General features: G+C 48.3%; 6 protein-coding genes across 7 annotated transcripts; 2 read left to right on the top strand and 4 right to left on the bottom strand.

The window, feature by feature from the left end:
* Positions 1-933: 933 nt before the first annotated feature.
* ENTPD2 (ectonucleoside triphosphate diphosphohydrolase 2) lies at positions 934-12,291 on the bottom strand. Its single transcript, XM_041474963.1, has 9 exons — positions 11,848-12,291; positions 6,027-6,144; positions 5,389-5,539; positions 4,611-4,770; positions 4,291-4,518; positions 3,719-3,985; positions 3,408-3,527; positions 2,996-3,130; positions 934-1,988 (listed from the first exon to the last, which is right to left on the bottom strand). The coding sequence occupies exons 1-9, from the start codon at positions 11,956-11,958 to the stop codon at positions 1,788-1,790; spliced, it is 1,491 nt and encodes a 496-aa protein (XP_041330897.1). The 5' UTR covers positions 11,959-12,291; the 3' UTR covers positions 934-1,787.
* A 19,101-nt stretch (positions 12,292-31,392) lies between these two features.
* SAPCD2 (suppressor APC domain containing 2) lies at positions 31,393-43,582 on the bottom strand. The gene is given in 7 exon segments (XM_041475187.1): positions 31,393-33,196; positions 34,091-34,204; positions 34,712-34,810; positions 34,928-35,074; positions 38,371-38,504; positions 43,067-43,499; positions 43,502-43,582. Coding segments are annotated over 7 exon segments (1,137 nt in total). The 3' UTR covers positions 31,393-33,067.
* Positions 43,583-50,891: 7,309 nt separating this feature from the next.
* UAP1L1 (UDP-N-acetylglucosamine pyrophosphorylase 1 like 1) lies at positions 50,892-68,900 on the top strand. Its single transcript, XM_041475044.1, has 9 exons — positions 50,892-51,235; positions 58,058-58,262; positions 59,873-60,048; positions 61,122-61,294; positions 62,121-62,314; positions 63,143-63,283; positions 64,825-65,010; positions 65,776-65,842; positions 66,706-68,900. Exons 1-9 carry the CDS (start codon positions 50,959-50,961, stop codon positions 66,790-66,792), a joined length of 1,506 nt encoding a protein of 501 aa, XP_041330978.1. The 5' UTR covers positions 50,892-50,958; the 3' UTR covers positions 66,793-68,900.
* Positions 68,901-71,086: 2,186 nt separating this feature from the next.
* On the top strand, positions 71,087-93,939 carry MAN1B1 (mannosidase alpha class 1B member 1). Its single transcript, XM_041474784.1, has 13 exons — positions 71,087-71,281; positions 73,486-73,594; positions 74,684-74,820; positions 75,791-75,951; positions 78,261-78,379; positions 79,644-79,829; positions 81,858-82,006; positions 82,623-82,811; positions 83,650-83,840; positions 85,446-85,566; positions 87,288-87,485; positions 87,795-87,926; positions 88,737-93,939. Exons 1-13 carry the CDS (start codon positions 71,141-71,143, stop codon positions 88,938-88,940), a joined length of 2,037 nt encoding a protein of 678 aa, XP_041330718.1. The 5' UTR covers positions 71,087-71,140; the 3' UTR covers positions 88,941-93,939.
* Positions 93,940-94,058: 119 nt separating this feature from the next.
* DPP7 (dipeptidyl peptidase 7) lies at positions 94,059-117,612 on the bottom strand. 2 transcript variants are annotated; one of them, XM_041474785.1, is made up of 13 exons: positions 117,470-117,612; positions 117,054-117,167; positions 112,907-113,046; positions 111,993-112,156; positions 106,030-106,165; positions 102,457-102,538; positions 100,504-100,670; positions 99,339-99,399; positions 97,418-97,536; positions 97,178-97,334; positions 96,798-96,862; positions 95,914-95,984; positions 94,059-94,870 (listed from the first exon to the last, which is right to left on the bottom strand). In XM_041474785.1, the coding sequence occupies exons 1-13, from the start codon at positions 117,537-117,539 to the stop codon at positions 94,735-94,737; spliced, it is 1,482 nt and encodes a 493-aa protein (XP_041330719.1). In that variant the 5' UTR covers positions 117,540-117,612; the 3' UTR covers positions 94,059-94,734. The 2 variants fall into 2 exon arrangements, with proteins under 2 accessions (XP_041330719.1, XP_041330720.1); XM_041474786.1 differs by lacking the exons at positions 94,059-94,870; positions 95,914-95,984 and having other exon boundaries at positions 96,798-96,900.
* A 3,100-nt stretch (positions 117,613-120,712) lies between these two features.
* Positions 120,713-136,121, bottom strand: LOC121357597 (ficolin-1-like). The gene is made up of 9 exons (XM_041475052.1): positions 131,198-136,121; positions 130,285-130,398; positions 129,497-129,550; positions 127,613-127,648; positions 126,269-126,304; positions 124,363-124,490; positions 123,843-123,972; positions 123,175-123,309; positions 120,713-122,319 (listed from the first exon to the last, which is right to left on the bottom strand). The coding sequence occupies exons 1-9, from the start codon at positions 131,349-131,351 to the stop codon at positions 122,072-122,074; spliced, it is 1,035 nt and encodes a 344-aa protein (XP_041330986.1). The 5' UTR covers positions 131,352-136,121; the 3' UTR covers positions 120,713-122,071.
* Between the last annotated feature and the right edge of the window lie 1,850 nt (positions 136,122-137,971).

The raw sequence follows: 137,971 nt of genomic DNA, 5'->3' as shown, positions 1-137,971 counted from the left end.
TTAGAGCAATGTTTTAGCTTCAGGAACCAGAAGTGCCTTCTCTGTGTGAGATACAATAGACAGGCCCTGAACATCACCATGTGAGGGAATCCCTGTGCTGAGGAGATGAGCTTGGGGAGGAAGCTGGGCTTGGAGGTTCACAGCATCCTCTGAACTGAAATCAGGTTTTCCCTGTGCAGAGAGATGGGGAGCAGCCAGTGGAAGAGCTGGAAGCAAAGTGCTGCAGGGAACAGGTGTGTTGAGTCAAGCATGGCATTCCAGGAGTTCAGCTGGAGCAGGGAAGGGTGTTGGGAAGTGAGCAAACCCACGGAGCAGAGTTGGTGCTGCCAGCAGGAACAAAGAGGGCAGTGAGATAACTGCAGCTCCCTGCAGCCCCTCCTCTCTAGTGTTTGTGGAATGTGCAGGGCAGGGGGAGGCTTCCCAAAGGATTGGAGAGCTGGGACCAGTCCCATGCAGCTGCGATGTGCATCCTGGTGTCTGAGCTGCCAGTGACTGCAGCAGCAAATGTGAGCTGCTCTGCTGTTGCCCTTGAGCACCAGAGCTGGGCCCTGGCAGTGCAGACTGCTGGCAGGTTGTTTTGCTGGGGGCTGTGGCAGTGAGGAACAGTTTGAGCTGCCTGCTCCTGGCTTTGAGGTGACTGCACCTCCAGCATGAGGGGAAGCATGAGCTTGGTGACTGTGGCTGACTGGAGCTCCTCCTTCTCCAGGTGGGCCTGGGTCTGGCATGAGGTTTCCAGCCCACCTTGGTCTATTTGAGTTTGTCTCCAGGCTGGTAGAGCGCACAGAGCTGTGACAGTGTCTCAGCACTGGACAGGCTGCGAGGGCTGAGACCTTCAGGCAGAGCCTGACCTGTGGATGTGGCTGAGGGGCTTTGCCCCCATGGGACAGCCAGGCTGAACTGCCTGTTGCTGATCACAAGCCAGTGAGCCATAGCAGTGGTTACAAAGGTTTATTTCAGATTATTTTAAAAAATCAAACAAAACCAAACCTTCTTCATGTTTGCACATCCCTGTTCTTACTCAATTGGAAATGAAAGTGCATCCTCCTAGCTGCCTGGTGTGGGATGATGCCAGGCTCAAATCCCAGTGCAGAGCAAAGCCCCACAGTGCAGGAGCCCATCGGCTCTGTGCCAGCATGGCCATGCACGACAGAGCTGCCGGAACCGGGGTGTGCAGGAGTCTCTGGCTGTGGCAGAGACAAGTCTGGCATAGGAACCATGGGGGTAGTGAAGGCATCACCCAAAGCTGAGGCCAATGGAAATGCCTTCAGGAAGGTCAGTGGGGTTTGTACAACAAACCAGAAAGACAACGTGAGATTCAGGTGATGCCCAGAGCTCCCCAGGAGGCAGGGCTGATGCTCCAGGGACAGGCTAGCGAGGTTGGCTATAAGGACTAGTGTAAGTAATATTCCCCATTCATACACATACACATGAAAATTAATCCTCTTGTTGCTTGGGCTCATTGGCTCAGTTCAGCTCAGCTCTGGTGGCAGGAAGATGTCCTAGCTCTGAATGTCCCATTTCCAAACCTGCTCCAGGGTCCATCCCTGAGTAGTGCAGGGAAACATTTACGCCCTTCTCCCACAGGATCAGTGATCCTCTTCTGTCCTTCCTTTCCCGCAGCTTGAGGGCAAGGGGAGGGCAAAAGGACACAGTCATTCTTCTGGGATGGTGTCAGGTTTTGGAGGAGGACATTGAGCACTTGCCACATCCCAAGCATTCAGACCGTGGAGCCTCCAGCAGGTAGGATGGTGCTGGTCCTGCAGATATGGCCCACCCTGTCCCTGCCATCAGATTATGCTGGACTTGCTGTGCCAGAGCAGGCAGATGGCAGTCACCAGGGATGTCAGGGTGGTGACCACAAAGAGCAGGATGAGGATGACCCAGTAATTGTACAGCATACTTTTGTGGGAGTAGGGCTTCTCTGCTGGGATCATGTTGGTGAGGTTCAGCATGTAGCCCAGGGCCCAGCCAATGGAGGTTTCTCCTGCCTGAGGAAACAGCATGGCATGGTCACCATCCAGCCAGCACAGCTGCATGGGCCTCAAGAGACCATAGAATCAGGGAATCACTGAAGTTGGAAAAGACAGCTAAGACCATGGAGTCCAACCAGTAATGCCAGCACTGCCAAGGCCACCACTAAACTATGTCCCCAAGTGCCACATCTGCACATGTTCTAAATCCCTCCAGGGATGGTAACTACCCCAACTGCAGGCAGCCTGTTCCAATGCCTGACCACACTTTCCATGAAGTAATTTTTCCTAAAATATAACTGAAACTTCTCCTGGCACAATTTGAGGCCATTTCCTTGGCCTGTGACATGTTACCTGTGAGAAGATACCAACCCCACCTGGCTACAACCTCCTATCAGGGTGTTGTAGAGAGTGAGAAGGTCCCCCTTGAGCTTCCTTTTCTCCAGGCTGAGTCTCCCCAGCTCTGTCAGCTGCTACTCATAAGATTTGTGCTGCAGACCCTTCTGGGACAGCTTCAGTGTCAGCCCAAGGGAGAAAAGTGTGTGGGAACCCACAGCCCCCTTGAGCCTCTGCTTGCCCACAGGTCTAGCCAGCACAGGGACAGAGCAGTGACCATCTTGTGCTGAACTGGGTTCATGCCCTGGGAGTAAAACCTAGTATGCTCAGGCCAGTCCTGATCTCCTTGCACATCCCATAGCATGTGCAGACAAAAGTACCTCCTGCCCTGACGTAACTTCCCAAAAAGCCTCCGCAGAGCATTATTTGGGATGGCTGCTGTCTTGAGGGCCAAGGAAGGGCTGAAGGACCTGATCCCATGACAACCCCAACAGACAGCTCAGCTCATTTGTTTCCATCCTCTAGGAGATCCCTCCAAAAACTGAGAGTTCCATCCTGCCCCTGTTCACTGAGATCTTCCTTGATTGTGCTTGCCTGTTTTTCCATGTGGGATCATCTCTCCTGCGGGGTTCTTTGGCCTAACTCCAAAGAGATCCCATGGGATGGGGATGTATTTTGGTGCTACCCACCTTCTTCTGGAAGGCAATGTTGGGGAAGGAGTGGTTGTTGAAGCTGTAGCCTTTGGTGGTGAGCAAATACACAAATGTGCTGACAGCACAGTAATCTGGCAGCCTCTTTTCCAGCTTTGGGGCTTTCAGGAGCAGCTGGGTGTGATGCACAGAGGGAAAGAGAAGAGAGGTCAAACCAGCAATGGCCAGGCTTGTGTCTGTGGCCTGAAGCTCAGGGTAGTTACATCTGTGAGGCCAAGGCTACCCCTACCCACCTGAGCCCCCTCCCAGTCCCATGTCGGAGCCATCAATTGCCTTCTCCCTAGTCCATTGGTGCCAGGAAACCCAGTGACCTCCAAGGGCTTCTCTCAAAGCCTGGGTGATACCCCACGTGAAGCAGCCCCCTCCTTCCCATGGTGCCCAGGGAGCCCACCTCACTCCAGCTGGTGGCACAGATGGTCTCTGCAGCATCCTTCAGGTCGCTGGGCAGGTGCACGGGCCTTCCCATCACGGTCTGTATAAAATCCACCGTGTAGAAGAAGGCAGAGAAGGCCTGATGGAGGCAAAGGAGCAGCTGTGAGACAGGCTTGGAGTAAACTCTCTGACCATTAGCTGACACTCTGGCCAATGTGGTGGGCACCAACAACTGCTGTTACAGAGCTGGGGGTCTGATTTTGCTGCCACCTGATGCTGGGGAGCTGCCCAGCAGCAGCTGAGTCACCACCCTCCTCTTATGGGACTTACAATGAAGTTTCCTGAAACCTTTGGCTGGAAAACACCATCAAAGGAGCAGCGAGAGAAGGAGCAGTTGGTGAAGTCAAAGAGCTTGCTGACATGCAGAGTGCAGAGGTTCCCGTTCCCAGTGCCGACCAAGGTAACAGTGGTGTTGAGGGCAAGGCTTGGCCTCTCCTTCTCCGTGCAGGGGCTGTCGTAGATGCTGCTCAGCAACAGGCTCTTGTTGTAGCCCTTAGGCCAGCAGGGATGGGAGACAGTTTCTTGATAGTTTTCAGCCTGCCGGAGGAGGGACACATGGGGTGCATGAGCTGTGCATAGCACAGCTCCCGTGGAGCTTGAGCAGCCAGACACAGCAGTTGACAAAAGTGTCTCAAAATGGCTTGGGGTGTCTTGGCTCAGCCAAGGGCTGCATCATCCAAGGGAGATAGTATGAGAAACCCCGGGAACATAGGAAAGAGTTGGGGGCAAAACCCAAGTTGGTTGGTAAAGGTGTACAGCTGGTCCAGGGCTGAAGGACAGAATAAACACCGAGCTGAGGGGCAACTGTGACAGCCAGCATCCACATCAAGCACACACTGTACCTGGAGGAACTTGGAGAGCAGCCTCTTGAGGACCTGGTCCCTCCCATAGCAGAGGAAGCTGTGCGTGTACACTTTGTATGCCTGGCCATACAGCTTCAGCATCACCTCGTTTCTGGGGTTTTCAATTGTGTCCCTGGTTTCAAAGGTGATCTGTGTGGAAGCACCTCCAAAGTCCATGGCCCCCAGGGTCTTCTTCTGAGGCTGGATCCATTCTCCGAGCCATCCACGCTAAGCCAAGGAGCACAAGAGCAGGCATAAGTGTATGGTGAGCTGCCCAGCCACTACAGCCATCCCACTGGATGTCACTATCCTCTGCCCACCTTGATGAAGTTCTCCAGGAGATAGTTTGCAGTGACCCAGCCAAAGACCCCTTCCTCTTCCCCTGAGAGGATCTTTGCTCCCCGGAAATCAAAGGGGTATGTCTTCAGCGTGGCTGCTACAGCTCTGAGGACAGCGTCCGACACCTGTGGGTCCGCAATGCTGTGGGCCAAGTGAGAGGGCGGTGTGACAGACCTGTGCTGCAGAGCCCTCCCTGTCCCAGTGGCCCTTGAGGGCCAGCACTGCCATAGCAGGGCCCAGGAGAGAGGTGAGCCCTTGCATGGGTACTCATAGGCATGTCCCAAAAAACCACTAGCTAATTCCCCTCGTCTCTGCTGGAGGAGGCAGGTAGCAGGAATGAAGTGTGCTCCTCTCTGCTGGGACAATGGAATGCATCCTGCCTGGGCTGAGTGAGGGGAGCACAACTCCCCCTGTGTGCTTTTTGAGGGGTGATTATTCTCACTGTCCCATCAGGCTGGCAGTGGGTGCAAGGGATTTTCCTCCTAGCAACCAAAAAGTCTGGGTGGGTTATCCTGGTGCTGGCCCCTCCCGCAGCCCCTACTAGCACTGTGCTGGCTGTGCCCTGCAGAGTATATCCTGCTCTGAAAGGCAGGACCACTTTTGCAGGGGACACAGCACTGGGCAGGTGGGTGGTCAAGAGCGTTGCCCAGCAAAGGGGCAACACTTCAGCCATCCTTCACCACCTCCACCCCTGCTGTGTGTGGCAGGCTGGCATGTCAGAGTGGCACAACAGGGCTCCCCTGTCCCCTGTGCACTCACTTGAGCAGGCGCATGCCAGCCGTGGCGCCCAGGTAAAGCGGTGTGCCCGTGTGCTTCTCCTTGGGCACATCTCTCAGGGCCTGGTTCAGGCAGTGCTCCAGGCTTGTCCCAGCTGCCAGAGGGTTCGAGCTGTAGCTGGAGATGCCAGGACCTGTGAAGAGGAAAAAGCATTGCTCCCTGCTGGTGAGGGGATGATGCTCAGTGAGAAAATGCCTGGTGAGCAGCTTTGCCCCTTCCAGGCTGTCCAAAACGCAGTTTTCTGTGAGCATGGAGCCATCCGGGGTCCAGCCACATCTCTGCCCACACTGCATCCTCTGCTGGCTGACAGTCTGGGAAAGGTTGATAAATGGAGAGTGAAAAACTGACCAGGGCTCGTCACTGGGCTAGGCAGGGAGCTGGATTGTTCCCTGGTGGTTCAGTACCTACCAGGAAAAGATAAACCACAAGCATGCACAGATGCAAGCCTTGGGGGGAGGTGGGAGACATTTTAGGAATAGAGCTGAACCCTTTAGAACGTCACTACACTGGTGAACACAGAGGGAGGCAGCTGGGCATGGCAGGGGCACTCACACCATGCTGCCCTGCCACAGGGATGCAACAGACACCGCCACCAGCCCCGGACCAGGGCCAGCCCTTACCCTCCACATCACACATGCCGTGCTCGCTGACCACCCCGGTGTCATTCTCCTTGTCTGCGGGCCACTTGTAGACGAACATGGCGGTGTGGGAGGACCCAGCGTCCAGCACGATGCCGTACTGCAGGGGGAAGGCAGTGGGTCAGGCCTGCAGGCTCCAGCCCTTACCAAGGGAAGACACTGGGGCTCAGTGCACAACCAGTCCACACTCCTACCCTGTCAGTGCCCAGCAGCTCCGGAGCATCATCTGGCAGAGGTAGGCTTTGCTCAGCCCAGCCTGGCACTGCTGGGCCCACACCTGCCCAAGGAGGGCACTGCCTGGCATGTGACTGGGAGTGGGATACTGGCCATTCTGGAATGCTATTTGGAACAGCACAGGGACTCTGCCTTTTTGGGTAAGGGGACCCCCTTGAGTGCAGCTCAGGGGGCTCCTCCCCCACTGCAGGTTACCATCACTCCTGGCTGCCTGCTGAGCCATGCTAGCCGGTCCCTGGGACTGGTGGTGGGGAGAGACACCTGAAATGGCTCCTCGGGATGCTCTTGGCCAAAGAAGGGCAGCCAGGCCCCTCATCCCTCCTGCCCTTGTATGGCTTGGCTATTCTCTGGCTATAAATAACCCTGCTCCTCCTGCCAAACAAGGTTACCCAGCTCCCAGGGAGGGGACACCATACATGCTGCCTGCAGCACCCCTGGGCATGCCCCTCTGCCTGACCCCTGCTGCCCATGGTTTTGGGATTGCCCGTGCTGGCCCCCACTGTGCCCCTTCAGGGCTGTGAGTATAGGGGGAAAGCAAGGCAGGACCCAGCACCACTCCAGCTGAGCATCTGTGGGGTGAAGCCATCTAAGGCTTAAACCTCCTCCTCTGAGTCTCTGTCTCCTGCCCTGCCCAGACTCAATAGAGCCAAGGGCTGGAGTAGGCAGCTCCTCTCCCTACCTGGCTCTGGAAGCCACCCCAGCCCTGCCTGCCATGGGTGCCCCTGTCCCTATCACCTGGTTTTCACCAGCTCAGGCAACAGAAGTGTCAGGGACACTTGAGGTCCCCACTTATAGGTAGCCTCAATTACACCGTGAACTCATGGCCCTGCACCAGTGGTACCTCCTGCTCCCTCAGAGAACCATCTCACATGGGTGACCCTCCCAGACTCACCCTGTGATTTGCTCATGCCCTGGGCCAAAAGCTACAAGCCAGCAGAGAATCCCCCTCTGTGGCCAGGCTGAAGCAGTGGAGTAGCTTCAGCTCCTGACAAACACTGCAGAGAGAAGGAAAGAGGCTGACAACTCCCCCACAACACCTCTCCCCAGCCTCCTGGGCTGGGTGCTGGGGTGAGTGCTCCAGGCAGGCTTAGAGGGGTCTCAACACCCTCTTTGCCCAGCACATGGCACCCCAGTCCATTCTCACCAGAGCAACCTCTGCCTTGCCTTGCCTCCCTGGGGTCCCGTGGTCACCCCTGCATCCCCAGATGAGCAGTCACTGACCAAGCACAGGGGAGTCTGAGGAGGGTCCAGCCCTAGGGGACCCCCCTCTGTCCACCTCAGTGGCACATGTGCCCACACACCCTGTAGTCACCATGCAAATGTCTCCAGTTTGCTCACAAGGCACCGCATTACCCCAAATATCACCTGGAGTGACACTAGCAGGAGCAGGGTGACAAGGCTGTCCCAAACAGGAAAGCATCGGTGGGTCATCCCCAAACCCAGGGCTGAGCACAGCCAAGACCCTAGGAGTAGTCTCCAGCCCAGAGATGCCATGGAGGGGCTGAAGTCCACTGAGAGGGAGAAGGTTGGAGACAGGGATATCTACATGGTGGCAAGGGTTGAGAGGTGCTGGAGTATGAAACAATAAGGATGACCTGCAGTGCCAGGGATACCTGGTGCCGCCCACCAGGAATGGGGTCAGCGTGGGAGGGGGATGCTGGGAATGCCAGACACCCCATGGCAGAAAGGGACATGGCTACATGGCTGGCTCTAGGGTGAGCAGGGGGAGACCCACCACCCGTGACAGGGCGAAGGCTGGTTCCCAGGGTTTCTCCCTGTGCTCAGCAGGGCTGGCTTGGTTGTGCCCCACTTCCCATCCCATGGAGAGCTCATACCAGGATGTATTCATGGGGCTGTACATAACTGGGGTGGAGCTGCACACGTAGAGAGGTGCACAAATGTATGTGCACATGTACATGCATATATGTGTGCATGTGGTCTACACGCTGCAGGAGTGCGCATGTTTGTGTGTGTGTGCATGGACATACAAAGGTGTGTGCAGCTTCAGGTGTGGATGCAGGTATGTGGGGTTGCTTACACGTGGGTGTGCATGGGTGAGGAGTGCATGCACATAGGTGTGCCAATGCGTGTCTGTGCACACATGCACTTAGGAGGGGTGTGTGCATAGGTGTGCATGGGCACACATAGCATGTTGCGTGCCCAGGGAAGTGCAGGCAGTGAGAGGCAGCACGGAGCCTGCACCCAGAGCAAGTCCTGTGCAGAGGTGGCATGTTGGGGTGACAGTGGCACCGCTGGGGCAGGATGCAGAACTGGCTGTGCCATGTAGGCACTTTCTAGTGCCCTTTGCTGCCAACACTGTGGGTCGGGGTGGGGGTATCTCCTCTTGGACCCCCAGCCCACTGCCACCAGGTGTGGAGTGGTGAGTGAGGGGCATCCCATGGGTCCCCCAGCCTTGGTGGTGGCAGCAACAGAGCTTGGCCTGGCTGAGCTAAGGTGCTGCAACACGATGGTGCTGCCTCTGCAGAGAGTGCCTGGTTGACTGCTGCCACAGCTCACCCCACAGCCACCGCAGCAGGAGAGGAGTCACCACAGCCTCGTGGCAGCCCTTCTGAGGGCACAAGGTTTGGCACCCCAGCTTGTCCCCGTGGAGAAAACGTCCTTGCCCGGGAGTGGTAAGCAGGGGTGGGAATTGTGCGCATGGTGCGTGAAGGCACCGAGGCAGACATGGGCAGCCTAGTATGTTCCCAGTGATGAAGAAATGTCATCTCCTCCAGTCCCAAGGGTACCTCACGCCTCCAGCATTCACACAGAAATCATGAATGGGATCACCTACAGTGGTGTGCAATGGTGCCAGCCCCTGGCCCCAGATCCTGTCCCTGTCAGCTTCTGTCCCTGCCTAGAACCTGGGCTTGGGCATCGGAGCCACTGCATTCCCCAGAGCAGAGTGCACTGCTGTGTGGGTCTGGGTCACGGCTGAGCCATGGGCATGGGCAGGTGGGCTCCAGGGGCCCTACAGGTGGGAAGCCCCAGGAGGGAGGATAAAAGCCCACCCCAATAGTGATGTGCAGCCTAAGTGCTGCCCTCAGCTCTGCCAGCTGAGCTGCCCTGTGTCTGCTAACAAGTACACTGCAAATGAGGGCTGGGGAGACACAGGGATGACCTGGCGCACTCCCATGCCAGGACCTGGCTCCCATCTGCCTCGGCATGTTTGCCTACTGGTGCCCAGGGCTTTGGCAGGGCCTCATGCATGTGGGACAGTCCCCAACACCAGCATCTCCTGATGGCACAGGGATTTTTCTAACAGAACCCTCTGAGCAGATCCTGGCAATGCTGTAGGCAGAGGGGACACAGAGGGGTCTCCATTGTGGCCCCACACTGGGACAGTTTTCCAATGCCAGCCCTATCTCTGCTGCCTCCTAGGTCACCCATGGTTCCAAGGGCTCTGCCCCAATGCAACATCACTCAGGCCAGCCCCAGTCTCGGCTGCTCAGTCCTGAAGCCCCTGCAGAGGGGGCACAGAAGACAGTCATGTTCCCAAAGGCCATGAGTAGTGCTTAGGGCTTCTGATCAGTGTATGGCTCTGCCCAGGGGAGGAGGCAGGTGGGGACACTGAGAATGCCCCATGTGCTGCTGCCTGGCACTGTGCCCCATGGCCATGCCCAGGATTCCAGCCCCCATTCCACAGACCCTCCAGGCTGTCCCATGTTGCATGAAGGGCTCATCCCTGGCCTCCCACCATTCTGCCTCTCTGAAGGATGGTGAGGTCATGCAGCACCCAGGTTTGCAGTGAGTTGTGACAGGTTTCCTTCCTGCTGCAGTAGCCACAGGAGCCACAGGATGTAGAAATTGCCAGAGATACATTTGCCAAAAGAAAGAAAAGGGCTGTCAAGAGCAGGCAGCAGCTCTGGGCAGTCAGGCCTTGAGCTCCACTGCAGACCCATGAGGGAAGGATCAGTCCCTCAGCAGCAAGATAACTAATCCAGGGTGGTTTTAGGGGTTCATTCCATGCAAAGGAGCTGGAAAGGGAAAATGTGGAGCTGTAGCTCAGCAGTGAACAGCACTATCCAGCAGCTAATGTGGACTGAGTCAGCAAGGACCACATCTTGTCCAGGCCATCAGAAGATGTGCCCAGGGTCTCCCATAGCAGGACTGACCTCTAAGCCACGTGGGCATCTTTTGGGCTGAGTTCAAATAACAGAAATTTCTGCATTCTCAAAACAGCACTGGGTTTTGTGTGAAAGCAGCTCCTCAGCACCTTCCTGGTGCCAGCCCCATGGGAACAGGCACTGCTGGACACCAAAGCACACACCACGCTGGACCTCATAGCACTTGGCACGTCCAGGAACCCGGAGTCCCTGGGCCAGGCCTTGTGCAGAGCAGGGTCAGGACCCAGGTGGGTGTTCAGAGATGCCTGGCCCCAAACCGCAGCAGTGCCTGCAGACTAGAAGATGCTAGCACTCAGAGGGAGAAAAAGCACCAAAAAAAGCACAAGGAAAAAAGTTTTTGGGAATTCATTTGGTTTAAAACCAAAGGTCCATTTTGGAACCAAGAAGAAGAAAGGCTTTCCAGGCTGATCCAAGTGCTACATATGGGGGTCTTGGTACCTATCTAATTCCTCCATGTTCCAAAAGATAAAATGCACTTTGAAAACAGCTCAGGACACTGTCCAAGATGCCCCAACATGTGGTAACAGGTGGCCAAGAAAGCTGTCACAGAGAGGGAGTTAAAAATTGGTAGTTATACTAGGAGCAAAAAGGGTCGTCTTGGCTAAGCCAGCTTGTCTTCTCATTCTGGTCTTCATTACATCTGACAAACCCAGAGAGAAGGCAGCAGCACATCTGGCATGCAGGCTGGCTCAGAAAGTTTCCAAGTAAATTGCTTGGGATGAGAAAAAGGGAGTGTTAGATGAAATATTTTTCAGGACAAGAGCCTGGGACTATTTTAAAACAAAAGACTTGTCCTACAAAGGAAGTACTTGGCCAAAAGAAATTGTTCGGGAACCTCTTTCATCATCCGAATTTACAATGAAAAAGGAAAAAAAAAAAAAAAAGAACTCCCAAACTAATTATGTCTTATTATTATGTATTCAAATGCAGCTTGTATTCAAAGGAAAGTACATTTGTCACCCAGCAGCACTGGCTCAGGCAATGCAGTGGAGCCCGGGGAGATGCCGGGTTGTGCAGGGAAGCCCTGGCCCAGGCAGAGCAGCAGCAGATGCTGACTCGGCAGCCCTGACCTGGGGGCCGCTATCTTTCTGTGTGTCCTACAGATTCCCGTCCCAAAGCGCACGTCCTAAGGCACAAGGGATGGACGGCCGAAGGTCCCGCAGCCGGGGTCCCGCAGCGGAGATGCCACGCTGCGGGTCTCGCCACTGGGGCAGCTCCGTCCCTGCGCACCCGCCGGGCGCTGCTCCCTGCGACCCTCCCCGCAGATGAGGGACCCCTGAGCCCCGGCGCCTCCCGTGACGCTGGGGATCCTCTGGTGCCGGCGTCTCTCCCGCAGCAGTATTCCCGCACAGCGGGAATGCCGTACACCGACGTGCCCACGGCGGCTCCCCCGGCCCCCGGCAGCCCAGGACCTGCCGGTGCCCCCGCGCCGCCCCGCTCACCTTGAAGCCCGGCGGGCCGCGTGTGTCCCCAGAGCCGAGGAGGAGGAGGAGGATACCCAGCAGGCAGCCGAGGGCCAGGAGCAGGAGCAGGGCGGCCAGGCGGCGGGCCATGGCGCAGCCGGGCAGGTGAGCGGCTCGGCAGCGGCGGCGGCTCCTGCCGCTCCTCCTCCCCCGCCTCCTCCTCGCCCGCCTCTCCCGGCTGAGTCACCGCCGCCCCGGCCCACCCGGGCGGGACGCCGGGCTCCGTGGCACCGCGCGGGGCGGCCCGGGCTGCGAGTCCTGCGGTTGCCCCGGACCCGCACTCAGATCTTCCTGCCCTCTCTGCCCAGACCGATCTACCTCCCCCAGGCACGGTTCTTTTGCCCCGGATCAGCCCCAGCCCGGCCCCTCAGGTACCGCCCTGGCCCAGAATCAGCTTTGTCTCTCGAGCATCACCGTTACCGGCAGGGCTCAGCCCAGTCCTGTCCTTCTTCCCTGGGCACAGCCTGTGTCCTTGGGATCAGCCCCATCTACCCCTCCGGGCATGGTCCTTGACCCCAGGCTCAACCCCATCCTGCCCCCTCCCTGGGGCTTAGCCCTTAGATGGATTCAGTGGGATGTGGGAACATCCTGAGATGCAGAAAAGCTCCAAGAACCTCTCATCTACAATGATTAACAGCTGCGGCTGTATTCCTGCTTTTAATCATCACAAGAGCTTCGTGACAGCCCTGAGGAGCCCAGATGTATACTGAGGCTGTTTTCAATATGGTCACAAGTGAAAAATGTGATGCATTTGCATAAGGAGGAGTGAGCCAAAGGAGGTTTGGTTCCTTCCTCTGAGAAGGACATTTACAGCTTGCTTACACAGTGGGATACAAAAGTGAACAAAATAATAAACAAGGAGAGAAGGCTGGAAGTCACGGCTCCTAGAGCAGCTGGGTTGCAGGCTGCGGGTCACAACCTCACACTGAGGGTGTGAGCTGAGGCTCCTCACAACTGCCTACTCCTCAATACTTTCTTGAAGCAAGGAGCTTTCCTGCTGCTCACAGCTGACCCATGCACAGCACACATCACACCATTGCAACTTCTGCAGAGCTCCCTGCCCATCACTGTGGTATTGGGGCACAGAGGTGCTCATGGGGCTAAGCCTTTGCCCAGGGCTTGTGCAGGAACCTCCAGCCCTGATGCAACACTACTCCATTGCACAGGTTCTGCAGCTGGAGGTCCCACAGGGCATGAGCTCCAGTGCTGTCCCCACCTTCACCCTGGCAGTGCCCATCACTGTGGAGCAGGACTTCTCTGCAGGACTGCTGTGTTCAGTCTGTGAGTCTGTTTGCAGGGGTTTACCTCCTCACTTCAATTCAATAAGCACTTAACCCTGGAAAATCCATTTTAATCTATTCCAAGACATTAGTATATTAATTTATGGGAAAAAAATTATTTGCTTTTGCTGCTGATTATGCCACAGGAAACCACAGTCCTGTCCCTGAGGCTCAGCACAGCACCATTTCCGCTGCCTTTCTGCCTTCCCAGGCTGACTGTTGTCAAGTTTCTAAGGGAAAATACCTGCCTATTACTGACTCTTCATGCTGCCCATCTCACCTTCTGAGGCAGTCATCTGCCATCCTGCACAGTGCAACTGCACCAGGGATTATCATAGCGAGATCTTTTCTGGATTGCACTTAATCCCTTTCTCAAACCTCCTGCTTCACCTTTAGATGGACAAGCAATGAGGTTTTCAAAGACTAAAAAAGAACAACAACAACAAAAAAATCTCTTTTCTGGATGGTGGGGAGCAGAAACAGGGTTAGATGAGCCCTGTGGGAGTAGGGATGGTCCCCTTGCTCCTCACCCTTCCTTTGGTTTTGGGGACTTTGAAGCAAGTTCCTATCTGTCAGGTGGTCCTTGTTGTGATGGGACCCATCCTGGGAGATATAAGTGTCCTCCATACCCTGGTCCTGTGCAGACTTGGCCATCCTCTTCCCAGACTGTCCATGGGTGGCTTTGAAAGGAGGGCTGACATCCCTTCCCTCCCCAGGGTGGGCTGCTCCTCCTCTTCATGAGGTCACATTTGCCACCCTCTTTCCGGCTCCAAAGGGGTGGGAGCTGAGGTCTGAGGCCTGAGGGACTCTGTGCCAAGCCCTGGGCATTCACTGGTGTCCCAGGATACTCAACCTCCAGTGCAAAGAGGAAGGCACCAAAAGCTTGGGCATGTGGGGTGCAAATACTCCCATTCCCAGGGGAATGTCAGCCAGGCAAACACATGTACAGCCAGAGAAATACCCAAATACCCTGTGACAGTACGTGCAGGCGGGGAGCACCCCAACACGGCTGGCTGAGCTCAGCCCAGCAAGGGTCAGGCACTGCCAGCTGCTGCCCCAATAAGGGGGATGAGCGGGGTAGGGGGGGCTCATGTCAGTTTTCCTTTCCCATGTAGCCCTGTCAAGGCACCACAGGCTGGAAAGCAGGGCACTGAAGGTGGCAGTGCCTCTGGCCATGGTGTGTGGGCAGCCCCAGCCACTGACAGAGAGCCCAGCCACGTCCCTGGGGAGGAGAGGTGCCTGCACTGAGGTGGCTGCCCCAGGTGGGCAGTGCCTGAGCTCCAGGCACAAGAAAGTTCAGTGTGAAAAAGCAAGTGAGGGTCAGGGAAGGCTTTCTCTGCCACGGAAGTGGAAGCAGGCACCTTGCTCCAATGGCAGAAGGTGAGAGCAGCCTTGTTAATCTGAGGAAACAGGGATGTGGATTTTGGGCACCATCAAAGAAAGGCAGCACTTGGGTTGTGAAGCATAGTATCTGCCCAAATGAACAGGTTCAGTGAACAAGCAGCTGTGTAGGGGACCCAGCCCAGCACAGCTGGGTTGTCCTGCCACACTGCCACTCTCTGCCTTTCTACCTGCCATGCTGTCACCTGTCTGCCTGCCACCCTGCTTGCCATCTGTCTGCCTGCCAGTGTCTTACCTCTGTCACCTCTGTTGATCTCCACAGCACTGCTCTCCGTCCTGCTGTGACCATTCCCAGGGACAGAGGCACGCTGTGAATTTTTAGGGAGCTGCTGTGATAGTGGGAGGGACAGATCCCCTCAGCATAACCAGATATGAAAATGGCATTGAAACCTGAAATAATCAGACAATCCACCAGGTGCAGGAGCAGGGTTTGCTGTGGGGCAGCAATAAGTTCCCCACAATTTAATGCCAATTTTTCAATATTACAGCCTGTGTCACCACCGTGATGGGGCCACAGCAGCAAGGGACCAGGTTAACCTGCCTGATCTCACAGGAGAGATCTTTCACGAGCCCCAGGTCCCTGCTGTGCTGGTGTCTTTGGATCACCCCATACCTGGATAAACACAGAGACCTTAATCCCAGGTAAAGCTGGATGAGGATCAGGTGTCACCAGCATGTCTGAGGCGCCTGAAGACTCTTGTCTGTATTTCTACATCCCCTGCAGCTGGTGTGGACATGGGCTTCAGCTCAGTGACTCAGGGAGACACAGCCTTCCTCCAAGGAGAGGCACAGGCACAGACTCCCAGGAAAGACAGGGCATGCTGGCACCCATCCCAGCTGGGCAGAAAAGCTTGTCCCCACCACGAAGCAGGGGAAACAATCCCTGGGGGCAGAGTGGAATGTGAGTACAAAGAGAAGGTGGAGAGTGCATTAGTCACCCAGTAGTGCAGGGGACCTCCACTTCCCCGGACAAAGGAAGAGGTTTTCTAATCTATTTCTTCCAACAAAAGGCTCAGATCTGGGTGGGGCCACCTGGGTGAGGGTTGCAGGGTTGAATGAGGGATCAAAGGAGACACTGGAGCAGGAGAAGTAACTTGCTGGCAGCTCTGAGAGGTGGAGTTTGCTGGTTGTGGAACTCAGGGCTTCTCAATGGCTTTGTGAAGCATGGATGAGCACATCTGGGAGCACTGGTGGGCGGCCCTGCAGCTCCATATGTGGTTGGGTAATAACAGGAAGAACACAATGAACCTATAGACACTGTGACAGGCTGTGGTCCAAAGGGAGGGGTTAGGGACAGGGTTCTCTGCTCCCATCTGCACGCTCCTCAGCCAACAGCAAGTGCAGGGGGCCTTTCAATCCAGAAACATTCAACAGTTTTGGGACTGGGCCAGCGCAGGCCAGCCCTGAGCAATGCACAAACAATCCCACAACACACTCCAGAGCTGCTCCAGCTCAACGTTGGTCTCAGCTCTGGCAGAAGCCCCGGGGGTCCTGACATGCTCTTAAGGGAGCAGTGGAAGCCAGTGGGGTTCCTTTGCAGAGGCACTGTCCCAGTTTAGGGCAAATTTGGGAGAAAAGCCTCCAAAGGGAGCCCCCCCAGAAAGCAAGCCCACACGGTCCCTCCCTCCAATCGGTTTGGGAAAAATTTCCTCGGAGAGAAGTGGAAAAAACCTGTTTATTTAACAGGCAAAGCACTCCCCAGCACACAAAATGAACAATACCAGATGACAAAACTCATTCGCTGCTCTGAAGAGACAACAAATCCAGAAAGTCTCTCCGGTGGGTGGTCGCTCTGTTATCGATCCCTCTGGCACTGGGAAAGGCTGCTGCTCAGAGCAGCCCTGGCAGGCCACAGAGTGCAAGATCTCAGTGCTCCCCAGGTCACTCAGACCAAGAACCATCAAGGACAGGGATGGGCTGGCTGGAGGGAAGCCTGTAGCAGCCAGAAGGACAAGTGGGACAGCATGAGGCTGCAAAGGTGTTCCCAGAAGGAGCACAGCCCCCATCTGCCTCTGAAGCACAGACCAAGGAATAAGGGCAGGGACTTGTTCCTTTGGTCTTAGGTTGGGCTGAGGCTGCTCACCCATCCACAGGCTGTGGTCCACAGGGCCCCCAGCCCTGTTCTCAATTCAGACCCCAATCCCACTTCCATTCCCAATCTCAGCTATGGCTGGGAGCTGCACTGGAGGCACAGAGGGAGGAGTGAGAACCTGCTCCCAGTCCTCAGGACTCTGACTACAGTCAGGACCTGGACTGATGTACCCTGGGACTCAGCTGAGGCATCAGGTGTATTTTTTGGCTAGTGCAGGCCAATGCAGGCCACTGTGCAAACCCAGAGGTGCCTCTTCCTCAGGGACCTCCAGGCAGGGTGAATCCTGTACCAACCAAAGGTCTCGGACATCTAGGCTTCCCCAGCTGCTGGGGCTGACTCCCCAGTATCTCGCTGCCTTGCATGGAGGAATCACAACACTGTGTGGGGTATCAGGAACCTCCCAGCTGCCTGTCCTGCTGTCGGGTCTATCCCTCATTCCAGCAGAGATGTGTGAACCTGGACCCAGAAAGATGCTTTTGCTCAGGGTGCATTTACCCACATCTCCACCTGTACAAAGTTGGAGTCAGACAGCACTGGAATGGAAGCAAGGATCTGTCAGGAATTTCTGGGGATGCCCACACCAGTCCCAGCACTAAGGCCAGAGCACACCCATGTGAGGCATTCTGGGGTGCTTTTGACCCTGTGGCCAGTGAAGTTGCAAATCCAATCAGTGTTTACACTGGTAGAGTAAAAAAAAATAAGGGAATATAACAACCTCCCTGAGTCGGGAGTGAGCTCCTGACTGAGTGCAGCTCCTGCTGAGCCTCTGCACCCTGTGAGTGGGAGCCCACTGATGTATTCCAGCCTCGGCTCCAAGCCCGGATCTTGTCCTCTTAGAGACATTGAAGGTCTGGAAGGATCTTGGTGTATCCAAGGCTATAATCCCCCTCCTGGCAAGGATCCTTGCCTGGAAGGAAAATCAAACCCAAGTACAAATCTCTAGTCTTTCCTCACTTTCTAAACCCTTTTTTGTCTCCTGTTTTCCAGGACATTGTCTGTGTGATGCAAGCCCTGAGGGGGTCCATGGGCAGAGATCCCTGTTGTCTTGGCATTGAACCAGCCAGGAAGTAAGCAGCTTTTCCAGAAAAGCCCCATTGGTTTCTCCTGGTTGTTTTGCCTGGAGCTCTCTCCTGCCAGGACAGAGGGTCGGGAAGTATTGAGGCACAGGGCAGCCCCTCAGACTGACAGCCGTGTTCCCACAGCCCTGGCACAACTGATGAGCTCTCTCCCCAAGCCTGTGACATGAGCCAGTGGCTGCTGGCAAGGACAGCGCACCTGCCAGCAGAACACCTGTCCCCTAGGCTGTGGCCCCAGGGCAGAGGTGTCCTTGGCGAGGCCCAGGGTCGTGGTCACATCCTGCCGGCTCCACGCAGCCACTGCAGGCTCACCTGTGTCTAAGCCTGTTGGGAAAGGCTGGCTGAACACGAGTGAAGCATGTGACATGAAGGAAGGGAGCACCACACATGGATCCTCCTGGCAAGGGGCTGATCCCCATGCCCAGTGTGAGGGAGGGGATGGTGGTGGGGTGGGGACAGAGCTGGCAGGATGGAGGGGATAATTATCTTCTGCTTGGAATAAAGCAGGGAACTGCTTGTCACTTTTCTTAAACTGGCAAACACTACCCACAGGCTCCAGTTCCAAGTGAGAAACCATGTTTTGAACAATCTCAGCTCATCCCCACAAGCACCAGGTGATGGCCACGGTGAGCAGCTGGGCCATGCAGAGGCTGAGCCCTTGCCTGGCTTTCAGGGCAACAGCCTCACTGAAGCAGCCCATGGCCATCACCACAGCCCCATGGAGACCCACAGCAAGAATGGGGGAGGCTGAGACACCCAGGCTGTCCCCGCTGAGCCCATCAGGGGCTCTGACTGAACAGGGTGCTGTTGGAGACAGCTGAGAGGCCCTTTTGCTAACCCTGCTACTCATCACCCAGAAACCTGAAGTGAACAAGGCCTTGGGATGCTGCAAAGGCCCCCGTAAGTGACAAGATGACAGGCAGCAGGGCATGGGGAGGTAGGCTGCGTGGGGGTGTCTTCTCTTCCTGGGGTGGGTACAAGCACTATTGTCCACTGTCCCCCAAAACCCACATCCTTTCTGAAATGAAGTGGTTTCTTATTCCCCAGTTCTCTACATTTAACCTGGCTATATGAGGGATTTGTGTGCCTTGAAGTTCCAAACAGAACCTATTACTCCATGCTCAGCTATTGTACTGAGCTGCAAGGGGAATTCAAGTAACCCAAAAAGATGTGGTTTGTATAGGCATCTCTGCATCAGCTCTTCTGTGCAGTGAATTTGCTCTTTTCCCATTGCTGATGCATGGAGAAATTATCTGCCAGAGGTTCCCTCAAATCCCTAGAGTTGTTAGGGGAAAGCAAACATTTTAGGAGGGCTGTGAGCGTCTCCCACCCTTGCATGTGCCATAGCAGCAAGTTCAGGAGGCAGGAGCATATCTGTTAGGGCATAAGCCACCTTCCTATTGCTATATTGCAGCTCTCCAGCAGCAAGTCCCAAGCCAAGGAGCTGACGCTGCTTCAGCACCCCTTTCTTGAGCTCTGAGAAAGGATACAGGAAGGGGTTCCATTTTGCACTGAGTAAAATCATCTTTCTTCCCTCTGATGCTGACGGTTTGAGGACCAGTGTCCCATGGAGGGTTTGACTTGCCAGTGGTGATGTTCTGTCCCTCCATGCTGCAGCACAGCACTGCAGCTGGAGAAGTTGTCCCATCCTGTCCTAGGGCTCCTGCAAATCTTTGGCATCAAACTGTACTTGTTTGATCCAAGACCTCATACTGAAAACTCAGCCTGTGGGAATGCAAATGTCTCTTCTCTTCTTTGGCAGGACTTCAATAAAAAACAGGCTCCCAGCAGTTCTGGGGCTTCCTGCTGTGCCCCCCGCCATGAGGTGGGAGCACCAAGAGCTGTCCTGCAGCCTTCCCTCTCCTCCCACCCTACAGTCCTTCTTGGGAAAGCTCTGCATCACAGAAACGTCTTGTCTGGACTCCTTGGTTTTGCCTGTCTCTTTTCCCATTGTTCTGCATCAGGAGCCATGAGAGCAGCCCCAGCACACTGGCTCAGATCTCCCCACAAGCCTGGAGTAGTCCTTTGTCAATACAGTGACTGCCTTAACAATGCTAAAGTTAAACTGGTGGCCCCAATAATGGATTTTTCTTGTGACAGATGTTCATTGCCTCCATGCAAAGGTACACAGCCCTAAGGACACCCCTCCAGCCTGCAGGCTCACTTCCAGTCCTTTACACATCCCAAAATGCAGCAAGAAATCTCAGGAGAGCCATTTCCTTTGCTAGAGTTGAGGGCTCCAGCCATGGCTAACAAAATGTGCACTCTCTTCCCAGCCTTAGTCCAACTGGCATTTTCCCACCCTCTCCCCACCAGATCCTTCTTGCCTAGTGGGATTCCAGTGTGCAGCCTCAGCCAGCTGACTGCTGGAGGTCAGGAGATGACTCGAATCCACTCAAGCTGGACCCAGAGTGGAAGAGCTTCCTTTGTTCCTGGACAAGGACTACCAGGTGCCATCCTGGTGACAGAGCCAAAAACCAAATGCACTGCCCAGGGGCTCCAGGACTCAGCTCCCACTGCCCTCGGGAAGTCAGTGCTCACGTGCTCCCAGGCTTCCCAGCACTCCCAGTCGGTGGGGGCAGAGGAGTACAGAAGCCCTTCTGAAGAGAGCACTGGGGACATCACAGGCTGCTGTTATTTGTGCCACCAGCTGTCACTGCTCCTGGTGCCGGAACAAACCCCTTGTGTCCAGCAGAGCAATGCCAGCACGATGTATAGGCAGGGCAGGTGGTGGCACACTCAAGAGAACGATGGCACAGGCAGTTGATGGTGTGGGCAGACAGTGGCACACAGAGCACAGATTCATTTCCCACCACTGTGGCAGGGAGGGCAGTGTGAGGTGCCCAAAGCAGCCTGGAGTGCTCCTGACTGGCTGCCGGAGTCCAGTTTCAGGGCTGGCAGCAATGGGTCTGCTGCAACATAAGGGCAGGAGAGTGGGTGCTGTGACCCTTTGCAAAGGCTCACCAAGGGATCCCTCCCTCTCCCATACTGCCTCTCAGCCCTGGGTGCTTCCTGGCAGCATCCCTCCCTGTTCCTGATGCCCAGACCCTGCAGGATCCCCACCCAAACCTGCTGATATCTGGGCAACTGGCAGAAGTTCTCTCCCAGCTGCTGACAGCTCCCACTTTGGGCAAACACCACTGGGACCTTGCTTTCCAGGAAACAATCCCTTAGCATCCACCTCCCAGCAAGTCCTCCAGCAGCCAGACTTTTCTCCTTCCAGCAAAACTGAGGCTCTACAGAGCTGCCCAGAAACAGGGGTGAGCTTTGTACAGCTGCACTGAAATCACCTCTTACTGTTGAGCTAAATCATACCCTGGCCAGGAAATTATTCAGCTTTAATCCATTTATTAATCCCATTTTTCCCCAGATTTAACCCTCCTGCTTCACCACCATTGCCCAACCCAGAGTCTTTCATATGAACTCCTTCTGAATTCCTGGTGCACCCCGGGGCCCCCCAGCTATCTTAAGAGCTTTTTCTCAAATAACTCAGAACTCAAAGATGGGAGTCAGATAATCCAAAATCTTGACAATGAAAAGCCTCTAACATTTGTGACTGGCAGAGATTTTCACAGTTATACTTTTCAGGTTTTGGACATATCTGCACAACTGGACTTATATTTGTCTTTCAGGAGAAACTTGAGCTTCTAAGATGATTGTGGGATGCCACCAGCTTGAATGTGAGAAAATCATGTGTTGTGAAGATCTCAAAAAGCCCTGAGAATCCTCATTCATTTCCTCCTCCTCCTCCACGTGCTACCAACCAATGTGACTGATGTGCAGCTGGATGCTCCCAAGGATGCAAAGGGATCTCTCCTGCTGTGGAGGGACACCCCCAGACACGCCCCAGGGCTGCAGGTACCTATTCCTGTCCCAAAACAGACACATGTCTTTGGGTCTCTTAAGGCCACTTCAGGCAGGTCAGCTGGCTTTGTGCAAACCTCTGAAACATGAAGAATGTTGCTTCAGCAAGAAGCAAGTCTGGGACAGCTCCACAGCCCCCATGGCGCAGCAACACACTCAGTGCTGGGCAGGGGTCCAGTCCATGCTGGAGTCCAGCTCCCTCCTTCGCTAACACTGCTCCAGAGGAGCCACGGAGATGCTCTGAGGGCTGGAGCCCTCTGCTCTGGAGCCAGGCTGAGACAGCTGGGGGTGCTCACCTGGAGATGAGAAGGCTCCATGGAGACCTCAGAGCCCCTTCCACTGCCTAAAGGGGCTCCAGGAGAGCTGGAGAGGGACTTGGGACAAGGGGGAATGGCCTCAGTGGTTAGATGGGATATTGGGAAGAAATCCTTCCCTGTTAGGGTGGTGAGGCCCTGGCAAAGGGTGCCCAGAGCAGCTGTGGCTGCCCCATCCTGGCAGTGTCCAAGGCCAGGTTGGACAGGTCTTGGAACTACCTGGGACAGTGGAAGGTGTCCCTGTCCATGGCCAGGAGTGGAACAAGATGGACTTTAGGTCCCTGGCCACTCGAGCGATTCTATGGCTCTGATCTGCAAAGTATTTTGAAGAAAAGATCCCATGACAAATGTTCTCTGCTGCAGGACAAGAGAGCAATCAGGACCCTCACCTGGGATGGCACCAGTTAAACACATCTCTGAGGCTGAAGTAGATTGCAGAGGTGATTGAGCCACCATGAGGGGAAAGGAAATAGAGACCACCTGTGTTCTGGGATGATCTCAGGCCTTCAGGGCTGCTAATGCTTCACTCAAGGCCATGGCCCTGCCCTTTTAAGATACATTTGTGGTTTCCTCCTAGGACAAAAGGAAAAGAAAAAACTACCCAGGTTCATTCAAAGGAAACTGGCAGTGACCTCCAGGTGCTCCTCTGTGCCTGCAGGGATAGGGCCATGCCCAGGGAGAGCATGGAAAGGATGCTTGTCCCACCTCCTGCTCTCAGGTTTCAACAGGTGACCTGGATGAAACTACTGAGTGCAAATTTTCCAGTTTCATGTGGACTTTCGTTTTTGTGAGGTGGAAGAACAATCATGGTTTCATGGGCTAATGACAGGTGCTGCAGGGAAACACCACCCTGCTGTGGGGAAAAGCTTTCTTTACTGGAGTAATTTCTTTCTGCTCAAAGTCCCTGGGCAGGGATGAAGTTAAACTCTCAGCAGAGAAACAGTGCATGAGTGTAAAATTTGGCAGTACATAGGGGTGCAGGCAGCTTTCCAGAGGCACTCAGCAGACACTCGTCTCCTTTCTGAGGAGCAGATGGTGAGGTTCACATCTCAAATTCCCTTGCACCAGGTGCTGGAGCAGCTGCCCAGGTTGGTGTGCCCTCAGGAGAGCTAACATCAACTTAGGAGTGTGAAGCTTCTGTCAGGACAGACATGGTCCTGCCTGGTGTGTGTATCAAGCAGACAGGAGCTGGGCAGAGGCTGCTATGGATGAGCATCCACATCCCACTTCCAGTGCATCCCCCTTCTGCTCTAGTCTGGTCCCCATCCTGCCAGGGAGACACTGTGTCCTTGGGACTGCATTGGCAAGGTTTGGGCAGCGGGGGTCCGTAGAGTGCCTCAGTGGAAGGCACCAGAAGCTGTCCCTGTGTTGGACTCACTACCACCCAAAGCTGAGCCCGCCGGCAGCAAATGGGGGCTCCTCTGGGATAATGTTTTTAAGAAAGAGTAAAAACCACTGCACAGCCCTGCAGATCCTAGTTCAGTGGATAGGGAGGGGAGGAGGTGCTCCACGTACCAGAACAGAGATTATCTGCAGCCCGTGGGGATGACCATGAGGAGCCAGCTGTGCTCCTGAAACCTATGGAGGTCCATGGCGGAGCAGACACCAACCTGCAGCCCGTGGAAGATCCCACACCTCTGCCTTCCCATGGCACGAGCCTGCTCAGCCTCTGAGGGCTGGTTTGAATGCCAAACTGGTGCTGGGAGCCTGCTCGGCTGCCACTGTCTCCTGCCCTCACCTTGTCATGCAGGAAGACCTTATGTGTCTTGCTAAAGGATTCAGCTTCCCTTTCCAACACCCCACACGTCTCTCTTTGGAAGTGAGCCCCGAGATCAGTAATGTCAGTTCTTCTGTGGTTAGGTAGGTTGCACAGTCACAGCACCTTCCCTAACCCAGGGTCAAGAAGAGCTGCCAGGCAGCTGCCACATCCCAGCCCGAGGCATGGAGTGCCTGAGCCCTGTGCCAGGCTGCAGGTGCTGCTCAGGCTCCTCTCAATAATCTGCCAGGACCATCACTCCTGAGAGGCAGGGAGCAGAGAGACGCTTGGTTCTGTGCCTCAGCAGTGGGTTGCTGCACGAGGAGAAATGTTTCCAGTGTTTGGAATAACTCAGGCCTCCTGAGAGTCACTGGACAGCTTGCCAGGGGACCAGCCACTTGCTTAGGCTCCTAGCAGTAGCTTTAAGCTTTCAGGTGAGATCTTCACAAGTTCAAGTTCCACTTGTTTAAAAAATAATGTCAGAATCCAGCTGGAGCCTGTGCCAGCCACGTTGCTGGCTGGCACACATCGCTCTCAGCAGATAAGCCTGGGAGCAGCCAGCAGTAACACAGCTGTGATATTTCCACCGTTCCCGCCTGCCACCCAGTGGTATCCATGAATGGGAAGGTGACAGCAAACATATGGGACACTTTCCTGTCTCCAGCTGTCTTCAGCTGGGGGGTGACCTGAGCCAGCCATGATTTTCTGATTTTCACCCTTCAGTAGATTCCTCCTCTCTGTACTTGTCAAAATCCCTCTATTGTAGTGCAGACAAGCCTCCAGAAGCACCATCACTTATCAGGGAGCTGCTGCACCCCAGCACTGGGAGCTGCCTGCTTTAGGATGGGTTGGATCTGGCTTCTACCTTCACTTCATACACTGGAATTGCTGGTGGCTCCATCCCTCTCCAACCTCTCCAGGACTGTCCTGAGTTTGCAGACCCCCAGCTGTATCTTCTCTGGCTGGAGGGACCAGTACTGCTTAGAGGAAGGGTCCTTCCCCACAGAGTTTCCCAGGAATCCTATGGCCATGTGATGTCTCCTGGCAGGGCCCAGCTGTCCCTGCTGCCCCATGTGCCACTGCACCACCCTGGTGCATTCCAGGGGGCAGGATCATGGTCCTTGCTGCCATGCTAATTGTTCCTACAGCCAGCTCCCACCTCACATCCCTCCTGGGCTGAACAGGATATCCACCACAGAGCAGAGACATACTACTATTCCACAGACTGGCCCAGACCTTCAGGATTTTCCCACTAGTGATGTACTTTCCATTGCTTTAAAAAATAAAATCCCAGTTATAAAAACTCCAGCTAAATTTATCCCCAGCCTGTTTTTTCTCCAGGCTGCTGCAGGATGAGGTGCCTCCCCCAGCCTTGTCTGGGGGTTCAGTGTGCAGCACCAACAGTGCTCCAGGGTGTCTGGGGGCATTGGAGGGGAGGACATCAAGCCCCAGCAGTTGGTTGGTTGCCTGTGGAAGGCCTCTTTCATCTTTACCTTGCTGGAGAGCCAGGAATGAGAGGGGAACAGTTTGGTGTGGTGAGAGCGGGGCCACAGTGCACGCAAAGCCACAGCGTGCCCATGGTCACATGTGTACAGGTACAGGATGAGCATGTACATGGCATGACCACAGTCACAGTGTGTGCACAATTACCATGTGCGTGTCCACAGGACAGCCTGGCACAGCCACAGCTGTGCTCGTGCCCTTACCTGTGCCTGGGGCAGCCAATTTCTCCAGCAGTGCCTGAATTGCTGAGCACGTCCCGAGCACTGCCATGCCTACTGGCACAGCAGTGCCTGTGGCAGTGTTCCCCCATCCATCTGCCGTTGTAGGCAGTCATTAGCATGCTCACAGGCAGTGCTGGAGCACTCAGCAGCTGCTGAGCTGTGGCAGTGGTCAGCCAAGGCGGCTGTCACAGCCTGACACTGGCACACACCAGCCATTTCTCAACCCTGCAGCTGGTCTGGCAGCTGGAAGGATGGACAAAAGTTCCCTGGCCCTGAAGGCATCACCCTGGTGCCTCCAGCCAGCAGCACGAGGGCAGAAGGGGCCCATGGGGCTGGGGACCTTGAAGAAGGGATCCTGCTCTGCAGAACCACATCCCATCCTGAGGCTAGCACACCAGGATCCTGTGAGCAGAGAGAACTGCTAACCCCACTGAGAGGCAGGAAGAGGAAAAGCAGCTCATGCCCCCAATAAAATGGTTGGAATCCCTGGAAAACCACGGGAACTGGAGAGGAGCTCCAGCTTCCCTCGTCCCTCGTTCCCAGGACGTGCTACAGTCACAGTGGGAGCTCTGCTGCTCCTCAGACGCCCCTGGCACAGCTGTCCTGCGGGATGCAAAGCAATTGGGTCATTCCTGGGGGTGTTGGATCCTGTGGGATGAGCTGCTCCAAGCCTGGCAGCCCCAACAACCCAATTCAGTTTTGCAATACTTAACTTTCTCGTAGGCCCATTAGTTTCACAATTCTGGGCTCCCTCTGGAGACAGGTGCTGCACGAGAAACTGAGCAAAGGAAGAGAAGGCTGAGGACCCTGGAGAAAAATAAATATCCTCTCCTAAAAGTATTGCTTATAAAAGCTGCTTTTGTGTTTGGTTTTTTGGTTTTTTTTTTAAATTTTTTTGTTTGTGGTTTTTTTTTTGTTTGTTTGTTTGTTTTTTGGGGTTTTTTGGGGGTTGTTTTTTTCCCTCCTAATTCCTTGACTCTAGGAAGGCTAAGAGGCTAAGGAGATTTATGACTTTTTGGGAGTTGGAAGCAATGCAACAGTCTACTCATCCAAGGAAAATGTAAAAAATGGCTGGGTTTGGAAAACCCCCTTAGGATTTGGGATAGAGAAGTAATAAAACAGGAGCTGACAAGTGCAGATGTCCAGGCAGTGCAGAGTGTGGGACACTGCAGGGGTGAAGCTGCTCCTGCAGACCTCACCAAGAAGCTCCCCTGAACCAGCCACATGCCTCCAGCTGTTATGGATGCAGGGGTGCCAGGGGAGCTGCTGGGGTGCTGGGTCCCTCTAATCCAACGGGAAAAGCCTGGCAGCCTGGCATGGAGAAGTGCTGCAGGCACTCACCAGGCAACAGTGAGAAGGCGTTGGCATCGGTGCAGGAGCATCAGCACCATGATGTCTCTCACAAACCCAAATTATTTCCTTCCTAAGCCATCAATACACTAAATATTTAATGATAGAACTGTTAGATCATTTGCCTATTGCCTTCCTGATCGAACCAGCTGAGGCCTGTCCAAACTGGCCAGGGCACAACCGCCACAGGGGATGGGACCCTGGACTCGGAGTCTGGGATGGCTCCCAGCCATGGTTGATCCATCTGTGGGACAACGCCTTGCCTTGAAAAGTGGCTCAGCCTGAGGACTAATGAAGGTCTTGGAAGATTTGAAGAGCTAATGGAGATTTTGGAAGGATCCCAAAGAACTGTATGCTTTCTGCCCAGCAGAACTCATGCTTCCAGAAAGAAAAAAGAGAAGTGTTTAAAACACCTGCACCAAACTCAGTGCAAAGCATTTTCATCTAGGGCTAAACAAAACCTTAGGGCCCAAGGCAATGTCTTTTGGGTTTCTTGATTTAACAAATAGGACAAAAGACTGTTTCTTTCCCAGTCTGAGCAGCACCACATGGAAGCACTGATCTTCAGCCAAGAGGCCATACCTGGGGGACCTGGGGCTACGGCATCCTGCTTGTGCTGGGCTGTCACTGCTGTGTCACTCTGCCCTGTGGGTCCCCATCTGTGGGCATAAAAACATGGATGTGGTTGTGACCTTTGTGATTGTGACCCACAGCAGCTGCAGGATGCCCAGGGCTAGCAGTGCAGGCGGCCCTGCCTGCCCTCAGGTTCTTGACAGGAAGATGTCATAATTTAGATAATAAAAATTGGATTTTTTTTTTTTTTACCCCCAAGGAAAAGGGCCAGAGGACATGTCTCCTGTCTTCTTGGGCTTGTAGACACTCACAGATATCCTTCATGGGCAGTTGTTTTCAGTAGCCAAAATAAACCAAACCTGCCTGCCTGGAGCTGCCTGAGGATGGGTTGTCCCTGGCTGCCCATGACCCATTTGTGGGTTCTCTTAGACCCAAAACAGGAAAGTTTTGGCAGTAAAAGGAGGGCACATGCCCAGGTGAGGCTCCAGGGCAAAAGGACTTGCTACTCCCAGTGCTGTCCCCTGGATCCAGCCACAGGGCAAACTAGTGGGAGTCATGTCTCCCCTGCCTCGTATCCAGGGGGCCAGACAGCAGCAAGACAGGGGAGTGAAGTGCTGGGCTGTTTGTGCCTATGGAATAGTCCAGGCTCTCTGCTTTGGGGATGTGCTGGTCCACGGAGGAGAGCCACAAAGATGATTAAGAGGGATGAAGCATTTCTCCTGAAGAAAGGTTGCGTAAGTTAGGTTTTCTCAGTCTAGAGAAGAGAAGGCTCCAGGGAGATGTTAGAGCCTCTTTTTGTACCTAAGGAGATCCCAAAAGAGCAGGACAGGGGCTTTGGACAAAGGCCTGGAGTCACAGCACAAGGGTGAATGGCTTCAAGCCCAGAGCAGTTGTGGCTGCTCCACGCTGGTATTGTTCAAGGCCAGGCTGGACAGGTCTTGGAGCAGCCTGGGATAGTAGAAGGTGTCCCTGCCCATGGGAAGGTGTGGAACAAAAAGGTCTTCAGACATCCCTTCCAACTCAAAACCATCTGGGATTCTGATTCTCTGATTCAATGGTTCATGTGTCCAGCCCTCGTCTACAGCTGAGGAAGGGCAGTCAAAGGGTCTTTTTACATGAGTGGGTTTTGATGGCTCCCTGGGATGTCACTGCAGCCCAGACCTAGTGCAGGCTCTGTCCCTCCAATTGCCTGTTCCCACCCAGAGCATGATCCGGGAGGAGCAACCAGAGGTGTCCCAATGGCACAGCAGGAGGATGGGGTCACCTCTACCCACTGTCTGCACCCACTGCCACACAGGTGTCCCACAAAGGGACGCTTTGGGTCTAAGGGAACCCACACATGTGGTCTTCCAGGGTGTTGGCCATGACCTCAGCCCCTGCTCTGTTCCCTGACAGCTGCTTCTCAAGGGCTGGGTATCTGCCATGTGCTGCTGCCTCCTTGCAATGCGCGGGAGTTTGAGTCACAGTCCCTGCGGTACGCAGCTGCAGAGCAAAGCAGCGATTCTGGGAGCCTCACTCTTCCCCATCACATGGGTCTCCTGGACGGAGCATCTGCCTTCAATCAGCTGTACCTTGGAACAGAGTGGAGTGGCTGTGCAGGCAGAGGTGAACGCCCACGCCGGGCTGGGATCACAGCGAGTCACTGGCTCTGGCAGAGATCTGACTGGACACCGAAGCAGCGCCTGGATGCTGTGCTTGATCCCCTTAGGATGGGAAATGAACCCCCCCAGAAATGAACCATGCTGGTGAGCAGAGGCTCAGCCTCCAGCATACCCTGCAGTGGGGAGGGCAGACCCTCTCCACCCCACCTGGGAGTGGGCCTTTGCTCACGGTGTGCAAATGTCAGCCACAGGCAGGGAGGGGGAACGGGGAGCACTGGGTAGCACCTAAAGCAGAAGGCAGTTTATACCTGCCAAGAGGAGAATAGAACCTGGGATACAAGCAAGAGCCCAGGATATAGGCAGGGCTGCAGCAGCACAGCACAGGGATGGTCTGGGGTGGGAGAACACTCTGAGGGATCACAGGGATGATCAGCAACTGCTTGCAGGTCTGAGATGCAACAGGCACCTCTTTAGTCTGGTCAGGCCTGAACGGTCCAGCTCCCCATTCCAATGAGAACCATCCCCAGGACCCAGGGTTTTCCAGTCATCACATCCTCAGTTTGCTTCCCAGTGAGTTGCACTGACAACAGCAAGGCCAAGAGGTGCAGAGCAGGAGGGCTGCAGAACCAGGGCAGCAGAGACTGGTGGCCCAGCAGTGCTGACCATATGGCAGGGAAGAAAAGCAAAAAAGACCCAGAATGTTCAGGTCAGGGGCCCAAGATGCAGCTGTTCCTGCTGACGTGTAGGGCAATCGCTCTGCTGGGACAGCAGCCCTTCTCTGAAGGGGCAGCTGGGCATGGAGCCCAGGCTCAGAGGACTTGTAAAGGGCACACAGCTGGGCAGGAGAGGAGAGAAAGTATGAATACACAAGCTTGGGTGACTGGATCCTTCCCAAACTGCACAGCTGAGGACTCAGAGGATGAGAACCTGCGTCCCTGGGCAGCCCAGGGGCCAGGTACACCTCCAGACTGAGCTCATGAGAGGGCTCACTCTGCTCAGACAGTAGCTCCAGGCTCTGGCAGTGGGGACCCCTCATGCAGTGTCACCCACCACAAATGCCCAGGGACAGGCATGTTGACCCCATGGTGTTGCACCTGTGTGTGATAACCTGCAGCATGGAGGGCTGTGGGGAAGTGAGGTGGGTTGGCAGGAGCTGTCCTGGCTAGGGATAGCAAAGCCCTGCTCCAGCTGTTCCCAGTGTAACCACAGCTTCACACAGTGGGTTCCAACGGTTATCAGAGCCCTGGAGGTGCCATAGATCTATGCAAACCCAGCTCCAGCAGGAAAAAGCCTGAAGAGAATGGAACATGCTCACCCACATGCCCCAGCACATACATTACTTACAGACCTGGCCCCAAATGCAGGTCTCGTGGCTCCTGAGCCAGCCCCCACAGTTAAGGGTGCCAGAGTGGACACAGCCCAGACCCACAGGGGAGGGTCAAGCCCATCAGGGACCTAGAAAGTGTGGCCAGGCCAGAGTGACAGCTTGAGGTGAATTCTGCAGTTCCCAGGGGAAACTTGGTCCCAGTGGGCTGTGGCACTGCCAGGGCCACCCCACAACCTGCTGCAGTCTCACAGAAAGCGGCGGGGGGGGGCCAGTGCTGCTGGCCAGGACCGGGACAACCCCCCTGGGCTGCAGCCCCAGGCAGGGAGGGGGAACGGGAAAGCTGCCCTGAAGCAGTCTGCCAAGGGAACCACGACTCTTTTTCTTTGGAAGCCCTCATGGGCTCCACACCCAAGCACAGACATGAAATGGGAACCAAGGGCAATTACCAACCCTCTTCCTGCCCCAGCTGGAACTAGTGGCTGCCCTAAGCAGCACCTGAAAGAGGCCACGGCAGACATTCCTTTGCCAGCTGCCAGTAAGTGGACTGGGGTCTCCCTCTTGGCTCTGCTCCTCGCAGGGCAGGCTCAGCCTCTGCAGGGCGCAGGGCTCACCCCACAGCCTGGGAAAGGAGGGTACCCCCATCAGTGCAGAGCCTCAGGGTCACCCTGTATGAGTTGCCATCTCAGCGTAGGTCAGAGGGACACGTGCCACACATGCCATGCCACTGAGGTCCCCCGTGGCTGACCCTGTGGGAAGGAGTCACTGCAGAGCACCAGCCACTGTTACCACCACTGTGGGGCAGCTCTGAAAAAGGGTACTTGAAAGCAAATAAGAGGTTGTGAATTGCACCAGCACTGCCTGAGCAGTGTGAGCCCCAAGCACAGCTTCTGGAGGAGTAGACAGATGAGGCTACAGCACTTGGAAGGGGTGCAGGCGGCTTTAAGACCCTGCCCCACAGCAGGGGACAGGGTCTCTCAGGTCTGAGAAGACCAGAGGTGATGGGAAAGGACATGGAAACATGTCCAGGTGCAGAGACCCCTGGGCTCTTTGTTTGCTCACTTCACCAGATTGCAGCTTCAGCTCTCCCTGCATTCTGAGAGACAGGACAGTCAGGGACTTCAGGGCTGGCAGCAGTATATGGGGTGATTTAGGGAGAGACAGAAGGATAAATTAAATAGGTCACCCCACTTTATTATCCCTACAGACAGGTAACCCTCATAAAAAGGGTCAGTTCTAATTAACCTCAGGCAAAACAGGCACTGGACACTAGAGAAGGCATCACAAAAAGGATGGCAGGCACTGATGCCTGCGGGACAACTAACAGCCGACTCCTGCAGACAGGGGACATGACTAACCATGGCCTTTGCTGCTCCTCCTCCACCATCTCCCTGGTGATCCCCACTCCAGCTGCAGGCACAGGGCAGAGTAGGGATTCATGCCTTGCAGTAAGCTTTAGCTTGGGATGAGTCTCAAAGAGAACAGCTGGATGGGACAGAGAGTCCTGACAGATAAGAACAGAAGTGAGAACAGAATTGGCCTGCATGTGTCAGCTCAGGGCAGAACCAGCACCTTCTGCCCAGCTCAGCTCAGTGCCACAGCATCATGCCTGGAGAGTCAGACCATGAAACAACGCCAGAGAGAAAGGTCCTGGCCTTGGGGATACAGAGGGCCAGGCTGTGCTACATGGGATCTCCAGTGAAAGTACCATGGATACCAAGTACCAAGGCACAGTCGAATGTCATTCAGCCCAAGCATCATCACTGAGCTGGGTGGGAAGCAGGAGTCCTGAGAATGTGCCATCTAATAGGACCCATCTTGAACCACCACCACCACCGCTCAAGACACGTGCAGAGGAGTGCAGCTCAGTGTCAGGATGTCACCCCTGACAGCAGCCTCCACAACCACGTCAGGCAGAGCTGCCACTTCTCCATGTGTAGATGTGCACAGGGAAGAGCCTGTCAGCCTCTGCTCTGTCCCACACTCAGTAAAATACAAAACCAAGTTCTAAAGGCCCTCTGTGAGGTCAGGCTGATGTGAGCGTCCTCAGGCCATGGAACATCACTTCTCCTTTCACAGTCATCATGAAAATAATCCAATCCTGGCAGACATCAGGAAGTATTTGCCAGGTCAAGTCAAGTAAACAGTGAGGTGTCTGTCTCAACTTCTCAAGAGCCCAAAAAAGCAGCTCAGAGGTGTAGGCTATCTTGGTTGGGTCTATGGCTCATTCCCTATAGGAGCCTACAGACATGTAAATAGCAAGTATGGTATCACTACCACAAACGTGAGAGTGGTTGCCATGAGGACCACCAGTTTGGGCACTACAGGGCCGGACAATGCCTCTGGCAGGCAGAACACAGGAAGCAGAGAGGGGCCAGGCATGCCTCCTTGGATTTCCAATCTTGTCTTCCAAGAAAAGACAAGCAGGAGCCAGCACCCTCTAAGGCCAGGCCATCTCCTTCTGGAGATGCTGGCTAGAATGTCGAAGATACATCACTTTTTCCCAAGAGCACCCAAAATCCAGCCTAAGGGCACAGTAGCTGACCCCACACAGGCAGCACAGACAGCAGCCATGTCTCCTGCATGCTGGGGGGTCACAGGGCTGGGGACAGCACCCCTGCAGCCCACTTAGAGACAGGAAAGGAGCAGCTCGAGAGCAGCATGGCTGATAAGCCATCAGCAGGGCAGGGATGCTCCCCAAGAGGGGTCCTGGCTTCCTTGCACAGAGATGCCACCAGCAGCCCCAGACCTTGAGACACAACACCTGGAGGAGCAGGTGTGATGAGTTTGGGGCAAGAGTCCCTTGAAATCCCCCAGGTAAGTTTGGGGATGGGGCAGGGGAGGCTAGATGAAGGTGGAGTCCAGCTGGCTCATCTCATGGTTGTTGTGGGCACGAGCCTCAAAGAGCTGCTTGATCAGGGCAGATTTCTCCTGCTCCAACTGGGTGATGCGCTCGCTCTTGTCAGTCACCTCCTGCACAAGACAGGGGAGGAAAAAGCTGGTTAGAGGAGGAAACTGCTGGCCACTGGTTGTGTTGCCAGCAAAATTTCATAGAACCACAGAATCACAGGCTTTGGGTAAGAGGACATTAAAGCCCATCTCATCCCAGCCCCTAACCAGGGGCAGAAACACCTTCCACTAGAGCCAGTTGCTCCAAGACCTCTCCAAACTGTTCTTGAACACTTCCAGGGATGGGGCAGCTTCTCTGGGCACCCTATGCCAAGGCCTCACCACTCTCACAGGGAACAATTTCTTCCCACTATCCCATCTAACCCTGCCCTCTGGCAGTGGAAAGCCATTCCCCCTTATCCTGTCCCTCCAGACCCTTATTCAAAGTCCCTCTCCAGCTCTCATAGAGGCCCTTTAGGCCCTGGAAGGGGCCCTGAGGTCTCCCTCCTCTTCTCTTCTCCTGGTGAATACCCCCAGCTGTCCCAGCCTGGCTCCAGAGCAGAGGGACTCCAGTGCCCAGAGCATCTTTGTGGCCACAGGCTGGGACAGAAAACCCCAGCAGTGAGCCTGGCCCTGGCCTGAGATGGCAGACCATCTCTTCCCTGACAGCCCCCAGCTGCAGCCCCTGCACTCTCTTGTGACCTCCATTTGTCACAGTCTTTTCCCTCTGGGAGGAATGCCCCATCCCTGCCACTGACTCACCCAGCAAACAGCTGGACACAGCTGGGCACAGCCATGTGCCAAAGGGTCTCCACATGCAGCCCACACCCCCTTCTCTGAGATGACCAAGTCTGAGCAAGCTGAAGGAACACTTCCCTGTTCCTGGACACTGCTTGTCATTCCTTCCCCAGCCCCATCCCATCCCCTTCTTTTCCCAGCACCCCCAAGGACATCTCCTCCACCCCTACCTCCACTCACCTTGGTGAGAAGCCGATTCTGCTCCTTCAGCATGTTGATGGCTTGCTGGGAGCCTGTGGAGGCTGGGGATGTCACAGGGACCAGCCTGCTCAGTGCTGAGGAGGGGTTTGCTGTCTGTAGAGAAGATGAAGGGATGAGACACTGAGCCTTCTACCCTGTGGCCCTTCCTGGGCCTTCTTCAAGGTGAGATGTTTCTATGGCACATAAAGGACTTAGAGAAGGCCAGCAGAGGATTAAAACCCCATCACAGGCCATCACAGGGTCTCCAGCCCTGTGAATGGGGCAAAATGGGGAAGCATTCCTGCCAGTGTGCCTGGCAGGACAGGCAGCAGTGGGCTGCACCCCCAGCTTCTGTCCAGCAGGACAGTCAGCTCTGAATTGGCTGACTCAGCACCTTGATAATGGCTGTACCTTTTTGGGGATCTCCTTTAGGCCTCTCAAAGCATCCTCCAGCCCACCTCAGCACCAGCTGTGCTGTCCTCTTGGCTGTCTTCCATCACCTTCCCAGAGCTGGGGGGAACTCTGGCAGCTCCAATGTCAGCCCAGCCACCAACATGGGAGGGACAGGATGAATCCTAAGATCACACAAACAACCTCAAGCTGCTGATGTGCTGTTCTCACCTTGCTGGCAGTGGAAAGAAGGTCACCCAGGCAGCGGTTCACCTCCTGCAGCTTGGGGACCAGGCGCCCCAGATGGCTCTGGCCACCTTCAGGGAAATCCTGCGGGATGGGGAGGAAGAAGAGGCTGGAGGTTACCATGGGGTCAGCTCCAGGTCCAGCCACCTCCCAGCCCTGTTCTCCAAACCCACATGTAGCCAGAAGAAGCCCCAGACTCACAGCACTGGTTCTCCTCTTCCCCAGGAGCTGCTGGTGCTCCTGCATGAGCTGGATGTGCTGGTGGTACCACTCTCGAGCCCGGTCTATAAGTTCCAGGCCCTGCAACAGGAAATCCTTCTCCAGTTCCAGCTCCTTCATGTACTTCAGCTGCAAAACAGCAGACAGATGTCACCTACTCCACACCAAGGCTTTGTCAAGTCCCAGGAGTTGGTTTCTTCATGAGGTGTGGGGGATGTGGATACAGGTAAGGGTCTCAGCCCCTTTCCCCAAGAAAAGCTGAAGAGGAGCAGGATAATAACTGCTGCCTGATGCTGCTTTGGAGGAAGATTTTTGGAAGAAAAGTTCTGCAGTTTGGGAGAACAACCAAACTGTGTGAAGGACACTCGGGTCACCTCTACCCTCCTGCTCACCATTGCAGGTACAGGCTTCTTCACCTATTTACCCAGAGAGGCAGCAGGAGCAGTGCCTGCAGCTCCCTTTGGGGTGTGAGTGTCAGACACACTTGGATTTTGGTGAGCACTGAAGAGTCTAGCTCACTGTGCATGCTGGAAGTCAGGGAAAAACTGCAGCCCTGTTTCCCCAGTTTGCCTCATCCCTGGAGGCACATGAAACTGAGCAGAGCACAGCACACCACACCTCTCTGCAGAAGATCTCTGCTGGTTGCTCAGTTCCAGCACCAGCATCACCTGGAGAGCAGCGGGGGCCTTGCTGTGCCTGGAAAGCTGCTCTGAGGGTGCCTGGGGCTTCTGTCCCCAGAGCAACCCCTTGGAATAGGCCAAGCAGGACCCAAGGCTGCAGCAGAGCAGGGGGCTTCGCCCACATCCACAGGGGATCCACGGTCCTCATTCCACTGTCACCTTCTGCTCCTGCTGCCCCCTTGGCACCACGCTGGCACTGCCAATGCAGGGAGAGGGATGAGGGGACATCCCTGGGGAACAGAGCAACTGCAGTGACCCATTCTTCACCCTCACCCTGTGACCCCATGGCCCTTCTCTTTTCAATACAAGGCCACCCCCCCAGCTCCCAAGGGCATGAGGAACTTCCTGCCTCGCTGCCTCTGCCTTCTTTGCCACAACACAACCTGGCCTTCACCCACAGCACAGCCTGGGATCCACAGGCACCAGAGACTTGGGTCACCCAGAAAATGCTGGATGCACCAGAACCTCCTCCTTTGGAGAGCATCAGGAGTGGTGCAGCTCAGAAATAACCCTGAACAGAACCCTGTGGACAAGTGGCACCATACCAAGACCTTCTTCAGGCCATCAGCATTTCCACGTCCCCACTGCCAGCCCCAACGCCTCTCCGCATCCCATACCTGCCACCCATTACACTGGGGCTGCTCTTGCTCCTGCTGCTCCTGGAAATGTTTTTTGCAACACAACAACTCCCTCTGCACCCTTCTCCAATGGCCCAAAGGGACATACCCAGAGGAAGAAGTGCAGAGCCTTAGTGCTGTTGCTGAGGGGCATGAAGAAGGTGCCGTATGTGGCAAGGAGCCCCATCCAGCTGGGGGTGCAGCCCACTGCTGCCTGTCCTGCCCTCCTCCCACAGGGCTTGCTGGCCAGCACAGAGACCAGAGGAAGAGAGAGCATTCCACAGAACAGAAGGACATGCCAGCCCTGCCCAGTGTGGGACAGGAAGCATCTCGCCAGGATGAGACACTTGGGGCAGGAGAAAAACAAAGTGCTGGACTTGGCTGGTGCTCGGTGGCTGGCAAAGGGGAGGGAACAGAGCTGTGCCCTGGGCTGCTTACAAATGACAGTGCTCCACCTCTCAGGGAAGGTCTCATCTCAGCCACCCTCATGGCATGGGACTATAAGGCCAACAGATGAGGGACTGGCTGGTGAAAAACACCAGCTGAGTGAGCGAGCACTAGATGAGAGAGTGCAAAGGGTCCTGGGGCTGCAGCAGAGCCTCCCCAGCTCTGCTCCCTGCACTTCGGGATGTAGGATGGACACCAGTGCTCCCATTCCCCAAAGGCTTTAGGCAAATTAGTCTAATGACTGAGCTCCTTGTCCCTTGGGAGCCCAACATCGGGGCAGGGAGGGGTAAGGGAGGTGACAGTACAAAGATTCAGTCGTTGCTGGACCCAAACTTGTTCCAGCTGTCTCTGTAAGCTTGGAAATGGCACCAGTGCCTAAAGGTTGTGCTCAGGGTGTCAGGGAAGGCTGAAACATCCTTTCTCTGGGGCCAAAAGCACAGAAAGGCAGTGCAGCACTTGGTGACATACAGGGAGAGAGGAAAGGAGGGGACATCCCTCCCACTGCCCACATGACAACGTGGTGGAACAGAGACGAAGGCAACACAAGCCCTAAGCAAGAATGCTTATGGCAGAACTGGGGACAGACATGGTGGCCACCACTCCCCTCACAGAGCACCTTGAGCTTGGGACCTTGAGATGTACTCCAGCCCAGAGCTGCACACAGAGGGAAGGGAAGCAGAGACCTTCCTCTCTCCCTAACCCCCAAAACCCCAAGAAACAGAGCCCTCAATCCCAGATACACAGAGCAACATTTATCACTTCTTATCAGCACCTCCCAGCAGAGGTCCCTGTCATGGCTACAAGCCCAGCAAATTACCTGCACAAACATCCCTTCCCCAGGCTGGCACTGGGGCACGTTGTGTCCCCCAAGGCCAACGACAGGCTGGGCACCGCTGCTCAGGCCTGTTGGGCTGCAGGAGCAGGGTGACACCAGGGTGCAAGGAGTGAAAGGACAGTGGTAACAGTGCCACCAAGTACTCATCCTGCCAGCTTGGTCCTGGCTCTCTGCCCAGGACAATTTAGCCTGAGTCTGTGGACAACATGCCCAGGCAACTACTCCATTCCACCTGGGAGCAAGCAGAGATCCCTTCACCCAGGCAATTTGATCCAAGTCTCTCCACTCAGCAGTGGAGAGAGAGAAGCAGACCCCTCCATTCTGGGCTGCCTTGATAAATTCAGTGTTCATTTTTCTGCTTTGCTGCAAGAAGTCTGTCAGAAGCCAAGAGGACCTGCATGTCTGAGCCCTGATCTACATGGAATATCTGGGAGGGGGCATAGCTTGGCCCCACTGCTTGCCAGCACAAAGCATACCTGACCCTTGCTGGGGTGCTCTTAAGGCCCAGAGATCCATCTGTTCCTACATCTCCACCTTTGTCTTCTTCTTCCCAAGACCCTGCCCATGGGGAAGGCAGCCAACACACTGGCTTCATGGGCTGACCCATTGTCGGGGAAGGATCCACCTCCTCCCTGTTTGGCATGATTCAGGAAAGCACCTTGGAAACAATATACATCCACATACATCAACAGACCTTCACATCCAAATATCAGGATTTGTCTGACGTCCCACAACTCACTTGTGCAGGGCGGGCAGAGAGGAAGCCAAAGCCCAGAGATGGTGCCAGCAATGAGGGACCCCTGCAACCCACCCTCCCCTTCATGGGAGCCCACAACACTCCCTTACCATGCTGAAGTCCACGCCATTGGTGATGGTGTGTCTCCGGTGCTCTGCACGGCCTCTCTGATGCCTCCGAGTGTCCCCAGCCCCTGGGTGGTCACTGTCTCCCTGGGGCTTCCCAGCAGACTTAGCATCACCACCTGGAAAAGAGGAAGGCATGAGGCTACAAGCTGCTTTCAACAAAATCCTCCTCAGGACCACTTCTGTGAGATGATCTGCAGGGTGGTCTTGCAAACAGGGAGAGACTGAGCAAATCAGCAGCCTGAGAGCCTGCTCCTGTTTTTGTCCAGGCAGAACAGATGTCAGGGATGACTGACTCGGCTGTGCCAGGCTGGCAACAGATCTCAGTCATCTTCTGTAGAAAGCAAGCAGCTTCCAGGCAAAGCTGGTTCAGTCCCAGCCGGGGCAACTAAACCATTAGTGATATTGTCTGCCCTCACATGTCCTCATGGGACACCTTGCTTCCACTCAGGTGGCATCAGCTCTGCCAGGAAAGCAACTTCTCCTGAAGGCAGTTCTTGCTTGGTGATGGATTTGGCCATGTGAATATTCAGCCCAGACACTACATCTATGATGTAACCATAAAGTAAATCAGACTGTAGATTTTCCAAAATTTTTATTAAAACCCCAACATCTTATCCTGCAAAAGCCCAATCTACTAAAAACACATGGTGCTGATACAAATTCATGCATAACCTGTTTTTGAAGATTAAGTTCATACTGGCATGTTCCAGGCTGGATCAGGCACCTCCTACCTGTCAGCCAGGGCAGGAATTCCCTGGGCACCTGCAGTGAAGGCCATACAAGCCCCACACTGCCCACCCTCACCAGAAACCCAGCCCTGCAATCCCAGCCAAGCCACCTCCGATCCACTGCTAGGTGAGCTGGTAGAGCAGAACCCTGACACCCCACCATCCCAAACCACAGCATCAGGGCAGCCAGGGGTGCAGCCAGCACACGCCCAGGCAAGTCTGGATAGCAGCCTGCTGCTCCTCCCTTCCTGCCCCAGTCCCCAGCCAAGTGCCCAGCCCACCCTCTCTCATGCCACCCCCTCAGTCCCACAGCTTGCCTGCTCCCTGCACACAGGTTTCCTGAAGAGTTCCTTTCCAAACGTGGCTTTTCAAGAGCAGCAGGCAGTGCAGCAGGCAAGTGATGGCAGGCAGCTGGGGAAAACGCCCTCTTCCCAAGACAGCTCCCCATGTGTCTGCCAGGCACCCCTACCCCTCGCACATCCTTCTGCCAGAGCTGCCTGGCACAGGTCTGGCACATTCCCTGCCGCAGGCACAGAAAGGGCTGTGAGTGCCAGGACAGGGTGTGTGGCACCACATGGGCTGGCACATTTCTCCCCTCTGCTCCACAAGTTTCCTCAGCTGAGCACATGGACATGAGAGAGGAAGGACAGGAGGCAGGAGAGTGCAGCCATGGCCACAGGAGCCACCCTTTGTCTTGAAAGTACAAGGCGTGGGAGCTGTGTACCAGGGCTGCCTCTGCTGCCACAGTCACACCGGTTCAGGGATAGGAGACTGGCTCCAGGGCCGCAGGCAATGCAACACCTCAGGTGGTCACTTTGTGTCTGTCACTGGGCAAAGCCCGCCTTCGGGTCCATCACAGTATCTCACTCCACCTCCCAGCAAGCACTCTGGCACATCAGCGAACACAAAGCATTTGTGAACACAAAGTCTTTGATATCACCCATCCGTCTGCTTTGCCGGCTCCCTTTGGTTTCATACACCCAAATCTATCTGGGAGGAACCCAGCAAGACTGCTGTGACCACACACATTGTCCTAGCAGACCTGTAGTATGTCCTGCTCAAAAAGCTGAGGAACAGCCCCAAAACCAAGGATACTCTCAACAGTCAGAATCCCAAGGCAAAGCTAGGAGCACTTCTGGTAGGAGCTGCAGGACAAACACATGTTAAAACACTTTTTACTGCAGTTACCTAGAAGTGCTGGGTTGACCTGAGCTGCACACATGATAAGCAGGAGCTCCTGGTTAACCAACTGAGCTCTGCACACCTGAGATGACAAGCTAGTGGCTAAAACAGGACCCCTGCTAATGAGCTGGGATAGTTGTTCTTAGGAAAAGAACAGGATCAGATCACCAGAGGTGGAAGAGATCCTGCCATGTGATAATGGACAGGCTCCTTCCTCCCTCTGGGACCCCCTCTGCCTAGGGCAAGCAGACACTTCATGGCTGTTTTACACTTCTCCACAAGTATCCTTGGCAACGGCCCAGAGAAGCCCCTACAAACCATCTCCTCCCTCCAGCTAGTGCCAACAACAGCTCTCCAGCTGCTAGAGCCAAGCCACCCCTGGAGCAAGGGAAGGCACTGTGCTGGGGAGGAGCCAGTGTTTCAGAAACAGGGGCTGTTTCTGCTCTGTGCCTTGACTTCTCCAGGTCCCAGCTCACAGGGGAGCTACTGGGTAAAGACCCCCAAGAGCAATGCATTCAGACACTGCTGTGACAAGACATCAGGCACCATAACACTGGGACATCATTATGGTGACTTCCCTGCCCTGTGACTTCTCCAATGTCCAGCTCACCACCCTTGCGTCCAGAGGGTGCTGTTGGCTCCCCAGGGACCATGGGGTGCCAAGCAGCAGCTCGCAGACTGCACCAGCACTGCTGGGCTGAGGAGAAGCTGGAAGCTGACTTAAGCATGGACCTCAGAAGCACTTCTGCCCACACACTAGCAAAGGTTAGCGTGGGAGAGGGAACAGAATTGTTGTCCCACTGGCTCACTGCACCCCTGGACATGCCAGGAGAATCATCTGCCCCCACCTCTGCCATTTTGCCATGAGTCGCATCCAAATCACCTCTGACACGTGTAGGTGCTCCTCAGACCCAAAGCAGAGCTGGGAAGGCACTCTGTGAGCACCCTCTTCACCCAAAATGCAGGCAGGGAGCACTTCCTCCCACTCACTGGAGCTTATGAGCACTGATACGTCACCTCACCGTACTTGGCTGGGGTCTTACAGAAGCCACCACATGCAGCTGGAGGCTCAGAGTAGCCTCACACCCAAATGATATAATCTTAGTGGAGACAGGTGCTCCTGGAGCCACAGGCAGCTCCCAGCACCCACCACACATCTCCGCAGCAGGGATGGAGCCACATGCTGCCACAGCTCTGCCCAACTGCCTTGCAGCCAGCTGAGAACATCCACCTGTTCAACTGCACCCTGGGAAAGCACCTGTAGAGGAGTGCACTGGGCAGTTGTGCAGGATCTAGAGCTAAAAGAGATGGAATAACTGAGTTGTACCATTTTCTAAGCTGCTGAATGAAGCTGAAACTCAGACCTCTTGCCAAAATACAGCCCTGCAGCGTGGGATGCTGGCAGCAAGGGCTAATGCACTAACCCTGCCCGCAGGCTCTGGACAGTTATGGAACATCACACTGTAATGGAAAGATCCTCAGCAAGCAGAAAGCTGCTGCAGTCATCTGCTTGCTCCTTCCCAGGGCAGAGCTTTCAACCTGCTGTCTATTCACCAAGCAGGATTTTTTTCAGGTTTTTCCAGATTTACACTCCTGATGACAGAAAAGTTAGTCTGCTTAAGGCTGGTTAATAACATTCCCTTAGATGTAGCTCTAGTGGTTAGTCTGGAGGCAAAAATGGAAAGCAGAGAACCTCAGTAACAGTTAAAAGTTCCTTCTCCACCCAGCAGAAGGGACTGGGTTGGGAAGGGAAGGCAAACCAGCCTGACCTTCCCAAGGAGAAGGAAGTCATTGCACTCAGGTGGTGCAATAACATGTACCAGCTCCACACACAGACTTTGTCTCCTGTGATCTCAAAGCACTTCACAAACCTAGATAAAGAATTATTACCTACCCAGATAAGCCCAGAAGCCTGGTTTCCTTATAACATCTTCTACTGACTAGCAACAAATCAAGATGCGAGTGAAACAGTCTCCCCCATGGTAGGGTCAGTGTACACCCTGGAGGGCTCTGGCAGAGCCAGCACAGGGAGCCCAGATCCCGTGGAAAGGGCAGAGTCCACAGGGATGTACAGGTGAGCTCTGTGGACAGAGCCTAGGACAGCAGAGCACATCGCGCTGGTACTCCTCCCCCATTTATTCATTGATTAATTATTTGTTATTGGGAATAGTGCTGTGGAATGATCCAAACCAAAAAGCTGGATCAGGGTTTGCATTTTTTGTCTAAACCATGCAAGACGTCGTGAAGGAATCATTCCTGAGAGCCAGCCCAGCACAGAGTCCACCGAGCACACGGCTGCTCCGTGACCATAACTTCACCCCAGCGAAACTGCCCGGCTTTGGGGGTCCCCAGGACCCAGCCATTCTCCAAGACGCCCAGCTGCGCCACCCACCCCCGAAAAAGGTCAGGACAGTCTCTACTCCAAGGGACAACCACGGACACATTACGGCAAAGCCCTTAATTCCTCCTGTCACGGCTATAAATAGCCCAGCGCATCGCGAGGGAAGCACAGCCCTGGGCGAGCGGCGGCGCTGGGATATTCGCTCCGGAACTGGAGTTCAGCGAAGCCAAACCAGTCAGTACTAAGAGTAACCCTGGGGAGTTTTACACCGGCCCTGCGGGAACCGCTGGCTCTGAGCCCAGAGGAGGGCACAGGGGAGCGGGGTGAGCCGCGGGATCGCATCCCAACCTCCGAGCGCCACTCCCCGTCCCTGGCGCTGCCATCACCCCCTCGAGCCCGAAGCCCCCAGTCCAGTCCCGCCACTCACCGCGGCCTCGGGGCTGGCCGTGCCCCGGTTCCCGCTGTCCGGTGCTCTTTCCCCGCCGCTCCTCGGAACAGCGAGGGCTCGGCGGTTTCTCCGCGCTCCGCCGTCCGCCGCTGCCACCCTCCACCGGCGGCTCAGTCCCAGGCAGTGCCGCCCGCAGCCCCAGTACGAACCTCTCGAAGGTGAGGTACCCGCTGGCCGGCGCCGCCTGCCGCAACCCCTCCATCACCCCGGCGGGCAGCTCCTGGGCTTCCGCTCCCCGCCAGCGCGACTCGATCTCCCGTAGGTGCACGTAGCCCCGCCGCCGGTCATCCAGGATATCGAAAAGAGTCCGCAGGCTCTGCAGGAAAACCCGGGGAAGACCCTCGGTACCGGCGGGGAGCGGGCGGTCACCACGCTCCGGGGCCATCGCCGCCGCTCCGAGCGTTACTCCCAGCTCCCCCGCCCCCCGCGCCTATTGGCTGGCGGCGGAGAGTGCCGCGCTTCCATTGGCTGGCGGCGGGAAGGTGCTCCGGCCATTGGCTGAGAGGTCGCACGGCAATTTGAGTTGCACGCGGAGCCCGCCCCGCCCTGGGCCCGCGGGTCCCGGGGGTCGCGGCGGTCCCGCTCCTTTCGCGGCGGGAGCCCTACCTTCCCCTGTGGACGAGGGACCGCGACAAGCGCCAAATCCTTGCTCCTTCTTCCCCCCGCTTTGTAAACTGAGCATGATGTTGTATAGTCCAGAATATCTCCTGGGTCCGTTGGGGTCAGCTGTCTTGGCTGTATAACCCCCCAACACCTTAAGCACCCCTATTCCCCTCCCTGGTGGGGAAGGGTGAGCAGCAAAAAAGACCGTGGGTCTGTACAAGCACCACCCAGCAATAAGCAAAATATCTCCGTATTGTCAACACTGTATTTTTGGTCTCCATATTTTCAGCACAAATTCAAAACCTATCCCCATAACAGCTACTGTGAAGATAATTAATGTTAACCCAGCCAAAAGAAGCACAATTTATAAAGACTTCAGAGACAATGTGATTAGTGAACAGGGATAAGGAAAATCCCAACAATGGTATTCACTCTTACTGCCACCTTTGCAAACACATCCAAGAAGCATCAGTCAATGGAGCATCCCTACAGGAGGGGGATGTAGTGCACTAGCACGGAGGAGTCCTGTGTGGTGTATTTGTCTGGTGCCATGGGGGAAATAAATACTGACAGAGGGAATAGAATCCCATCCTCCCAGTGCCATGGCTGGCAAGGCACCAGTGGCCAGCAGCCAACAGGAGACGGGGTAGGGGCCCTATTGAACCACAGACATAAAAAAGGAGGGAAAAACCCACAAGTGTTGACAGAAGTGAGAGAAACAGGATTTGGCTCTTATCTTTTACAAACTTAATATGCACTGGCATTGGTAAGAGAATGAGTTTCTCTACTTTACAGGGAAATTTGCTGTGTCTGTTAGACACAGCAGCATGTTAATCCTAGTGCAAGGTGCTGCCTCCTCTGCAAACTCCCTTGACCAGAGAGTCCATTGCAAGACAGCAGACTGCAAAGCCCTGGTGTCATGATTCCCATATCAGAGACACTTCAGTTTGCTCAAGGGGCTCTGGGCAGCCACACGCAGGCACCTCCAGACCCCGCACCCTGGTTTGATGCTCATGATGCTGAGAGGAGCGTCAAGGAGCAAGCCTGCTGGAGAAGCGTGATGGCCAGGAAAGGTGATGAACCACTGTCCAGGAGCTCAGGTTGTGAGACTGCCTGTGTCATGGACATCTTCATGTGCCACAGATACCTCCTTGTGCCACGTGCGTGCCAGGGGTGATTCCCTTTAGCTCTGAGTTGGCTTAGAAGGAAGAGGGTGAAAGTTACTTGGGGCTCAAGCCCTCCCACCCACCTGGCCCTTGCTGTGCTGCCCTTGCCATCAGATTCCCTGTCCAGGTCAGGCTTCATCCAAGTGTCTTCAGCACCATGGTCCTAATTCTGGCTTCTCATTCCATTCTTGCCACTTCTCTTTTCCATGGAGACTCAGCCTTGCCAGCCCCAGGCTGCCAGGTAAATCACCGCAGCCTCTGGAGACCCTCAGAGAGCTTTTCTCTATCAAGGTCCTGCTCCTGCTGCTCTCCATGCTGCAGTGAGCTGTTCACAGCCTGCTTTTCTTTAACTCATTTCTTTTCATAAATTTCCCAGACCCATCCTACCTGTTTGAGATGTCTGCTTGGCTTAGCTGTGTTTGACTGAACAGGTTCACACCTGCTCAGGATACGGGGAGAAGGAACCAGTGCTTCCCTACGCTTCCTAGTCCAAAAACAAGGCAGTCACTATGGTGCTGCTCAGCTCTGGCAGCATCAGCTCGTGGACTGTTTTGCTCAGCAAAAGCTTGATCTGCAAAAAAAGGGGATTTCCTCCAGGTTCCTCCCCCATCTCTGACTTTGCAGGAACACCCAGGAATAACAGGGAGAAATCAGAATGTCCTTAATGTCTTGTGCCTAGCCAGTCTATCCCACCAGGAAAGTGAACCAGAGATACCAGATACAGCTCCTGGTGTTTACTGTGTCTGCAAGTTCAGCTGAAGTACTCTCACTGCTGTCCGTGTGGAGCTTCCTGCACCAGCACTGGGAGCTGGGACACAACTGCCGAGGGCAGCTCTGCTCTTACTGCGTTTCCTGTACCAAAGTGCCTTTGACAAAGCTGCTTTGAGACAGGTTGACATTTCCATCCTCAGGGTGCTGGTGGATGAAGTTAGGGAGATTTTGGATATTCTTGGAAAAGTCTTCTTGGGGATTTGGTATTTTGTGGGTAGTTTTTTTGGTTTTTTTTTAGGGGAGGGTTTATTTTCTCTCACTATATAGTTTGTCTTGGGGCCAGCCCAGACTCTTCTGACAAACAGAGATGTCTTTGTTTTTTTTAAATATAAACAATGTGGTTATTCAGCTCTCCTTCTGTCAACCTACTGGGAAGCACCAGCTGCCATTCAGACCTGGCCTGGCCCTCTCTCTCTGCTGGCCTGTGGGTACTGGCAGCGACACACACGGCTCTGGTGTGGTGACACCCAACATATCACTGCCCCTGCCTCGGGAGGGCACAGGGTATCTGCTGGAGGCTGGTGGCTGCCCACTGTGTCCCACCAACCAGCATTGCCACCTCTGTGAGGAGAGGCCAGAGTAGCTGCACCAAACCTCAGCAGGGCACTGGGGTAAAGAAATGCTGGTGTTGGAGACTAGGGCACCTTCCTACATAGGACACTGACCACAGAAGGGTGCTGATAAGTGATTGTAGCAGTTGATTGAGCCCTGTGTTGGCTTCGGCAGCAGGTAGGTTTTCACATGTAAATCTTGATGCTGCAGAAGACACATGGTGACTTACAGCCACAAAGTTGTTTCCTGATGACCATGTCCAAGCAGATGCTATGAACCTCTGTTGCCATGTCTTTCCAGGGGAGAGCAAGGTCTGGTGCGGAACCAGACACAGGTCTGTGGACTCAATGTGTGCATGCTGCTGCCTGGAACATGGAACAGCTGGCACTGCCACTGGCTCATGAAGTGCTGCAACTGAAATGGGTTTGTTCCTGACCAGTGCAGGTCACCACCTGGCAGGGTTGGTTGGGGCTTGGTTAAAACTAGACCAGGAGCTATGCTAACAACAGTCTAGGTGCCAAGTCCTGGTACTTCCTGTCACTGAACAATTAAGCACAATCAGTGTTAACTCTTCTTTCAGCCTCAAAGCTAGCAGGGAATTACTTCCACTGGGGTACCAAAGTGTCAATCCAGAAATGCATCTGTCTCCAAGGAGACCTCTTAGCAGAGGCTAAAAATAGTGAGGAGAGTATGGTGGGAGAGTTTTCCCTTTGGGAAGAGATATCTTGTTTGATCTTCCCAGCTCTGCAATGCCATTGTGTTTTCCATCTTTCTGCTCTGTTTGCCTTGGTGAGGGCCAGGTACTTGTCATAAAGTGTCTTTTCTTTTTTCCAGACTTTTCCCCCAGAAGGTCAGCAAGCAGGAAGTCTGGTAGATGCCCAGTGGCTCAGAGGCTGTCACAAGAGCTAGGAGAAGGACAGCTAGTGAGCTGTTGAAATAAGCTATCCAGAGGGTGGTGGGTTGTTTGCTCACCTCAGCCCACAGAGCAAGAACTGGTATTAGGAGGAAATAGCAGTCACTCCATCCTGTCTCACCATGCCACCTCTCCTGCAGTCTTAGCACAGAAAGTTTAACTAGAGGGAATCACCTGGGGCTTAAATGGAAGTCCAATAGATGCTGCAAGGCTCCCAGTCAGAATCCATCTAGCAATCACTCTGTCCTATCACAAACTCCACTCTTGTGCTGCCAAGAAGGTCAGGAGTGGCCAAGGGCAACAGCAGTCACAGTGGTGCCACAGCCAGAAATCTATCAGCCTGTCACCTTGTTCAGGGAATGACTGTAAAACCATTTTTCTTTGGGGAACATATTGCTGGTCTGTGGAAAAGTCAGTGTCCACAAAGTAGACAGAGGAGTCCTTCAACTTTATTCAAATAAAGGAAGAGAGTCCACTGGGCCATACCCCTGTGGGATCTCTCTCGAAGTTTCACAGGACACAGCTTCCTTTTCTCCTCAAACTCACATATTTTGCCCTCTTCCTTTCCCCACTGGCTGAGATACTAGGAAGGTACAGTCTCCTGGAACTGCCCACCACATATTCCACACTTGAACATGTATTGACATTTTCCCCCAAAGTTAAGAAGTTCAGGCTTTGTTCTGTAGACCACCAGAAGTTCAGACTGTCTGGGTTCTGCAATAGAATTTGTGTGGACTCATTTCTCCTATTATCCTGAAATTCAGAAGCTCAGACTGTCTGGTCAAACTGTTTGGGTTCTGTAACAAATTTGTGCGGCTTGATGTTTGTAGATTAAGACCCATTTCAAAGATACTAACACCCATTTCTCTTAAAGACCCTCACAACTGACTCATTTATAAAGACATTAGCACATGTCTTTCCTATCAGTGGGTACTTACTTGTTGAAGCCTGGAGCAAGGTCCTAAACACAATAACCTCTGCCTCTCTCGTCCATGGGATACCCCACCCTGATTGTCAAATGAGCTAGAGCTTTTTTGTTACTGAATTTCCTATTCTACCTGCATGTTTGTGTTTTGTTTGGCCCAAGCATCCCTCCTGTTCACTGGGGTTGTTCTGCCTGGTACAACTAATCCAACCCATCACCATTTTTATTGCTTTGCAGAAGAAAATATCTACACACAGAGTGCCATGAGCTGTAGAACCAGCGAAAGGGATGCTGTGCAGCCAGACTAACCTGTTCTGCTGGATGGCTGGATTTGGGGAGTGGGAGCACATTTGCCAGCAGCAGCATGATTTACTTTGGTTCTTCTAGAATCCTATGGGCATGAGATCCCACAGCTCTGAGGCGGGATTCCCTCAAGGCAAGGCAGCAAGTTCTGCAGGAAAAGGAAGGGCTTGATTTACAAGTTGGATCTGACAGAGCCTTTTCTGATGGATAAGGATTGGTGGTTATGTAGGCACCACATGTGTGGAAGGACCTGCACTCATTTGCACACTGGGCAGGCAGGGCATGCAACCGCATCGGGGAGAGATGTCATGTAAAGGGGAGCAGAGCAAGCAGGTTTCAAAACCCCAAGGCTCTTCTGAGCAGGAGCTGTGTCAAGTCACATAAAATAAGAAACAGAATGTGAAACAGAAGCTTTGACAACTCTCAGGGATTCTTCCTGACCTGATGGTCATATCCGGACGAGGTCTAGCTTCCTTGACTCCAATCACATGCAGGGAGGTGGCTGTGTCTAAGCTGCTGTCTGTCTCCTCATGTTCTCCTACCCAGCTGGGCTCTGACTGCAGGCAGGATGACTACTGTGAGTAAGGGGCAATCACAGCCTATGGGTGAGGATTTTTCTATGCTCATGAGCACAAAGTTCAAACAGAGCTGTTCTTTGGCATTTTAGATTGATTTGTAGTGTCCTCCTGCTCTTTACTTCTCAGTTCATGGCTCTTGGTTCCTGCAGATTTGGTTATTCCTTCATCATTCCTTCATCTTTTATAATTTTTTTTTATTTGTCCTTGAATTTGTCCTGTACTGCTTCAGTGATTCTGTGCATTTTTAACTCTTATCCTTTTCATTGGTACTTTATTTTGAAAATGGGGAACTGGATTTGTGAGCAGGTGGCCTGAGTCTGCACCATGCCTGGGGCACAGCTGGGCCTATCCAACTCCTGCTGCATTGAGGGAACCCTGCGACCTTGCAATGTTTCCAAGCGTGAGTGTTAGATGGAACATTGGGACCTCCTGCCACAGGTTGCACCAGGACCTGGGGATGCCATCAGACACACCTCATGACAGCCACAGGACCATGGCCACTGTAGAGCAGAGGTTTGGCCACAGGGCCAAATTTTCAAGAGTACCCCAGAAACTACAGGCCTGACAGTGACACTTCAGTGCCTGGTAAAGTTATGGAGAAGATTATTCTGGGAGTTATTTAAAAACACCTGAAAGACAACACAGTCACTGGTCACAGCCAGCACAGCCTCATGAAATTGCTTGTCAGACCTGATTTCCTTTTATGGCAAGGTCGCCCACCTGGTTGATGAAGGAAAGCCAGTTGATGTAATCTTTTTGGACTTCACTAAAGCTTTTGCTAGTACTCTCATAGTATCCTTCCAGATAAAATGTCCAGCATTCAGCTGGTAAACACGTCATGTGATGGGTGAGCAACTGGCTCATGGATTGGGCACAAAGGGTGACAGTGATTGGGGTGACATTAGGCTGGCACCAGTCACTAGTGGTGTTCTGCAGGGCTCCATCACTGGCCCTGTGCTCTTCAACATCTTTGTTAATGACTTGGACACAGGACTAGGAGGGAAACTGAGCAACTCTGCAGATGATACAAAGCTGGGAGGATCTGTTGGTTCCCTCGAAGGGAGGGAGGCTCTGCAGGGAGACCTGGACAATTTAGAGAACTTGGCAATTACCAACAATATGAAGTTCAACAAGGGAAAATGCCAGATTCTGCACTTGGGATGGGCAACCCTGGATATACAAACAGGCTGGGGAATGAGATACTGGAGAGCAGCGTCACAGGAGGGGACCTGGGGGTCCTGGTTGACAGAAAGTTGAATGTGAGTCAGCAGTGCCCTAGAGCCAGGAGGGACATTTGTGTCCTGGGGGCATCAGGCCCAGCATCACGGCCTGGTCGAGGGAGGGGATTGTCCCCCTCTGCTCTGGGCTGGGGTGGCCTCACCCTGATGGCAGTTTTGGGCACCACAAAATAAAGACATTAGGCCATTAGAGAGTGTCCAAAGGAGGGCAATGACAACGGTGAAGGGCCTTGAGGGGAAGCTGAATGAGAAGCAGCTGAGACTTGGTCTGTTCAGCCTGGAGAAAAGGAGACTGAGGGTCAGACTGACAGTCTACAGCCTCCTCGTGAGGGGAACTAAAGGGATAGACACTGATTGCTTCTCTGTGGTGACCGGGACAGGACATCAGGGAATGGCCTGAAAGTTGTGTCAGGGGAGGTTCAGCTTGGATATCAGAAAAAGGCTCTTTCCCAGATGGCGTTTATGCACCAGAACAGGCTCCCCAGGGAATTGGCGCAGTACCAAGCTGACAGAGCTCAAGGAGTATCTGCTGTGCAGGGCCACTAGTTGGACTCCATGACCCCTGAGTGTCCCTTCCAACTCAGACTATTCTGTGATTCCACGGCGGAGGCGCTGCGCTGGGCTCCTACGAGGCCGGGAGTGGGGCGACCACAGAACCGCCTCCCGTACCCTCCCACCGAGAAGTTCGGCGCCCGAACCCCGGCACCGCGTGACCCGCGAGCGGCGGGGAGGAGTTCCGGGGGCGGGACGGCACATCTGGCTCCGCCCCGGCCCGCCCGCTCCCGCCGCGTCCCGCGCCGCTCAGACCGGGCTCCCCGCGCCATGGACCCTCCCGAGGAGGTGCGGGTGCGGCTGGAGCGGTGCGGACAGGGCCATCTGCTGCGGTTCTGGGCCGAGCTGGACACGGCGCAGCGCGGAGCGCTGCTGGCGGCACTGCCGCCGGGGCTGGGCGAACACTGCCGGCTAGCGGCGGCGGCCGGGGCCCGCCAGCGCGGCCCGCACGAGCGCCTGGACGGCCGGATGGAGCCGCTCCCCCCCGAGCTGCTGGGCAGCGCCCGCCGCAGCGGCCCCGCCGCGCTGCAGCACTGGGAGGCGGAAGGTGAGAGGGGCGCGAGGCCGCCTGTCCCTTCCGTTCTGGGGCTGCCGGGGTCCGGCGCGGGGGTTCGGGAGCAGCCGCGTTCCGCCGAGCCCCAGGCGGTACAGGACAGGGGCTGCCCCCGGCGGGGCCCCGGGGCAGGAGCCGCCTCTTGCGGTGGCACCGCGGGGCGCTGGGCAGTCCACCCCCGGCACCGCGGGTGGGAGCCGCAGGGACGGCGGGTCGGGCAAGGAGGAAGAGAGCAGGGTCAGGGCTACACCCCGGCCCTTAGCGGCGGCAGCCGGTGTCCTCGGCCCGGGGAACTTTGGTTGAGACCCCGAGTTTTCATTCTGCGTTATGAAATGCAGCGGCCGAGGCCCCGCCGCCGTGCCGGGCCGGGTCAGAAGATCTCTACAACTCCGTGACAGGTAGTGATGGCTAGCTGGGGCTCAGTCTCTCCTCCCACAGAACAAGCGACAGGATAAAAGGAAAGAGCCTCAAGTTGTGTCAAAGGAGATTCAGGTTGAATACTGAGGGCAGTTTCTTCACTGAAAGGGTGGTCAGGCATTGGCACAGGCGGCCCAGGGCAGTTGTGGAGTCACAGTCCCTGGAAGTGTTCAAAAAGCAAGTGGACATGACACAATACTGTTTAGAGGGCATGGGAGTATTCTGTCAAAATGATTTACAGTATCTGTCATGAAAAAATGTAACACTAAAGGATTTAAAGGGGCTCCAAGAGAGCTTGTGAGAACTTTGGACAAGGAGTGACAGAACCAGAGGGAATGGCTTCACACTGACAGAGGGCAGGGTTAGATTAGATACTAGGAAGGAATTGTTCTCTGTGAGAGTGGTGAGACCTTGGCACAGGGTGCCCAGAGAAGCTGTGGCTGCCCCTGGATCCCTGGAAGTGTTCAGGCCAGGTTGGACAGGGCTTGGAGCAACCTGGGGTAGTGGAAGGTGTTCCTGCTCGTGGCAGGGAGTGGAATGAGATGGGCTTTAAGGTCCCTTGCAACCCAAACCATTCTATGACTATGAGTCCCTGGGGAGGATGGGAGTGTGGGGGATTTCATTGCTGCTGAGCTGGGTAGCTGCCTGGAGTATGAGCTCCCAGCTCACCAACAGGTGCAAAGGCCAGTCTCAGGTGCTGATCTCCATCCTTGCTGTGTCATGTGCAGCAGGAGGCTGAGGGATTTGGAAGAAGCCCAGGAAAGTCCATAATCCGTGGTTTTTGGAGCATGGTAGCTGCGGCTGTGTGAAAGCTAGGTGTAATGGGGGAAATGGTGGCTGGATGTGCTCTTCCCACAGCATGTAAATCTTACATGGATGTCCTGTGCTTTTTTCTAAGTGCACACTCTTATATATTTATAAGGGCTCATATGTGTCTTGGATCATTCTTTATAAAACATAACAGCACTGTTAGAAAATAATTTTAATTTTAAAAAAGCCAGGAAGACCCACCTGGGTTGTAGAGATACTTGCCTAAATTTTGACAACTGGCTGCACAGCCTTGGCCCAACGTTGCCAGTAAAGAGGTGAGGATGTGTGGGCAGGGGAGTCAAATTTTCCAAGCAGAAACAGAAATAGAAGCATCAGGGTCACAGGGCAGAGGAGCCTTTTTGCTGTCAGATTCCACTCATGGGGCTGAGTGGTGATGGAGGGAACATAACCTGGCACAGTGAATCATAGAATCCCAGAATGGTTTAGGCTGGAAGGCACCTTAAAGACCATCTCATTCCACCCCCTGCCATGGGCAGGGTCGCCTTCCACTGTCCCAGGCTGCTCCAAGCCTTGTCCAACCTGGCCTTGGAAACTTCCAGGGATCCAGGGTCAACCACAGCTTCTCTGGATAACCTGTGCCAGAGCCTGCCCACTCCCACAGGGAACAGTATCTTCCCAATATCCCATCCATCCCTGCCCTCTGGCAGTGGGAAGCCATTCCCTGTGTCCTGTCCCTCCATCCCTTGTTCCAAGTCCCTCTGTTGCTCTCCTGGAGCCCCTTTAGGCCCTGGAAAGGGCTCTGAAGTCTTCCTGTATCTTTCTCGACTCCAGGTGAGCACCCCCAGCTCTCCCAGCCTGGCTCCAGAGCAGAGGGGCTCCAGCCCTTGGAGCAGCTCCATGGCCTCCTCTGGATTCGCTCCAGCAACTCTGTGTCCTTCTCATGCTGACAGCCTCAGAGCTGAAGGCAGCACTGCAGGTGCAGTCTCACCTGAGCAGGGCAGAGAATTTCCCCTTTTCACTTCCTGCCCCTTGTGGTATCAGCCCAGGGCACAGGGACTTTCTGGGTGCCAGTGTGCTCAATCAGGGCATGTTGAGCTTCTCATCCACCCACACCCCCAAGTCCAATTTGGCATGGCTATTGAGGGTGTCACAGTGAGGAGGAAGGGACCCTTTGAGTCCTAGAGGCAGATGGGGCTGGGTCAGGGCCCCACAGTTAAACTGACAGCTTTATCAAACTGGGTCACTTGTCCTCCAGCCAGTTAGGCAAGTGAGGAGCTGGTGTGTCTGCCTTGTGCCACTGGCTGCAGCATGGAAAGGAAAGGAAGGCCAGGCCACCTGTGTGGGCTGGCCTTGCTGGTTACCAGCACTGCCTGCAGCAGCCCAGGTCTAATATGTTTGGGATCCTGCTCCTGTGACCAAATCATCTGGCCCTGAAGTCTGATGGCTCCAGGCCACCTCAGCCCTGCAGGCAGCCTGAATTTTTACCAGAAGGGGTAAACACCAATGTTCTGTTTCATTTGGTTTGTTTTTATGATCTGGTTTAAGGCTGAAGAGGGATTTTATTTCCTGTAACAGGGCAATCAGGACCAAAGACTTCGTTCTGCTGAACCTGGGCATTACTGTGTGTCCCTGCAGATGTGGCAGCATTCCTGCATGGCATTTCCCAGTGGAACCAGCACCATGGGCACAGGCTTTGCAAGATCTTGGGTCTCTGAGGGGATGCAGCTCTGAAAGGCCTTTGTTTGCGGTGTGTTGAGCAGGCTGGGAGCAGATGAGCCATCCCTACCTGCTGTCCAGTGTCCCTGAGACTGCATGGCTGGTACAGCCTGTGCCTCTGGGGTCATCATCACACTGAGCTGAGATGCTCTGCTCTGTCTGTGGGTGTCTGAGCTCCCCACAGCTGCCACCTGCATTGCATCCTCCAAAGCCTGAACAGCTGAAATTATATCTCCTTCTTCCCCCTCCCCCTTTTTCTATGATAAAAAATTATGGATAAAAACCAGACAACTGAAAACTTGCTTTGGGAAAACCTGAGATATTTTTAAATAGTTAAAAAACGAATACTATTGTTATTGTGTCTCAGACAACAAAACTGCCTGGTCGGATTTGCTTTCAGATCTTAAACACTGACATTTAACAATCACATTTTCCGGGCAGCCCTAGGAATGATGGTATAAATCAAACATAGACAGAGGCACTTTTCCATTCTGTCAGTGTTTTATTAATGAAATCTAAGTCATGGCCATGGGCTGAGGTGTACCCCATCTCATCAGAGAGTTTGATGAGCCATTCTGGTTATCTGACTGCTCTGCAGAATTGAAAAGTTTGGAGTTTTTCTCTTACTGACTGCTGTTGTAATGGGACTGACTGATGTGCCTGTTTAGTAAGAAAATTCAGTCTGTTCTTGCAAGACCAGTCTGTTCCTCCTACAAAATCTATTTTTGGTTTTTTTTATTTTTTTATGCAGAGTAGGACTAACTGCAGCATTGGTGGGTATCTCAGCAGTCAACACATTTTCTCTTTAGTTGAGCTGTTTGTGTTTCATATGCTGCAGAAAATAAGGTGGATGTTTTAAAGGGGATAGATCTTTCCATTGCAACATATGAGTCATTCTTATGAACTTTAGTTGTGAATGTTGGTAATTTTACAGTTGGGAAGTAAAAGCAGAGCTACTTACTCAAATTTTTTGGTGTTATTTGTTTTCATGGTGACCTAAGATCAGAACTTGGAAAAACTGTCTGGGTTGTAGGGTTGTATCATAAATACTGAGAATGCCATAAATGATGGGATGCACTCCCCCGTCTGGGTTGTTTTTATGCACCATGGTGAACCCTCCTGGAATATGGCCCTGTCAGTCTGCTGGACTGTAAAAAAAAGTCACGTCATTGGTGTTACCAGTGATACTGCTTTGGGCTTGAGTTTATCCCACTGAGGTTGAGGTTTCAGACCCTGCAGTGAGAGGCCTCTCCAGGAGATGGGTGTGAGATGGCAACTCCTCCTTGGGCAGATGCCATCCCCTTGTCACTGTGTAGAAAACTTTGGAGAACTGTCCTGTAGGGCATCTGCATTTCAGTGCAGTGACGCCAGCTGTGGCACCTGTGAGCTGTGCCTGAGAACTGTAGCTCCTTGATGCTGTGGAGCAGAGTAGGGACCTCCTTGACTTTCCCAATACAGTGTTGACTTCAGAGTGTCATTCATGTAAATGGTGCTCTTGGTCACAGTCTGTTGCTCTGCAGAAATGTCTTATTTGGGAGCTGGGGGATGTGGTCTGTGGCATCAGAATGTGTGTGTGTGTGTTGGTTTGAGGCTGGCAGTGCAGGGGGGAGATCTAGCAGGACGAGTGCCTGACTTGTTCCACTGGTGGGTGAATCTCATTCCAAACCAGCATCCCCCATGCTGCAGCACCTGAGAGCAGCAAATGCTGAGCTCAGACCTCAAGCAGCTTTGGTTTAAATTGCTGTGAAGTACTTCAGCTCAAGTTTCGGTTGTAGATTATTTTAAAGAAAAAGAATTCTTAAAAATTTTTTTAATTGCCTGTTTCACAGAATCACCGAATGGTTTGGGTTGGAAGTGATGTTAAGGAAAAGATTTTCTTTTTGTCACACTCTTGCCATGGGTGTGAATGCCATCCACTATATGAAATTGCTCAGGGCCTTGTCCAACCAGGTGTTGAGCATTTCCAGGGATGAGGCAGAACAGTTTGGAAATGTCCCACAGGGCAACTTTTTTAGGAGTTTTTTTCCACTCCATAAATTCTTTCTGTGCTGGATCCCAGTAGGGAAACAGCCACCACCCAAGCCGGGGCATGAGAAGGTTTGGAACCATGCTCTGGTGCCTCTCCATTCAGCTCTTTCCCTTCTCCTGCAGTGATGCCCTGCACTGGCAAACAGCTGAGCATGCAGGAAAACCATGTGATGGGACTGGGGCAAGTATTTGTTGTAAGTAATAGCTGAGACCCTCTGCTCTTTACTTTGAGCGTCACAGGCAGCTCAGTGGAGGCACAAAGGAGTCATTTATTGCTTGTGGTTTGTTGTGAAACGCTGTAGGTCTTATTGCATCACCATGCAGCTCACCCAGGTCCTCCATGTCTTTTACATTACCAGTTTAAACCTACTCAAGCTTCCCCTGCTGTCCAAGGACCTCCTGAAACTTAGAAATCCCAAGACTTCCACACACAGGTTTCTTCTTAGGAAGCTCTCCTAATCCCACTTGGAGGATTGAAGATCTCCAGAGGTGGCTTCCCGCTCTCACTCCTTGGCCCTGTGACCCCAGAGGCTACTGTACAGCAGAACTGTGGCTGTGGAACCAGCCTCCTGTGTGCCAAGACATCACTAGTCTTTTTGGAAGCTGTGTGTTTAGGGAGAAATCTTGTGTTACTGCTGTCGTAAGACTGAAACTTGTAAGCATGGGAAGGGGAATGGTGTTACTGCAGTGTCATGGACAACTTAAGTCTTTGCTGAGAAAATTGCTGGAAGCTGCAGTTTTGGACAGAATTAAAATTGAGCCAGGTTGTTAAAACAGCAGTTGGTATTTTTGCTCTATTGTTCATTTAAACAGCCAATTATTTAAATATTAGCGTAAACCCAATCCTGTTTTTTTCTAATTCAATTTCTTTGGTCCCCATATGTTTCAGTCCAAATCAGGAATATTTTAGCCTCAGCTGTGGTTAATGTGAGGTGATTCCTGAAGACTGGGGTGCTCCACAGGCTGTCCTTGGCTGCAGGAGCAGTGGCAGTTCAGTGCTGTGTGATGCCAGAAGGCCCCGATAGCTACTTGCAGCAGAGCTGTGGCTTCTGACATGGCAAGCCTAATGTTCCTTGCATCCCCAGAGAAACTCAAAGTGTTCCCTAATGAAAAATCTTTCTCACAGTTGTCAGTCATTATTGTGATGCTGACTTTGGAGAAGGCAGGGACCAGAGTCTGAGAGTGATCCAAGTGTTTATTATGTGCTCTGCTTCTTTCCCAGGTTCTGGACTTCCCTGATTTGTCAGGAGCACTGACACTGGTTTCAATTAGATTGTGGAAGTTGTAGCTCCTGCAGGCTTGGCTGTATTACTAGCCCTGACTGCAGCTGTGTTCAGCTTCTGTTGAAGCTGGAGCACAGGGACAGATAATTGATTAAGGCAGGTTCCAGACTTCTGCTTTACTCATGATGATGAGACTTGGCTTCTTTGGGCTATAGAAATGATAAGGGACCTCTGGAGGTCTCTAGTCCAACCCCCATTTGGAACAAAACTGTAAACAGCCTCAGGCCAGGTCAGCTACAGCTTTACTAAAGTAAGCCTTGAAAACCTTAGGGGACATTCCTTCCTCTCTGGATGTCTTTTCTAGTGCTGCACTACCTCCCTAGTAAAGATTTTGTATCCTAATTTGAATCTCCTGAGCTGCAGCTCATGGCTATTGTCTGTTTTTGCACCAGTTGTTGCTTTAGGTGAAGAAACTGTTGCGTCGTGTAGGTGAAAGGAATTTTCTCCTGCGTGTGCAGTGGCATATTTCTCTCTGAGCTGCCAGCATTGAACTGGCAGCTTCTGGCTGTTGCCTGAGCTGTGCAGAAACGCTCAGGAGAAGAACATAGGGTGTTGATTGCTTTGGAAGTTCTTATATTCCTTTGGGCTTCTTTTCTTACAGGTTTACATCAGATTTCACAGAACAAGGTGGCAGTGCTACTCCTGGCTGGAGGACAAGGAACCCGCCTGGGAGTCAGCTATCCCAAGGGCATGTACAACGTGGGGTTGCCCAGTGGCAAGAACTTGTATCAGATCCAAGCAGAAAGAATCCGCAAAGTGGAGCAGCTTGCTGGCAAGAGACACCACTGCAAGTGTGTCATTCCCTGGTAGGTGACCTGAAGCCAGACCTGCTGTTCAGGGCTCTTTGCATTCCAGTCTTGCCCATGTTGTCTTCAAGAAGCACTGAGCTGGGTGCTGTGCAGAGACAGGTTGAGAGGAGCCTTTTGTTGGCAGGATTTGTGATGGCAGAGGCTGGAGGAGGGTGCAGAGGGATGAGAGGTGGCAGGTCTATGTCTGCAGACCTGAGGGATTGAGTACTGCCTTTGTATCACTGACCATAACACTGTACCACAACTGCTGTACCTTGCTGGCTTTGCAAGCAGCTACTGACAACACTGTAAACAGCACTTTTCAGTGATTGCTGCAGATGCTTTACAAGAAATTTCACCCATTTCTGCTTTCTCAGGTTCCTGCATGGAGGACAACCTAGAGCTTGCCTTCCAAGCCCTTCTTCCTGCCCTTGTCCATAATCTATCAAAAAACCTCTTGTTTTGTGTTCAGGCCACCTCCTGCTGTCACTGTTTACAGTTGCCCATTCTGCTGACTGCTCCTGGCTTTCAAAAGAGATGAGCTCTGGGCAGAGTGCAAAATGTAAATTCCCTATGGGGTGTGGTGGGTGAGAGGATGGCACTACAGATGTGTCTGGAAATGTTTTCTGCTAAATGTTCTGCTGGATCATGAGGACTATGTAGAAATACCCTTTTGGAATCAGTGTCTGGTCTGAGGCAGGGTTTTGGCAGTGAAAGAGCAGGTGTCTGAGGGCTTCAGGGAGCCACATTGTTTTACAAATTGGAGGTCAAATTTGATTCATACATTGTTTCCTCATGGAACATGAGTCCATATTGTGCTTCTTCCTGAAGCCTTGTATACAGGACCTGAATTGCAAATGCATCATCCCTGGTGCTGCTGGAAGCCAGGATGGATTATTTGCAAGATGCCACATCTTCTTTCCAGTTCCCCTCCTGGGGGCAAGGAGGCAATTGAAGCATTTTGCTGCTCCAGTATACCTGGGCCCAGGCTATGGTGTGCTACAGAGATGAAAATTGGGGATGGGGAATTGAGGTTCAGGCTCTTTTTCCTCATGCTGACAGAGGACCCTGTATTCCTATGCTGATAGTTGTTGAAGAGTTTGACAGGTAGATGATGAAGTTGGCTTTTAGACAGCAGTGGAGGAAGAGACAGAAGCAATGTGGAGCTGAAAGGAAAGGAAAGGAGGAAGTAGAAAAACTTATGACAAAAACAAACCATGCAGCCAACGTATGGAAATACTGCTGTTTGCCTTGGCACTGAAGAGGTGCTGGCAGAGTGAATTGGCCAGGGTTTCTATAAACATTTAACATTAGTTTGAATCTAGAGTGAATGAGGCTGTTTTCTGCCCTTTGTCTTGTTTTCCAGCTCATCCAGGTATGCAGATGTTGTTCACATTTAGGGCAAGGCTCTTCTGTCCTGGCTGGAGCTAGGCCAGGGTAGGATCATGCCCTGATGTGGTCATAGGACCCCATGCAGCCTGGAGGAGAGCTCTTGTGTGCAATTGCTCACCACGGGATGCTGCCATGTCTCTCATTTCACACTCCTGGGATTCCTCTCTTTTCAGTTGGTAGTTTTGCCTTTTGCTTGTGTTGTTCTTTCTCATTGCCAAGTCCCCATTCCTGCCCAGGTACATCATGACAAGTGAGTTCACACTGGGGCCAACAGAAGAGTTTTTTGTACAACACAACTACTTCAACTTGGACAGATGCAATGTTGTCATGTTTGAACAGCGGATGCTGCCTGCTGTCACCTTTGATGGGAAGGCCATCTTGGAGGAGAAGGGGAAAATTGCCATGGCTCCAGGTACCTGCTGTTTGCTCTTCCATACTGCAGTATTGTCGTATGTGTTGGTAGTTGCTGTGGGCCATCAGCCTGCCCAGGCACACAGAGCAGGCTATGGGGGTCAGGGTTAATGCTTCCAGTTAATGTGGAAAGGTTCTCTAATGTTTCAGGCTGGTAATCAGGAGCATACATCTGTTTATTTCTGGCTGGACATTTGACCACAGCACACGTTTTTTATCCAAGTCTGGGAGTGTTGGCAGGATTAGAAGTGCTGTAGCTGCAGGGTAGGAGAAAGGTGCATTAGCTCTCTATGAGGTCTCTGGAGCACTGCCTCCTGTGGTGAAGGTCAGGAGCTAAAGGCTGATAGCTGAAAATGGGTAAAAAAGCAGCAAGAAGATGAACTCTTTTCAAAACGACAGCAATGTCTTACCTTGTAATGTTCTTTTAACCTAGACATAGTAAGAGACTTGGCAGCCCAGTTGGGACTGCGTTGCAGCTGCAGAGTGGTTCTCCCAAGCTGACAGGGGCATCCCAGTAGGAACTGTAAATGGGTGATCTGTGATAAACATGCAGGTGACTTTTGTACAGCTGCAGTTGAAGCCTTTGAAAAGGTATTGAGAAGTTGTGGGGGGGGGGGGGGGGGGAAAAAAAGGGGGGGGGGGCGGAGATAAACAGAGAATAAGATTTATTTTAGTATTTCTCCACGAAAGAAAATAAATATGGTTTTGCCCTGTACTGAAGGAGAAGTGTAAAGACTTTTCCCACCCTTTGCATAGATTTGCCCTTTAGTATTCTCCCTCTGAGGATCTTACTAACCTTCATAAAGTCTCATAATGCTGCTCAGTGAGGTTGGTCCCCATGGTCCTACTCTTCAAGTGAGAGAACAGGGGTGAAAAGAAGAACATGCTCCCCTGAACTGTGTGGCAGAACTGGAAATAAAATCTGGTACCACTGGTTCTTGGCTAGAAAGCATTCCATACTCTTCCATTCAAGAAAGTTTGTTCAGTACTTCCTGCTTTTGCTCTGTTAGCTAGAAAAAATCCACCCCAAAGTCACAAATGAGCCAAAACTTTCTCTTTTCTCTTGCATTATAGATGGCAATGGTGGCTTATACCGTGCTTTGATGGATAATAAAATCTTGGATGATATGAAGCAGCGTGGAATCCAGTATGTCCATGTATATTGTGTGGACAATATCCTCGTGAAAATGGCAGATCCAGTCTTCATAGGTTTCTGTATTTCCAAAGGGGCAGACTGCGGTGCAAAGGTGAAGCAGTGCTAGCACCTGGCTGGTTTCCCATAGGGAGCTGGGGTCTGATGACACTTGGAAGCTGCTGGTTGTGGGGAGCTTACATGACCTGTGGTGTTCAACCCTTTGCTCATCAGCAGTTCACAATGAGCAGGTTTAGAGTTCCTTGCTGCCTGCACTGCATTTCAAATTCCTACCTGTGGGTGTCCTGTGTTCTTCCCAGAGTACTGTGGAAAATAAACTTCAGTTAGAGCAGGGAGTGTAGCTGTGCAGGAAACTGCACACTGGAATTGCTTTGCACCTATGCCCAGTCCTTGCTGCAAAGGCATTTGGGCTGTCTAGAAGCCATATTGGACTGGGTTGTGTTTTATAAATGTGCCTTTAAGTCTAATGGAGGCGTTTCTTACATTCTGCTGTGGAAGATGGGGAAAGCCTTAACAGCCTGGATTTTGTTAACCTAAAGCAGCATGTGTCTGAAGAGAAATTTATGTTACCTGAGTCATTAGCTCTGTTCAGGCAAATGGGAAGTTGAAGGCAGTTGAATATCTGCAAGCAGCTTTCTTTTAATGCCAGATCCTAGTCCTTGATAAGAAAAGTGCCCCCCACTATGCAGATTGTTTTTAACTGTCTTCTGAGAAACTGTCAAATTAAGTGGTTGAGTACTGGGGTTTATGTTGAATTGTTGGGCAAAATGTTCCTCCAGACTGCTTTGTGCCCCTTACACATCCCTGAGGTGCTGGAGGATCAGCAGACAACAATCACGTGGGATTGTTTGTACTTGGGAGTTGGAATTGTCCTGGGATTTTCTTCCTCTTTGTCATAAGTCTGTGTCCTGTGGCTGCAGGTAGTGGAGAAGGCCTACCCCACGGAGCCTGTTGGGGTGGTGTGCTGTGTGGATGGGGTGTACCAGGTGGTGGAGTACAGCGAGATCAGCCTGGAGACTGCACAACAGCAGCGCCCTGAGGGGGGACTGGTGTTCAGTGCTGGCAACATCTGTAACCACTTCTTCACTGTTGAGTTCCTGGAAATAGTGGCCCAGTAAGTCCCAGCAGACCTTCTAGGTGGCTGTGCAGCCCAGAAATACCTCCAAGACTGGGTGTTCCTGTTTCGCACTCTGGAATTTCAGTTATGGTTATCCCCTGTGTTGCCTTTCACCTCCTGTCTCTTCCAAACAGTTCCAAACACCTGAGTCCCTTTTCTGACAGCCCCAGCATACTCTCCAGGCCCTACCCAAGGAAGAGGTTCCCAGGTTCACTGTAACTAAATCAATTGAGATATAGCAGTGCACGATCTTCCTGGGCCTTCAAGGGTGAGCAGCTGTGCAGGCTGCAGTGTGGTCAGTGATGCAGCCTCATACCATGGATTTCTAGGGGGAATCTCAGCCATGCCAACACTTGGGACAACAGAGTTTGTGGGAGAGGGTGAAGTTGAGGGTGGACTCTGCACCTTGGTATTGGGGAATGGGGATGTGATGCTGGGCATTCCGTGAGCAGCTGTACAACCTTACTGAAGAGCTTGAACCAACCTTGGGTGAGGGATCTGCTCCATTTTCACCCCAGTCAGGTAACAATTTGGGTTGCCTCTTTTTTTTTGTAACCTCTGCCTGCAATTTCAGCTTGATGCATACTTCTCCCTCTCCTCTGACTGTCATGTCCCAGTGGTACAGAGAGAGCCCATGGCCAGGCTGCTCTGCTTGGGGAAGTGTTTCCTGGATGTGACTTGGAGCACTTGGGAGGGAGCAACACCCACAAACAGTTGAGAGTTGACCCAGAGCAGTAATGAGCCATTTGCTTCCCTCAAGTATATTGCTTTTTTTCTAAGTGGGCTTGAACTAAATAAAATGGTTGGTTTCTTCTCCTTTTGCAGGAAATGGGAGTCACAGCTGAAGCATCATGTAGCCATAAAGAAGGTGCCCTACATTGACAAGGAGGGAAATCTGGTAAAACCACTAAAACCGAACGGGATAAAGCTGGAGAAGTTTGTGTTTGATGTGTTCCAGTTCTCTAAGTTAGTGACAGACATAATTTTACTTTTCTCCTCCCCTTCTAAGTGTTTGTTTGAATGACTGTAGGTTGAAACAAGCCATCCCAGGGAGCACATGGTTTGTGGGTGGCTTGTTAGGAAGGTTGTTGGATCTACACCCAGCTCCAATCCAACTGTAACACTACAGGCTCTAAGGGGAACTCACAAGGCACTCAGTTCTTGTGCCAACTCTGCTTCTAGACTGGTCATCCTCCTGAGGATGTGTTGGCTGGCCTGGCCTCTGCCAGCCTGGGAAAAATAAAAAATTGAGTGCAAAGCCAATGAAGCCCATATTGGAGTATTCAGACTTGCAAAAATTGGGTCTGTCAGCATTGTGGCTTCCATGACAACTGCAGCTCTGGTTACATTTTTGGGTACTGTTAAGCCAGGGCTCAGCTTGTACCCTTTGTGGTTGGAAAACTGTTCACTTAAGCACTGTGGGGCCAAGTGGAACTGTCAGCATTCGCTTTCCAAATTCTGCAACGTAGCTGGGAGCGCTGTGACATATATATTCAGGGGTACTTGTGTCCAGGGAATATAGCATTTTAGCAATTAAGCATAAGTGTTGTTATAAAATCTATTTTTCCAAGGTCTCAAATTCAGCAGTGAAGATTCTGTTTTAGGCTGTAATAAATGCCAAACAGAGACCTCAGGCAAACTGAATTATCTTTGTTTGGGGATACTATTTCTCTTTTTATATTATTTCCTTTAGAATAGAGAGCTCAAGGTTTGAACCAGTCTCTGTTTCCTAACATGTATTAAATAAAGTAGTATCAAACTAAAGACAAAACCAAAATCCCAGGGTGATGGGAACACTGCTGAATTCTGAGCCGTGAGAGAATTCATTTGCAAGCAGTGGTTCCTTGTGTTTTTTTAACAGCTCAAAACCACCTTGGCCGCTGTGCTTCATGCATGAAGTGCAGAAATGCACATATGTTGCGGTGGGGCTTTTTAATTTGCATTCCCATTTCTGGTAAACAGCTGTACTTCACAATCACCTGTGAGGCCTCCCTTGTTGCTTGTTTGTCCCTGGGAGCTGGTGTCCTTAGTTGGTCCTCACCTACAGACTCCCAAGCAGGGGGCATTTCTTGGGGCATGGTGGGGTGCTCTGCAGTGAGTGCACTGCTCATGCTGTGCCCAAGCTCTGGACAGTGCTGTGCTCTCTGTCCTGCTGTGTTCTGAGCTGTCTTGTCCAAGAACCTCCCACTGCCTAAAAAAGTTTCTATGGCATCTCTGCTGAACTGCTGCTTTTTCTCTCTCCTGAGCACAGCTCCGGTAGGTAGAGAGGCTGCTGTTAAGTTCCCAAAGAGATAAGGCTTCTTGTGTTTTTCCATTCTACAGCCCTGGTACTCCTTGGCTCTTCAGAAGGGCAGTGGGCTTACCTTGGCTTGACTGCCTCAGGCTGCATACAATGCTTCTCCCAAAAATATATATGAGCCTTTCCCCGTGAATGTTGTTGTTGCATTAGCGGGGCTGATGACTAGCTCTGGTTTTCATGATCATTGTTTTCTTCCCTTTGCTGGTAGGAATTTTGTGGCATTTGAAGTTCTGAGAGAAGAGGAATTCTCACCACTAAAAAATGCAGACACAGCTGACAAAGATACTCCTACCACTGCTCGGCAAGCCCTCCTGGCCCAGCATTACCGCTGGGCTCTCAAGGCTGGAGCCAGATTTGTGGATGAAAATGGTTGCAGGATACCAGAAAAACTCAGGTATAAATCTGTGACCTTCTCTGCAGCTTCTCTCATTGAAGTGCTCAGCCATGCCAGCTGGCCAATGGCACATGCAGGACTCTTCGAAACCGGGCATTAGTGTAGTCACAGGGTGGCTCAGTGTGATTTTTGTTCAGCTGGCCCTCTCTGGTTATGCAGGCTGATGTCTATTACACTTTCTGCTCCTCTTGTGACTGTGGGTGCTCCAGACAGTTAGCGCTCTGGGCTCTGGGCATTCTCTCTGGCAGATCCTTGCTCTTGGGGTAAGGAGTTGGCCCTTCCTATAGCACCTTGTTGGACAGGGCCAGCCTTTTCCATCACACTGGATTTAACAATGCAAGGAATTCTAATTTGTAGGCCCTGACAGCTTTTTTGACTGTGTCCCCAACAGGATTCTCAGGTGGTCTTACGGATTGGTTGTTAGAGTGATCACCAGTTCGGATACCTTCCTGCATCATGTGTAATGGAAAGCTGCTTTTACTCCATGGGGCCATTACTTCATCAACTCATAGTTCAGTAGACCCACAAGTTGTTCATTTGACTTGAAAAGCATCTCTATAAAAGGGGTGTTTGGGTTTTGCTGAGTAACATTTGGGACCTGTTAATTCCTTTTTATTTTCACACTTTGTTTTCACATAATGTCTGGTGCATGTGACTTTAACAAATGTCTTATCCTTCTGGATATCCTATTCTGGATAATCTTTTGAAGAAGATGCACTGTCTTTTAACCACGGCAGGAAGTTAATCCTCTGTTCTCTTCTTTAGTCTCTCAGGAACTGAAGATCCTCCGGCTGTGTGTGAGATTTCTCCATTAGTGTCTTACTTTGGAGAGGTGAGAATAACTATCTATGGAGGCATTTTTAAGAGTGTGCAGGTATGCATCTGACTTACTTCCAAACACAGGTGGTTTCTTTATCCTGGGCTTGATGAGAAATGGTAAGATCAAGGACTTGGGCTCTGTGTTTTCCATTATGATTTACTCTTCAGGAGTTTGTTCACTCTCAGTTTTGCCATCTGTAAAATGAGATTTGCAACAAGGCTGCAGTTTCATTAAGATTTGCAAGCACTTTGAGATCTTAATATGAAGTGCAGAATATTCAAATTAGGAAAACCATGGGTTCTGTGCTTATTTGTGCTCATATCCCACAGTAAGTGAATCCTGACTGAGAAATATGTGTGTTGGCTTTAAGGAGGGCATTTCTCAAGTTTGTCCCTCTGAAAACAATTGATTCTGAGAAACCTGCTTCCATTTAATAATGAGAATAGGAGCTTCCCTATTGGATGGACAGGGTGAGAAATAGTAGATTGCAGGAGAATGTGTGGGCACTGTTTGCTAGGTTTCCACATGTGTTAACTTGCAAGCCAGCTACCTGCAGTAGGTGTATTCCTCAACACGTGCAGGTGGCAAACTCATTGCAATCAATAGGCTGTCAAAATGAAAACAAGGGAATTTGACTTTTCTTTGCCAGGATTATTCTAATGTCAGTTAAGGACACACCTTCCCATGCTGCCCTTCCAAGAAGCTTGTTTCTGACATCAGGTTTTATGGTTCCTTAGCACCTCTGCTTCTTGAACCCCAGAAACACCTTCTGTCACTGGGGAAACTGTTACTCTTGCCTTGTCCCTCTGTCAGTCATTTGAGGACTTAAAATAGTGCATTTACAGCCTAACAGTACTGTTCTCACACCTTCTCAGGGTCTGGAGGTGTACATGAAGAACAAAGAGTTCCCTTCTCCCTTTGTACTCGACGAAAACAAAGTGGAAATGCTGGAAAATTCTTGAAGTGGGAAGCCTTTCCTTCTCAAATCAGATCCATGTTTGTCAGATCCATTATAAGAACTGACAGTACTAAAATGTCAGCTATGAAGTGCATTATAAAAAAATTGCTTTTGTGGATTAACACTTTTTGGGTGCTAAACAGATCCTACATTTCTTATTTACTGTTGCATAGGAATGCAGAAAGAGCCAGTCAAGGCCTGATAAATCAGCTTTGCCTTCAAGAAGATTCAATTTCTTCAGTGCCTTGTTAGGTGTCTTGTGTTGGTGTGGTTGATTTTTTGGTTTGGTTTTGTTTCTAAATTATGTGCACACTTGCATTCAGATTGAAGTCCCATCCTGAAAAGTATGGAAGTACTTTGGATACTGAGGTTTTCTCTCCAGCGGTCAGTTTTTTCCCTAATCATGTGCTGATTAGAAGATCTGCATCCTCTAAGCAGATCATACAGAATCTGCTGTATGTAGGGATGTTGCTGTGCCTAAGCATTGCTTGAGGCTTGGAGTCCAAAGTAGAACAGACTAGTTTTGAATCTGGGCTCACTGGTGTCATGCGTAGACAGATTGCTCCTTACAGTTGTAGTGACTTGGGGTTTTTTTAATTAAAAAAAAAAAAAAAGAATATTTTCACAACCCTCTGCCATTCCTGACTATAACAGTTTTCCTTTCCATTTCCTGTTTAATATATACCATATCCCTTAGACAAGGTTCTCTTGAGGTACCTGAAAGTAGTAAAAGAAACAAATCTCAGTGGTAGAATTTAAGGCCTAACCAAAACAAAACAAAAAAAGACTCTCAGCATCAACAGGATACACAGTAAAACACCAGCCTCCACTTCTACAGTTTTTCTCCAGGTGATTTTCCAGCACTCTTTCACTTAGGAAGTAATTGCATAGATGCCCTTCTTTTAGATATGTTACTAACCACAATGGAAAGTGTCAGCTAATGAAGGACACTAATTGTCAGAACATATGTAGCATGTGAACTCAGCCCTGGCCAAGGGGTCTCAGGGTAGCTCTAACCCTTGACCCACCAGTGATTCTTCATGTTGTTTTTGGACACTGCCCCAGGAAGCTCATGGCCATCTGATGCAGAACCTGCGCCGAGCATACCCAGCTCAGTATGTTTCAGCCTTGGTGAGGATGTGTCAGCTGCACTCTCTGGTGGCTGGCTTTTGCATCAGAAATGCTCCATACTCTTCCCCTAAACATGGTGTTAAGGAAGGTAGCAAAGAAAGACATTTCATCTGAAATGTTATTTAATGCATCAGCTTCCACTGAGGAATTGCTTATGCTATTTCATTAAGCATAATTAAGTTCCATGGCTTTCTGCAACTTCTGATATGAAGCTCTATTAGAATAATAGAGAAGGGAATGGGAAAGTGAAGTATGTGAAAAAAAAAAATGTCTTTGAGAGTAAATATAAGTATGTAAGTATGCTCAAGTTTTCCAAAGAAAGCATCTAAATGTGAGTATCAGAGTTTTTTGTTGTAAAGTGTTTCTGCATGAACTTGAGTAATGATCCTTTCACACATGCAGACCAGCTAATGACTGGTTCTGATTACCTCAGTTGGCATGTGCAGCCAGTAATTCACATTTTTAGTATAAATGAAGCATTTGTCCTTGTCACTCAATTCTGTAGTCTTTTTGCAGTGTTTCTATGACACATTTCATTCCTGTCAGTCAAGTTTTATATCTGAGAACAAACTGTGTTGTATATTTGTGAGTATTGCTCAGAAGTTCAAGCACATGGTTCTTTTATACTGTGCTGTGCTATAAAGAAATATTTCTTTTGCTTTTTCTAAAAATCTTTCTCTTTTGAAGTTTCAGTTTCCATGCACACAGAGCAGAGCTGCTGACATGGTTTTCAAGAAGTTAAATTAGAATGCTAAATGCCTTGTCTCTTGTTTTTTTTTTTTTCTATGACTCTTCACATTTTAAACTGGAACATAGAAACAATTTTGAGAAAACTTTAACAAAAAAAAATCTGTCCTGTATGTAACAGTCTTTGTACACATTATAAAATGAAAAAAAGTACCTGAAACAAAGGGAAGACCTGTACTACTCCAGAAACTTCTGGACATCTAAGCATTTTTAACAATAAAGATGTTACTGTGATTTATATGTGTTTGTCTGTGTTTCTTGTATGTGAGAAAAGACACACTTCTTGTCTCTGTCCCTGTGAATGTTGTCATTACAGCTGCAGGATGGTGTCACTGGTGGTACACATGGAAACTGCAGTGCCCACTCTTCAGCTTACAGGGGCATATGGAACTGAGCAGAGGGTGATTCCCAAAGGGAGTTGACATTGTGGGATCTATTTTTTTCATCAGAAAACAGAATATTGTGTTCTTGTCTCCAATGCTGTATATTTTTTCCAAGCTTTTCAGCTTAGTTTATTGAGGGAAGGGAGTTTATTTGCAGGTGGTGGTTGTCTTATTTCAAGTTGATTTGAGTAATATGGTTCTGAGTCAGTCTCACAGCTGGTGTGTAGGTAATGAGCACTCGCTGCAGTGCAGCTTTAACTTTGCTTTCCAGCGAGAGACACTTCTTAAACACGGCTCTATTTATAGCACAATCAGCAGGGAAAGGCAGAAATACCTCGCAAACGGCAGACTGCCGTCATTTGGGGGTTTAGGGCTGAACCCAGCAAATGCGAGAAGCAAATGTTCCTTTCTTACCTCTTTCCCTCCGTTTTTCTCTCTTGACACCCATGTGAAGTCTGCTGGGGATTTAAGTATGTTTTTAAATATGTTTACACAAATCAGTAGTTTCCTGTGATAGGAAAATTAATACTAAAAGTGAACGCTTGCTTTAGGCATCTTAAATTGTTCTGCTTGTTTATGTACTCTTCGTATCTACCAGGATTTTTGATGGATTAGTTTTCTTAATCATTAAATGCTCAGAAAACACCAATTTTTCAGTTTTATCTTGAAATCTACTGTGAGGTGGATTCCAAATGTAAAGGCTCAAATGATGGACACTGACCTGCCACTTAGGCATGGCTGGAGGTGAATTCACTGCCAGCACTTAGAGCAGCAGTCTTAAAGCAGCTGCTTCAATGCTGCCCTCTTCCTATTGGAACCTGCGCTAGAAGTTATTATTTGCTATGCTATGGCTCTGAATGTGTACATCACTAAACAATGCTATGGCTCTGAATGTGTACATCACTAAACAATGCTGTGGCTCTGAATGTGTACATCACTAAACAATGCTGTGGCTCTGAATGTGTACATCACTAAACAATGTTATGGCCCTGAATGTGTACATCACTAAACAATGCTCTTCGCTATTCTGGCTGAGTATGTCCCTCCTTCTCTGCAGGGAAATCTTTAATTGCAGAGGGAGTGACACAGGGCTGGGGCTGTGGAGGAGCAGCTGAAGAAAGGAATTGTGTGGGATGCGTGCTTCCTGCTGCATACTAAAATTCAGTGCCAGGTCTTATGGAAGGGTCTACACAATTAGTTAACAACTAGTTGTGTAGGTTTACAGAACTAGTTAAGTTGCTTTTCACCCATCACGTACATGCTCTCACAGATTCCAGTGGTCTGCTCTGAGGTCCGTGTTCCCGCACTGCCTGCTGAAAAGCTTGTGTCCCGGTGTTTCGGTGGCAGATGATAATGCCATCAGACAGCACTTCCCTGTCCTCTCGGGGCAGCAGCACTTCGGGGTTTTCCCCGGCCGTGCTCACTCTGCAGGCAGGCGGGAGGAGCCGCAGCGGCCGTACCCCCTGCACCTCACCACAGCGGCCTACTCCCAGTTCCATGGGGACTTGCAGGCCACCTACTGAGTTGATTTTCCTTATTATCTGCCACATGCACGTCTTCATTTACAGTTCTTCCATGCCAATGACTCTGTGACTGGTCTCTATGTTGTAGTCTCACGACACAGAAGAACAGCGAGGATTCCCAGCCTCTCCTTTGCTTCACTGCCAACCCCGGCAGCTGCTGTCCTCGCTGGCAGGGCGCGGTTCGGCGAGGTGCGCCGGGACAGCGAGAGAGGCAAGGGCAAAATCAAAGCAGCCCCAGGCACCCCCGCCCAGGCCTGAAGCCGGAACCCGTGAAGTAGGTGGGGGGCTCGGGCCGTGCCCACGCCGAGGGCTGCGGCCTCGGGGCGGCTCGGAGAGTGGGCAGCGCGGGCTGAGACTTCCTCCTGCCTGCCCGTGGAGAGGGCCCGTCCCGACTGGGCTTCCCCAGGGCCGGTGCCTCCGCGGCGCCGCCGGACGCGCTGGGTCCCGCCTCGCCCCGGTGCCACCGAGCGCGAACGCGCCGGCGCCAGGGAGGCACCGGAAGCGGTTGCCGGAAGCGGCCGCTCCGTCTCGCGGGGCCATGGCGGCAGGCGGCCCCTGAGGCGCCGCCATGTACTCGGGTGCCGCCGCCGCCGCCGCCGCGGGATCGCCTCGCCGGGACTTCATCTCCGTCACTCTCGGCCCAGAGGAGGCGGTCGGGGTCGGTGCCTACAACAACAGCAAGGCTTGGCGGCGGCGCTCCTGCTGGCGGGTGAGGGCCACGCGGGGAGCTGTGCGGTACCGGCGTATCCCCGGGCTGGGTGCGGGGGGCACCTGGTGATGGGGGAGGGCTGTTGGGCAGTCTGGAATGTCCCTAAGCTTAGGTGCAGCTGGAGTGTCACGGGGGACCTGGCGTCGTCCCCCAGTTCCGCAGTTCCGAGTCTGGCAGAGGCCCCGGCTGTGGGTGCTGGGGTGGCTCCGCTCTGGGCTCTGATTTCGGAGTGCTCGCGGGGCTGGGCTCCGCGGGTAAGGGTGTGTAAAGCGCAGGCTGGCTGAGGTGTCTCCACGTCATGTCATAATTTTCACAAATAAAGCTGGCACCGGGGCATACGGTAAAATTCTGATCTCTGCTCGTGGACATTTGAGGGGCAGCGCTCTGCTCTCTGGACAGGAATGAGGGGAGTGAGATTTGGTCTCTGTGCCTTTGTTCCCTGTGTTAAGGCTTAAGGGGAGGGTCCTGTCTTCTGCCCATGGAGAGTAAAGGGAACAGTGTGAAAGCTGGGTGTGAGAAGAGGGGTCCTCTGGCAGAGCTCTGGGAAGTGGCCTTCTTGTTTGCTTGTGGGTAGAACGGGCAGACAGCTTCATGTGGGATGGGAGTCTTTGGCTGGAGAGTCTTATGTGGGAAAGAGTGAGTCAGAGGGTCAAGATAACCCTTGTTACAGATAGGAGATGATGTATAGTCCCCTGCAGAGGCTTTACTGGTCATCAGATGAAGTCTATGAAGAGCTTGTTTAGGCACACAGTCCCACAGTTCTCTTTTTACTACCAGCTAGAGAGATATGGGCCCGAGTCATCACCTTTCATTTTAACTTATTCTTTGTGTGCAAAAAACCAGTAAGATGGTGATGGATGCCCTCGCGTGTTATTGTGCCGTACTCCTCTCCATTGCAAGACACAATTAAAGCTTTTTTTCCTATCCTACCGTGATGAACCACAGGGCTGCTGGATTTTAAGTGTCTTTTTGCAGTGGGGAGAGGGTCACAGAGTTTGCTAAGCAGATAGAACTAAAGATGACACAGTGGGACCAGCATCTTGCAGTGTGTACAATATTCTTGTGTAGTCAGCCGTGCAGGTGGAAGGCAGGAAACTGTGCTGTGGGACTCACAGTGTGGGCACATTGACAGTTTGGCATGGAGACATTCCCGGCCTCTGGCTGTTGCTGAGAGGATGATGACTGTGGTAGTACTGTGTGGGTTGTGGCAAAGGTTGTTCCCAAGTGTAGCATTGGCAATGAAGTTCCCTCTGTATATCCAAAGCAGAATCAGTGAATTTCAGGAGGACTGTTGGAAAAGTAATGGTGGCAATTTAGCCCTTGATGTTTAACTCCAGCTTCTCTCTCTGTAAAGCAAGGCTAATGTACCTTGGCCTCTTTCAGGTTAATGTAATTTGCTGTCAGTTTTTCAGTGATGCGTGTAATTTAGTGTTAACAATACATTTTTGCCCAGGACTAAACTTAAAAAGATTGTGGGTTTGTCTTGTTTGTTGTTGAATGGTGTTTTACTTAATTTTCATATTGCTGCAGGTTGGTGTCTCTTTTTTTGTGGTGCAGAATTTGTTCTGTGTGACAGTTCCCATGCTTGTCAGAGCCAGGATACCTGACTTCTCTTTTCACAGATTGACAGAATATTCTGAGTTGGAAGGGACCCACTCTTTAAGCAAACAGCTCATACAAGCATTGAACCAACAACCTGCTGGTGATTGGTGCTCAGCTTATTTTGAGCCTTTCTTCTTTGCTGCAGTAACATTTTTAGTTTTCCTGCCATTTTCTTCTGTTTCTAATTTTGCATGTGCACTCTGCAGTCCATCGCCAGCCAGGAGGAAAGAGGCTTTTGGCTGATTTCCCAGTTGGTAGCTTAGCAGGTGCTCAGGTCAGCCAGTGGAGGTTGTGATTGAAGTCAGCTGTAGTTGAAGCTTTCTGGGAGTCTTGGCATTTGGCGGGTTCTGAGGTTCTTGCAGCAAGTGGCTCTTATGTTTTTGTGAGCTTCTTCTGCCTTGTGCTAGCTGGTTGGATTTCTGTTTTCTCTGTCATCAAAGAAAATAAGCAATGGATATATGCAGTTGGAAACAGGGTAAAATTAAACCTAGTCAGTTTTGTGGGTTTTCATCTGAATGAACCAATAAGAGTTTATTTTTAACCAAGTAGGTTCTTAATGTCATGCTAAATATTCTTTCGTTCACTTCTTTTCTCTCCTAAAGAAATGGAAGCAGCTGTCCCGACTCCAGCGGAGCGTCATTCTCTTCCTGTTTGCGTTCTTGGCAGTGTGTGGAGTAATTTCGTACACAAGCATGGGGGAAACATGGAAAAGTATGTGTTCTGTACAGCTCACAATTGCCAGAATGAGGTGTTAGAGTTAGGAGGTGATTGTGGGTCTTATAACCAGTTTTAATTTCCATTGGTAATGACTGGGTATATTCCTTAAAATGCAGTTCTGAGATGATTTTATGTGGTGCTAGAATGATGCAATGCTTACTCTAAAATATTTTTTGTATGCCATTTCTTTCTTTATGTTGACTGGTGCAACATTTTGTTTTAGTTGATGTCCTGATTTCAGCCAGGATAGTTAATTTGTTGAAGTAGCTGGGAGGGGGTGTGGCTAAGGCCTGGATGTTATTCCATGCCCCCTCAGTCATTGCTGGGCATGGGAGAGGGGAGAAAGGGACTCTCTGTGCTGGGGAGAAGGGGCTCCTCCTGGTAGAGAAAACATAGCACGGGCAGCCTTTATTCATGCCTTTGTGTAAATAGTTTCTTTTTCCTGTACCTTTTGTTATTAATACTGTTGTCCTTACTGTTTATTTTCTTATTTCATTGCTGTTTCCCCTAAATTGTTCTTATCTCAACCTGTCATCTTTGCCTTCTGTGCCTCCAATTTTCAACTCATCCACCCCAGGGGGAAGGGGAAGGGGGAGGGCAAAACAGAAAACAGAAAGAGAATGGCAGTGTCAGTTTTGTGGTTTCAGGGAGCACTAAATTGGGAAGTACCATTCCTAAACTATGATAATTGATTAAGATCTGAAGGTTTTAAGTGTGTTTTTTTATTATGTTTGTATGTAGATATGGGTAGCTCAAACCTAATCAGTTTAGAAATTCTAAGCATTTGGATAATATTAATGCACATTTACCTCTGATACTATCTTATTAATTGTATTGAAAAACTGAAATAGTAGCAATTTAAAAAATCCTCATGTGCCTTTTAGCAGCTTCCTTTTATATTAGGGAGAGGATTAATACCAAAATACACTTTGTATCTAACAATTAGTGTGTACTTATCAATGCTTTGTGAATGCAAACAGTTTTTGGAGGTGCATCTACTACTTGTATACAGCAAATTGTTATAAATTTCTAACTGCAGCCTTAACTGTTGATTCCTTGTGCTGAGTAGTTTTGTGTGTCTAGGTATAACAAACAAATCATTGGATGATCAGAGAACAGAACAAGAAGTTCCTAGATTGAAGCTGGCAAATCCAGCTGTTCTACCAGCACCCCAGAAAGCAGATGCCAACCATGGAGACTACCCTGAGCTTTCACTGCAGGTAATGTGGGAAGAAATTAGTTTTCTAACGCCACAAAGAATTTGTGAAAGCAAATAGTGCTTGGTTCCAGCAGTTGTTGTGGAGGAAGGAGTTAGAACTTGCAGTAAACGTGTGCTCTTGGTGGAATGCTGTCCTCTCAGGGAAGGTTTTGGTGTAGTATTTCTTGGCTTTATCTTTTTTACTTACATGTTCTGTATGCTGTTTTTTACTCACTGCTCTGCCCAGGAGTGCCAGGACTTTATGTCACACTGACCTCTTACTTTAGGCTTCACTCGTGCTTTGTGAATCAGTCTCCACTCTTGTGAGGAGCCTGGAGTCATGGTTTATCTGGGAGCTTGAGAAATAGCTTCAGAAAGAGCAGATGATAAAAGGTTTTGAGGGGTTATGTTTGTGGGGAATGCAGTGGGAAAGGAACATCAACTGACTGTGTGAATTAGTGGAGCAAGGGAATACTGGTTACTATGTTGTTTGTCATGAATTTATCTCGTGAATTCAGGGATTTTTAGTTAATGAATACAAAATTTTGTATGAAATCATTTCTTAATCATGCAAAAATTTACATGTATTACTGTATAGGAATTCTTGGTTTTTACACTGGCATTGTGGAAACTTGTTTTTGCATTCTTTTTTGCTAATTCTCGTAAATATACTGTGCCTAGTAAAATGGAATAAAATATCTTTACAATCCTTTGTCACTGCCGTGTGTTAAATACTTGGGAGCAGTAGAGGCAGTTTAGTAGTAATTTATAAGTGTAAACTTAAGAATGGGATGACTTTACCAAAAGTCTAAAGCAAACAAATCCACAAAGTCTTTAGCATACATTCCATTCAGGTCAGAATTTGCCTGCTGCAAAACAAACAAAATAAGATTTGTTTGGATTTATGTTTAATACTGGAATGATGTTGATTTATGGTTTGAAATTTTACCATCTCTGCACTTTACCAAGCACATTTTTTTTCCTATTCTCAGAAGCCACCGAAACCACCTCATGTTCGTCGTGGTCCTTCCAATCTTCAGATCAAGGCACCACGGAGAGACACGAGGCTGAAGACCCGACATGATACCATGAGGGCTGTAGAAGAGCTGGTCGAAGCAGATAAAGTAGAGAAAACAGAGAAATCCATTATCAGGTAGAAACGTTTCAGGCAAGGTACAGTGCTTCCTTCCCCCTTGCCTCCACCAAGATCCATTGAGTGTTGGAGTGAAAATTTTAAGGGCTTTTTGTTGTATGTGCCCAAGGTTATTTTCTTTCTTTGCATGGGTTTGTTCTCAGACGTGGCATGATAGCTGCTGATATTACTAGGCTAATATATTTAATTTTGATGAATGTGCAGTTTCTCTGATTTTACTGTTTGCATCACACAGCTGCAGAGGATTTGAAGCCCTGTGAGGCTGGCTGTATTTCCAATACACTTAGACACTCTTAAGCAGGATTCTTGGTGTCCAGAGGTTTCTGCTGTTTGTTGTAATAAATGTTAATCTAACAGTATCAATGTAATAGTGCTGCTACAAGTGTTTTTGTCCTGGGGCAGGTTTGGAAAGTGATAGCAGTGTCAGTGCTTCTCGTGGGTTGGTGTCACTAAAGACATTGGGCCCAGACCGACCAGGCAGAGCCAATGGATGTGTATGTAGTTGTTGTGAATGTAACACAATACACTTACTTCTTTCTCACGAGATATCTCATCCCTTGTACAGATCTATTAGTATATTTAACAGAAGGTCTGTGCTTCTATGGTTATGGAAGTGTTTTGATTTGGAAATAAGTGAAGGAAAGTAACATGGTTATAGAAAAGACTACCAAAAGTTCAGGAGAAGTTCTTCAGACATGGAACACAAGGCTTATGTGTTTTATGCTCTCTTTAGCACTGGCTCAGATGAGCTGATCATAGCATCAGAACTGTGCCTGGCTCAGCATTTTGGCTGTCAGTATTGTCTGAAAATGTTTTATTGTTTTGCTTTTGCTTGTGCTGTAACTCACAGACTTCAACAGGTGGTAACAAGCGAACTTACAAGCCCAATGAAAACATAGTGAAGACTAGCTACAAATTTAAAGAGTGAAAGTAAGAAATGAAATATGGCTTTTATCTAAGTCAGAAGACATGCTGACTGGAAACAGTCAGACTGTTAAAGTAAGCAATATGCACTTTAAGGGTCCTGTAAGCCTGGTTCCCTTAGGAAGCATATAATGGGCTCAATGGCACCATACCTGCCGGTGATGGAGAGAGACAGGGAGACTGACTCGGTGATCAGAATCCAGTTTTATTGTGGGATACAAATACTTACATACTATTTCAGGGAGACTAGTAATGTGTACTACAATGATTAGGTTAAAATCACATACACAAACTTAGGCATATAACAACATCCCTTGCTTGCAGAGTTTAATGGGATTTTCTTTTTCTTTCAAATCTGTTTGATTTAATCTTCCTGCAATCTACGTCTAATTTTCAAAGTTCTGTTTGCTTTTGCCAAGGCATCCTATTATCAAATCTCTTATGTTAACCAGGTCCAAAGTCCTTCGTCTGTCTTGTGTCCCCCAACATTCCAACACATACCTATATATTAAATAGTATGGTTGAGATTGATTGATCTTGATCTGAATTTGGCCTGACTTGAAGTCCACTCTGAAAGATGTCTCCTTCAGGAGATTCTTCATGAAAACCTCTAAAAATTGATTTACGCATCTGTGGTAGAAGAGAAGGCTTGTGATCCTTTGATAGCAGAGTTAGTACTTTGAGCATCTTATCCTTTGTACTTAATAATGAGTTTTGATGATCATCATTCATGTGGTACTGTTGCAGTGTGGTGGTAGAAATGCTGCAACCTTCTTCAAAGTGTCTCTTTCAGAGGCTGCTCAGAGTAAGGCCATGAGAACAGGGCAAAGGGCAGCAAACTGTAGGGGCAATGAGGGGTGAATAGTTGGGGTGGGCAGTGTCAACTAGCCAATGGGAGGAGCTATCTAATGTAGGTTATACAGTTCTGTAGAGCACCATGGGCTGAGTCCTCTCTGTCAGCCTAGGTGGGGGAATTCTATGATATATTCTTCCAAGACAAGGTCTTGGGGATTTCCCTCAGGGGGAAGGATTGAGAGGATTCAACATGGTACTATTTAGCATTAGTAGCTACTGTGGTCATTTCAGAGCTGGTCGATAATAAATTGCTTGCAATACAGCATTTTCAGGTGTTTATTTTAAGAAGCTTTTTATTAAATTCCCTTGCAAGATATTTAATGAAATTCCAAGAGCTTGTAACACACATTTCTTAATCAAGTAAAATTTCTCTGCAAAGAAAACTTTGTGGGCCACATAATCACTTTGATCCTTGATACAAAATCTAACTGCTATTTTATCAAAGTATTTTGTGATAAAGGAAATACAGAGATAAGTCCCATTCATTTGCATGATTTTCTGTGACCAAAATAAGTCCCTTGTATTTGCAGCTGGAGAGGAGCAGTGATAGAACCTGACCAAAGCACTGAACCTTCATCCAGTAAAATAATGGAACCAGAAAAACCTTCGTCTGTGGAAGCTGAAGACCAGAAAAACCAGAAAGAACCAGGTAAATAGGACAGCTAATGATACCTTTTTTTTGTTTGCTTTTATGGTTTCAGTTGTGCAATTTCTCCCCATGCGCTTTATTTTATTTGTTTATTTGGATTAAAGGAAACAAAAAGTGTAGGAGAGATTGCTTACCTAGAGTATCCTAGTTTTTCAGTGTTCTTACTTCACTATGACAGCCTTCATGCTTGTTATCCTTCAGAATTTGAAAATAAATTTTAGAGATCAATCTTTGAAATACAGCCTCTGAGAAGAGGCAGGATAACCTAAAGAAGGAGGGCATGAAAGAAGCAGCTTCCTTTTCAGCTGTGCCTTTCCTTTTGTTCTGCAAATACAGGGAAAGTGACTTCCTCCCTGAACTAAATGGAACTATTTTTAAGGCTCACCAGAAAGCTGCAGAAGTTGTTTTTCAAGTTGCTGCACTTATGGAGCTAAGAACCTGTTCTTCCTTTTTCTGGGTTCAGAAAAGAAACCAGGAAGTTCTGGTGTGATAAACGTGGCATATTTCAGTGTGATGTATTTGCACTTCTGCAAGCTTAATATTTATGGGGTTAGTTGTGCTGCTTGATGTTTCCCACTCTAGAAGTCTTTGTTCATAATTTTTCAAAATTCAGCTAGTGGCTTGAAATTTTTCATGTTCAATGTGTAACATAAGCTCCACTTCATGGTAGATTGCAAGCAAAAAAATCAGTACAACTATGGAAAAAGACGTGGTTTTGCCAAGATGGAAAATGTAAATTTTCTTTCTGTTGTGGTATTAAATAGAAAGTTCAATAGAAATAATTTTGAAGAACTGATTTTAAATTTAACAGAAAGCAGTTAGTAAGAGAGGGAAGATGAAGAAAAGATGTTATGTGTTGAATTAGCTGAGGATTTTATTGTTAAGGATATGTATTCAGCACCTGGATTACCATGGATCTTAATCTGGTATTTCCTGACTTTCATCTCTTTGACCTTTACTGCTACTCATCTACAGCTGCGCATGTGATTATTTTAATGTTTTATTTGCAGAAGTGACAGTTTTGTTGCCAGGGAGAAATCTCTCCTTCCAGAGAGATTTCTCTCTTGCAGAGAATTTGGCTGAATTGCTGACTGGAAACACTGACTGGTTATTCTGCAGAGGAAAGGCTGTTCTGAAACAAATAATGTGAGGGTGTTTTTTTCATTGCACTGATCAGTTAGTGTGGAAGAAATTTTATTTTTGTTGGAATGCAGTAAAGTGGTGTGTAGTAGAGTTCCACCAGTGTGCTGTTTCTCCTTTGCAGTGCCCATCAATGAGCGCCAGCGGGCTGTGATCGAAGCCTTCCGCCATGCTTGGAAAGGGTACAAGGATTTTGCCTGGGGCCATGACGAGCTGAAGCCTTTGTCCAAGTCCTATAGCGAGTGGTTTGGACTTGGGCTTACCTTAATTGATGCCTTGGATACCATGTGGATTTTAGGCTTAAAAGAAGGTAATTTTTTTTTTTTCCTCTTCTGTTTTTTCCCCCTAAAATAATTCTTTATTTTCTCTTCAGGCAGTGGCTGTTCAGAGTTCTTTGAGGGGAATATTTATTACACATGGCCCATAAATTTAGCTTCCCTGTGAGGGTAAATACATACATACATACATATGTATACACAATGTATGTATCTGGTAGAATTTGAGAGATGTTTTAATAAACTTCCTGGTCTTTGTTTCTGAACTAAAACCTCTGTGCCATTACACAGCCACTGGAGGCTTTCTGCTCATCACTCTTGAGTAGTTTGTCTCTATGTTCCTTGCCTGTGTTTTATTACACCTAATACCAATATTTCATTTAAGAAGGCTGTTTCTTTAAGGATTCCATGGATGGAGAAAGGGAGTGCTCAGTACCTCTTTCCTGAATTGTTTTGTTGTCTGTATTTTTGAGAGTTATTCTGAGAATGACCATGCTAGAAAACTTACAAACAGATTTTAAAAACGAAGCCAAAAAATTTGCAATTCTGTTGCAAAAAACTTAAATGCTTAATTAGTATTTATGACCATTTTTTTGTTGTTGATTGTTCAGGTTGGTTGGAATTTTTTTTTTCTTTTTTTTTTTTTGGGTGATGCAGACGTTTTTTAATGGTATTTTAAAATTTCTGGAACTGTATCTATTTAACCGTGGTCAATAGCCACCTTTGTAAAACTTCTATTAAACTTACAGATTCTTCTGTCACGATAGGAAGAACAGAGCTGCCAATGAGGGTACAATAAATATTTAAAGTATTTCATGGTTCTGTCTTTTCTACCTTTGAAGTTTTTATAAAATAATATGTCATGTCTGTGCAGCTCTAGGCCTGAAGTCTAGGTCTTGAAGGTCTTGAAGTTTAATCAAGTTGTCAGTATGCTGCTCTTTTTTTTTCCTAAAAAATAAATTTTGAACTGAGTAGAGTTTTTAAAATAAATTATTAGTATTAGAGATTTGTTGAAAATGGGTTCTTGGTGAGGACTTCTTTCTGTTTTGTATCAGACTGCTTTAGAGTGCTCCTGGGGTTTTTTCTGGATAATAAATGCTATGTAAACTCAAGTTCTGTTTGAGGCTGCTAGTCTTTCTTATCAGCTGATGAATGTAAAAGCTTCTGTGGCAGAGAACTCTGCCTTTGCTGTTGTACTGCTGACAACACTGACTGAAGAATTTTAGTAATTCTTCTCAATGTGCCCAACATCCTATTTGCCCAGCATACAGGACTGCAGGGTGCAGAGGCATCCATTTGCCCCAGAGCTTACTTTCTAAGGAATGCCCTCCATTTCTGGCAGACTGGTTGTTCTGCTTCTCACAAGCAGGAGTTTCCAGAAGCTGTGAGATCACTGAAATAGCTCAGCCTCCAATTGTGAGGGCTTAGCTGACTCAAGTGCACCATGGAGACCCTGTGCCAAAGCAGTCACTGAGTGATGCTGCTGCTAAGCTGATTGATGAACCTAATATGGCTTTTCTTTTAACCTTTCTTTTGAATTAGTAGTGTAATAAACAACCATTTTTGTTTCTAGAGAAAAAGATTGCATCATCTTGCGGGAAGCAGGCTCCTGAGGACATTGCGAGGCTAAAGCTATTAACTGAAAATGTTCCTGTTACCTCGCTGGATAAAGGCTTTGGTTGAAAAAGATTTAATTAAAACTAGAAGGCTTTGTTGAAGTGTAACTAATTATCTGACAAGTCAAATGGATGGATTTGAAAGACTTTAATTTCTGGACTATTTTAATAAAAAATTCTTTATTTCTTCTTTTCTTTAACTATTAAGGATTTTCTGTTTTGGTGGATATTTCTGTCTGTATGCTTCTGTGGTATGTGCTGAATAAGAATTAAGCCAGTGGTAATGAAACTTCTTCCAGAATGTGCTCTTCATTTTAATTTTCCACCTAAAATTATCATCTCTGTAGACAAATACAAGTAACTGTCATGGATATATGGAGTACTCATGTCTTTAGTTGTTGGAACATGCCAGAAATTCAAAACTAATCTACCTTTTATGCTTTGCAGAGTTTGAAGAAGCAAGAAAATGGGTAGCAAATGATTTAGTATTTGATAAAAATGTGGATGTGAACCTATTTGAGAGCACTATCCGTATCCTGGGTGGCTTGCTGAGCACCTACCACCTCTCTGGAGATAGCCTTTTCCTGGAAAAAGCTGTGAGTATCTGGCCTTGCAAATGAAGCTACATGCGTTACGTATTCCATGTTGGACTAAGTTGAGGGGAGATTCCTCAGAAAGTTAAATGTTGCTGGTTTTTAACAGTTTCATAAAGCGGTGGGAAAGGCATTTACCATTAAGCTTTGAAGCCTGCACTTCTGCTCTCTGTACAACGTCAAAGCCTTGCTGTGTTTGTCATCTTTTCTTGTATGTCTGGTCTTCTGCTGATGAATGGCTGACCATCATAAAGTTCATGAAACAAAAGAAGAAATAAATGATTGGAAAAGGGTTATAGTTGTTTTTTGTTGCCCTTTCTGTGTGTCTTAACAGCATCAGCCAGCTTCAGCAGATTAGCTAGCTCAGCCTGTGACTGCATGGTAGGGGTTGCAGCCTCAGATGAGGCCTGCAGTGCTAAGGACAAGGTTGAAACTCTGCTCATTACTATGAATAAGTTAATGACTTTTTAAATTTCTTAAATTGCTTGCATCATCTAAAACTAAGCTGCTGTTCTATTTTTTTCCATCTTTGTGAAGAAAATCTAATGAGATGTCCATTTATATATGTGTATTTTTGGTTTAACTGTTGTTTTGACCTGTGCTCCTGGCTTTTCTTTAGAAAGACATTGGAAACAGGCTTATGCCAGCATTCAGGACGCCCTCCAAGATACCATATTCTGACGTCAACATTGGTCGGGGCACTGCACATCCCCCTCGCTGGACATCTGACAGCACTGTGGCAGAGGTGACCAGCATTCAGCTGGAGTTCAGGGAGCTCTCTCGTCTGACTGGAGATGAGAAATTCCGGGTATGGAAGAATCGGTTGATATCGCTTTCTTTTTCCATTTCTCTGCAGCTCTACCATTGACTCTCCATCAGTACTCACGGTCTCAGGAGTCTGTAAGTTATGATAAATAAACTGTGAAACTTTAGACAAGCGAAGAAAAAGAAACAAAATATTCCATTATTTTATTGAATACCAAAAGTAGTAGTGGAGATGAGTAATTGTTTTTCTTCCTCAGAAACAGCTTTTAACTAGAAAAATAAAAATTTCTGAGTGTGGTTTCTTGATACTGTTTTCTATGTGCAGAGAACAAAACTGCAGTGTTACCATCCAAGGAGCTAAAATGTCATTGAATAATTAAGAGTCTGAGAGCATGTCACCATATAGGGAAAAGTTAGTTGAAATAAAAAGAATTTCAGAGAAAATAATACTTTTCATTTTTCTTTTTGTTTGCTGATGTTATTATTTTGTATCCACAGCTCAGTGTTGAAGAATGCAGTCATTTAAAGAACCTTAGCTATTGCTAAATGTATTAATGTAGTTGATTTTTTTGCTGGACTTCTACTTTGCAAGTGTGAGCAAATCTGAGTGCTGTAGTACTGGCTTTTGAGTGGGCTTGCCTTCAAGCAAAGGAAGCAATTATAATTGCTTCAGAGTACTTGAACATAACCAGAACATCATATTTTGAGAGTCTAAAAGTCTGAAATCTTGAATTTAATATATTGCTCTAGCTGAACTTGATGTCCCTGATGCTAATTTGGGGAAGCAAAGTTACAGGTTTGTTACTGGGCTATAGTGACTAGATACAGTTCTGTACCTCATTTGTACCTATAATTTATGTTTTCCATTTTCTTTCTTGTAGAAAGCTGTAGATGAGGTGATGAAGCATGTTCACGTCCTCTCAGGGAAAAATGATGGCCTTGTGCCTATGTTCATCAACACCAACAGTGGGCAGTTCACCCACCTGGGGGTCTACACTCTGGGAGCCAGAGCTGACAGCTACTACGAGTATCTGCTCAAGCAGTGGATTCAGGGTGGAAAGAAAGAAAATGAGTAAGTTCTTTACACTTCTCATATTGGTGTGATAATCAGGCGAGCTGTAAAACCCTCTGTTGTAGTTTGCTGCTTAAAGAAAAACAATGCATGTGCTCAAGAGTCAGCTGAACTTAGTACTGTTTTTAAAAGCAAGCTAAGAAGAAAGAGAGACCTGTGGGAACACGAGGAGAGTTGGCCTTAGTCTTAAAACTCCCTCTCCACAAAAACCTTTTCTTCCTCAGATCGTCAAATGTGAGTGTGAGAGAAAGGAGATGAGAATAATAATGACGTGTCTGAAATACTGTGGGCATTTCCTGTCGACAGCAATGTCTGTGTTTGCTCTGGGTTTGTTAGTGAAAGGTGAAGGGAGACAGAAGTTTGATGTTTGTGTTATCTTCTCTTTAATTCCAGAATCCCAGACTGGTTGGGGTTGGAAGGGATTTTAAAGCTCATCCTGTGCCACCCCTGCTACGGGCAGGGACACCTTCCACTACACCGGGGTGCTCCAAGCCCCATCCAGCCTGGCCTGGGACACTTCCAGGGATGGGGCAGCCACAGCTGCTCTGGACACCCTGTGCCAGGGCCTGCCCAGGGAAAAACTTCCTAATATCCAGTGTCAATCTACTTACTTTCAGTTTAAGGACCCTTGCTCTATCACTGCAGGCCCTTGTAAAAAGTCCCTCTTCAAGTCTCATATGTTTCTTTTATCTGTACTGCATTAGTGGAAGAGTGTTTACAAGGAGGAGTTAAAGATGCTGGAAAAGAAGCTTTCCTTCAAGACAAGTCTGCATATAAGCTAATTCTGTTAGACTCCTTGTTAATTTTGAGGAGTTTAATGCAGACAGAGCAAAAATGTGCCTCTTGGAGGCATTTCTGTGTGTCAGAGCAGATGCCTTTCTGTAAACAAGGCTTTCATCACTGCTCTTTACAAGGCTTACCTTACTGTAAATGGAGAACCAGTGTCTTTGGGACCACAATGGCATTTTGTGAGCCACATAATCAACAGGTTATTTTCCATATTGAAAGTACACAAAAACAAGGAAAAATGAAATTAAATACTGTGAAACTCTGTTTCACAGTATTTAATTTCATTTTTCCTTGTTTCACAGTTTCACAGTGAGAAAGGTCAGTTGGAAAAGATTGCTTAATCTCTTTGAATCTCCATCTTTGGATGGGGGTACTGAAAAATTGCTTGGATAACCACTCAGACAACCTGAGGAAATTGAATCTGCCTCGGAGCAGAGGGTTGAAATAGAGACCCCCAAGAAGTCCTTCCCAGCCTAGATCTTCTGTGATTGCAATAACTCTGCTTCCAAGGATTTTTGAAATAAAATCTGGTTATTGCCTAGAAACAGTTGCAGGTGTTTTCTTTAATATTTGAATAAGTATTAAAGTAGTATTATTTACTTTTCAAGTAAACCCAGTATTGCTACATGGTAGTGACAACTGATTAATGTTGTGTTGATGGTTACTGAGGGTTTTTTTTAGGTTTTCATGCTTAGTTAAATATTACTCTGTAGACTGAAGTAACAGTCATCTAAAAGATTGTACTGAACATCAGCTGTGATCAAATGTGTTCTAACTGTGTGCATGTGAGCCAACTGGGGATGATTTTTTTCACAGGCTGTTGGAAGACTATATGAGAGCCATAGAAGGAGTGAAAAAGCATCTTCTTCAGAGATCAGAACCCAAGAAGCTTACTTTTGTAGGAGAGCTTGCTCATGGCCATTTCAGTGCCAAGATGGTAAGAAATATAACTGCAAAAGAAAACAGAAAAACCATTACAAAATTTAAATAAAACCCAATACAGAGGCAAATGCAAAGCTTTTCCCTCTCAAAAAAAAAAAAAAAACAAAAACCAAAAAACCAGCAAAAAACAAACCCCAACAAAAACAAACAACAACAACAACAAAAAAACACAAAAAAAACCACCCAACAAAAACCCAAAACACAAGATGATATATACATACACATCTGTCCAGTGTGGTGGCAGTAATGAGTAACTGCCTTGTAGGTACTAACCACATGTGCAAACTGAGGGCCTTCTCTTTGAGTTACTCTAGTAAACCCATTTTGTTCCTTCAAGACTGAACATTTTGGTGCTGGAATTAAGTCTTTCTTTTTTTCTTTTTTTTCTGTTTTAGTCATAAAATTCCAGTGTCCTAAATTGTTGAGATAATAGTTACTTTACATATTACTAGTTTTCAATAATTCAAAAATATATGTAGACACTTGAACACCCATGTTTTCAGATTTGCCTTCAAAAGAAGTATGTCATCTAATATTGTATTATGGTGTTAAATAAGAAATTAATAATTTTGGAGGTTTCTATCCATTCATGACATCTTTCTTTTCCTACCTGGAAGATTCTTGGCTATAACAGTATGCTGTTTGCTGTAGGGAAAACTGATTGATCTTAACCCTCTGTTCCCAATTTGTGTATTTTAAGATCTTCCAGTTAAAAATCTCATGCAGTGCAGGTATTGTGTATGTGCGTGGCTTGTCTGAAAGATGAGTGATGTATTATTAATGTATGTATAGTCTTTCCTGATGTAGTATTTTTAAGATACTCAGTTCTAGTTTTCAGCGTGTGCTTCTTGCATCTGAATTTCCCAAAAGCTCTTCAAAAAACCTGCTGTGAGTAAGACCAGATTCTGGGTTTTGGGTAGAGGGGGCTGCCCCATTCCAAGATAGGACAGAGTGAATTGAGACAGAGAGATTTGGCTTTGGTGTCTGTACATGTCAGAACACTTCCTTCTGTTTCAGGGAGTCAGAATTTTCATTTTAATCCATTATTACTGGGTGAAAGGCTGCACAGGTCTCTTACCCTGTCCGGCTGGAACAGCGGGGGATGTTTGGCTCCTATGTCTATGCTGACCTTTACAACCCTCCACTCTCCTTAAGGACTGGAAAAGCTTTTAAAGAGCCATACAGGGACATAAGAGTGGTTTTACTACGTTTTTGAGTGATGAGACCTGAGCTTGGATTCTGAATGTTGAAAATCATTTGAGATCCCGTACTGACATTAATCTGCGGTGCTTACTTTCTTACATCAATGGTAGGTTAGCCCCTAACCTATCATTAGGTTAGAATGAGGACACCAAGCCTTTAGGTGGTTCTGTTGATGCCCTGCATGAGCTGATATGAAATGTATGCTTCTGGTAAACCAACAGACACTCTCCTTCCCCTCAACATGACCTGAGACCTTTTTTTCAGAAACTTATCATAAAAACACATTCTTGTCCATTTTTGAAATTAACGATTTCTGTAATAATGCTGCCTACCTCATGTTACATTACATGACATTGTTAAACAGCTATCCTCAAGTTCTTGGTACCAGAAATGTGTTTTGAAGAAGAGAAAGAATAAAAAATTAAAAAGAAAAAAATGAAAAAGATGGTGCCCCCTTACTTCCCCTTGCTGTTTGATGTGTAGCTTCTCAGTAAGAGTTGTCTTGTCTTGCAGGATCACTTGGTTTGCTTCTTGCCGGGTACTTTAGCACTGGGAGCTCACAATGGACTGGCTGCTGATCATATGAAATTGGCTGAAACTCTTATAGAAACCTGCTACCAGATGTATGCTCAAGTAGAGACAGGCCTGAGCCCAGAGATCGTACACTTCAACCTCCGTGCACAGAAGGGCCACAAGGATGTAGAAATCAAGGTGAGCAGATAGCTGGCCTGAACTCCAATTCCATGATTTCTCTGTAGCTCTATTCTGCTGTTGAACTCCTGGCCAGATACTAGTGATGGGGTTTGTTGTGGTTGTGGAGCAGCTAATTCTTTCTCTGCCTTGCCTTCTGGCTGTATCCTAGGCTTTGCTTTGAGTTACCCCAGCAGTATATTTAGAAGCTGACTTATGCATAGCAAACTCTTGGGAGCAGATGGAGATGTGAATAATTATTTTTCTCCCTGCATATATCCTTGAGGAAATTCCCTGTCTGAAATACTCTTGCCATTTTTTCTCTCGCAGCCTGCAGACAGGCACAATTTATTGCGACCAGAAACTGTGGAAAGCCTTTTTTATATGTACAGATTCACTGGTGATAAGAAATACCAAGACTGGGGCTGGGAAATCTTGCAGAATTTCAACAGATACACCAGGGTAAGGCCAGTTTATAATAACCTTGTTCTGTCAGGACTGTATTTGCTCACTTGCTTTCTAACACCAACTTTGAAAACATACTGTGTTTCAAAATTCATCAGATAACTGTGGGGGAATTTGTAAGTATATATAGAAAAATTGTTTTCTTACAGATGGAGACACACTGCTTAGTCCATATAGCGAAAGAAGATGTATTACATTGATGAAAAAGTGAAATGCAGAAGCTGTAGGCAAGACTACTAAAGTGTTAGAATCTATTGTTTTTAGATTTTGGAAGCTGAGAAGGGCATGGCTGGATTGAAAGAACTCTTCAATTAAAGTTGCCAAAGAAAAAAGAAATAGCACAAAATGGCATTCATGGTTTACTAGAAGGTTTTTCTGTTCATTCTGTGCTCGTGGAGATGTCACTGATACGCTGTGAAAGTGTGGCACCAAATGCCAATGGTCTGTTCTTAAGAGAAACAGATACAAGGCTTGGGTCAGCTCTAATGTAGAAATCGCTGGTTCCTTTCTGTATATTTGTCCAGAAACTTCAAAGGGATGTTCTTTGTGATACCTCTACCCTGAGTGCAAATGGATATTTTGCTTCATTTATCATTGTGGTTTCTTTTAAAATACAATGAGATTTGATTTTTCATTACTGAAGCTTTATACATAAATGAAAACCAAGTAAACCAAGTATGAAATGAAAAGCATGAAAACATGATCTGTTTGTAGCACTTATCTTCTCCAAGTGCATCTGGATGTTAGGAAGTAAAAAATTATTTTAGGTTATGCAAAGATACAATTTTTTTTTTGTTTTTTGCACAGGTTCCTACAGGTGGTTATACTTCTATTAACAATGTTCAAAATCCCAGTAATCCAGAGCCACGGGATAAAATGGAGAGCTTCTTCCTTGGGGAAACACTCAAATACATGTTTCTGCTATTCTCAGATGACACAGACTTAATCAACCTTGACAAATACATCTTCAACACGGAGGCTCATCCGCTCCCTATCTGGGTACCAGCATAGACTCTACATCAGTGGATCTTCCAGTGGTGGCATTTTTATCTTCAAGTCACTTTACTTTTCAGGGTTTGAGGAGAGATGCTATAGTGCACCTTTTTTTGACTTCAAACGACAGACAAAAGCTTGGGAAAAGCATCTCCGGTTTGAAGAAATCACGTCAGTCTTAAATCTGATCTCTGGTTCTGGGCTGGGCAAAGCTGTGCCATATGAAGCTGGTTTCCCTGGTGCTGGTTATGAGGTTCAGAAGGTAATTCTAGTGTGGACCATGACATTCTTGGGGCTCTGATGACCCACTTAACTGATGACTCACTTATGTCAGTGTTACTAAATGCTTATTAAATACTGAGAATGCAGCGAATTGGCTTAGGGCACAGCATTGTTCCTGGAGAGCAGGAATAAGCCTCCAGTTTGCTGGTTTATTCTGGATTCACTGAAACACTGGATTACAGAGCCATTCCTTTGTCAGACTGTGACAGTGGTTCAGGTGCAAAGTGGAATAAACAAAGAGCTGTAGTGCTGTCCCAGCAAGAAGTTGTCAGTATTGCTGCTGGTACTCTCATTCCAAACTCCCAAGATATGCTGCATCACGTTAGGAGAAAAAAGAGGCAGCAGAGCATCTGTTGTATAGTGTCTTAGTTTTGTAGAGCACTTGGAACAGTATCCAAGTTGTGGCTGAAATGAATGGTGAAAGAGAATTTGCTGCTGGTTTAGCTCAAAGTGATATATAATTTTGTAGAAGTATTGCAGTTTTGTAACTTCCTGCAGGAAAGCAGGAGATAATGTGAAATGCAAGTAAAACTACACGTGCATTTTATATCTTATTTGCATCAGTTAGACTCAGGTATTCTGACTGAAAGCTGCTTTCAGCTTTTCAGAGGTTGGGCACTGGGAAAGCTTGTGAGCATATTAGGTATCAGCCTCCTGTCCCTTCCTGTTCAGATATCACATAATGGTTTTTGTTGACTCAAGCTTACAGCTGTACAGCAAAGTTCTTGTTATTTGTAATTTCTTGAACCATAGAGAAATTGTAAATTATTTTTTTCCTTAGGAATACAGTGGGTATTTTCAGCAGTAGTGTTAAAAGCAGACAGTCTACAGCAGTTCTAGGCCCCAGTAGAATTGGAGAAATTAATTTCAGTTACTTGAAGACAAAGTAGACCCAGGTTTTCAAAGAATCTTACAGGAGCCCTGGGATCTTTCATTTTTATATGTGTACACGTACAGATTTTAAGCCATGAATTTGGAAATGAGCTTTCTAGAGTGCTTTTCCTTTGGATTTGGACTCGGACAGTCCTGTATTAATGGATAAGATCTCAGAAGAGGTTGGCCTCACTGAAAGTCTCTTTCCCCCATGGTAGTGGGTGTCATGGGCAGGGCCAGGAGCTGCAGTCCCCACTAAATCCAGGGATCCCTGGCTGTTAATGGAGCTGACTGAATTTGACTCTAATAGTTCATTTTCCAGTGGCTGAGGGAGGTATTTTATAGTAATTGTAACTTTTGATTTGTAAAGTAAGATGCATCTTTATTTGTTTTATGCTGATCCATTCTGTTTGCTGGAGTTACAAGTTACTCTTGGGACCACTATTTAAGTATTTTATATAATATTTATCATTCCATGTACTAATGGAAATGGAGAAATTTTAGGAATTATTTAAGTATGCATTCTTCTGTCATCAGGGGGACCCTGTCCTGGGATTGATAGGACATAACTAGTCAGTGCAGAATGTTAATGTTCTTCCTGTTCACATGCCAGCAGTAACTCTGAGAACAAGCTTCTCACTTACAAGTGCAGTGGAATCCAGTCACTATGGCCTTTGGCTACACAACCGATTTGCTGCCAAGGCTTCTGTTTTCTTTGGCACAACAACAAATGAGGATAGTGCAGTGGAGATGTGGAAGGAAGCACCTTCAGGTTTTTTGTTCATGAAGCAGGTTTGTGCTGCTGAGAAGCTGAGTTTGGACTAAAAACTAAAGGCTTAAAATTAGAGACTAAAGAAGAAAAAAAATAAATTCAGTGACACTACCGAGGTCCTGCTGACCTGTGTTGCTTTGGCCTCGTGCCTTTGAACAAAGCGAATTTTGAACCTTTAATTATGACTGTGCAATGGATTGTAAAACTTCCAGGGTTTGGTGTTTCACCAGAGAGCTGCCTGACTGAGGCAAGAGAGATTTCTTAGAAAACGGAACACATATAAATGCTTACCAAAAATCTTCTGGTTTTGAAGTTGTACACAAGTCTTAATGTAATTGATTCTACAAATGGGACTGTGGGAGTCTGTGTGATACTTTTTTTGCCTTATGATTGGCTTGAGAGTAGTAATTAATTTCCTAATGAGTTGAAGGAGAGAAGAATAAACTGTCACTTCGCCAAATATGTCTTGTCTTTTTGCTGAGCTTGTTGCTCCAGCTGATTTCTGTCTAGTTCCTCTTGGGACACGCAGTCTCCTTAAAATGCGGCTTTGCTGTCCTCAGCCTTTAAACCTGAGTTCACGTTGTTAGCTCTCACTCCCTTTGAGAACAAATGCTTGTTTCAGACCCCTATGTCATGTGTGAAATGGCACAAACTAAATAATCTCAACAAAGCTCATCTGTTCTTCCTGTTCTTCTGCAGAGGTCATTTTAATTGCTTGTTTATTTTTACTTAACAAACTGCTGGGTCAGATCAGTCTTTGAGCTCCACAGCCTATTTCTGTCCATAGTGTGCTCCTCCAGCACAGCTCCAGCTCAATTTGTAGTTCCTTGTTCCAAAGCTTGAACTGCTGGGTCCGTAATCCACTTTGGTGTTTCTACATGCTGGGACACTTCTGGCTTAAGTGGAGTGTTGTGGGAAGGCCACCACTGAGCCAGGGATTCTGTCCTTCACAATGGAAAGCCTTGGGCTTTCACTGAGAAACAGAGCCAGGCATGAGCAGAGCCCCAGAGAACTGCAGGGCTGTGGACTTGGGAGTCTCATGCTTGGGGCATTGAGCCACAATTCAGGAAATACTGACCTGTATGCTCAAAAAAATTCAGCAGACGGATGGGGCACAGTTACCATCTAATCCCTGAACTTTTGAAAGCTGAATTCTCATAACAGGTCTTTAGAAACTGGCAGTTTTGTAGGACTTCCATTTAACAGGACTTTCAGCATTCCATGCCAAGCTCAGGTACAGTTCTGTTTACTCCTCCAAATACACCTTGTTTCCTGTTCCATGCCAGCGTGATTTTGGCAGTGATGACGGATGAAGACAGGAAAAGTTTTTGCAATAACACATTTACAGTTTTGTGTATTTTTCCTGTGCTTCAGGACTCGCCTCTTAGAAATAGCCCTGTAAAGGAATTCAGCTCCTGATTGCCAGTGTCACACTCAGTATATTTAACAGGATCAGTAAAACTGACATGATAGGATAGCTCCATGAAGCTTGTTGCTTCAAGAGAAGGTGTTTTGATTTCTCTGACTTTGGATTTGGGAAGAAAGACTTGGGTTTTTTGTTCTTTGAAATACTGCTGGAGATTGCTGTCCAAAGCTGGAAGCCTCTGCCTCCACTGGAGCTCAACCCTGAGTTCCTGTTCTGTACAATGTTCCCACTTTGGCTGCACTCATTGTGCCAGTAAATGATGATAGAACAAACTGAACCTTTGTTCAGCAACCTCACTGGTGCAGGCCTTAAGCACAGGGTCTGCACCCATGGTCTGGTCTGGGTCACTCACTGCTTATATGCTATTTTCCTTGTGTGGCCCTGAAATTCAACCAGGAGCAGCATTCCCATGATGCTCAAGAGTGATGCTTTGGGGCTCTTCCCTTCAGCTCAGACAGCACCACACAACAGGGTTTTCTTTTTACCTCCCATGCTTGCTTGCCAAAGGATTCAAAACATGGATGCTGGTGGCACTGGCTTCAGACTTCTACCATGATTTCTTTTATGGCGCTGTTCATCTGTCCTGGATGTCCATGTGTATTATCTCCTTGCCATAGTATCTGAAAGCCTTTAGTTTATCCTTCTGTATCAAACAAACTGTGTGTATTCCTTTGGAATAAGAACTGTCTGTAAGAGGAAAATAAGAGCTCAGTATAGTCCAAGAGAAGGGGATTAAAAAAACTTGTCCTTCTGGAAGGTCAGCAGACACCCAGCCCTCCTTTCTCTTCAAAGCACAAACCCAGCCCTGGTGACTGGGATAACTTGCAGTGACTTCCTGAAACACTTGCCCCAAACCTGGCTGTGTTCATACATTGCTGGGCTGATGATCACTGGGTACCTACTTAGGTTGTGAAGAGTGCTATTTGAAGGGAAATAAAAGCAGGATGCAATCCTTCCTCTCTCCTTTTTTCCTTAATGTGTTAATCCTGAATAATGGCTGGGGTATAGCAAATCTGAATTCAGAAAAGTTGCAGGCTCTGAACCCAAGAGCGGATGACCACTTCAGAAAGGCATACTTGATACAGCAGCAACAAAGCCAAAGCCTGACTTGAGCACGAGGAAAAAGAACAGTGGCAGCTCTCAGGAGGAGCCCTGGAGGTTTTCATCAGCATGAACAGAGAGGATTCAGGTCGAGCTGAGGATGTAATGCCACTGGCAGTCTTAGAGCAACTTTTATAGGGACTGGAGTTTCACTAATTCCGTCTTCCAAGTTGTCCTTTGTTTGCACGTATCTGAAAAAGCTGATCAGCGGCTCCATCTGTTCCTGCTCTCCTCAGCATCCCTGGCTGGAAGGACCAGAAGCTTTGGTCTTTTTTTAAGAACAGGGCAGAGATGGATGAAACGGATATCAGCAGCCAAATATTGTGAAACACCAGCAATGGCTCTGGGAACCAGTCGTGCTGTGACCAGGGAAGGCCCTGCAGTGCAGGCAGTGACACCAAGCACCACTGTGACTGTGCTGCACAGTGAAAACCTCTGGGGACTCAGGAATCCTCTCCACTAACTCATAAAATCACATAAAATGTGAAGTAAAATCAACTGAGACAGTCGGTTACCAGGAATTAGTATTTTGGCAGTTATGCTAGTAATTATTGGTGCTTATTGGTCAGTCTAGTAGCACCTGTGCATGGGCAGATTCACCTGGGTAGGTGAGAAGGAACTTTTTTAAACTTTTTTGGTTATACTACCAAGCCATGAAATGATATCACACCTTTTAATAAACTTTTAGATCATACACTTTAATATACTTGCAGTTGATTTTAAAAAGCTCTGAAGATGCCTCAGTGGAAGTGTGCTTTACTGGTCACCACTACACAGCCCTTGAGTGACAGCAGTGCACACCAGGAATCCTTTGTGTAAATCTTCATCTTAGCAACTGGAATCTCTTCAACAAGCTAAAACTAAAACAGCCCCAACCCACGGCTCTAGCTAAGACTGATAGTCTGTTTTAGATAACTGGTCACTAGTGGAGCTCACCATGACTGTCAGTCATAATTATACCTCTGCTTTTCTACTAACCCTCTAGTATTTCCTTTTTCTCTAAAAATAGTTTATTTTCAACCTTAAGATGCCTCATGCAACCATCCTGTTCAGGGCTGTGATGGTTCTTGGACCTTCCAGGCAAGCTTTTTGTATTGCTGCCCTGTGTAACAGCTCATTCTGAGCAGGCAAGCATGGAGCCCAGAAAATGTGGTTTTGGCTTCTGTCAGTGATTTTGCCTTTTGTGTTTGTTTTCACGCTCAATGAGGTGTAAGTGGGACGCTTTGGAAAAGGGAGTTCCCACCATCATGGCAGAGGAGAGAATAGTGTCCCAGTTCAGCGTAGTAGAGCCAGTGCAGCAGGCTGCTGTGTCCTGTAGTAGCTGCACACAGGGGCTGTGGGGATGGAAGGGCTCAGAGCTAGCTGCCTGCTGCAGCTCCTGCGTGCTGCTCCTGCACCTGCTCCATGCGTGCAGATTTCACCCAGCTGCTGATGATCCTGGCTTCAAGCTTGCGCACCTCTGTGACGGATGGGGGGTCAGCTGGGTTGTGTCCCCTAAAAAGCAGAGGAAAGCAGAGCAGTGTCAGTTACTGGACAGTTGGTATTTGCCTCCTGCACAGGCAGAGTCTGTGATTTTAAGGACAGAGACTGACTGGATTGTGCTTCACATGTGTGTCCTGGAAACCAACTTGCAGTGTCCGATCTCCAGTACAGTTGGGCAGCAGGCCCAAGCTTGCCCTTGCTGGCTGCTGCCCACTCTGCTCCAGGCCTAAAGGCAGATGGCTAACGCCAGATGGCACTGGACTACTTCGTGTGACTGCTTGCTGCAGACTGTCTCACACTTGTGCCAACCCCCGTGCAAGAACATGATCTAATGACAGTAAGTGAGCTGAGTGCCAAGTTCTGCACAGCTCAGCATCCCTGGAGGCTGAAAGAGCCCTGTGCTGCTTACACATTGGGCTGCAATAGCCTTGTACCATTCTCTTTAGGTACTTGCCCTGTGCTAGGTGCTGGTGAGGCCACAGTTCAAATCCTGAGGTCAGTTTTAGGTCCCTCTTGACAAATAAGACATGGAAGGGATGGAGCATGTCCAGGGAAGGGAATGGAGCACCAGGAATAGCTGAGGGAGCTGGGGGTATCAGTCTGGAGAAAAGCAGGCTCAGGGGGGACCATCTCACTTTCTACAACTCCCTGACAGGAGATCTTAGCTCAGTGGGGGTCAGGCTCTGCTCCCAGGTAACAAGGGATAGGATGAGAGGAAACAGCCTCAAGTTGAACCAGGAGATCTTTAGACTGGAGAATAGGGAAAATTTTTTCATGGAAAGGGTTGTAAAGTAATGGAACAGACTGCCCAGGGAAGTGTTGAATTCACCATCCCTGGAAGCATTCAAAAAACTTGCGGATGTGGCACTTGAGGACATAGTTTAGTGGTGAACATGGTGGTGATGTTGGGTTCATCTTAGAGATGTTTTCCAACCTCAACAACTCTATGATTCTGTGATTCTGAAATATCTCCTGGTTTTTTGGGCTGTGGCTTGCTGAGATCAAATACCCAGGGAATCAGGATTTTGCCAGCGAAAGGAAAGTTTGATACTTACCGGAGATCAAGGTGATGGGCACCTCCTTTAATGGTAAGTGCAATCAGTGAAGGGCTGAGGCTGCTGTTTATCTGGGAGGAGAAGGAGCAAAGATCAATTCTCACCAAGTTACTGGGAAGAGCTGGACATGAGTTCTGAAAACGAACACGATCTGGGCAAGACTGAGGAAAAACATGGGAAGACATCCTTGGTACGGCTGGTATCTGCAGCTAACAGTCTGAAGGAACCATATCACCTGTCCCAAATGAAGGGAATGTTTTCTGCAAAGTGGGAACTTTCAGCTGATTCCAGCAGAGGTAGTTGGAAGTTAGGTCTCCTTTGGACCCATGCACCCTAAGCAGCCTGTTCCTCCTGGGATTCCAAGCCAGCCTAAACCACTGAGCTTCTGTATTCAATCAGGAGCTTAACTAACACAAAATCCAGTCCTGGGATTTTAAATTTTAGACTGGACACTGACAGCAGTCTGAGGTTTTGTTGAATCTAAGACAAAACATCTCTGAGTTTGCGTTGCTGCTCATAGCATCCGCCTGGTCTCACCAAGTGTGCTAGGACTGGAGAGAGCCAGACCACATGGCTGGCAGCATTGAAACCACTTGTGAACACAGAAACCAATTTGTAGTTCAGACCTTGGGTGTGGAGTAAGGAAGGTTCTGCCATGTCTGCACTAGTGAAGCCATATTTGTTCCATCAGTATTCCTGGCTGAACACTACTCAATGTGTCTGTCATTAGTGTCCTGAGAGTCCCCAGTGGTTCACCGTGAAACAGCTGCTCACAGAAACTCAGGTTAAAACTGAATTGCCAGTGCTGCTCTGAAAGGGAGGGAGGGCAGTATGTCATCTGCAAAGGTTGCTCTGTGCTCAGGGTACAGGAGTGCAATGCTTACCCCACCTCCAGCCCATGGGTCCAAGTCTCCATTTGAAAAAATGATGTTGCTTGCACTTTTCAGGTCTGAAATTCAGAGAGTTCATAATTGAGAGGTCTCCTTCCTGCCCAGTTATCCAAATGTGTTTGGCAACGGCAGCAAACATGGCCAAGAACAGAAAACATCAAATAATTGAACAAATTACTGGTAGTTTTTATGTTTTCCTCTTCTCTACCAAAGAGATACAGAAAGGTCTGTTTGGCTCAAGTCAGCACAAGGTTGTAACTTTCTGCCAGGACTCATTAGTGTGCTGTGCCTGTCCTCATGGGGCTCAGCTGGACAGAGGGAAACAGAGACAGCTACAGGGTAACACAAAGAGACAAGCAATCAGCACAACTTACCTTCTCCCCAAAAGTTTGTCCTCAGCCAGTGTGCTCGTGGCCTCACATGCCACTTGTTCCAACAGTACTGCTCACGCATAGCCTCTGTGAAGGGCATCTCAGGGAACATGTCCGTCACATTGTTACTGTTAAATGTTAAGTTGATCTCGGTGCAAACCTAGGAGAAGTGCAAGAGCTGTCATGGGGCAGGGGCATAGACAGGACAGCAGCTGAAACCTGCTGGGGTCTCTGACTTCTTACCTGGTAGTCCCAAGCCTCTGCATCTGAGCCGATGCCACAGCCCGTGGGGTCAGCACAGGACTGGTACAGCTGGTATATGTTATAACACTGTGCCAAGCCAGAGGAGTTGTAGAACACCCCTGCCAGGTGGGAACACAGCACAAAATCAATCAGTAACTGCTGTCTCACCCACCACCTCCCACATGAACTTCATGGCCAAAACCAAGGGTTGCATGAGTGTGCAAGGATGGGACAGAACTCACAGAGCCTGGAACTGTGCAAGGTTACAATCCAGCTTTATGGTAAAGCTTTTCCAAGGGACTGACAAATTCTTTCAGACGTCACAAACTTGATTATTGCCCTCAATTCAATGCAATATTGTCCTGTTTAGACAGTTTCCTTTGTAATGGGTTAAAAGCCTGGATAGCAGGCAGGGCTTCAGCTATGCCAGGTAGAGCAGGTCCCTGTGGCATCTTGCTCAGCTTACTCCTCTGATTTCCCAAGAAGAAAACTCCTTCCAAGCCATGCCATTCTGGTATTTTATTCCATTTCTTTTGAGGCTCTGATTGCTAAATGTGTATCAAAACTCTGGCACCTTGAGCGCTATGATGTTCAAACAGATGTTGGGACACTAGTTTCCCTGATCATGAACCAAGCAAACCTGACGTGACAGCAATACCACTTGAGACGTGATATGATGGGTAAGTGCTGGTCTGGTTCTCTGCAGGTAGAGAGGAATGGATTCACATTAAGGAGACACAGTATTATTGCCCTGGAAGCAATCAGTATCCCCATTCACACTGTCCCCATTCACCTGTTGCCAGTTCAGCATCACAGCCCATGGCACTACACTCTACCTGGCAGGAGGTGAGCTGATGAAGCACATGTAGAAAAAAGTGTTTTCCTATATGACACAGAGGGTCAAGTATGGAGGAAAGCCAGTCTCTTCCTAAAGTTCTGGTGGATCATTCCTCTTGTACGATTAAACTCCACCAAGTGAATGCAGCTGGGGAGACAGGGAGAAGCATGAGGTGCTCCCCTAGAACTGGGAGGAAGAAATCTGCCCTTGGCTTATTCATCTCAAAGAAACAAGACTCCCACTCTTCCTCACAGAAGAAATAGCATGTGAATACATCCAGTAGATCTGACAGTGTTTGTCAAGACATTAGTGTTTTAAAAAAGCTTCTAGCTGCCAGCCAAATATCTTTAGTGGTGATTAAGGATTGGTATGTTTCTGACTTGGGGCACATACCTCATTTTGAAAAAAAAATTAGCTCCCAGTCATACTAGATTGCATTAAAGCTGTAAGAATTCCTTTTTTTTTTTTTTTTTGTGCCACTCAGAACCTGTTTTTCTGAGTAATGACCACGGTAGAACTAGTTTTTAATAAGCAGCTTGAGAGCTTTTATGAGGAACTCTTCAAAAGTTCTTTGAATCCTATCTCTATTAATAATTTCCTTACAAACACTGCTGGCTGACAAAATAAGTGCTCACACAGATAAATGTATATGTATGTATACAAGATGTATTTAAGATTGCCTTGTCCCTGGATTAAGACCACAGGACTTGTTCTCAACAAGGAGACCAGAAAAATTCCTTCAGTGAATGTGCATTGAGCCCATGACTGCTGGAGCCAGAGTATGGGCAAACTTCTAGAAAAGAACTAAGTATCTCAGAAGTCCACATCTCATGAACAGATAACAGGCTATGGGGCTTCAACACCTGAGAAACATGACAAGGATAAGCTTGGAAAGGTGAGAGAATGAGCCTATGGGCCACTGTGAGACCTCCCAACAGACAAAATCAACAGGGGGCAAAATGTCCCAGAGGGAGATCAGAGTCATACCAGCTCCCCTGACACAGCAATGTGACAGGTCTACTGATAGGAGCTTCTAGAACACGTGGTGGTACATAAAAGATCAAACTGATAACATTAACTCACCAACAAGAGCAGCCAAGCCTTCAATTGGGTCTTTATGGGCAATAATTTGTTCACAGCCAACCTGGGTAAGACACATTACAGGCAAATGGCAGACAGAACAGTTACCAGTTGCTTTGTGGAAGGGCTAAGCTGGAAGATTCATTAGAATTATTATTTACATATTTTATAGTTCAGTAGCTTTCCAAAGGCCTAATTGAACAGGTCTGGAAATTTTTAGCTTCCTCACCTGCAGCAACAAAATAGAAGCAAGGGCAGACAGTTCCTTCACCAAGTTAGGTAGCTGTGGAGAAGCCACAGTGATACACAACAGTTCCTCCTACAATCAGAATATTTTAATGCCCTTTTCAGGGATTGGAGTGAATGTGCAGAATAATTATTTCCATTTTAGACGTCATTAAACAGACCCTAGAAGGAAACTGGATGCCCGGTGGAGCCAGAGGCAGCATGTCCAGAGTTCCAGTGCAGCAGAGCCTGTGTGACCTCTTGCACAGTGTGCTCCAGGTAGGACTAGAACCCTAAATGCCACAAAGCCAGAGGCAAGTGAAGTCCCATGGGCTTGACAACACAACAGAAGACATCAAGAATTGCAACAGCCTCTGGTGAGCTGGGATCAAAGCTGGTACCTTTCAAAAGCAGCTGGTGTCTTAAAGGTCTTTGTAAACTCCTGAGAACTTGGTCCTTTTCCCACATTTTGCCATCTGTGATTCTCTTGAAAGTTCACCTGTTTCCCAGTCCCCATAGCAGTAGGGTTTTTTTCTGCTTTATACCTGAGGTATGTTAGCTTCTTGGGCAATATTTTCAAAAGAGTCTGATTTTCACATCTCCATCCCTTAACCACCAAGAAAAATACATTTTTGAAAGCATGTTGAGATGGGCTACAAGATAACTACTTTTTTCTTTTTTTAAAGCTACAAGTTTTTAGTATTTAAAAGCTGAAGTCAACAAGCTTGCACAGGTGTTTGTGTCTAAGATAAAGGCAGAGCAGAACAGGAGTAACTCCAGCAAACCTCACAGCAGCCACCATCACAGAGAAGTTTCAATTGTGTAGATTTACTGTCAGACTGGAAGGGCTGCAACATCCACCACTACTGATCATCCTGTGACCAACACCAATGGTGTCTGCCTGACAGTGTCCTAAGTCACCCACTTACACCAATGTCCTCACCTTCACTGGATTGGCAGGGAGGTCACCCATGAAGTCGGTTTTGTATGGGTAGTCCATCATGGCCATCATGGTGAAGGCATTTCTAGCAAACCCAAAGAGCTGGTAAACATCCTCTTTGTTAGAGATCTTATTGCATGTGGCCATTTTACTGCTGATCTCATCATAGGCTGCAAAAGAAAGGAAAATAAAAGAAAACTTAAGCAGAGGAAAGTAATACCAAGCTTCAGCATCTTGTTTCACTCAGGAGTAAGAAGATGTAACGTAAGATGAGGTTTTTAGTGGAAAGGACACATTGCATCTAAATTTACACATGTGAACAGAATGTTCAGGCAAGCTTCCCTGAGCAGTGTCACAATGTTGTGTGGCCCAGAGCCCATGCTCTGTCCTTCATGGAGCTCCTTGGGGAGCCTGGAGGAATTAGCACCTGCCAGGACAGAATTGGTCCCAGCTGAAACAGTGAGGAGAGCAGCTTGGTACAGCCTGTCCTCGCCTGTGCCCTGAGGGCTGCTCTTGCTCATGCCTGCAGACCTTTTCCCTGGCAGGGCTGCTGTGTCCCACAGGGCAGGCTCCCCAGGCAAGCTCTCATGCAGGAGAGCAAGGCACAACATATAGGGCCCAGTGAGATTCAAAAGCTGGGAAAAACTGGCAAAGGGAAAAAAAAAACCCAACTAAAATTGTTTTTAAAAAAAGAAAACAAAAAACCCAACCCCAAAAAAACAAACACCACCACCACTACCTCCTGGGAAAAAAAAAAAGAAAAAGAAAATAAAAAAAAGTGCAGCTTCCTGGGAGGAGGGTGCATCTGCAGTAAGAACTGCCAGATGAGAACTGCCAGTCCTCACAAAGGATTCACAAGATCTCAAGACATGCCTTCAAGTATCAGTGGGATGCAGAGGTCAGCTGGAGTCAGCAAATACATCTTTAAAGACATTCCTTCAAGATGCACCCATACACCTTTGCTTCTCTGCTGTGGAAAGCTGCTCCCTTCATTTTCATCCTCCTCATTTTGGAGTCACAGATCCTGTCCCCATCCTGTTCTACAGCTGACCACTAGAGCATGGCTGCTTTTGCTTGGAAACCCACGGCCTGGGACCTGACTCTGGATACACACTTGAGGGCCAAAGCCTTAAATATGACCACTTTACCCCCAGCTGCAGGAAGCATGGCCCCAGGCAGACCTGGAAGAGCTTGACTAGTTAACAGTAACATTCTTCCTGCTGTGACCCAAAGCTAAAATGGCGTTTTGACTCCTGGGCCCCTCTGGCAGTTCCAGGACCAGCAGCAGCTGGGAAGCACACAGTTCCTGACACACAGCATGACAGACCAAGGCTCAAGACAGACTCAGAAGCCACTACATCTGTCCCAACACCACGCACAGCTTCCAGGAGATGCTGCATCAGCCATGGCATCTGGTCCAGCCTACTTAGGAGCCATTGCAGAGGTCTTCACCAGTCTGTCCTAACTGTCCAAGACTGGAAATGGAAGGGACTTGGATGATTGCTTCAGGACCTAGACTGCCCTCCACATATTTCTCAGATCTGTCCATTGAGCTGAGTCACACAGCTGTCATACCCACCAGAACAGCTCTTCATGGCGTGGATATTGAGGACAAGCATCTGGTGAAACATATGGCTTTACTAGCTGTACATACTATGCAAGTGGTTTTCACCTGCAAGTGGTTTTGCACTTTGGTGCAGAAAAAATGGTTTCATTAACACTGTGCAAAGCTCCACAGAGCTACTTATGTTTCAGTATTGGTTACCAATTTTAATGCTAACTGAAACTGTTAATAAAAGAAAATAATCAATAGTACAAGCAGAAAGAGGAAGCCGTGTGGGCATCTGCACTGATTTATCTGGACAACTAGCTGAGGTAAAGCTGTATCACTTTTTTCCCCCTAAGGCTGGGAATGCTGGCTGCCCTTGGGAGCCATCTGCAGGGCTCCCTTCTTACCTCCACTCAGGCACAGGTCCTTGATCTGCTGGAAGGCTTTACGGACAGCTGTGACACAGCCTAGGCTGGACTTCTGAAAATCCTGAAGGGACAGAAAAGATATGAGGTGACAGTTTCCCACAGGACATACTTAAGAGGCTGTAACAGAAAGAACTGTCAGAAGGACCAGAAGAAGACAGGGGTTATTGACCCGCTGGTCAGCACCTCATTTGTGTTTCCATGAGCAGTGACACCAGTGCTTCTGCCTTGTCCTTCAGAGTCAGCATGTCTCTGCAGAAGCCAACACTCTGGACAGCTCAGGCCAAGCAGCAGCTGTGTCACCAGGTCTGGCTGGGATGACCTGCCAGACAGAACACTGCCCTGCATGGAGCATCAGGCTGAACGTGAAGCAGCAAGAGAATATGAAGCATGCCTCAGAGAGAGGGGCAGGCTGCAAGGGTCATAAGGGTTTTGTTGTTTTTAAACACAGAGCAGAGTCCTCGAAACTGCACTTTGCCTGTGAGAAGGAGCCATGGGAGAAGTCAGTTATGCATTGGGAGTACAAGACCAAGATCTGCTTTTCTTCTTAAGCCTGCTAGTGGCCTGCCATGTCCTTTTTCTTGGGAAAACCATTACTGATCCTGAAAAAGCACATTAAGTTAGGTTTGAAGAGCTGTGGCTGGTTATGGTGCATCAAGTTGTTTCTGTGATTGAAGGCCCTGGGAACTCAAGTTCTTTCTCCTCTCTCAAGTCGTAAGGCAGATTAGATCTGCTGGCAACCACTGTTTTGTAACAAGAAGAATTATTAGGGTTCTTCTGATGTCTCTTTACCCTGCTAGAGCAAGATAAGTAACCACAAATCACTAGCTAGGTGTTTTTCTTATAAAGACCCACCCTCGCTAAAAAATAGATCTGGGACCTTTCTTTTCTTCTTAATTCTGCCTTTGTCTGATAATTATGCTTAAATAAATAATTTTGGAGTTTTCCACAGTTTAGCTGGGCATCCCTTTAGGTGTTCAAAAAATCCTTCTGGATGTGCTTATTGATCTTCACCTGCTAATGGCTCTAACTGAAGTGTGGGGATAGTTTGGCCTGGGAGAGAGGAGCAGGTCTGCTCTGGCTGCTGTGATGGCTGAGCTCTCCTCTAGGCACTGCTGGGCTGCTGCCAAGCACTGCCTGCCATGAGGACCCTTACAGACCAGAAACAGTTCAGCTTAGCAAAGGAAGGAGGAATTGCAGTCATTCCACGTGCCGTCATTGGGGTTAACAGCTCTCACAGGTGTTCTTAGCAAGAAGAACAATCAGATTTCAGATGTATAAATTGCAAATCAGAGCAACCTCCACACTGAAGATGGAAGGGAGAACTATGAAACCCCATACATACATACTTTGAAACATGCTTGCTTAAGAGCTCAGCCCAGAGCTTGGCTTACTACTGCAGAGAAAACAGATTTTTAAATTAGTTGGAAAGTTTTTTCACATGAAAAGATTTTTAAATTAGTTGGAAAGATTTTTCCACACCCTAAGTTTGAGGGTGTGAAATGAGGGTGTGTAATGACTCCCAGCATATCCACAGCTGAAGCAAGACAAGGATGTTGAAAGGAAATTAGCTTCAACCAGGGAAGAATTCCCACTGCAGGGCCTGTTAGCTGACTAAATTGAAAGGAATAAGATGAATGTGTCCTTACAGACAGACTGTGAATCTGCTTGTAGATAGGGCCAGAGACTTATAGATAGGGAAGTAACAGAAGAAACTACCAGTTCTAGAAAATGTTACTAATTGCCGTGTACCATTGCTCAGCCAAGGCTATGTAAAATTTGTGAACTTAGATAAAAAGAACAAAGGCTTAATAGAATTATGAATAGTGTTTTGCTATATATAAAAAAAAAGGAGGGATGCATAGAAAATGGGGACACAGAGTAGGTGATTCGGGAAGTCTGTACCTTCCAAGTACTTCAGCCAATGGGGAAAGGAAGAGGGTGATGCATCCAGGAAATTAGGATAGAAAGGGGGCTGAGTCTCCCAACCATTTGAAAGACCCTATGGGAAATGCCTCACGGCCTCTCCCTTTATTCAAATAAAATTGCAGGAATCCTCTGTCTCCTTTTTGGACATCAACCTCTGGTGCTGTGAATTTTTTCACACAAAATGGTATTACATTTTTTTGTTTGAAAATGCATAACTCTACAAGAAGACAAGATGTCTATTATTCTTTTATGGACTTAGGAGTTTAAAATGTGTTTATTTTCATATAATAGTCTCTTCTTTATACTTACTGGTAAAGCTTTCTGTTGTGCAAGTCTCTGCACAGAAACAAGTTGTTCACGTATATAAATAAGAACAAAGAGACCACAAGTTACATACACAGGTGTGGTCCTTGAAGTGGAGAATAACAGCAAAGTAACACAAGAATGACAAGAATGTGTCAACAAAGATGAATCACCTCCAGACCAGAGGGATGGGGAGAAGAACGCTAAGGTGGCCCAAAGGTAACCTAAGACTAAGCAGCAAGGTAAAAATCACCCCTGAGACAGGTCACATGCTAGTGTCAGACCACCCTGGTATAGTGACCTGACACTGACTGGAGCATGTACAGAAAAGCACTGGTTAAGTTGACCAGTGAACAAGTTCTGTGCAACTTCTTTGTTGTAACTTGTATAAAAGCCTGCAACTGCCAAAGAGAGGTGCCAGCTTAATGAACTACAGCCTAGCAATAATTCTGGGCAGAAAAGCATGAAAGGTCTCAGCCCTGTGTGCTCATTGGTTCCTGCACCAGGCACAGACCTCAGTTCCAACTGAGGGACAAAAAAAGGTAGTTCATACTAAGCCATCTGTGTCATCCAGATCTAGAAATTAACGTCAAAAAAGAGGCAGAACAGACACCATCACAAGATTTCAGCACAAGCAGCTAGTACATTTCTTTCCTTATGACATAAATCTAAGTCAGTTCTAACACCAACTTTTCATGGCCTTAAACTGCAAAAGCCACATTTAAATTTTAGTTTAAGTGATCCCGAGACACCTTGCACATTTTTAAATAAAATGAAGTTATAAAATGTTATAAAATGAAGTTTTAGCTAGAAAACGAAGATTTTATAGTTATGACTATAAACATTAGTTTTAAAATGAAGATATAAAATGTTATAAAATGAAGATTTCCAAGTTCTTCACTGAAATGCAATCACCTTGGACTAAGGAGGTGCTGTGAATCATTGGTACCAATACAGCATTTTGGGAGGGGATTTGAAAAATAAATTATCCAAAAGGGGTTCAGCCAGGCACAAGGGAAAAATTTCAGGCTGTAATACAGTCAAGGCATTAGAAATGGGAAAGTCAATTCTCAGTGGTACTAAAGGTACTGGCACAGAGTTGTGCTTCTTGGAGCAGCACCTTTGAACCTGAGCTGCCCAAGTGGAGGCAGTGCCCAGCCATCCTGCAGCTACTACTTTTTCTTTCAGGTTGCCATTTAATTGCACTCCCTACTTAGCAGTCATGCAGTGAAGATAAATATCTATTTAAACACATGGAAAAGAAAAATGAAACAGCATTCCTAAAGGAAGAAAATACTGCTCCTGAAAAGAGATGCTACTTACTGCTGTGACATCCCTGAAGAACTGGGTGGGGTCTCCAAGCCCAGCCACAGACAGCAGAGGAGCACTGGCAGCTAATGCTCCAGCCACGACATTTGGGTATTTCATCCTCAGGTAAGCACTCAGCATTCCTCCATAGCTACCAAGGAGAGACAAGAGTTACTTCCTTTAACAGACAACTTATGCTGTAATAACTCAGAAGTTCAGGCCAACATTTACAGGCTCACCTAAACCAAAGGTAACAATGAGCTCATGGATACCTGTGATGCCTCATGTTTTCACAGATGCTCTGTGATATGCATGATGTTCATGGATACCTGTGATGCTTTGTGCCTCATGCTCATGTTGATCCAGTTATGGCCAATGAACAGCACACAGTACTCTTTCTGGCCTTTCCCCAAATGCTCACACCAGGGATTTCCCCAAATGCTCTGGTGGGAACACAGCAGCTCAGTTTGCTTCTGTAGACAAATGTAAATCCTGCCTCAGTATTTAACTTGGCACCATCCTGAGCATGTCCCGATAGCTTCACAGCAGAGCAAAGCAGGGTTTGAGTGAAGCACTCACTGTTCAAAGAGAGAAGACACACTACACTTTGCATACAGAATGACAAGAACTAGTTAGAACTAGACAGAACTTAGTCAGGGTTTTGGCAAAGGGTGTCCATGAACATGGCAGAACAGGCAGCCCTCTCGACTCCTGGAAAGTGGAGGCTATCCTCCCTGGGAACCTCAAATAAGAGCTGCATAGTTAATCAGCAGAGATACAGGAAAGGGGAAAATTTAACAAATACAACAAGAAAAGTCAAAGCTACCTTGGCAGCTTCAATGCCAGGGCCACAATCTACGCATGGATCAAAAGCTGCTAGATAGACCCAGGATGACAGAAGTCATTAATTTGCTGATGGTTGCAGAGTTTCTCTGAGGCCGTTGGGGATGGCAAATAATATCCCCAAAACACAGATTAAATCTGGTATAACTCCAAGCTTAAAAGCACTCAATCTCCCTCCGCACCACCTCAAGTGGTTCAGTAAATACCGTTCCCACAACACCCACGTGTAAAGCAATTTGCATTTCTCTAGCCCTGGTACTGGAGAAAGCATTACCTGAAACTTGCTGCAAGTAATTTCAGGTTAATTTGGCACAGTTATAAGCACCAGAAGTGGTCTGTTTTTTCTCTCCTGAGAAATGCTGTGCTTCTCCAGCACTGCCATATTTCAGTGTTCTTCCTTTGGGTTTAGTGTGTTCAGGGCTGCTGCAGACTGAGCCCTCAACTACACACAGAGAGCTGCAGTCTAACATGCAGCCAGCTAGGAGGTTTTGCTGAATCCCTCTCCCATCTTCCTGTCCCAGGACAGCTTCTGGGCCTTCCTACTCTCGCTACTGTCCTGATAATCACACTATAAACCTCTGTGAGATCAACAGTTCAGTCACCACACCGCAACCAGCTGAAGGCTTAATGATAACTATCATACCAAAAGCTTTTTAGCTCACTGCAATTGAATTCAAAGCCCTGTAGTTCTGGAAGACTTTTGGAGGGAAGCACCCCTCTACTACAAGAGAGGGGATCCATCAAGAAACAAGGACATCACAACTGCTGCAAGGAACCAAAGAGCAGCAGAGCAGAGTTGTGAAAAAGCCTACAATGAAAATGGCTGGATGCTGTTAAAGAGGCTGCGTTTAATAAAAAGCTGTGTGGCCCCTTGAAAGACTATTTTATCAATTATTAGTTTCCTGTGTTTCCAATGTAAAATGTTCTGATTCTGCAGGCTAAATTTCTCATTTTCATTGAGTTACAGAATATGCTGAGCTGAAAGAGACCCATCATGATCACTAAGCCCAACTCCTGGTCCTATGCAGGACACTCCAGGTATCCCACCTTGTGTCTGGGACTGTTGTCCACACTTTTCTTGAACTCAAACACACTTGGTGTATGACCACTTCCCTGGGGAGCCTGTTCCAGTGTTCAAACACTCTCTGGGTGAAAAACATTTTCTTGATATCCAATCTAAACCTCCCTTGATACAGATTCACGCTGTTTCCTTGAGTCCTGTCACAGGTCATAAGTGAAGAGATCAGTGCTATCCCTCCACAGGATACTGAAGAAGGCAGTGAGGTCTTCCTTCAGTTTCCTCCAGGCTGAACAAACCAAGTGATCTTAGTCACTCCTCATAAGGCCTCCCCTTCAGACCCTTCCCCATCTTCATGGCCCTCCTTTGGACACACTCTAATAGTTTAATGTATTTACACTGTGGTGCCCTAAACAAGGTGATGCCACCCCAGTGCAGAGGACAGTAGGATAACTGCCACTCGGACCCAGCCAGCGATGCTGGGCCTGATGCCCCCTAGGACACGGCTGGCCCTCCTGGCTGCCAGGGCACTATTGATTCACATCCAATATGCCACTGGACTCTCAGGTCCCTTCCCACAGCTGCTCTCCAGTCTCTCATTCCCCACTCCATACACACAGCCAGTGCTGCCTCATCCTAGGTGAAAAACCAAGCACTTGCCGTTGGGAAACTTCATACAGTTGGTGTCTGTCCATCTCTCTGACTTACTGAGGTCTCTCTACAGGGCCTCCCTGCCTTCAAGGGAGTCAATGGCTCTTCCCAGTTGAGTGTTGTTGGCAAACTGACTTAGTATTCTGTTGCGACGAACTCTCTGTTTGTGGAGACACTAGGCTTGACTCCATTTCAGAAGGCTGATTATTATGTTAAATATTATACTAAAATATTACATTAAAACTATACTACAAGAACAAAGAAAACAAGGAGATCAGAAGGCTACAAAGAACAAAAATAAAATAGAATACACAACAAAATCCTGTGACTGCTCACAGCCTTGGCACAAGTAGCTGTGATTAGTTACCAATTGAAAACAATCCACACAGACCAATAGAAGATATACCTGTTGCATTCCACAACAACAGATAGTTATTGTTTACATTTCTTTCCTGAGGCCCTCAGCTCCTCAGGAGGGAAAAAATCCCAAGAAAGGATTCTTAATAAAATATCATAGCTACAGTATTCCTTTAAGTCCTGCATTCAGGTCATTAATAAGATGCAGAAGAGGAGTGAGGATGGAGCCCTGCAGAATCCCACTAGTGACTGGACACCAGCCTGGTGTTACCCCAGACACTGTAACTTTTTGTGCCAACCAGTGATCCAGTTGCTCACCCATCATATGCTGGACATTTTGCCCAGAAAAATCTTTGGGAGAGATAGCATCGAAAGGTTTGCTGAAGTCCAAAATAATGACATTTACTGGCTCTCCCAGATCAACCAGGTGGGTTACCCCATCATAGAAAGAAATCGGGTTCAACATGCAGGACTTTCCTCTCCTGAAGCTAGCTGCAACCAATGACTACATTGCCCTCCAGGTGTTTTTTCAATATCTCCCAGATTATTATTTGTCATGATCTTTCTAGATTTTACCAGCACTGAAGTGAAACTGGCAGGCCTGTAGTTTGCAGGGTCCTCCTTCCTGCCCTTCTTGAAAACTGGGACAATGTTTGCCAGCTTCCAGTCAGCTGGGACCTCTCTGGATTCCCAAGATTGCGCAAAAATCATCAATACAGGTTTTGCAATGACATCTGCAGCTCTTTGAGGATTCTTGGATGAATCCCAACAGATCCTATAGATTTGTAGGGATCCAGATGGAGCAGCATCTCCTGCACATGTTCAGGGTCAGCAGGGAATTGATTATTCTTGCACTTATGGTCCTCCAGCTCAAGGCACTGGGGCCCCTTTGGTCTGTCAACCATGGTGAAGACATAGGCAAAGAATGCAATAAACACCTCTGCCTTGTTTCTGTCCTTGTTTGTGAGGTGACCATCCTCATCCTGGAACAGGCCAATGTTATTTCTACATTGAATTTCACAATTAATGTACTTAAAAAGCTCTTTATCATTCTCCAGTTTTGGCAGTTTCAACTCCAATTAAGCTTTAATCACATGAATTTTCTCTGTATAGTGGGGAGCAGTGTCTCTGTATTCTTCTCATGTCACCTGACTTTGCTTCCACTGGGCATACAACTTCCTTTTCCATCTTATTTCCAAGAGAAGATCCCTATTCAGCCAAGCCGGCCTTCTGCCTCACCTGCCTGACTTTCAAGGTTTGGGAATTGCTACTCACTTGCCCTTAACATTTAAAAAGTAACCAACACAGATGGACCCATCACATACAAAAACTTTTTCCCAGGGGACTTGACTCAATAATTCTCTGAGCCGCCTGAAGTCTGTCGTCATGGCCAGAGTTGAGGTTTTGCTGGCACTTTTCCTCCTGTCACAAGAGACTTTAAACTGGATGGCTTCATGGTTGCAGTGGCCAGAACAGCTGCCAACCCCCACTTTGCTCATAAAATCCTCTCTGTTGACAACTGGTAGATCAAGAACGGTATCTTTCCAATTCTGCTCCTTTAAGAACTGTGCCATAAAGTTGTCATCTGGATTTTTCAGGGAATCTTCTGCCCTAGATTGTACTGTGTGATTCTCCCCGATGATTTCTGGCAAGCTGAAGTCCCCCATTATTGGAATTACCAATATTGATGAATGGGACGAGTCTTAGCTTGTCTGGCAATTGCGGTGCTTCACCCCAGAGACACCTTTGGCTAGCTGTGAGTCACAGCTGGGCACGCATAGACAAGTCCAGGCGTGCCAGAGGTCCAATGGTTGTGGGCTGGAGCTTACTCTCGTAGAGAGTCCACTCCACAGGCTTCCCTGTGCCGGAGAAGCTTTCAGGCAATGGTGAAGGAAGGAGGCGGTTCTGATGGAGGGTTTTAATCCAGAGTTTTATTCTGGCCCCTGAATATAGCAACAGCTCCAACAGAACTGCCCGACTGCGTGGTTGCTTGCCATTTTAACCCAGGGGAGAGGGGGAGGGAAGGAATACAGGGAGCACCAACCAGGTGTGGGAGAGGAGGTCTCAGGGACAAAGGACCCCTGGATGGGCCAATGCCCTCCCAGGGTGGAGGGCATCTTTTCAATCTGCCCAATCACTCGATGGCCTTCTGGAATTCCAGGATTGACAAGCAGTACTCAGCAGGGGTCAGGGTGTGGAAAGGAGAGGTGATTAACACACCTGGGGAAGGAATCTTCAGGGAGAAACCCAGGGTATCTGAGGCAAACCATGACATCACACCACAACACCCCATAAGGACAAGGGAAGTTGACTTGAAAGCATCCTTAGTTCCTCAAAGAATAATTTGCTTGCATCATCATCCTGTCTGGGAGATCCAAAGTAGACTCCCACAGTGACGTCCGCATTATTTATTTGTCCTTTGATTCTTACTCCTGGGCTTTCAACTGTGCCACTGCCAACTGTGAGCTGCAGACATTCTATCCCTTCACTACATACAATGCCATTGCCTCACCTCTTCTGCCCTAACTCTCCTGAAGAGCCGTAACCATCCAACAGGGTACTCCAGTCACAGGAGTTGTCCTACCAGACTTCACTTTTGCTAATGGTACCAAATTTCTGGGCTTGGGCCTAAGCTTTGAGCTCCTCTTATTTGTTCCTTATGCTGTAAGCATTAGTGTAGAAACATTTCAGGTGAGGTTCATTGTAGCCAACACCTTGTGAATTGAGGGACCCCATTAGTGCTTGTTTCCTCAGGTTTTGGCACACCATCCCATTGCTTATGACTGGCAAGGCTGCTATTTTCCCTTTACCCTTTCCAAGCTATTTTTTTCCTGCAGCTTTGGATGATTCAGACATCAAAGAAGCTTAGAAACATCCAGTCAGGGGTGCTTCTCCAAAGCAACCACAAATGGAGGCTAATTCCTGACAGGAAAGAAGAGTGGGACCTGGTGATGAGTTCATGGGAGCTGAGGCATAGGCACATCTGCTATCAAAAGGATAGCTTAAAGCGCTGCATTGAGAACTTTCTTGAGAGCAAAAGAGATCTACAGCAGCATAACTTTGGCTAAAAACAGATGCAGAGAAGGGAAGGAGTCCACACAACACTTACCTGCCCCCAAAAGCGATGACAGGGCAGTCTGCAGCACCAAACTGCTGCTTAAGCTCAGTAATGAGCACTGCATAGTCAGCAAGGGCTTGTTCCACGGTGAGCAGAGCAGTCTTTTTCAACTGTGTTGACTCAAGTCCAAAGGGAAGAGACTTCCCATAGTATCTCTGAAATGAAAGAGATACACTATGGCAACGTATATATCAATCATATCACATCATATCATATATCATACCATATCATATATAATAATAAAATATAAACTATGGGTCTTCTCTACTTTCACCATAGAGCTGGGCTAAGTGTGCACTAATACAAAGAGATAACAGAGTATGTGACGTCCTCTAACTTGCCCACAACTGAGGAAGTGCCTTCTCTCCTGCACCTGATACACAGACACTTTCAGGACAGATCCTGGAGTGGATGGCCAGGACATGACAGCTGCTTCAGTGGGTGCCAAGTGGGTTCTCAGCACGTGTATCTCTCCTGAAGTTCCCAGCTACAAAAGGGAACAGGATAATCTCTCCATGACTAGGATGATAGATAGTAGATTTAATAGAGTAGTGTGGGAAAGGCTGGCTTGGAACTTTGCAGGGTAGAGAGATTAAGTATTATCCAAACAAAGTATCTCTCTACTCCAACATAAGAGTTTAAGGCCTGTAGAAACTACTTACAAAAGCAAATCATTCGTGGCACAGGCTGTACTGAAACAGCAGTCTGTATCCTGGAGTGCTGGGAGGCATAGCAAAAAATTACTCAAAAGCCACGATTATGGAAAGAAAATCTGCTGTTATGGAAAGAAAGCTTATAGCAGGCCAGACTCAGCTCCACAGCAAGAAATGGCACCACTATTCCAGACCTGCGGAGAGCTGAATAGAACAAGACTCTAAAGAATGCATAATGACTAAAATACTCACATGTTCAGCAAAAATGACAAGTGCTTGCTGTTCCTCTGCTAATTCAAATATGAAGTCAGAGTTCTTAGCAAAAGTCCAGATGTCACCTTCATTGCCAGTATAGAAAAAGATGGGTCCAAATCCTTTCTTCCAGAACTTTGCTGAGGCAATTGAAATAAAGAAATTAAAAATTAAAAAAAAAAAAACCAAAAAAAAAACCAAAAAACCACAAACCCAAAACCCACAAAAAACCACATAATACCCCCCAAAAACACAACAAAGAATATCTGCATGAAATGAGTCAATTTTTGGTTTTGGGCAAGAGCTTAACAAGGAAGAACACAGTGAACAGGCTGATTCCTGAGACCTGATCTGGGACACAAAGTGTTAGAAAGGCCAGGCTCCAGAAATCTCTCATTTGGGTGGGGGTAAATAAGAGCTTCCATAAGATCACTACATGGCCTGAAAATTTCACTTCTTCCTGAAAAATACCTAAAATCTCAATCCTGCAAGTCCTTTGCAGACAGCTGCCCCCCAAAAGAGCAATTTCCCATTTATATACCCTTTTTAGCCCAACTCACTCCAAAACATTTGCACAGCTAGATTTTCACACAAAACTGACATTAGGGAATTGCCTGCATCTTTCTGATATTCCTGCTGTGATGTATAAAGTTGTAAATTACGTATCATAGGATGGTTTGAGTTGGGGGGGACCATCAAAGACCATCCAGTTCAAGCCCCCTGCCATGGGCAGAGACACCTCCAACCAGACCAGGCTGCTCCAAGCCCTTTGCAATCCGGCCTTGAACACTTCCAGGGATGGAGCAGCCACAGCTTTTCTGGGCAGCCTGTGCCAGGGCCTCACCACTCCCACAGGGAAGAATGTCTTCCTTATGTCCAATCCAAATTCACCATATGTCAACTGCAAACTGTTGTCCCTTGTCCTGTCACTACTGGCTTTGGTAAAAAGCTACAACCCCTGTTTTTTCACAAACGTTCTTTAAGTACTGGAAAGACAGAATAAGGTTTGCCCAGAGCCTTTTCCTCTCCAGGCTGAACAAACCCACCCTCCCAACCTGTCTCCAGAGCAGAGGGGCTCCAGCTGTCACTAGACAAGGGAAAGCTTCAGACAAGCCCTGCCTTAGCCTCAAATTTTGGCAACATTTTAAATTTAAGGAATCAGTCTGGCTCACAGTTCTTATGACAGCAGATCAGATCTACTTATAAAAATGAATTATTTATTAAACAGACAAGAGATAACAGACAAAAGATAACCAGAACTACTCATTACACAGTATAAAACTAAAGAAGTATTAGTTGACAACAGTAAACCATAGAACACTGCACTATATCAAGGTATCTATATTAAAACTGGCAAAATAAATAGTATTGATTAGAAGTCAAATGTAATTTACCACTGAAATGGTGATAACATAGAGAGATTCCTTCGCTCAACCCCTAGGGAGTAACCATGAAGCAGATGTCCCTGCTCGTGGGAGAAACTCCACACATTTCCAGAAAATATATATATTTTAGCAGATTTCTGCTTTGTGAAAGTTTGGGGTGGCTTTTATAGTTATAAATTGAACAGCTATCAGTCAGTCAAAATCCAGCTTATCTTGTCAGATCTCATGTCAACAGTAAGGTTATCAACTGGCAGTTGGGAAATACCAGACCAGTGTTAACCTATGGGTCCAAAAAACTCACAATAACACAGCTTGCCCCATTTGACTTACCTGACTGGCTAACAAACAATAGAGAAGCTCTTGGGAGAGGGTGAGGTGCTGTGCTACACCAGCTCTCAGATCATTGCTGAGGCTTCCTCTGGACTCACTCCAGCAGCTCCACACTTCTTGTACTGAGGTCCCTGGGCCTGGAGGCAGTTCTACCAGTGGGGTCCCAACTGAGCAGAGGGACAGAATCTCCCCACACACCTGCTGCCCACACTGTGGGGAGGCGCCCAGGATATGCTGATGCATGTTATATATGTAACACACATGCATATGTGTGTGTGTGTATATATGATGATATATGAAGATGATGTGCTTCATCCTCAGCTCATTTTACAACTGAAGGCAAATTGAGTCTGGCAGGACAAGCTGAGCTGTGATGCTAACACTGGCTTATCTAACACACAGTTGCTCTAATGCTTGCTGATTTTAACAAACATTTGATTTTAGCTTAGTGATAAACTGCATAGGAATTAAGAGGGATAATAAATAGTTTTCTTTAATGACAAACTCAGACTGTCAGTTAAGTGTTGATTTCAATGCATCATCCAAAGAGACCCTACAAAGCAGTTGTCCCATGGATGTTACTGTCACATGAGGCTGTTTCCATGAACAGAGAGGCCCAAATTTAATTCTTAGCATTCTCAGCACAGAATTGACACAGCAAGATTTGGCTTGAAATGGGATTTGAAACCTCTAATTAGTGAAACTGCTCCTCTTCATTAACAAAGAGGCCAACTGACTATGATGCATTTGCTTTGGATATTGGGGAGGTAACTGGAGTGCTCAGTGTTCTTTCCTCTGGCTCGTCTCCTCATGTGCTTCATGGCTCCTGGAGTAAACAACCATCACAGCCAAAACCAAACCAGATGGGCTCCTTAGAAAGGTATCTATTTTTTGATTGAAATCCTGGGGAATTGCTAGCTGAACTCAAAATGTATCTGCTTCCCTGTAGTGAAATTAGTTTTTATTTTATTGCTGATAATCTGAAAAGTCTCATATTGTACAAAAAACAGTAAAGGGGAATGGAATTACAGGAATTTTGAGTAAGAAACTCTCTATAAACCAGCAGAACTGCACTGTTAATATTTTGCTCCTCACAAATATTATTCAGCTCTGCCCAGGACTCACAGACAAAATATAACACTTTAAAAGAAAACAAATAGAAGTTGCATAATGCTTTAAACCATGTAATCCCAACATTCTGTTCAAAAAGGGCCACCTAATTAGTGAAATTGCAGCCTTGGGTATGCTCTCAAAATTCACTGGTGTGTCCGTATCTTTGGGTTGAACTGATCCATGAATTCATGCCTGGTGAAACACACAACTTGGCACAGGTGCTGAACAAGCTGCAGAACAACAGGCAATGTGAATGTGAGCTGGAGCATCCAAAGACCCCAATGCAGCTGGGAGGCAGCAGCAGCTGGGCACAAAGCTGGGCAGTGCTCAGGTCTGTTGCTATTCCCAAGTCCACCTTTTTTTCTCTCCCTGCAATTTACTCCCCAGTTCCTCCGCATAGGTAGGGTTGAAAAACATGTGACACTGGCTACAGAAATTGCTGTATTTTTAGTCACATGCTGTTTAAAAAGGCCTTTTCTCTTTTACTGTCAGTGACCCAAAAGTAAGACACAGCTGACTCCTTGCTGGCCGTGCTCATTCTTTTGCATGGGTTAAGCTATCTACAGTTGCACGACTTTAAATAATGCAAACCGCTGGTATCAGAGGAGTTACCTTTACTCCTAAAAACGATCGGTACCGAGTGCAACACTTCAGTCACTGTTTTTCCTGATGCATTCAGAACACTCAATTACATGCACTTGTGAGAGATGCTGGTATCAACCAAAGACACACACACAGAGCCAGCACTGGTGCAAGCCTAACACAGCTCCTGCTTCTAGTCTACTGTTGCTCCAGAGAGGCCAGTCCCCACAATCCCTTGTGCACCACACAGCCAGAACAGAAGCCAAGGAGTGAATTCCAGACTGGTTTGGGCTGGAAAGGACCTTAAAGCTCATCCAGTTCCACCCCTCTGCCACGGGCAGGGACACCTTTCACTATCCCAGGATGCTCCAAACCCTGTCCAACCTGCCCTTGAACACTTCTAGGAATGGGGTAGCCACAGCTCCTCTGCATAACCTGTGCCAGGACCTCCCCACCCTCACAGGGAAGAATTCCTTCCTAATGTGCTGTCTAAGCCTACTCTCAATTTAAAGCCAGGCCCCCTTGTTCTATAAGTACATGCCTTTGTAAAAAGTGGATGAAAAGGAGAGGAGGATATAGACAATGCTGGGGAATGCTTGGCTCGTGCAGCATTGGCCAGTGGCTAACACTGATTCTTGGCTGCCCAGTGCTCTAGCTTCTTACTTTACCTACTTTATACAGAGGCAATTAAAGCTTAAGCAGAAAGGAATCCAGCCCGAAGCACCCACGGGACCTACCCGACACCAGGTACCGCTGCGGGAAGGTCTCGTTGCCGTAGGTCTCGAAGTTGAAGTGGTCCCGCACCTGCGGAAAGAGCCGCTCCTCCAGGCCGGGCCACACGACCCGGGCAGCTGGAGGGGGCACCATCAGCACGGGGGAAACCGACAACAGGCGCTGTCAGCCGGTACGGCACAACCCAGCCTGGGAACTGGGACCGCGGAGCTCGGAGCGCCCTCCCGGTGGTCCCCAGGCTGGCTGAGGGCTCCGGCCCAGCGAGGCTAGCTCGGGGTCCTGCCCAGGACCTGGAAAAGCTAGTTGAGGGTCCCGTCCATGGGAGGGCCGGGGTCTGGCCAAGGAAGGAGGAGATCAGGCAGAGTGGTCCGGCCCGAGGAGCGGGGAGAACAGGCAGAAGGGTCCGGCCCGAAACACCCACCGGGAGCGGCGCGGGCGGACGGCAGCGGCGGGAGCAGCAGCAGCGCCGAGAGCAGCAGCGCCGACTCCATAGCAGCCACTGCACCTGCACCGCGCAGGCACCGGTCACGTGACCCACCACTCCGGGATCATGTGGTGACCCAGCGTCCCTTCACGTGACCACGCGAGCGCCACACGTGCCGCGGGTCCGTTATGGCGGCTTGACCCGGTGGGTTCGCTACTCAACGGGCCGTGCCGCGCCGCGCCGTGCCGTGCCGCGCCGCGCCGTGCCTCGCCGTGCCTCCGGGGGGCCGCTTCCCCTAGTACAAAGGCAGCAGATATGGGAAGCTAGTTCTGTAATTTGCTCCTCTGGTAAAGATTATGTGGCCACTCCATGCTGTGTACACTCAGGTCCGAGCTAGGAGAAGGGCACGTCTCCTCCCCGATCAGGTGTTTGTTGTGGTCCCTCCCAAGCACAGGTTCGTGCCGTTGCATAAAAAGCAGAACCAGGGAGCTGAGTCCGCAGCGAAGGAGGTATGCTTTTCTTCTGTTGAATTAATTTTCTGAGGGATTGGTCTTCAGGTCTGGCTCACAAGAGAGTCCGTGCAGAGGCCTTTGCCAGCCCAGGAGGGAAGGCAGGGGCAGCTGAAGCAGTGGAAGGTGAGGCTGTGCTTTCAAGCAACAGCTGGATATCTTCAGGGCTGTGGAATTGGTGTACCCCAGGAGAACACTATGGGACAGGTCTCTTGTTTTGATTCGCTCTAATGCTGAGCTAAGAGTCACCTTAGAGACTGACTCGGTGAGGTGGATATTTGCTTTATTTGGTGCTGGGTACATGGGGGATTGCTCCTCCTAACACACTCAGCACTTTTACACAGCACAATATATGGCTAAATGTCATGCATATTCATTACATAACTTGGGATTGGAGTGGTGATACAAATTACTTCTCAGAAATCATTAATGTCATTAGCATACATCATGTGCAAGCACAGTCTACTCTGGGGGTCCCACTGAGGAAGGCTCCGAGTCTTCCTCAGTGGTTGTTCTGATGAAGGCTGGTAGTCTTCCTCACTTTGCACTTTTAATCTTTCTTTCTGAAGCGTGTGCAGTCCTTTGCTGGCTGGTTCAGAGTTTTCTGCTGATAATAGGCTTTGTTCCTCTTACCTTGACAAGGTGCATTCTGTGTCTCTTATCTTGAGAAGGATAAGGTGCATCCTGCTTCTTAGGCTTGTAAGTAATATTTGCTGACTTAATAGTTAACTCATGCTTACATGAGTTAACTATTGATCAACTTCTTTCACCTTCAGTGAGATTATGATAAGAAAGGCTGCAGTGTCTGACTGAGAGAAACTTTGGTTTGGCATGGTGGGCATCAGGAGAAAGGTTTGACCTTGTCTTTTGCTATCCCTGTAAAGTGCTGGGTGGATGTTTCCTAGGCCGTGCTAGCTGCTGCCTTAAGCCAGAGCTCAGCATGATGGCATTGGAGGGACAGAGAAGCCATGTCCCTGTGGAGTGCAGGGAGCTGGGAGTGGCACAGCGCTGAGTCTTGTGTTTGGGAGGCATCATGCAGGTTTGTGCCAGCCGGGTGACCAAGCAGTAACATAAATGTGCAGGCTTGTCAAAAACTGCACAAAGCGGTGTTACAGCACCAGCCTCCTGAAAAGATTCTTCAGGAGGTCAGGTTTGGAGGCACTGTAACAATGACATGGCAGTTCACTGAGGAGTGATGTGACTGCACTGCTCAGCAGGGCAAGCTGCGCAGGAAGCTGGGGCTATGCTGCACAGAGCCTGTCCAGCATGAGACTGGCTCTGGTGGCCACCCTGCTCTCTGGACCGACTCTGTACAGAGGTAGCGGACTGTGGACCCTGCAGCCTCAGGAGGTGCCATGGTCAGTGCTCTGTGGTGCACCAAAACTGCAAGTGCACTTGGTCGCAGACTGCTGCCAGGACCTGCAGCACCGTGCTTTAGGCAGGAGTGGGCACACGTGAAAGGGACCACCAGGCAGCTCTGTAGCCTGAGGAGAGAGGGTGTCAGTGAGTGCTGGTGAGGGACTCTGCCCCCCAAAATTAAACTTTCACTGTTGACTTTTCTTAACTTGAGCAGTCAAGGCACTTCTGGTAAGTGTCCATTGCTTTGAATTTACTCTGAAAATAATGCCTCCTTGTATTGTTTGGGAGTAGCATATGGTTGGGCCATACATGAGAGCTTCAGTGCGACTTTGTTGTGTTTTGCAGGAGAATGACAGATCCATCTCTGAGTAAGATTCAGAGATACCAAAAGCTAGGGGTGATTTTTGTAATGGGAAAATGGGAACTTGCCTGTGGGCAGGAGTGGATGGGCTGGTGGTGACAGAGGGGCTGTCCCTGCCAGGAGTGGATTTTTGGGCAGAGCAGCCAGTGAGCACGTGTTATGCAGGCATAAGGCCAGAATCTTCCTGCACATGCTACCCCTACAAGAGTGTGGCAGGACATCCCCCCTGCCACAGAAGATCTTATCTGTAGCTAGTGTGTCAGCTCTGGATACTCGCCTCTCCACATCACGTGATGAGATAACCCAGGCCAGCTCACAAGCTAGTGAGTTATTTCTCTCTCTGGCACCAGGAGTAGAACTCCCAATAAACAACTGGGCGTGAGAACAGATGTGGGGAGATAAGCTAGAAATTCCTGACTGAAAGACACTACTTTTACAACTATAAAAGCTACACAAATTTTCGTGGAGGTAGAAACCTCCTACATACTCCCTGGAAACGTGCAGGGACTTCTATCTGGAGTTTGGATGCAAATTCCATGGTTACTTTCCTGGGAATTGAGAGGAAGAATTAGAAGTGTACTCCATCATCCGTTTAGTGGTAAATTACATTGAATCTTAATCTATAGTACGTCTTTACTAGATGTAATATAGGTACCTTTATCATGCACTGTGTTTTATCTACTAGTAATTCTTTTATTTCTGTGTAGTAAGTAGTTTGTTTAAAGTCTCATCAGTGTCCTTTGCAAGCAAAATTTAAACATTGAATGTTTCTGTGTAGTAAGAGGAGAAGCTAGAGGTGAGCAGAGAAAGGGGATTTAGCACTTTTAGCTAGTTGATAGCTGAGTATATCAGCACCTGCTTATACATCTCTGCAGAGAAGTCTCTGGTAGTACCATGGACCTCTGACAAGCTACTCCTGGAAGACAGCATCAGCAGTAGATGGGTGAGATACAGCATAGTGCTCTGGGACCTTGTCCTGGTGAGGGCATGTGAATCTTATTGGGAGTAGCAGAAAAACAAGACAGAGCTCCTGGAGAGGGAAAAGTAACTATGGGGCTTTCAGTGTGCACTTCTCTGCTCAGACACACTCTTTCTTGTGTAACTGAAAAGAAGTAAACTGAGACAGGACCTAGTGAGTGGGGAGATGCAAACGCTCAGGTTTATTTCTTAGCACACTGTTTCTTACCACTGCTGTGGCGGGCTGAGTGACCTCCTCACTTTTCTCACCCACAAGGTTTGGATTCTGTCTTGTAGGGCTGGAGCTGCCCTTCCTACATATCTGTGCAATATACAGTGCAATAAACCTGGGACCATTAGAAACATAACACAAAGAAATACTCTATTTCTGCTGTCTCTGTCTATTCCTGCAGTGAAGAGTTAGTACTTGGCTCTCCTCTGTCAGCTGTGGCGAGGAGTCCAGCAGCACAAATGCAGGAAGAAGAGACCCAGTTCTGCTACTAGTCAAATGCAATACGTGAACCAGGTGAACTGTGTCCACCCACCAGCAGATAGCTCACCCTCAAACACTACTGGAAACAAGATAAAGTGGAAGGTACTGGCACTGTTCATGATGACCACATGTGCAAGGCTTGACTTGGAACTGCTGTACCATGTGTACTGTGTCTTGGTACCACATGTGCTGCTGAACAGGCTGTTTTGCATACAGCTCTTGGTCCACAGCAGCTAATGAGATCTAGAAACATGCCCTGGAAGAATGGCTAAAGATGGCTCTGGGCCCAGCTGCAGCTGTGTCCTGGTGGGAAGTGCTGAGCAACTCTGCTGTGGTTCCAGGAGCTGGGGTCCCACCTGAGGTCCTGGAACATGTGGGGAAAGAAGGGGGAAACTGGTAGTGCTGACAGCGCTGTGCTGGAAGCTCAGTCTTTTCCATGCTGTTCTATGTTGTGGCTCCATCACAGCCCGCAGGGAGATTGGGATGGGTCAGGAATTGAGTGCCTTTTGCATGGCTCTTGGGTCCAGTAGAAAGAGGCTGCATGCATATTGGAGTCTTCACATACATGGATTATACTGGAGCTTAGCAGTAATTACCATTTAAGTAATAACATCAGAGAGCTTTACTGAGGTGCACCTGGTCTTTAAATCAAGGTAACACACTTTTCAGAAGAAGGTGCTTGGGCTCAGTCTGCATCAGTGGGGCTGCTGAAGGTAGTCAGGGTGAGAGAGGGTCAGGTGCTTACAGGAGCTCAAACCTGATACAGATATCTTCTGGCTTCAAACATCCTGCTCTAGTCAGAAGGCACAACCTGTAATATCCTTTCTGGTCCATTTTTGTCCCCAAACAACATTGTTTTGTGTCTTTTCTTGGTGGGTGAGTGGCACCTCTTGGATCTAGTCAGGCACCCTGTCACCATGTTAAACTGGCCTGAACTTCATTTCCGTTCGCTTGTAGGAGTAGTGGTATTCTTTACCTGTCTTCCAGTTGATGCCATCAGCGTAGCTCCCATGCGCACCCATCCAGTACATGCCATTCAGGTTGGAGTAATGGCAGTCATTGTACCACCATGCTCCCTTGTATTCTGTGGCACAGTTGAAGGAACTCATGTCATTGTCCTGATCTGTTGTTGAAAATGGCATGTCCCTGTGATACGATAAAGAGTCCCCTGCAGAGAGCACACATTCACAGTTACTGCAGTAGGGATCACAAACAGGACACTGATGTGTCTGTGCACCCCTGCTGGGCACCAGTGGCCCTTCCCAGGTGTAAGGCAGGTTGTATAAAGCCTGCTGCTCTCTTGCCCAGGTTTCTTCCTCATCTTGGACAAAAGTATCCTGAGCTCTGCTAAAACACATGGAGAATTTATCTATACCTGTGAATCAAATAGGCCAGATTCTTTTCACAGGTACACAGGTGTCACTTCTTTTGCAATGCTCAGGTTCTCTGCAGATACACTGAGGTCTGAATTACCAGACAGGGTTGCAAAGCCACATAAACCTAGAGCACTGCTCTCTCAGGTGTTGGTTTCACTCATTCCTGAATGATGGATATTGAATTTTGAAGATTTGTTTACTTAAAAAAAATTAAACATCAGGTATTAAGAGGATGGAGTGCTGATGCTGCAGGTATTGAACAGCACCCCAGCCCTTGAAATGCCAGACCTCCTGGGCAAATGTCTCCTGCCAATGTAACCAAAAGCAGACCTTGACCTGGCTGATGCAGAACTGTTGGGAAGGTCAATTGGTTTGGGTGCTGCTCAGGACCAGACTCATTTGCTGTTAAACCGTAGGGCTGGGCTTGAAGGTAATGCTCTGAGTCACATTTCTTTGGGTGATGCGTGTCCCCCTCCACCCCTGTACCCAGAGGTCACTCAGTACCTGGGATACCATAGCCAGTTTTAAAAAATTACCCAAAATGTAGCTGATACAAGGAGTGTGCATGATACATCTCTGCATAGAAGCTGAACATTTCTAAAATGCTCTAGGAAACAGACTTTCCCAGTGAGCTGCCTCAAACTTACCAGCGTTTCCACCAAGGAAGTCTCCTAGAACCAGTCTGTATTTCTCTGACTCTCCTAAAACTCTGAATGAAGCATACTTGGCAAAATAGTAGTTGTTCTCAAAGTCTCTGAGGTCAACGCGGAGTTCACAGGGTCCTAGAAGAGAAGATGGATAGCAGTGGTGCAGGACAGATGGTGGGTGTGCCACTGGATTTCAGAGTGGAGGGTTTAAGGTGCTGTGAGCTAACTTGAAAGGAGCTGCCTCTACTTGAGAGATTTTGATTTACTTAAAATTCCTGCAGAGCCTCCTATACCTTTGATGGTTTTCTAGGGAAGCACCTTTTCAGATATGATATTGGGTGGTCATGGGCAGGAGTCCTGCACACAGCTGTAACTCCAAGGCTGTGTGTGGACCAGATGATGCCATCACAAACAGTCCAAGTAGGAAGATGTGTTGACCTGTCTCCTGGGTAGATCATGCAGCCAGCTCATTCTCTTCCCTGACTTCTAGTTTTGCTTTTTTTTAGAGTGAAGTTTCCTGTATGCAGTAGGCTGCAAGAGCCTGCATCCTGTTTGGGATTAACAGTGGGGGCCTGAGATGAATATGAGAAACTCAGATCTGCAATGACTCCATGTGGTATAGGGGTTGGACTCTCATGGCCCCAGCCCGGGACAGAGGCAGACCTTACCCAGAGAGGTGAGGAAGTGGATGTTGTCATTCCCCATCCAGAACTCTGTCAGCTGGTTGCCAAAGCCTCTTTTGTACGAATCCCAATCTCTCAAGAAGTTCACTGACCCATCCCAGCGCCTCTGAAAAACCTGAAAGAGACCCTCAGTCCCATCCCTCACTCAAAGGCATCCACAGCACCTGGGGGACATGCCACCACGGTAAATGCTTCCCCTGCATCAGGACACTCTTGTGGGTGTCTGGGGAGAAAACCCCACAAGAATCCCTTGCTCGATGATTTCTTCCATATGCCCTTGGAAATGAGGAGGAAATTATTTACTGATTTAAGCAAGGAGTGGGTCTGTGGCACTCAGCCTGCTTCCAGAGACAAGTCTTGGGGGAATCCCCTGTGTCCAGAGGGATTCACTCTGGCTTGCAGACATGAACTTCAGCTGTGTGTTTCTATTTTTGAGCCGTCCTTTGCAGCCTTAACAAGAATCTCTGTAGGAACATGTAAACCTCCCTCTCCTCATCCTACTCACAATCCATCCCCCACCATCCGTGTCCATGTCGCAGAAGACGGTGGTGGCATTGCAGTCTTGGGGGTAGATTGTGTACCAGCCACTCAAAATCTTCCCTTTGGCCAACAGTTCTTGGCAGTTCCCTGGTTCTGTGCAAATCAAAGAGATCAAGTGGAAAGAATTATAATGTGTTTACTGATCACGGGAGCACATCAGCCCTGAGCCTTTGAGCGTTCACCACCCAGCTGGCTCTTTTTACTGCAGAATCCTAATGTAGAGCTTCTGGGCTCATATGTTGTAGGGGAGATGGGCACCTTCCAAGAAAGATGGTCTAAGGTGCTGAGACTCCTGTCATCTGCAATGACTTTTGGGGATCTGGATGATGGAGCTGCTCTGGAAAAGATGACAAACTCATGATCCAGAAATTTGTCCCAGCTCCAGAAAATATGCAGGGCACAGAGAGTGGGTGGGTAGTTGATGGCAAAGGATTTAGTGACACAGGACAGCTCCCTGTGATGCAGTGAACAGTGTTCAGCTCATTATGGATTGAATCATAGAATCACCCATGGTCTGGGTTGGAAGGAATGTTGAAGCTCATCTCGTTGCACCCCCTGCCATGGGCAGGGACACCTTCCAGTGTCCCAGGTTGCTCCAAATCTCATCCAAACCTGGCCTTGGACACTTCCAGGGATGGGCAGCTGCAGCTTCTCTGGCCAACTTGTGCCAGGGTCTTACCACCTTCTGCATAAAGAACCATCTCCTAATATCTAATCTAAATCTCTCCTCTTTTAGCTGTAAATCATTCTGTAAATCACACAGTGACAGTGTCCTGTCACTGCCCCTGCAACAAAAAAAATCACTCTCCAGCTTTTTTATAAGCATCCCTTAAGTACTGGAACACCACACTGAGGTCTCCCCAAGAAACACAATGCTTTTGAAATATATATATATATATATGTCTTATGTATATATATACATGTCTTATGTATACTTTTTTCCCTCCCCAAAACCATACCTGCTGACAGAAGTTCTGATTCACAGGAGACTGAATGGTCCTTATCAGACATCCCAACCTACAGCTGCATCAGTAGCTGCTTTAGGGAAAACTTGGGGGGGATGATCAGAGATGGTGGTGCTGGTGGTGCATGTGTCTCAGTGTGCTGTGTGTGATACATGGATACACAGCTGTACCAGGCTGTCTTGTGACCTCCCTAGCAGGGAGATGGTCCTGGACTTGGCCTTTTCCTTTTCCTTCCTATTAGTCAGATCTTTTATATGCCCAGAGAAGTGTCTGGGGCAGCAAGGAACCAGTTCAGTGGCATCCCAATCTGTCAGGTGTTACAGGAGCTTTGATCTGTCTGAGCCTTTATTGTGGCCCTACATCACCCAGTTGTAGCCAGAGCAGGTTGTAGCTCTCCTCAAACTTTAGCTCATGGAGACAGATGGGGCAACTGAAAATTGTTTCTTTTACTTTTCTTCTTTTCTTCCAGTGAATAAGTTAATCTGAGCACTGTCACACACATGAACTCCCCAAGTACTAAAGGTGTCACTGCAAGTACAGGAGTAGAACTGCCTTTGAAGTAGCCACATGTCTCTAACGGTGTTTGTAGTGGTTTCATCTTAGAAATCGGGACACCAAGTGTGAAAAATTCAGATCAACATCCTCCAGGACACACGGAGGACAGGACATTTAGGTAGTGCTCAGAGTGTTGACTTTCCCAGCATGACTGGAGTACAGAGTAGACTCACAGAAGCTGCATGTGTCCGTCAGAAGCAAAGATAACAATGATACTTCCTTATTCCATTCTTCAATGCCACTCTGAACTTGTTTCTATTCCTATCCTCTCCTGACTTCTGGTGCAGGTAGTCCACCACCATCCTCTCTGTAAAGCTGACCAGTGTTGTGAAGACCTAGGATGAAACTTACCCCATATTTCTGGAAATCCAGGCTCTCCTTTTGTTCCTGTTGGATAAACAACACCATCAATTGCTCTCCACCTTCCACACCCAGTACTCCCCTTTGCAAGTACTTGAGATGTCATGACAAACCCTGCTGCACTGGAGAGCTGTTATGTTAGAAGTGCTTGACTCATCTGCACCAAGCAAATGAAAGGCATAGAGAAACCAGGCAGGAAGTGTTGCTCAGTATATAAGGTGTCCTGGCTGCTACCAGGCCCACCAGAGGAGACCCACCAGCCTATCTGCACACACCTAGGAAAGCACAGAGAGGCAGGTAGGAGGCCAAGTCACAAACCCTGTAACTACAGCAATGACACCCAGCTGCTTCAGACACTGGGAAGAGCTCTCCAGGTTGACCAGGAGGTACATGAGGTGGCCACTGGGGGGTGCACTATAAATATTAATTTTATATATATATATAAAATATCTAGTTATGCACAAGGAGCAGCAGCCTTGCCTCTCTTGGCTTGTTGGACCTGGCATGATCTATTTCCTGCTGGCATCTGTTTTAGGGCTTAGAGGTCCAAATGGTGAGACTGACACAGGACATATCTCTGTTAGACCCAGCTGTTCTGCCTGCTGCTGCCCAGCCCATGGAGCTGTCTACCAACAGTTTGTGCCAGTGAGTCCCATTGGGCTAGGACATGTGGGATAGGAGTGGGTGTGTGTGGGAGGGAGGAAGCAATGCACCTTGGAAAGGCAGAGTTACAAGTCCCATCAGGCTGCTGCTGGCACAGGGCTTCAGCCAGTGGTTTGGGAGCAGCAATGGCAACTGGAGCACTAGAATCATCTGCCAGACCAGTGGTGTTGGACCCAGTGATTTCCAGCCAAACTCCAGAGAGGGAAGCCACAGTGCAGATGGTGCTCAGTGGTGGGTGCCTGTGGCCCTCACATGCAGGATGATGGCATAAGGGAAAAAAAACGTTTCCCTAACGCCTTTTTGCTAGTGCTGGTAGAGACATGTTCCTCTTGCACTAGCAGCAACTGAATTTCATTTGAGCCTCTGCATTTTGCCATAGCATGAGAATATTAAGAGCTCTGCCCAAATCTGGCTCATCCCTCAGCCTTGTGGCTTCTGCAGCTGATGGTGCCAGGTGGCAGCACCAGCTGCCTGAGCTGAGGACAGCACTGTTGCTGAACATCTGGTTTGGGAGCAGGACTACCCACGGCTCCTGCGCCACGGCAGGGCCTATGATGAGATATAACTGTCAGCAAACAGCCCCATCCAGTCTCTGTAACTGCTGTCATCTGATGCAGGAGAACAGCACAGGATAGAAGTTTACAAAGTAACTCACATGACAGCAAGATTTACCTTTCAGTCCTGGGAAGCCAGGCTCTCCAGCTGCTCCTACAAAATACAAGAGGAAAATGCTCATCACAGACTATCCAATGCAAGTGAATTACTGTGCCTCTACAAATGGCTGCTCCAGCCCCTCAATATGTCTTAAATGTACAAGAGAGACTGTCAAGAGGTGCAAAGCTGCAATGCTTAGCTGAGTGTGCCAGGTGGTGCTGCTGCCTGAGCCTGGCTGCTCTCTTGATCAGCAGTATCTCTCAGGAACAGCAAGAAGAGCAGGATACAGAGGAGAGAGAGCTGCTTCTCCATCTCTTGGAATGTATGGGGCTTCACAATTCCATTTCAGTGACTTTTTGTAGGGGCTTTCTGTTTACAGTCAGGCACTTAGGAGATTTTGATCAATAGGGATTGTCAGGGTTTTTCAGTGGTTTTGTCCATCTCCTGAATTTCAGTTCAAGTCTTGGGTGCTTTTGGCCAGGAAATACCTTCATATTCAGCATGTAAAAAGGGATGTCTTCCCTGTTAGTCAGCTCTGCTCAGTCCCTACAGTTTCCTTGTGCTGGCAGCTGGATTCTTTAGAAGGGACACTTTTCCAGTATTTGCAGCACATGTCCTGCTGAAGGTCCTAAGCAAGCCTGGGCAGTGAAAGCCAGTTTCTCAAAAGACATGGTCCTCTTCAGAGGTTCATCCTATTACAGAGGAAACCTCATCCTGTGCCATTGTTTGATCTCGTTCTTGTGGTCAGGTGGGCACTGCACACCAAGTTGAATGCTGAAGGCTGCTGAAAGCAATGATGTGCCTAGGCCTGAGCAGCAGGGCTAAGCCAGAGTAGACTTACAAGATGGATCATGAAGATTGTGTGACTAACACCGTCAGTATTATTTACCTAAAAATAGATGACAAAGATGCTTATGCTAGCTGTTTGTAACCTTGTGTAGCTATCTGCAAGAAACGTATCATTTTGAGAAGCTTTTCCAACTGAGAGGCTTGTTTGTAAGGTATTTTAGGGGAAAACCCTCCCAGCCAAGACCTGGACTCTGGGCGCTGGCCCTGGCTAAGCGGGAAGCATGCCATCAGATCCAGGCATTGCTGAGCTAAAAATAAAATCAAGTCACTTTGACTTGCAGATTTGGGCCTATAAACACTGGACTCTCTTTCAGGATAAATCCAGAGACCTCATCTATGGGTGGACACACCATGTAGGATTTTCCCAGTTGCTGGGAAAGGGTTGTCCAGGTCCTGTGTGAAACAGGGCTCCCCAGCGACTGGATGATGTTAAAGTATTTAAGCAATTAGTAATGTATCCTTCTAAATCACTATCCTGCCTCTTGCATAGTAATGATTAGGTGGATGCTAATTTCTGCTTGTTGCCAAAGCGAAGCATATAGTTTTATTGAATGTATTATTTTACTTTTGTGTTACCTTTATATTCATAGTAAAATAAGACCATTCTTTCCATTGGTATGTTCTTTAAATTGCCCCTGTCAATTGGCAGAACAAGCACTCAGCATGATACCTCTGCATCAGGCCTGGGCTGAAGCTCCACAGAGAGCTCCAAAGCTCCTCAGAGCTGGGGGGCATTTGGGCAGGCTTGTTGTGCTGGAGGCAGGTTAGGGTAGGAGTGGGGGATGGGGAGAGGTCTGATTTGAGGGTCAGTGAGAAATTTCGAGAAGATTGGTATCTTCTTCTCTGTTGTGGTCCCAGACACTCAAGGACACTGTTTCTAGTGTTCACTCCATGCAAGAGCCATACCCCAAATCAGGCTTTTCCTATGCTACTTCAGCACTGTTTCTTAGCCTATGGCCAGTCCTGCAGTACATCTCTATAGACCCAGTCTCCCAATGCATGTCCCGAGCTTGGGGGCATTTACGGATTAGAGCTGCATATGTTACACATTACCTTTTGCACCAGGTGGTCCTGCTTTCCCAGGTAATCCCTGGTCTCCCGTTTCTCCTGCAAAGAGACTCATTTTTTATGTGCACATTACAAACTGATCAGAGGGGGAGTCACAGAAGCCTGGGCAACTAGGCCTTGGCTTTCACAGAAACGAGGGAGCCAAGGTAATCAGATCCAGTCTTGTAACCTAGTTTTACTCTTTTACCTTATTCCTCTTTTTCTATTAAAGCCTTACTACACTGCTACTGCCATTCAAAGTCTAAATTTGCAGTTCACATATGAATTCGTATGAGCTTTGATACATCGTGGAACCAGTCTATGGATTCTGCTATGGTGGATCATCTCGCTCAGCTGATGCAATTCACCTTCTCTGTGAGTTGGCTGTGAAAACTCTGAAGGAGCCCCATCTCCCTTGCTCCCTGGAATAGAAGTTGCCAGTACCTTTCCAACACTGTTCCCCAAAAAACAGGCAAAGCATCTTGGCCTCCCTCCCACCCAGGCTGTTGAATAGAGACACAAAAAATAAATGGACGATTTTCTATAGAAGAAATGAATGAGATACTTCATACCCCAAGATCACATCAGATTTGTGACAGGACTCAAGGAAGAAACAGGTCACTCCATGTGTACCAGCATATGTATAATTGGGGTGTTTTCCACTCCAATTCTCCAGTTCCTCACAGCAGCCAGTGCCAGGCCAGCTACTGCTCCAGCCTCAGCTTGCTTCTCCTATGCGAAGCAACAAAACCATCTCATCTCACAGTGCTCATCACTGGCTTTGGGGGCCTCACCTTTTGTTCCTGGGAGACCTGCTTCTCCTTTTGGGCCAGAGATGCCTGGGATCCCTGGACATCCTTGAAGAATGGCAAGTCGGTCAGCATCACGCAGTCCCACTATTCTCACCTCTGAGAAATGAAGACAGTCTTTGTGAAGATTATTAAGGCTCTGAAATGTCTTGGAGAGGAAACCAAATCCTTTGAAGTTGAGGAAGTGTAATCAAAAGCAATGAGTATGGAAGTTTCGGGGTGTTGTATGGATTGACAGATGGCATTAAGGATCTCACATATTAGAGGAGCCAGACTCTGCATCTCTCTGGCTTCAGGGGAGTTCAGTAGGAGAGGAGGCTGATATATACGACATTGCATGCATGACAAGTACACTGTAGTTAATAAAACAAAAGCTGAGAGGTGCCCCAATGGGCTACTGATAACAGAGTAAGTGACACTGATGGATCTGTGGACAGTAAGGGTAAGAGTTCTTCTGAATTTCCTGATGGCAGGCATGTTTGAAATTGCTCCAGGCTGTCTTGGGGAATACAGTCAGAGCACTGTGCTGTTCAGCATCCCCAGACTGATCCTTTGTGTTGCTCTGTAGCCTTTGGTAACTGCACAAAGGCCCTACTAAAAAAAACCCAAACATGGGGGAAAACCTCACTGGAGAGCATCTGTTCCTAGACATCCCACTGGTGAGGGAACAATGTTACATCACTAGTTGGAGCCAGTAGCTTTCTTAAGCAGCTGCTGAGACTTCAGCCTGAACCTTACTCTCTTCCCACTGGCAGCTGAATTAAAAAAAACACAGAAGGAAAAAAAAACATACGCTACTTCTCCCCCCTCCCCCCTCCCTTCCCAACCTCCTTCTCTTACAGGGGAGATGAAACAGGCTGTCTCAGTGAGATGGCAGTAAGGTTTGTGCTTTACTCACCTGAGCAGGTGTCTTCAGCATCACAAATAGTCACTCTTAGGCTGAGCAGTACCAAAAGGGCTGGGGCTGCTGTCCCCATGGCCAGTGCTGCTCTCTGCACAGCTCCTCTCACCACTTCCCGGGTGCTGTGGTCAGCACTGACCCATCCAAGCATTTTATATCTAACAAACAGCCTCAGTGCAAGCTCCACCTCTGTACTTGCCCACTGGCTGCTCTCAGGTCTGGGGCCTGGCTGAGTCTCAAGCTGTTTCGCGGATAAGCTGCTTTCCAAAAGTCTGATGGGAAAGTTCTTGCCTGGCTGCCGCAGCCTGCCTCACCTCTGTCCTCTGCAAATTTTGGATGCCTTTCCCTTGTCACACTGTATTTCTAGATAAAATGAACCAGCAAAACCATATTTACCTAAGTGTAGACAGCTCCCCTCATCCTCCCTGCTAGTAGCCCTTTATGAAGAGCAGAATTTACTGTGTAGATGGGAAAACTGAGGCACTGGGAGTCAAAAGCCCAAGGTCACCTGAGGCCAGTGATAGAGAGAGGCTACACAACCTGGATCACATTCCAGTGCTCTTCCTGTCAGCCCAGCACTACTTCTTGCCCTTCAAGCTTCCATTTGTACATGATTCATGAATAACAGAGTTCAAACTCAGGCAAGGGTAGGTAGACAGAGCATGTTTGATTCCCCCCTGCCCCTGAATAGTCCATTGTATTAGTGAGCAGGATTTCTGGTTTCTTTCACCCTGTGCTTTGCTCATTTCTGGCAGTGTTACTAGAGGTCCAATCTGCTTCATCATATTATTTTCAGACCTAGAACCTGTAAAGTTTATGAATTTTAGTAGTGGGCAGAACTTAAGTTTTTCCTCCTTATTGTTACATCCCAGTTCAGAGGAAACGGATTATTGGAGATTTTTCCCAGGATATCAGAGACAGAATACAGTTACCCCTCAAGCATTCAATCATAAGGTGCCTCTAACAGCCCAACTTCTAATGATACATGACAGTTTAATGTTACACAGATGGAAGAAGGTGAGGGAGAGGTATTTGCCGCTTAAATTCAGCATCCCCCATATAGCCCAGATATAGACTCATACGCATACTCTTATTCATATATGTAATAATATAAAATAATAACCCAGTAGATGTTGCAGTCATTTTGATTCCTAACAAACAATTCTGGCAGGGAAATGCACTCCTTACTTTCCTTCTCCCATCTGGAAAAATTGCAGGAAAATCAAAGGAATTTTGACAGGATGGGCTGCATTCAAGTTGGGGTTTTGCTTTACATGAGAAAAAGCATCTCACTTGTGGCTACTGCTGTGTTGCAGTTCTTGGGGCAAAAAGAGATCAAATCCTTTCTTGCTTCAGGAGGAAGCCTCCCAGAAGGAAATAGAAAAAGGACTGGCAGGTGCTAGGGAGGGAGAGATCCATGCAGGACAGCTCTAGGGTGACTGAGAACTGTACACCTTTCTTTTGTCATCTGTACAGCCTGTGCTGTCCATCTGCAGTGGACTGGTGTCTGGACTATGGGGCAGGTTGTGGTGATGTAGAGCCAGCCCCCTGCATTGAGCAGCCTTCTCCTGCCCAGTGCCTCTGCTCTCTTTGTAGAAACATCTGCAGTACCTTGTTTCAACTTGGAGGCAAAAGCTGCTGCCTTCATCTGTTTCCTTTTTGTAAATGACTCCAAAAAGCAAAGGCCTTGCAGATTACACCATAGTTACAGTCTCTCTAGGACTCCAGGCTAGATCTGTCCTGACAGATCTAAAAATAAATAAAAAGGTTTTGCCCAGCTTTTTCCAGGTCCTCTATTAGCAGGTTCCGGCTCTGGGTTGGGCTGAGAATGTATGGTATGAAGGCAGCTGTGTGTATCTGCCCAGAACTAATGCATCCCCCTAAGTGTTACCAGCTGTGGGCTCCATCCAGCCTGGGGGACATCAATATCTCCCCACTTTCATCTGGCAAAGCAGCAGTGTCCTTGTTGATGCAGCTACTTTTGGGAGCAGGGAGGAGACTGCCAATGAACAAGCTTAGTCCAAAGTAGGTCAGACTCCCGAGGGTAGATTTTGAAATTGGCGCAGAGATCAATATGTCCTTAATTGCTTTTCCTCATGCCAGTACCCAGTGAAGGTTGCAGACGGCTGACTAGGTTTGAAAATACACAAAGATCTTACATCAAAGAACATCCCGACTTCAGATAATCTTGACATATTCCACATTTTGCAGCACTACCAAAGAACAAATGTGATTTTGAAAATATGATGTTCTATTTCCAAAACATCGTAATTTTTTCCCCTCAATGTTGCTATTTTGTAGGAAACTTCAGAACACATAAGTTTCAAAATACAAATTATTGAAATTCAGTTTCCCAGATGCTTCAAGGTAGAGAAGATAGCTCAAGATAAGGTAACTCTCAGCTTCTTTTCTAAACCTACCCACCCATCACAAAAGCAACATCCCAGCTGCATTGTGATATGTAATATGTGGCCTGACTATAGCTCTATAGCACTGGCATGCTATGAACCAAGACATACACCTTTTCAAAACCACAAACTCATATGTGCTGGGTTTCTCCCTCTCATGCATAAGGCTCCAGAGCTCTAACATGCAATTTTACTAGCAAGCCACGTGCACACAGTCATGTCGTTTCTAAACCAACATTTCTATCAACTTCAGCGTGGCCCCCAACCAGCCCAAAGGCCTTGCAACGTAACAAACTGGGTCCATTCAGCCTCTGCTTTGATCGTAGGGTGTGGGGTTTTAATCTACTCCCAAGTCCCTTTTTTAATGATCCGTGCCTGATCCCTTGTTATCCCACTGCTATCATACCTCACTCTTGATTTAGCTTAGGCAGCTCAGAGACAGTGATACCTACTTTGCCAGCTAAGATGTGGACTTCAGATCTTCAAAGTCACTTTCTGAATTTCTTCTAGAAGGAGGAGAGCACCTTCTCGTTTATTTTTTGTACAGAGGAAGCCTATAAAAAAAAAACCTGCAAAAAACATAATCTCCTACCTTTTTTGTTTTAACAGTCTGTATTCTCAATTAGAAATCCACCTTGATTTCTTGACAGAAAGAGTAAAGACAGACCATTCAATTGATTGCAATGTCTCTGAAACAGCAACCAAACTTGTAGTTACATAAATGCACAATGAACGTTTCTGTTTCAGCTTTAATACCTTTCTCAGTCCCCAGTTCTACCCATAACCTTCAAGTCATCACTGCCAACCTAGATGCTGTTAGATTTCTGCTTATTTGAGAAGATGGATTGTGTATAAAGAAGTAATACTATGTAGCACAGTATAAATACAATTTAAGGAAAAATATTTCAAACATACTTTTGCATACATAAAAAAGCAATGAAAAAAAGCTATTACTGGAAAAAAATAAAATCCCGCCTCCTTTCCGGGAAGCTGGTGGTTGTGTGGTTGGGTTTTCAGGGCCTTGCAATCCTAACAGTGAAAGTGCTATATCACAATCACCTACTGAAGTGGTAATTTCTGAAAACAAGGGATTCAATGTGCCAGCACAGATCAGTATGGGAAGCCTTAAACTGAGAGTTTGCTTCTCTTGAAACCTAAGGAGGCCATCCTGCTAAACACAGCATTTTCAGCTTTGTAAAATTCACGCCTGTGTGATGGCCAGGAGCTGTTACTCTGGAACAAACTACTCCTGTTTGAAGGTTCCCAGAAGAATGCCATCTACACCCCTTGGCTGTTTGCAGTGATCAAAAGTAAGGACAACAGCCACCTTTGTTAGTGTATGGGCTGTTGTCATATTAATGGAAAAGCAGCCAATACGAAGATGGTTTCATTCAGCGGGGAACACCTCATCTTGGTATTTATTAGCAATAGCTGTGAACATTTCTTAAAATAAAACAGGTTTAAATAATATCCTTAATGCCATGCATGCTTGGGCTAGCCTCTTCTAAAAGGACCAAGAAAGCAAGTCTACTCCTTTTGTTCTTCCTACCCAGGCCTCATCCACTACAAAAATTTTCTGAGCTCATTGGTGAAGCTTTCTATGCATTTCCGTTATAGTAATTCCAAGACAAAATCCAAAATTATTCCAAAGTGAAATACAAGAGACTGTAGAAAATGTTACATAGAAATCAAATGTCTCCTTCATCTTCTAGAAAAGCAGAGGCTACTTTATATTACAGCATGGCTCACTGCTGCTCTGGAGAAAGGCATACTGATCCTTCCAGGAATGAGTGACTTACCAGGAAATAGAAAATTAAACTATTTCTAGAACTGCTCACTATAATTAATTCAATAGGTTTACATTGGTCTAACTTCCACAATCATTCACATCCAGGATAACTGCAAGACATACCTCCTCTAGATTTTGGAGAGAAGTACACTGAAGACAAGCTTTGCTGCATGCAGTAATGTTTTGGAATAAGGTTTTGGTTTTCCTCTACTTTCTCTTATGGAAGCTGTTGTTTAGCAACCACCCTGCTGAAGTCCTTACTCTCAGGACTAGTGATGGAAACATGAATTTAAACAGACAGTCTCCAGCTCTCCGGTTCTACTACAGAACTCAGAAATGGCCAAAAGAGGTAGTTTACAGCAGTGAGAATAACAAAAAAACCCCAAAAACCAAAAAAAAACCAAAAATCCCCAGAGAAACTAATCCTACCTAGATAGTCTAAACAAGTGTATGGCAGCATCCCTTAGTAATATGGTACAAGACCACTCACCACAGAAGTGCTGTCTAGAAGCTGCAGCTAGGCAGAGGAACACCAGTGAAACATCTATGGTCAGAGTCTGGGAGCTTCAGTAAGACGTAACTTTAATTTGCTTCAGTTTCAAAAGTCCAGATTGTGATCCTGTGCAACAAACTACATACTGCTTCCTAGCTAGAGGCCATATGCTTTCCATTTGGAACACCTGGCTTTTTCTTTTAAAAGTAGGATAAAAAATAAAGTTATTTCTCTTGCTGGAGAAAACTTTGTCTGTGGCTATTTTCTGAAAGATTGCCAGGGACCTAAAACCAAAATAGCGATTGTCTGTTACAAAAATTAACCCCACAAGCCATGTGCACTCTAGTGGGTCCAAAGGAAGGCTATCTGCTTTATCCCAGTTCAAATGCAGCCTAAAGTAGTAACTCAGCATTCTGTAAAAATGGTAATTCTAACTATCTGCATAAACATGGCTTTTGGAGATACCAGCTGTCTGTTTTACAGCATTCAAATTCCTAACTTAGCTTGTCTCATAGAGGCCATTTCTAAGTCCAATGGTACAAGACTTGAGTAGGGATATGGATGAATGTGTGTCCATATTAGGCTGCAGGGCAGTGCAGCTATACAGGAACCATGCTTTTGCTTGTCTTGGCTTTGTATGGTTTCCTAATGCTATGAAATTAGAACATCTACAACTCCCTGCAGTATCTGAATGGAAACTTGCAAGCAGCAGCTTGTATTTTTTACTGGCATCTCTCCAATTTCTCCTCAGAATATTCTCCCCAGCTACCAAAATCTTCTTCTCAAAGTACCTACAATTTCCTACCACCATTCCTGTCTCCTTGCATTCCTGTCTCCAACATTCCTTGCAGTGTTTCTAATTCTCCTTATAGCCAAACTCCTCCATCATTCCTACAGCAGCCTTCTCAAGCCCTCTTCCTGGTTACTACTTATTTGGCTTAGAGCCCTTGATAAGGTAGTTCATTATTTAGAGCATGTGCTGATAGAGCATTGGACTCTGGAACACACAAGGGTACAAGATCTTCCTGCAAGCTGTTCCGGGCTATCTCCTATTTGCACAAACCAGTTTTAATTCTTGAGGGATGGGGAAACAGGAAAAATGACAAGGGCTAGAGCAGAAACACTGAAAGCAAGCTGGTGCCGAGCTTTGTTTCCTTTAAAAGACTAAAATAGCAACTCTTGAACAACACAGAAATGCGACCGTAACATTTACTTTGCATGGAAAATGGTGTTGGAGAGAAGGGAAAAGAGATCAAATCTTCTGTTGGTATTCCAACAGGCATTTGCAGGACTAGGGCTGTACCAGTGCCATTTCAAATAATTATCCAAACTGATATAGCTTGCAAGCTATCTGCCTTAGCTTTGTGACTGAAAGGTTAAAATATTTTTGTGAAAACAAAAAAGGAAGATGTTAGAATCAGTCACATAAGACAGTCTAATAAAAGTGTATATTATGTGTAAGTAGCTGCTCCAGGAGTGCATTACTTTGACCCTCAGGTGGTTATATAGTGTATTACTCTTAATTTCATCTGATATTTTTTCTTGCCTCTCTGAGGGTGCAAAACAAAGAGCTCTCAGACTTTAGTATTTGGTCTTACCTCCTATGTTTAGTGTGGAGTACTAGAACATTCCTGCTGCAAATTAGTCCCTGCATCCAGCATTATTGATTTCTTTCTTTTCAATTGAAGACTTAATTACAAACTGTGAGCTTCAGATAGATTAAATAATAAACCTTCATGAGAACGCTGTGAGACCAGTAGGCTGTATTTCAATCTGAGGCTCAGGGAGACTACCCCAGTCAAAGGTACTCACTGGTTCTGAATGCCTCATTTGGAATTACTTGATTTGGCTTCAGCAAATGAGGATATTTTATATGCAGCCTTTGTCAGCCTACAGCTCTTAGGAGGCATGGGTTCCACAGACCCCTTCTCAGGCTGTCAGGAAGGTCATCTACATAATGAGGTACTAATAAGCCAGTGTAGGAAATCTGGGTAGGTAAGAGAACACTACAACATGAAAATAACTGGATGTTATTTTTCCTGGTGGAACAAAAAGAAAATTGTCATTGATAGACTTGAAAG

Source organism: Pyrgilauda ruficollis, unplaced genomic scaffold (assembly GCF_017590135.1).
Source record: "Pyrgilauda ruficollis isolate IOZ18807 unplaced genomic scaffold, ASM1759013v1 scaffold34, whole genome shotgun sequence".
NCBI classification, from domain to species: Eukaryota; Metazoa; Chordata; class Aves; order Passeriformes; family Passeridae; genus Pyrgilauda; species Pyrgilauda ruficollis.
Note: the sequence above shows the minus strand (reverse complement) of the source record. Positions and strands in the feature narration are given on the sequence as shown.

What these genes read in the sequence shown, in the direction of transcription:
- ENTPD2 (XM_041474963.1), bottom strand. Translation starts at nt 11,958, where the DNA reads ATGGCCCGCCGCCTGGCCGCCCTGCTCCTGCTCCTGGCCCTCGGCTGC. An exon ending in TCCTGGAGAACTTCATCAAG is followed by an intron (nt 4,519 to 4,610) that starts GTGGGCAGAGGA and finishes TCCTTGGCTTAG; the next exon opens with CGTGGATGGCTCGGAGAATG. An exon ending in AGGTTTCAGGAAACTTCATT is followed by an intron (nt 3,528 to 3,718) that starts GTAAGTCCCATA and finishes TGCCTCCATCAG; the next exon opens with GCCTTCTCTGCCTTCTTCTA.
- UAP1L1 (XM_041475044.1), top strand. Translation starts at nt 50,959, where the DNA reads ATGGACCCTCCCGAGGAGGTGCGGGTGCGGCTGGAGCGGTGCGGACAG. An exon ending in TGCAAGTGTGTCATTCCCTG is followed by an intron (nt 58,263 to 59,872) that starts GTAGGTGACCTG and finishes ATTCCTGCCCAG; the next exon opens with GTACATCATGACAAGTGAGT. An exon ending in TAGTGTCTTACTTTGGAGAG is followed by an intron (nt 65,843 to 66,705) that starts GTGAGAATAACT and finishes ACACCTTCTCAG; the next exon opens with GGTCTGGAGGTGTACATGAA.
- MAN1B1 (XM_041474784.1), top strand. Translation starts at nt 71,141, where the DNA reads ATGTACTCGGGTGCCGCCGCCGCCGCCGCCGCGGGATCGCCTCGCCGG. An exon ending in GCCATTTCAGTGCCAAGATG is followed by an intron (nt 85,567 to 87,287) that starts GTAAGAAATATA and finishes CTTGTCTTGCAG; the next exon opens with GATCACTTGGTTTGCTTCTT. An exon ending in ATTTCAACAGATACACCAGG is followed by an intron (nt 87,927 to 88,736) that starts GTAAGGCCAGTT and finishes TTTTTTGCACAG; the next exon opens with GTTCCTACAGGTGGTTATAC.
- DPP7 (XM_041474785.1), bottom strand. Translation starts at nt 117,539, where the DNA reads ATGGAGTCGGCGCTGCTGCTCTCGGCGCTGCTGCTGCTCCCGCCGCTG. An exon ending in TTGTCATTTTTGCTGAACAT is followed by an intron (nt 112,157 to 112,906) that starts GTGAGTATTTTA and finishes CTTTCATTTCAG; the next exon opens with AGATACTATGGGAAGTCTCT. An exon ending in ACCCATGGGCTGGAGGTGGG is followed by an intron (nt 95,985 to 96,797) that starts GTAAGCATTGCA and finishes TTCTCCTCCCAG; the next exon opens with ATAAACAGCAGCCTCAGCCC.
- LOC121357597 (XM_041475052.1), bottom strand. Translation starts at nt 131,351, where the DNA reads ATGCTTGGATGGGTCAGTGCTGACCACAGCACCCGGGAAGTGGTGAGA. An exon ending in AGGACCACCTGGTGCAAAAG is followed by an intron (nt 127,649 to 129,496) that starts GTAATGTGTAAC and finishes TGTATTTTGTAG; the next exon opens with GAGCAGCTGGAGAGCCTGGC. An exon ending in CTTCCTTGGTGGAAACGCTG is followed by an intron (nt 122,320 to 123,174) that starts GTAAGTTTGAGG and finishes TGCTCTCTGCAG; the next exon opens with GGGACTCTTTATCGTATCAC.